Source organism: Quercus robur, chromosome 12 (assembly GCF_932294415.1).
Source record: "Quercus robur chromosome 12, dhQueRobu3.1, whole genome shotgun sequence".
NCBI lineage: Eukaryota > Viridiplantae > Streptophyta > Magnoliopsida > Fagales > Fagaceae > Quercus > Quercus robur.
Genome location: NC_065545.1, coordinates 5,479,943 through 5,621,523, shown reverse-complemented (window position 1 = coordinate 5,621,523; position 141,581 = coordinate 5,479,943). Strand labels below are relative to the sequence as shown.

General features: G+C 36.0%; 14 protein-coding genes, 1 long non-coding RNA gene and 3 other non-coding genes across 23 annotated transcripts; 12 read left to right on the top strand and 6 right to left on the bottom strand.

Moving 5' to 3' along the window:
- Positions 1-2,868: 2,868 nt before the first annotated feature.
- LOC126708852 (U-box domain-containing protein 4-like) lies at positions 2,869-4,973 on the bottom strand. The gene is made up of 2 exons (XM_050408825.1): positions 3,818-4,973; positions 2,869-3,173 (listed from the first exon to the last, which is right to left on the bottom strand). The coding sequence occupies exons 1-2, from the start codon at positions 4,796-4,798 to the stop codon at positions 3,090-3,092; spliced, it is 1,065 nt and encodes a 354-aa protein (XP_050264782.1). The 5' UTR covers positions 4,799-4,973; the 3' UTR covers positions 2,869-3,089.
- A 5,700-nt stretch (positions 4,974-10,673) lies between these two features.
- TRNAT-AGU (transfer RNA threonine (anticodon AGU)) lies at positions 10,674-10,747 on the top strand. The gene has a single exon. It is a non-coding gene; the product is annotated as a tRNA-Thr (tRNA).
- An 81-nt stretch (positions 10,748-10,828) lies between these two features.
- Positions 10,829-14,942, top strand: LOC126709839 (mitochondrial outer membrane protein porin 2-like). 2 transcript variants are annotated; one of them, XM_050410186.1, is made up of 6 exons: positions 10,829-11,018; positions 11,093-11,160; positions 13,510-13,620; positions 13,702-13,791; positions 13,882-14,090; positions 14,476-14,942. In XM_050410186.1, exons 1-6 carry the CDS (start codon positions 10,967-10,969, stop codon positions 14,780-14,782), a joined length of 837 nt encoding a protein of 278 aa, XP_050266143.1. In that variant the 5' UTR covers positions 10,829-10,966; the 3' UTR covers positions 14,783-14,942. The 2 variants fall into 2 exon arrangements, with proteins under 2 accessions (XP_050266143.1, XP_050266144.1); XM_050410187.1 differs by having other exon boundaries at positions 10,831-11,018; positions 13,705-13,791.
- Positions 14,943-18,253: 3,311 nt separating this feature from the next.
- On the bottom strand, positions 18,254-19,756 carry LOC126709723 (F-box/kelch-repeat protein At5g43190). The gene has a single exon (XM_050410054.1). The coding sequence runs from the start codon at positions 19,617-19,619 to the stop codon at positions 18,399-18,401; it is 1,221 nt and encodes a 406-aa protein (XP_050266011.1). The 5' UTR covers positions 19,620-19,756; the 3' UTR covers positions 18,254-18,398.
- Positions 19,757-31,626: 11,870 nt separating this feature from the next.
- LOC126708056 (uncharacterized) lies at positions 31,627-32,214 on the bottom strand. Its single transcript, XM_050407877.1, has one exon. It carries the CDS (start codon positions 32,212-32,214, stop codon positions 31,627-31,629), a length of 588 nt encoding a protein of 195 aa, XP_050263834.1.
- A 15,173-nt stretch (positions 32,215-47,387) lies between these two features.
- On the top strand, positions 47,388-47,723 carry LOC126708055 (uncharacterized). The gene has a single exon (XM_050407876.1). It carries the CDS (start codon positions 47,388-47,390, stop codon positions 47,721-47,723), a length of 336 nt encoding a protein of 111 aa, XP_050263833.1.
- A 5,157-nt stretch (positions 47,724-52,880) lies between these two features.
- Positions 52,881-55,324, top strand: LOC126708054 (increased DNA methylation 1-like). Its single transcript, XM_050407875.1, has one exon. It carries the CDS (start codon positions 52,881-52,883, stop codon positions 55,278-55,280), a length of 2,400 nt encoding a protein of 799 aa, XP_050263832.1. The 3' UTR covers positions 55,281-55,324.
- An 864-nt stretch (positions 55,325-56,188) lies between these two features.
- On the bottom strand, positions 56,189-62,812 carry LOC126708873 (WD repeat-containing protein ATCSA-1-like). 3 transcript variants are annotated; one of them, XR_007649282.1, is made up of 10 exons: positions 62,516-62,812; positions 61,631-61,891; positions 61,358-61,517; positions 60,110-60,288; positions 59,018-59,261; positions 57,257-57,430; positions 57,086-57,175; positions 56,872-56,927; positions 56,576-56,647; positions 56,189-56,465 (listed from the first exon to the last, which is right to left on the bottom strand). XR_007649282.1 is itself a non-coding variant. In XM_050408862.1 (9 exons), exons 1-9 carry the CDS (start codon positions 62,663-62,665, stop codon positions 56,424-56,426), a joined length of 1,353 nt encoding a protein of 450 aa, XP_050264819.1. In that variant the 5' UTR covers positions 62,666-62,811; the 3' UTR covers positions 56,189-56,423. The 3 variants fall into 3 exon arrangements, 1 of the variants encoding a protein (XP_050264819.1); XR_007649281.1 differs by having other exon boundaries at positions 57,276-57,430; positions 62,516-62,811; XM_050408862.1 differs by lacking the exon at positions 56,872-56,927 and having other exon boundaries at positions 57,276-57,430; positions 62,516-62,811.
- Positions 62,813-71,361: 8,549 nt separating this feature from the next.
- On the top strand, positions 71,362-76,250 carry LOC126709397 (protein NPGR1). Of its 2 annotated transcripts, none has more exons than XM_050409611.1 (6): positions 71,362-71,770; positions 72,173-72,448; positions 72,568-72,826; positions 73,176-74,407; positions 75,009-75,156; positions 75,395-76,250. In XM_050409611.1, exons 2-6 carry the CDS (start codon positions 72,257-72,259, stop codon positions 75,703-75,705), a joined length of 2,142 nt encoding a protein of 713 aa, XP_050265568.1. In that variant the 5' UTR covers positions 71,362-71,770; positions 72,173-72,256; the 3' UTR covers positions 75,706-76,250. The 2 variants fall into 2 exon arrangements, with proteins under 2 accessions (XP_050265568.1, XP_050265569.1); XM_050409612.1 differs by lacking the exon at positions 71,362-71,770 and adding an exon at positions 71,876-72,038.
- Positions 76,251-77,480: 1,230 nt separating this feature from the next.
- LOC126709619 (uncharacterized) lies at positions 77,481-80,796 on the bottom strand. 2 transcript variants are annotated; one of them, XM_050409926.1, is made up of 4 exons: positions 80,460-80,796; positions 78,535-78,640; positions 78,239-78,286; positions 77,481-77,824 (listed from the first exon to the last, which is right to left on the bottom strand). In XM_050409926.1, the coding sequence occupies exons 1-3, from the start codon at positions 80,657-80,659 to the stop codon at positions 78,272-78,274; spliced, it is 321 nt and encodes a 106-aa protein (XP_050265883.1). In that variant the 5' UTR covers positions 80,660-80,796; the 3' UTR covers positions 77,481-77,824; positions 78,239-78,271. The 2 variants fall into 2 exon arrangements, with proteins under 2 accessions (XP_050265883.1, XP_050265882.1); XM_050409925.1 differs by having other exon boundaries at positions 77,481-77,864; positions 80,460-80,793.
- Positions 80,797-88,059: 7,263 nt separating this feature from the next.
- LOC126709757 (uncharacterized) lies at positions 88,060-90,727 on the top strand. Its single transcript, XR_007649475.1, has 3 exons — positions 88,060-88,277; positions 89,417-89,483; positions 90,403-90,727. It is a non-coding gene; the product is annotated as an uncharacterized LOC126709757 (long non-coding RNA).
- Positions 90,728-92,271: 1,544 nt separating this feature from the next.
- Positions 92,272-96,272, top strand: LOC126709913 (rRNA 2'-O-methyltransferase fibrillarin 2-like). The gene is made up of 6 exons (XM_050410281.1): positions 92,272-92,695; positions 92,899-92,994; positions 93,126-93,203; positions 93,289-93,468; positions 95,458-95,526; positions 95,894-96,272. Exons 1-6 carry the CDS (start codon positions 92,357-92,359, stop codon positions 96,068-96,070), a joined length of 939 nt encoding a protein of 312 aa, XP_050266238.1. The 5' UTR covers positions 92,272-92,356; the 3' UTR covers positions 96,071-96,272.
- Positions 93,864-93,928, top strand: LOC126710651 (small nucleolar RNA snoR60). The gene has a single exon (XR_007649711.1). It is a non-coding gene; the product is annotated as a small nucleolar RNA snoR60 (small nucleolar RNA).
- A 10,387-nt stretch (positions 96,273-106,659) lies between the features above and the next one.
- LOC126709912 (rRNA 2'-O-methyltransferase fibrillarin 2-like) lies at positions 106,660-110,554 on the top strand. The gene is made up of 6 exons (XM_050410280.1): positions 106,660-107,060; positions 107,264-107,359; positions 107,494-107,571; positions 107,654-107,833; positions 109,709-109,777; positions 110,145-110,554. Exons 1-6 carry the CDS (start codon positions 106,719-106,721, stop codon positions 110,319-110,321), a joined length of 942 nt encoding a protein of 313 aa, XP_050266237.1. The 5' UTR covers positions 106,660-106,718; the 3' UTR covers positions 110,322-110,554.
- LOC126710652 (small nucleolar RNA snoR60) lies at positions 108,232-108,296 on the top strand. Its single transcript, XR_007649712.1, has one exon. It is a non-coding gene; the product is annotated as a small nucleolar RNA snoR60 (small nucleolar RNA).
- Positions 110,555-113,114: 2,560 nt separating the features above from the next.
- LOC126709453 (uncharacterized) lies at positions 113,115-116,533 on the top strand. The gene is made up of 5 exons (XM_050409703.1): positions 113,115-113,850; positions 114,118-114,259; positions 115,106-115,262; positions 115,951-116,148; positions 116,352-116,533. Exons 1-5 carry the CDS (start codon positions 113,307-113,309, stop codon positions 116,355-116,357), a joined length of 1,047 nt encoding a protein of 348 aa, XP_050265660.1. The 5' UTR covers positions 113,115-113,306; the 3' UTR covers positions 116,358-116,533.
- Positions 116,534-119,341: 2,808 nt separating this feature from the next.
- Positions 119,342-122,038, top strand: LOC126710510 (DEAD-box ATP-dependent RNA helicase 21). The gene has a single exon (XM_050410994.1). The coding sequence runs from the start codon at positions 119,553-119,555 to the stop codon at positions 121,734-121,736; it is 2,184 nt and encodes a 727-aa protein (XP_050266951.1). The 5' UTR covers positions 119,342-119,552; the 3' UTR covers positions 121,737-122,038.
- Positions 122,039-130,500: 8,462 nt separating this feature from the next.
- Positions 130,501-131,852, bottom strand: LOC126709779 (uncharacterized). Its single transcript, XM_050410117.1, has one exon. The coding sequence runs from the start codon at positions 131,649-131,651 to the stop codon at positions 130,794-130,796; it is 858 nt and encodes a 285-aa protein (XP_050266074.1). The 5' UTR covers positions 131,652-131,852; the 3' UTR covers positions 130,501-130,793.
- Positions 131,853-141,581: the final 9,729 nt, after the last annotated feature.

Sequence of the window (141,581 nt, the reverse complement as noted above, 5' to 3'; positions counted from 1 at the left end):
ATGGTGAATTCACGAGGATGTTAATATTGTGATTATCAATAAGAGAGAAAAAACCGACCTATTTTTTATAGCATATTCCAATAGATTCTTTTCTCTTGATATTTTTTTCTAGATTCAACCACACAACATCATTCCGCGATAATAGGTATACAAATTGTTAGTAAATCAAGGGAATGCCAATAATTGAGTACTTCGAATTTCGAAATTCAAAATATTCGTTACAAATAATCAAAACAATTGCTACCTGTCACCATTTTATTTGAAAATCCACGAATATCAGAGGAAAAAAATGTACAGACAGAGAGAGAGAGAAATTGGAGAAAAAGATAGGACATTAGCCGTCAATGAAGGGACCCAGACAATGACATAAAGATTGTTGTACTAAACGTCTATAACTGCAATCAATAACTGATTTATAGGACAGTCGGTGGATGAATTGATGGTTTCAACTTTCAAATTCAAGCCTTCAAAAGAAGATCGAAGGTTGGTATTTTACTTAGCACGAACAAAAATTTGCTTACGACACTCTTTTCTTAACCCAATCTATTGGTTTCCCACGCGAAACACATGGGCCGAGAAGATTCAAAATTCCTCATCTTTTAATTTTAAAATCGTTTTTTCTTTTCTTTTATCCCAATTGAACTTTGATATTTGCTGTTCATTTGTCGCCTTAAGGAATAAAGGAGTGATTAGTAATCATTTTAGTTTTTGTGGTAGCTTGTTCTTACACCTGTCCATTATGCTTTTGTCACTTCTTGAATTTAATTTTTGGTACATGTATCCATTTAAAAAAAAAATAAAAAACATGTTTACCTTTAAAGGAAAATTTTATCAATCCATTACCTAAAAAGTTGGATCAAATTTTTCAAAGAGAACTATTTGGACTTTTCAAAATATCATGGACATAATTGTAGTTCAAGTAGCAATTTATTTTTGGATAGATAAATAGTAGGAGACAAGGATGTAGGGTTCAAATCACAGACATATCATCACAAAGGATGCTAGAGATTTAGGATGACAGACAAGTCAAAATTTGTATATGAGTTAGACAAACATAAATTGTAATTCCTATTAATCATACCTTTTGTTGGTGATATGTTTAATTTTCAAAAAGAATGTGCAAGGCAATTACAAGTGGCATTGTAAGTGGTTAACACATGTAAAAGAAGAATATTAAGTACACAACATATTTAAAATGCATAGATAAAGTGGTAGCAACAAAATGCAAAAGAATAATTGAAGTTTGAAGATTGGTGTGGTTACAAAAATATAACTTGACAAAGATAACATACTTGATTTAACGACTAGTGTTATGAAATTAAGGATGAAGCACCACATGGCAAGGGTAATCATCAATAACCATCAAGACCTCAAAACTCATTTCTTGAAGCAAGACACACATTCAATACATCTCTCACTTGTTATTTTATTTGTCAAACTCTAGTTTAGGGTATGACGTAAGACATTAATGCAATTAAGTAGTTCAATTGTAATTGCTATTCTTTTTTTGCACCAAAAAAAAAAAAAAAAAAAAAAGAGACGAAGATATTAAGAGACGAAGATGTAGGGTTCAAATCACAGCATCATAAAAGATGTTAGAGATTTAGGATGACGGACAAGTCAAAATTTGTATATGAGTTAGACAAACATAAATTATAATTCCTATTAATCATACCTTTTGTTGGTGATATGTTTAATTTTCAAAAAGAATGTGCAAGGCAATTACCGTTGAAAGTGGTGTTAACACGTGTAAAAGAAGAATATTAAGTACACAACATATTTAAATTGCGTAGATAAAGTGGTAGCAACAAAATGCAAAAGAATAATTGAAGCATGAAGATTGGTGTAGTTACAAAAATATAAATTGACAAAGATAACATACTTGATTTAACGACAAGTGTTATGAAATTAAGGATGAAGCACCACATGGCAAGAGTAATCATCAATAACCATCAAGACCTCAAAACTCATTTCTTGAAGCAAGACACACATTCAATGCATCTCTCACTTGTTATTTTATTTGTCAAACTCTAGTTTAGGGTATGACGTAAGACATTAATGCAATTAAGTAGTTCAATTGTAATTGCTATTCTTTTTCTTTTTTTTTTGAGAAACCTATTCTTTTTCTGTACCCCAAAAAAAAAAAAAAATTGCTATTCTTTTTCTTTATGCAATGTAGTTTGCAACTTATTAAGATTCTTAGATTTTCAGATTTATGGATCATTTTAATTTGCTTTTATTTTGTAGTTTAAGTGTTTTCCATCAATTTAGTTGTTACTTGTCAATTACTTTGATAATTGTTGTAGTTTAATTCAACATCTTAGCTTTGATAAGCCAAAAGTCCTCTTCATTAAGACAAAACGAACTCACATCTTTTCAGTTCAAATTATAAGTTAAAAGGTCTTGGATAAGTTTAGTTTTTTTTTTTCCTTCCTTGGATAAGTTTATTGATACTTAATTAAGTCACCGATGTAGTTAATAATCACATTGATACCAAAAGTAATAGGGTTTAAATAGGTTAATGAGTACGAGTGTACATGTTTAATTTTAGATACACAATTTTTTATTAGCTTAGATAATGAGTCATATAATGAAGTATAAACGAAAATGATTACTATGGTCTATGGGTTATTCTAATCTCATTTGGAGGAAAAATTTACACTCTTTTTTTCTTCAGATGAAATTGAGGAGTGGATATATTTATCTAAATCCATAATATTTTGTTGTTGTTTTGATAAAATATTAGAAATTCAAATCCACAATATTGCAAGTACATTTATTGAAGCAAAATCCTCATTACTCAAAATTATTATATATTATTTTCAAATTATTTAATTTCAACTATTCAAATCGAACTGCAAGATGAAATCACACCAAATAAAATTTATACTGAGGCATTTTCAAATCCAAAAAAAAGAAACAGATCAAACCAAAATAGAAACCAAACTCAGATCTCTTTTTTTTTATCACAATCTTTACAAGCTCGCACGTTACACAGATATTTACATTTTTTTTTTGGGGTTTCTCTCTCTTCCTGCGTTTCTCATTTTAACCGTTTGTGTACAAAGCGCAAGCATTTGTGGGGCCTCTTATACTGACACCGCTGACGTTTTGGCAGTGGCAGCGACGTCGCCGGACCTCGGTTGCCGTAGAAGCTCTATCAATGTCTCCGCCTGTCCCCATAAAGTCACACACAAAATGATAAATAAAACCTCCATCCCATCATATACAACATACTATAAAAAACACTTAATACCATTATTAATATTAAGAAAGACAAATCAGATAGATGTGATTGTAATAACCACTCCACTGAAAAAACACTTATTCTGTCCCAACTTTTTCTTTTTTAACATAAGAAATTGGTATTTTATTATGGCAAGAGTTTGTGTTGGATTCGTTAGGAAACGGACATTTGCCCTAAAGTGTAAAAATTGATACGCTGAGCACAAGCCTTAATTGACGAAACTTTACACCTACAAGTTTCGGTTATGACTCGGACCAATGAACCCGGAATGGTATATAAATGTGTCCCATTTATAATAATAAAAAAAAAAATTATCAATAAAGAAACTTAAAGAAAAAGACAGTCTAACCAAAAAGAAAAAACAGGTCGACATCGCAAGGCAACTGACGTGGCAAAACATGGTTCTTGTAAATTTCCATGAAATGGCAATGGCGAAAATACTCAAAAGACCCATATCCATGCAAGTAATTTTCAAAATAAAATTTAATTTTAAAAAAAAATTAAAAATGCCGTGCCATGCCGTGCCACGTCAGCGGCGACGAGTCATGTAAGCATAGCATTCTCTCTTACCTTTTGCTTGGCGCGATTGGTGCCGGACTGAGACAAAGCCACGAGGGGAGGAATCGCTCCTTCGCGAGCCACCATAGTACGGTACACCACACTGTCCTCACAGACCTGTAACAATATCGCCACCGCGATCTCCTTTTGCCTCTGGGAACCGACCTCTACAATCTCGACCAACACCGGAATTCCACCTTCTTCAACCAAGGCTGTTCTCGCGTCCGTTACTGAAACCAGTAGGCTCAGTACGTACGCTGACTTGTCCACCATGTTTGACCCGAAATCAGCCATTAATTCCACCAACGGCTTCATGATTCCAGCATGGACGGCTCTGATCTTGTTTTCCTTTACAGAGCACAAAGAGTACAGAGCCGTCGATGCGTCCTTCTTCGCGCGAAAGCCGCCGCTTTCTAGAAGATTCACCAGCAGCGGAATCGCTCCTGACCGTCCGATTGCGGATTTGTTCTCGTCTACCTGAGAGAGTCGAAGCAGAGCGCAAGCCGAGTTCTCTTTCGCCGTCGGAGTTCCCAGTCTCAAAGCTCGAACCAGTGGCTTAATCGCGCCGGAGAAGGCTATGATCTCCTTGTTCTCGTCGCAGAGCGAGAGATTCAGAATCGCCGTGACGCCGTACTCTTGGAGCTGAGGATCGGCCGAGGAAATCAACGAGATTAACGGCTTAACCGCGCCGGCTTTCACGATTTTGACCCGGTTTTCCGGCTTGTTCTTCGCGATGAGTCTGATCTCCATGGCCGCTTGCTTTTGCTCCTCAATCGAACAGGACTGGAGGTCAGAGACGAGTTGTTGGATCAACTCGTCCGAGTTCTCCGACGCACAGGCCATGGCGAGCTGCCGGCTCTGCGAAGAAGTCGACGGAAACTCGCCGGATCTATCGCTGTTACATTCGCTAAAAGCTGAAGAGTCCTCGTTAATACTCAAATCACTGAAATTCCTCCCCATGTATGAAAAACTCGGCCGATTCTCTGTTTCCATGGCTGAAAATTCCTACTATCAGAGCATCAGTAAAATTCGGGTCAAAAAGGAGGATCCGGATTGTGAAGTTAAAATATCCGGGTTTAGATTAGGGGCTGAAAAATAAGAAGCGAAGTTGGAGATAATTATATATGAGATGGAATTGGAGAGAGAAGAGAGAAACACACACCTGGACAAAGGCGTTGGGGCTTGAGGTGACACGTGCAACGAATACTGACCGTATCAAAATCTCTCTTCTTTAGTGGGCAGAGCGCGTGCGAAATTTCTCTTTAAACGCGTGCATAGAAGTTTCGCTCTACGATCAAAAAAGGCATTTTCGAAGTTGTGTTGTACTGTTGTGTAATGGACTGACTGACTGGGTCTTTTTTTTCTTTTTCTTTTTTTTCTTGCTCTTTGTGTGAAAATAGTATTGATTTTGGATTTTTCAATTTTGGACTAAAAAAGAATGGATTTGGCACAGTAAACAGTAGTGTGGTACTCTTCGGTACTCCCGCTTGCTAGCTATTGTGCCACGTAAATGTCTATATGCTGTCGATGTTAGTTTTTTTGTTTATCGTATCGTGCTGAATCTGCGGCACATGCTGCCCTCAATCATGAGCATCTACAGCTCAGGCCACGCCCGGTGCAGGTGATCATACAAACTTACAAAGTAAGCTGAATATAGTCATATACTATACCACACAATGCACTTATATGTACTACATGTACTTATGTTTGTTTCAGCTAAAAAAAAAACATGTATTTATGTTTGTGTGTGAAATTGCTTAAGGTATCTTGGAGTTTTTGTCTTTCATAATTGGCTATATTGGGACTTATCAGGGCATTTCTTCTCAAATTTAAGGTTTAAGGCAACAAATTTAAAAGAAATATATTTAAACTTGGTCAATAATTTTGCATCTCAATATAATCTAGTTTATTAATTAAATGCAGTAGTACTATTTCTTTTTGGGGGTGAAATATGAAATTGATTGAAATAAAGTTAAGTAGTACAAAGTTTAGGGTATTATTCATGCTTACAAAATTTCAAAGTGTTCAAAGATAAATATTCATGTCATCAATCAATTGTTTAACTTTAAGCTTTTGTTGTTTAAAATAAAACATAAATGAAGAGTTTATGGATTGATTAGTAAATAACATTTGATTGATATAAAATTGACATGCATGTTAAGAACATATAATTTAACAGTGAGATTTTCAAAATATGAATTTAATAATAAGTTATTGAATAATATAATATTACTTACAGTTACACTAGGTGTAACTTAAATATATCACCCCACATATTGATTAGCCAGTACAAACTACAAAACGTGGGAGGATTAGAATACAACACAAAAAGATCATTACAAGTATTTATTTGATTAGAAACCAACTCTTTTGTCATTCAATCATATAAGAGAACCAAATGTTTTTTATCAATCTTAATTACCTATGGTTTAGCAAGCCATCCAACTCGTGAAGGCATCATTTTGGGCTCCACTCAAAAGGCTAGAAGCCAGTAAGATTAATAGTTATTAAATTTTTTTATTTTTTTAACGTGGGGCTAAATTTGTTGTATATTAGAAACAACAATTGCGAGTAAAAAGTCAATTACATACTAAATTAAATAAATAAATACATTATTTTAATTTAACTTTTACAGGATAGTTTGATCTTGTCTGCAGCCGTTAGTGACAATAACTGGCCAAAACTTTTGATCAGTGACTTATTAAAAGCTACCTAGTGGTAGCATAAATAATAAATTCTTCATACTACCTTATGAAGCATGCAAAGACAAATAAAAATATTAGATTATAGGTTTTTTTTTTTTTTTTTAAGAAACAAACACACACACACAAGGGAGAGGGAAAGTGATTTTAACACAAAGGCACACCACAACTCCACTTACCATGGCTTTTGAATAGAGTTGTAGTGTGTCTTTCTATTAGAATCCCTTTCCCTCTCCCTTGTGTGTGTGTGTTTGTTTCTCAAAAAAAAAAAAAAAAAAAAAGATTATAGATGTAAGAGCTCAAAAACAGCCCCCAGCCCACTTAGAGTAGTGATGCTAAGTATTTCTGGCCCAATACAATTAATTTATGAGAGAATGGGCTTGATAGGTCAACTATAATGCTCTGTATGATCCATATATGAAATTAATGGAGTTAAGGCTCGAAATATGATAGAGAGAAACACAAAACAAGTATAAAACACTTCCTCGGCCAAGGCCGAGGAGGCAACGTTCATATACAATTTGCTTAAGTCTTGGTATAAGTTGACGCTCTCAACGTTCATATACAATTTGCTTAAGTCTTGGTATAAGTTGATGCTCTCTTCCTTCTAATTTAAGTTCTATCGTCCAGCACCTTTCCTAGAGGGATTCATTTTCTTTATATAGTCCCTTCTATCGCATTTGAGGCTTCCACCTATACGTCTTTGGGTAGCAATTGGGATACTTGTCCCATTAGGACTCTGTTGGAGGTGGTAGAGAGTGTTGTGAGCTATGAAACTACTGTTCAGGTGTAATTTCCTAATTAATGTGGTCAACTAAGTTGGTGTCATGCATTGAATGTGGAGATGATGGCTACTTTCCCTAGATATTTCATCTTTTCTTTACTTGCACGTCTCTGATATCTTCCATGGTGCCCTGTTTTTTGGTGCAAGTGGCCAACTAAGGTATTCTCAAGGTGCATTCGTTCCTTGGGCTCTTCAAACGATTAGTCTCTGCATTTTCCATCCTCAGACTTTAGTCCACGTGCTGGGTCTGGACTAGTGTGGTCTCTGTGTCTTCCCTCCTCGGACTTTAGTTTGCGTGTCGAATCTAGATTGGTGCACAAATGGGTCTTTTCCTATCCTCGGATTGGGCCCATGGGTTGTATGTTGTGTTTGGATCCTTCCTTCCCACTATAGATATTTAATAAGTTAAAACCACTTAATTCCAAAGAAATGGTTAAATATTTTTTTATTATTGTAGTCTCACTGGCTTTCATGCTTGGCATAACAAAAATTAGACATATAGTACAAAATTAGACTACAATTATAACAAAAAGTCTACTACCACAATTTTTGTTATGTCGCAAGTCGTGAGTGGTAGACAATTTCTCTACCCCTCAAAACTCACCACGTGGTAAGTTGTGGACTTTGTTGTGATACCAGATTTATTGCAATTCAAAATTAATTTGGATTTGATTTTGATTATAATTATGCTTCAACTTTAATATGATATATATGATGTGAGCTTCATTGTAATGTTGAAGAGGCATCAAACAGGGTGTTACCGTGTACCTAATTTGATGCTGTAAAGTTTGCAAAAAATTTTGTAAAATTTTAGTTGAAAGGGAGAAATGCACTCGCTAATATGAATGATCTTTCTACATACTACATTGCAATTGTGAAGAAAAAGTGTTGCGCTACATCATCTAACCTGTAACTCATTTGTGGTCTTCCAAATTTTTTTTTTTTCTAATCCTTTTTTTTTATAGAATAATTTTCAAATCCATTGATTGTAATCTGTAGGACAAGTCCCATTGTACTGCTTTCCATATATGCATTTTCATACAGGATGGTCCATGACAACAGTACTGCAGTTTTTACTCACAGCAATTGCAGCTCACCAAATAAGTGTGGTTTTTTATACGGAGTTTGATGTAGCAACAAAACGCAAATGCAAATTTAATTCTGAACATAGACCTAACCTACAATTGATTGGCTAACAAGTACATAGTTTAATGTACATAAATAATGAAATTAAAGTTCCGAAAAGGTTTTCAGTTAGTTTTTTAAACACAACGATAACTGCCATACTTGTAAATCAGTGAATATTAAACTCATTCCGCATCTACTTTGGGAGATAATGTCGCATGTAAAATAATGCAAGAAGAAGTGAGCGCCACCAATAAAATTAGATTAACTAGTAATGGACATTTGGATTTTGGACCAAACCAAATAGATACGACTCTTATTCATTAAAAAAAGAAAAAAGAAAAAAGAAAAAAGAAAAAAGAAAAAAGAAAAGAAAAGAGAGCTACGTCTCTTTTAGTTATACATTTTTGTTTCCATGGTTGCCATTTGCTGCCTACTGTAGTCATGACATTTTGTTGTCAAGAAAAATAATTCTCTCTAGTAAAATCCACGAAATATATTAATAAATTCAATCATTTTCCATAGAAGATTATAATTTATAATGCGAAATAAAAGAATGGGTACTCACTACTCAATGGAAAAAAGTAGCTGTTAATGTCAAATGGGTACTTCCCAACTAACCAAAGAAATTTATTTTTCATGTCACAGCCTTCACACTTAACCCTGACACATTTTTCCTCCATAAGAACCGACTTTTATTCCTTAGTCCTAACCAGAATATTCTTACCAGCTTTAATATTCAAAACTTGAAATATGAAAGAATCATGAAATTTTTAAAAAATATCATAGAGTAGATGTATTTGAAATAAAAACACTAGGCCACTGCCCTTAAAAAAGCTAGTTAGTAATACATTTCTCAACGGAAGATCGACTTTGTACAAATTAAAATGTTTCAAAGTCCTCATTTTCCCATGTGCAAGAACTATTTCCAATTTATTATTAAGCATTTCCTGACTTCTTGTTTGAATTTGTCTTATATGAAAATTCAACAAATTGGTTTGAATTCAGAACACACCTTTTATTTTATTTTATATATATAACTTTACTTTCTTTTGTTTTAGGTAAATTTATTCAAACATTCATTTTTGCATAGTTAAAAAAAAAAAAAAAAGTTATATCAAACGGGCACAAAAAAAATTAATATGTGACGATGCACATAAAGCAAAAGAAGGAAAAGAATGAAGAAGAAGAAGCACAATTAATAAATACAAGTATATTCGAACAACCTTCTCAAAAAAAAAAAAAAAAGAGTATATTCGAACAATGTATGACAATAGGTATAAGTATATGAATTATTGCGATTAGGCACTTGCCAAAAAGAAAAGATGAGAGCTTTCTATATGAATTATGAAAGCTTTGAGAGGTACTGGAAGGAACAGCCTCCGGGTTTTTAGTTTCTTCGGAATACAATTATCACAAGCTGGCTCTCATCAAATTATTAAGCAACCTTTTTACATGCTCATCTTCAGGTCCACCTTATTTAGATTTTAGGTGTATTTGCAGTACCGTGCATTGTGTTAACTATAGTCTATAGTGTCATCAATTCAATCATATTATTAAAAATAAAATAAAATTATAGTCATCAATTTAAGGGGTTCAATTCATGTTGGGGAATTTTAGCTAAGTTAGTCTGAAGCATCACTAAGCAAACAAGTGGGAATATTATCTCATAAATAAGAGTAACGCTAGAATCACAACTTGCTCACGCGGCAAATTGTGAGTGGTGGAGTTGTGGATCCACCACTTTTATTTCACCATTCATGATTTGCCAAGTGAGCATGTTGTGGTCTTAGCATTTTCCATACTTTTCACATGCTCATCTCCAGGTCCACCATATTTAGATTTTTGGTGGATTTGCAGTACCGTGCATTGTGTTAACTATAGTGTCATCAATTCAATCATTTTATTAAAAATAAAATAAAATTATAGTCATCAATTTAAAGGGTTCAATTCATGTCGGGGAATTTCAGCTAAGCCAATCTGAAACATCACTAAACAAACAAGTGGGAACATTATCTCATAAATAAGAGTAATGCTAGAATTATAACTTTTATCACAATTTACTCATGTAATAAATTGTGAGTGGTGGATTCACTACTTTTATTTCACCATTCACGATTTGCCAAGTGAGCATGTTGTGGTCTTACTATGTTTCCATAAAATATTCATTTTCCGCTGAAATTTGTTTATGCTGGATACCAAATTCTTAACGATTAGCTACGGACATATAAATAATAATTGATCACCATAAACAAAAGCTCTCGTAGCTCAGTTGGTTAGAGCACCCGTTTAGTAAGCGGGAGGTCTTGAGTTCGACTCTCAACGAGAGCAAATTTTTTTTTTGGTTTTTGGACATCTTCGTACGATGTCGTGTCTCTTTCTGAAATGTTTCTTTCGTTGCAAGAACATTTTTTTTTTGTTTCTTGTTTTTTGTTAAACACTGAAAGCCGAAAGCAAAATTAAGGGTTTATATAAACCCAAGACTCTTGTGTACAAAAACCCTCTTTAAACCCAAAATCCATTTTCCACTCTCTCTCTCTCTCTGCAAATATGGCGACCAAGGGTCCTTCACTCTTCACCGATATTGGCAAGAAAGCCAAAGGTTTATCTCTCTCTCTCTCTCTTTCACTCTCTCTAATGGCGTTACAAGTTAGTGATATTAGCTCTGAATTGCAGACTTGCTCAACAAGGACTATGGCTCTGACCTGAAATTCACTATCTCCTCCAAAAGTGACCCAGGACTGGTACACCCACTTCCTCCTCTATTCATCTCACTGTTTCATTTTTCTTAAAAAGATGTTATTTTTAACATGTTTCTTATATGAATTACTATTGTTCTTGATCGCTGCCATTTTTTTTGGTTGGTTTTAATTGTTAACCCGATTTCTTGATTGTTAGTATTATATACATGTTGTGGTTACAGAATTTGTTTGATATTGTTCTGCTTTGGTTTACTACATTTGAGTGTCTGTTGGATTTGTTGCTTTGGTCATGCTTATGACTGTATGGTTATTACAACATTACTGGATTTATGTGAATTGTATTCATGGGTCCTGAATTGTTTTTTTGGAACATCATGGAGCCTTTTTTGTTTGAAACCACTTAAGAAGGGAAGGTCACTAGTTTTTTTTTGATAGGGGGAAGGTCACTAGTTTGAATCGCCCATTTCCCATTTCCATTGTGGCTAAAACGTACTGATCTTATGATTTGAATAGAGAGACTGAGAGAAGAGTGGAATTTGGAAATGAGTACGAATTTCAGTACTAAGAACTTTTTTTTTTTTTTAAATGGCAAGACTAACATATGAGTATTATTGAATAAGTATTTGGTCAAAGTTCATGGGGCCAACAAGAGTCTTGTAGCTCAATTGGCACCTTATGGTGTTTCCAATGGAGACATTCAGTGTTCAAATTCTCTCACCTCAATTATCGACTTATCAAAAAAAGTTCATGGGGCCACATTGCTAATGCTACCACTGAAAGCAAATTGGGTGATTTACTGATTAGAATATTATATGTGTGCATGTATCTATGTATTGATGTCATTCTTTAAAAAGGAGGTTAAATTACATTTTTAAACTTTATATTTTAGGTGTAGTTACATACTTACAAATTAAACCCTAAAGTTTAACACTGTTGCTTATGCATTACAGTTTCTTTCAAACTGAACCCTGAACTTTTAAGCCCTGGACTGTTTTGGATTTGATTTGGGGGTTTGATTTTCAGATTTAATTGGGTTTTAAAATTTAAAAAAATTAAATTAATATGATTTCAAAAGTTCGAGGTTTGATTTGAATCCAGCCCCTAAAATAGAGTTTATAATGTAATTTTGCCCCAAAAAAGGTGTGTATGTATATATATATACATATTTATAGCTTATATATCCAATAGTCTGAATCATGTTAGATATGCCATGAATTTTCAAAATAGACTTGGTTTAACTAGTTTTTCTTTATGGTGGTTGGGGGTGGGGGGGTGGAAGGGGAGTGGGGTAGGTACTAACATTCACAGAAATAAATAACTAACATTTTTAGTGCCTACCTGTCAGATAAGCTATATATTTTCAAAATATACTTGGTTTTTAACTAGTTTTTCTTTTTGGTTAGGAGGGGGGGCCGGGTTGGGGGGAAGGGCAAGGGGAGTGGGGTAGGTACTAACATTCACAGAAACAAAAAAGCTCACATTTTTAGTGTTTACCCTGCGAGGAATTGTTATATAAATCACTAAACAGGAATTCAAATGAGGTTTATGTAGAAGATGTAGTCCCCCAACACCCCTCCCCCACACACACACCCCCCCCCCCCCCCCCCCCAAAAAAAAAAAAAAAAGGAGGCTTTGAGAAAATATATTGTGGCCCTAGATATTGTTAAATGGATAAAAAGTTTGTGGCCATGTGAATTAGACTCAATTTGATGACCGACTAATGAGTTACTGGCTCACTTTTCACTTTCTTCTTTAAGATTCTTGAACATTTTAACTTTGAAGGATGTGGTTGTAATGGTTTCAATTTTGCGTATATGATAATTGGGTCTTCAACAAGCAGTAAGGTTGGTCATGCACATATAGAGTCACTTTGATAGGGGAAAGAGTGCATCATTATAAAATTTGATGGTTAGTGTGAACTATAAGGAAAATAGAATAGCGCATTTCCAAACTGTATCAGTTACACAGCAAAGCTTTTGATGTTGCTTACTTTGAATTGGTTTGACCAATGCTTAGTGCAGAAATTATTATGTTTGTTGAAAAGAATAGATGATCAGATTGTCCACTCCGTCTGACATTTTCTTTTAATTGATATTGTTCTAAAGCTATTCTGGGCTGGTTCTGGAAATTACATCTCCAAAATCATGTAATGAGATTGTTGGTCAAAACAATGTTCTTAGTAAACACTATTCAGTTGTGGATTTGCATAACTTTAATTGTGAATTGTGTCTATTTAATGTGCTTAAAGATTTCCTAGTTTAGATAACTGTGACATTGTATTTTCCTTGAGCTTTATATTAACTAGAGTCATACCTTGAATGTGTTATTTTCTAATATCCCCTTCTGCATTGATATCAATTGATAGTGATTATCTTATTTCTTTAACTCCAGGCCCTTCGTTCAACTGTGGCAAAGAAGGGAAGTCTCTCTTCTGGTGACATAGGAGCGCGATACAAACATAAGAATGCTGCACTTGATGTCAAAGTTGATACAGCATCAAATGTATTTATCCTCACCTTCTTTCTCTCTTCGAAATTTGAATTACAATTTGTGTTGTTTCTAATAAAAGTCTCTTTGGTTTAGCAGGTCTCAACAACCTTCACTGTGACAGATATCCTTCCATCCACAAAAACTATTGCTTCATTAAAATTTCCTGATTACAAGTCTGGCAAGGTACCAATTTCCTTGGCATGTGGACAGGATGTGAATACACAATTTCTGCAACTCTAAAGATTTTATAGCTGTACGTCCTTTCTTTGGCAGTTAGAGGTTCAGTATCTTAATGAACATGCGACTTTCACTACAGCTGTTCGTTTCAACCAGTCCCCTTCTGTAGATTTTTCGGCTACCTTTGGTACCCCCAGCATTGCCTTCGGAGCTGAAGCTAGGTACTTGACAGCTTCTGGCAACTTTGCAAAGTATAATGCTGGTGTGAGCTTGGCAAAGCCAGATTCCACAGCTTCAGTTATCTTGTAAGTTCCCTGTGTTACTGAGCCAGATTCATCGTTTGAGTAGTTCTGTTAAGTTGCTCTGTGAGGTCATTAACTGAAAATTTGCCACTAACAATTTAACCCTTGATGCATTTTTTTAAAGTAATCCATATATATGGTTTGTAATTACTTCCAGAAGTTGAAATTACTTGGAAGGGAACTTGGGTTATAGTATAGGACTAAGGAGACCACATTTCTATGGACATTTTCTATATTTATGTTATAGCATTAGAATGTGCTTAAATGTAATGACACCAAATAACACTATTTGTACTTATATTTTAAATTTAAAATATATTAGAGCACAACATGGAAGCCAGTCAGGTTTTATGGTGCGGTAGATGACTGCTCTCATTTCTTTTTGCAGGGCGGACAAAGGAGATTCATTAAGGGTGTCATACTTGCACCATCTAAAAAAGCTAAATGGAGGAGCTGTAGTGGGAGAGGTTAGTAGAAGGTTCTCCTCTAATGAGAACACTTTAACAGTTGGATGTTCGTATGTGGTTGATCATCACACGGTAGTGAAGACAAAGCTCAACAACCATGGCAATCTTGGGGCTCTTTTACGACACAAGCTTACACACAAGTCCTCCCTAACAATTTCTGGTGCATTTGACACCAAAGCCTTAGAGAAAAACCCCAAGTTTGGGTTGGCACTCTCTCTGAAGCCTTGAACTGATATATTGATTTGAGATAGGGGAATTGCAATTTGATTAGTTTCGTACAGTTATGATTTGTTGATGTGGTTCAGAATGAAAAGATTGAACTACTAGTGTTATAGATATTTTTGTTTTCTTGATGGCTCAATTAGATGCTTGAGTCACAATTTTCATACCCTCCCTTTTTTTCCAGCTCTCTCTCTCTCTCTCTCTCTCATGAGGAATTTGCTTGTCATCTTGCATTGGAATAGTTCTTATTCAACTTATTGTGGAAGAATATATTTGATTCTTCGTCTTTTTACTATCATCAAATTGTTGATGCAATAAACAATTGCCTGGATTCCATCAAAAGTGACTGGGATGTCGCATGTTACCTTCTCGGTTTGGGCCTATAATTCTCTTGTAAACGTCAATCTCTCGCTTAGCCAAAAATAAACAAAATGCTTTGAACTTTAATGCAGGGATGACCTAATAAAAAATTTCAAAGACTATTAACAGGAAAATCTGTTACTTAAGGCTTAAAGATAGAATGATGAGGTAATAACATGAATAAAAGTCAAATCTGTTACTCATGTTTGTCATTGGATTGATTGAAAGTTGAAACAGACAGCCCCAGTCGAGTTCTTGGGTTATCTTGCCGCTCAGTTTGTTCTTAGGAAGCTACTGTTATTATATTTGTTGTTATTATATTATTATCCTAGCTCAAGCTGAAAATGTAGTTATGAATGACGCGTGAGAGGGACACTCAATTATTTAGCACAAAATGAATGGATGGTGGAATGCAGGTTTTTCTTTGATTTTCTTTCTGAGTTAAAATATTCCGCGCCTATAAGCTTGTCTCTCTCTGATTGGCCAAGACCTCTATGAAAAGTCCTTTGTTTATAACTTCATAGATTTGGAATAAAGGACGCTTGCAAATTTCTATCTTCATGGCCTATTGGCATGGTGTAAAAAAAGGAATAGTCATGTAAAGTTGGCCTGCCTTTCTAGAATGCTCGACTTTGAATTCTAATTTTGTTAGATATTTATCAGTTGCGGTATATATATGATCTTACACCAAATAATAGACGGGTTTACAAGTCCACCCGTGTGACTAGTAAATGCTGTTAAATGTATTATTATTAGTAACGCGATGTATTATACCATGTTGTATATGCTAGTGGATGTGAAAGGGAAGTATAGTATAGAAACACCGGGAACACGAGAGTTACGTGATTCAGCCTTGTTGACCTACATCCACGGAAGAATCCCTTAAGGGTTACATTTTTATTGTATAAGAGTGTAGTACAATAACCTGTGTTACAATAAACCATAATATGAGTATATATAATAGACTAAACCCTAGACTAATAAACTTCTAGAACAAGTAGGAGACTTAACTTACACACAAAGTAGAATTAGACTTGGATCTATTACATTAGACTAATATGACTAATATATCTCTAACAAATGCGAACAAATTCAAAGATAGTAGCCATAATTATTGCAGGAAAAAACAGATTAAGATGATAAGCCTTAATCCGAAATGACATGTAACAATAAACGGGAAGAGAGTGTCATATGAAACACACAGCAAAACTGCTTACTCAATTTTCAGTAATAAATGCGTACTAGGTGGTCAGTGGCGCAAACACGGAGGACATGCTGCACTTTTTTCCTTTTTTGAGGCAAACTTATCTACAGTGTTTAAGGTGCATTAGCTTTGGGGTCCCCAAATTGCTATTTTAGCCTCCAAGACAAGCATTTACCTTGATGAGTACTATATCTAAAATATTTAACAATTAAGCTACAGTAAGTTTGTATTTTTAGACATTACTGCTCATTGTTGCTAAACTTAAAATTGTTTATTTTATTAACTTCTCACACTCATTCTCTCTCTCTCTCTCTCTCTCTCTCTCTCTCTCTCTCTCTCTCAGCATATGAGACGGAGACGGTAGAGTTATATTATTTAATTGAATAATTTATATTATTTTAATGAGTTGTAAAATTGGGATGTTGGGTGACTTGTAAAATTATATTGTAAAATAGATAAAGTTACGTTTTAAAATGTAATAAGATGACAAAATTTTTAACAATTGAATGTGAATGCTCAAATTCTCCGGTTAAATTCAATCATGGTTGCATTAACCTATGCTTAAATTCTTGGAGTCTTTTGACTGAATATTGTAAAAAATGAAATTTATTTGTGATATAGGTACTGTTTAAACTTATTTGTCAAAATGGGGAGAGAAGTGAATTTTGGTAACACCAATACCGAAATTCTTAGAAAAAGTAGGAGAGAGGAGAGAGAAATGATGTGACGGATGTGGAGAGAGAAAAAGAAATTTCAACAATGACATTGCCAAAAAAAAAAAAAAAATTTTGAATTGCCGAAATTGGAAGATTAAAAAGAAAAAGAAAAAAAGAATACTGAACTGTGGCAAAAGTAATGTTACGGCCACACGCTATTTTATCATATTTTTTACAAACTGTTGTTATAGCCAATTTTACTGGTTCTCATTAGTGCCTACCAATAAAATCAATTTTTTATTTACTAATAATCACTTATCACATCAACAGTTTATGAAAGTTTTTGTAAAAAAGTTTATATCTCTAGCATTTTGCCAAAAGTGGATGATTAAAAAAAAAATACTCAATTGTGGCAATTGAATTGCCGAAATTGGAGTTAAAAAATAAAAACCTTAATTGTGGTAAGATTAATGCTACCGCCACACTTTTTGGAGTAATATTATAGAGATACACTTTTAGTCATCCAAAAGTGTGGTTGTAGCGTTAATCTTACCACAATCAAGGTTTTTTTTTTTTTTATGTACTCCTTCAATTTCGGCAATTCAATTGCAACAATTGAGGGTTTTTTTTTTTTTTTTTTTTTTTTTTTTTTTAAATCATCCACTCTTGGTAAAATGCTAGAGATACAAACTTTTTTACAAAAACTTTCATAAACTGTTAATGTGATGATCGATTATTGGTAAATAAAAAAGTAATGTTATTGATAGGCACTAATAAGAACCAGTAAAAAATTGGTCATAACAACAATTTGTAAAAAATATAGTAAAATAGCATATGGTCATAGTACTACCTTTGCCACAGTTCAGTTTTTTTTTTTTTTTTCTTTTATTTTAATCTTCCAGTTTCGATAATTCAATTAACACAATTCATTTTTTTTATATATATTTTTGGTAATATTATTGTCAAAATTCCTTTTTCTCACTCCCCACCTGTCACATCATTTCTCTCTCCTCTCCCCTACTTTTTCTAAGAAGTTTGGTATTGGTGTTGCCAAAATTCACTTATTTTCACATTTTAACAAATAAATTTAAACAGCACATATATCACAGATAAACTTCATTTTTTTACAGTACTCAGCCAAAACACTCCAAATTCTTGTTTTATGGTTGGTTTTCTTTTTTTTGTGTGGTCCTGAAATCCCAGTTCCAGTAACCAAAAAAATAGTCTAGAATCATAAAAACTGATTTCTGTAAAACAGAATCAAATCTGAAACAAAGCTCTATTAACAGAATCAAACTTAGTTGCCACAGTTCATATCTATCACACTTTATTATATAAACAAAAGTGAAAACCATCAAATAAAATACAGAAGTGAAAGCAAAAGACAAGGAGAAAATGACTGTTAAACTGGAGCATACAATGCTGGAACAAAAGAAAACCACCTGAAGCCACAATTACATTTGACAGGCAAAGAAGGGCATTTGGGCAGCCAATGCCAAGTCCTCCTTGACATTTTGTAATACAAAATCTCAGGCCATGTATTGCAACAAACACAGATCATCCCCTGATGCCAAAAGCAATAAACATGCTCATAATTATGGTAACAAACAGACAAGAATTTCCTACAGATCATCTCTGGCAAATTCTCCACCTCCTCCCAATTCCTTGCTTGGTCCAATTCCCACATCTTGATAGCCCTCGAGATCCCATTGCTCCCAACTCCACCAATCAAATACAATTTCCCTTCACCACAAACCAACCTCACAAAAGTGAGATCCCCAGGCAATTCACTATTAAGCGTCTCCCACTTCCCACTCTCCAAATCAAAACTCACCACTGAAAATGGCTCTGGGGTCGAAAAGTACAAACACCCATTAAAGAAAACACCCTCCTGGTGATAATTATCACTCAGAATCGGATCAAAGCCATCGAATTTTCTCCAAGACGGATCATTTGAGTCATAAACAAAAGCAGAAAAATTCGAAAAGGACCCAGTTGAGAGCATGAATAATTTGTACCCAACAGGCGTGGAAACCAAAGTGAGAAGCTCAAAAGCAAAAGGGGAAGCTGGGAACTTGATGATTCTTGAGGTCCTAGCCAAAAGATTGCACACAAGAAAAGAAGACGAGCTGGGAAGAGAGAAACAAAATAGTCCATTGGAGGTTGAGAGAAGAGAGAAAGAAGGTGCTGTAGATGCTGCTGGTAGCAAATCAGAGTGGGAAAGAGCTACGCTGCGCCAGGCTCCAAGGCCAGAGTCATACAAAGGGAATTGATTGTAACACTGAGGATGAGACAGCAAAAGAAACGAAGAAAAAGGCAAAGAAGAACCAGAAGAGTGTCTAGATATAAAAGATGGAGAGAATATAAGGGACTTGAAATTCTTACAGGTTGATCTCAGATTCAAGAAGGCCTTCAGAGGAAGAAGAGATAGGATTTTCTCGAGAAGTTCTTCAGGCATTCGGCTCCATATTTCAGGATCCATATCTGGTTTGGTCATTGCTAATTGCCTGTTGAAACTGGAACTGGAACTTGTGCTTTGTAGGTTTTTGAAGTTTTTCTTTTTCTCTTTTGAGAACCTGTTCTTTGTAGTTTGTACAAGTCTTCCTTTTGTATTGGAAGACATTGACCTGCGTTGCAACTTGCAACAGTTGTTAGGTTTCTCTCACGTCTCACCTGACCTTTACTTCTTTTATGAGCTTAAAAGCTTTTATTTTTTGATGAATAGAAAACTTTATTGAAGCTAGAAAGACAAAAACTGAGCAATTTTTACGTTCGTTCGGAGTGAGATAAATGATGTTTTTACTTCATTTATAATGTAATGGTAAGATTCACCGTAAATGTGTGAGAGGAAGTACACTACTTTACGATATACTTCGAGACAAACAACAAAGGCACACTCTCTCACAAAAAAAAAAACAACAACAACAACAACAACAACAAAGGCACAGCCTTACACAAAATGGCCAACCTCCTCCATAATTATATTAACAAAATCATCAGGGCAATCCCCTAAATCAAAGGATCCAAAAACTAAATTAAGTAATGACTGAGAAAAGAGCTTAAAAGCTTTTTATTTTTTATTTTTTAAGCATGATTTATTTATTTACTTATCTCATTAATTCAATCTATATTTGGAATTTTATTCAGGCTGATCCTAATGAGATTCGCATGGATCATAAGCGGATCTATATAATAGTAGATAGATTGTCTCTGAAATTCTCTTACCAATCCACGACAAGACAATTTTTTTTCTTCTTAAATTTAATACACAATAAATCGCTTCTAGAGAAAAAAACCCTTCAAATGGACATGGTTGATATAAAGAAAACTTGTAAGTGGACCTGCTATTACGCCGGTTGTCATTTTCGTTGGTTTAATAATATCTTAAGTCATCGATTCTTTAAAAAAAATAAAAAAAAATCTTAATTCATCGAAAATAAAATTGATAAGCACACATTTGGTGCGATGGTCACTCTACAAGTATAAGTACTTGTGGGGTGTGGTGGGGTGTGGGAGGCAAGGGCCGGAGTTCAAGTTTCCAGAAGAGAGTTTCACACACATATACACTTAAATTAAGTTAGAGTATAATTCTATCTTGTATAAAAAAAATACTATTTTTTCTCTCAAAATCATATCATATACTATATAATAAAAATTGAGCTTAAAAATTGTGCTTGCACCAAATGACTAAGGGGCTGTTAGAGTTTAGAAGTTGTGGTTGCATCAAATGGTGGCACGGAATTTCAACAAAGTGTTAGATAAAAACAACTTATTTGTCCTTATCAACTACTATTTTATCGTTTTCCTATTGATGACATGTTATTGCAAGGCCAACCAATCCTACCTCTCCAAAGTGAAGAAAATAAACCGTCTATAAGTTAAGAAAAGAAACTGACTATAAAAAAAAATTAGAATAAAAGTTGGGCTTAAAAGTTGTGATTATGCCAAGTGGTAGTACCAAATTGCAACAAATTTTTAGATAAAAACAATAGATTTTTAGATAAAAACAACCACTTTTTAGATAAAAACAACTTATTTGTTCTTATCAACTACTACTATATCGTTTTTTTCCATTGACAATGTGTTATTGCAAGGCCAACCAATCCTACCTCTCCAAAGTTAAGAAAAAAAAAAACCGTCCATAAATAAATATAAATTAATAGGGTCCGGTTAATGTGTGCCCTTAGAGCACATATTAAGTTTTCTTTTTTTGGAAACATTTTCTTGGAAATTGAAAAAGCTGTTATTACTTTTTCAATTCTCGAGAAAATTTTTTCCAAAAATGGAAATTAATGTGTGCCCTTAGGGCACACATTAGTAAAATCCAAATTAATAAAATAAAAATTGGGCTTAGAACTGGGAAGAGTTAGACACATTGAGTTGGAGAGTTATATTTATGTATAATCCTCTTTTATATATTATTATTATTATTATTATTGAGATAAAACCAATCTTCATTGTGAATGAGTTAACTATAATAGCATTTCCTAATTAGCATAGATGGTAGTTTTAGTTGCATACGAATAGTTCTTATTTGAATTGACTCTATTCAATACTTTTTGGTATCTTCTTGCTATTATTACACTTCAATTTTCCATTTATCTTCTTTCTAACTAGTGAAAGTCCCGTGACTTGCATGACTTTAGTCATGATTTTTTTTTTTTTTTTTTTGAGAAATAATAATTAAATAAGTTATTATTACATAATTTTAGAACTTGTTTCTAACTAAATTAATTATTATTATTATATAAAATGCATAATCTTGTATATTTGTCCTTATGTATAATATCTCTAATAAAAATGATCAATAAAAACTTTTCTGATTGTTTTTTTTTTTTTTTTATAGTTCCTTATTTATTAATAAGGAGGGTGATTTGAACTCAAGCAATTAAATCTTTTCTAATACTTGCATATATAAAGTTATCCTAAAATAATTAATTCCAAATTTAAGATTAAAAAATCAATTGTATTTGTACACCTAAAAAAGTGTTGATTTTATTCAAATGGTTAACACTGTAACTTATACAACATGAGTAATGCCTCTAATTATATTGTGCTTTAGCCTTTAAGAACACATATTAATATTACACATGAAAAAATAATAAATTTAATAATTAAAACACTTGAAAACAAAATTAAGCCAAGATCCCAATTCATTAATGAAAAACAATCCAAATTTCCAAACTTTTTATATTAAAAAAATGAAAAAGAAGTTAAGTAAAGATAGACTTACATAGGAATTTGGACGATGGATCTAATTTAGCTATATTGTCTATGATCTAAAAGGATACAGGAGGAATTCTAAATTGAATTTAGTTAGACTTTCAAAGAAATACAATCATGAAAAAGTTCACAGGAACCTTAAATATATGATCTAAAAGGATATCAGAGGTGTATGGACTCAATTTGTAACGATCCCAAAACCAGTCTTGGGTTCGTATGTTAAAAGGCCCAAACAATATAATTTGTAGAGCGTGGGTGTTCAAGAACTAGATTAACCTCTGTAGAAGTAAAAAGATTCAACCTCTCGTTTATAGATGGATCAGAGCCACTATAACAATTAACTTTTCTTTGAAACAAATACAATTCTTTTCCTTCTTAGTTTTCTTCCTGGGTCTTCTCTTTGTTTCTCTCTATCTTCCGATCCCCCCCTGCATGTTCTTCTTTCATGTTATATACCGCTCTCTTTATTCCATCTTCACCACACACGTATAGGTTGGGTTCAGGGGATCTCTTTTTGTCCCATCTAACACCTTCTGAAACCTCCTTTTAGCAGCTGTAAGGCTGCTTCATCATTGTTCAGGCATCACTTCCACATTAATGCGGCCAGAGAGTTGGTTGAGAGGCAATTAATGCGGAGGCAGCTGTTACCATAGATATTTGTTTGCCTCCTTTCTCTCTCACCTTTGGTCCTTTATCCCACCTTGAGTGGTGACGCAGCTCCGAGGTATGTTTGTAGCCAGATGGCGTCCTGATCGTCCTCGAACTCATGTTGCCGAGAAGGGTTTTTTCCTCGGACGAATACTGAACTCACTGTCCGTGATATTCACTCTTCTCTTCGTTTGGTTACCCCTTCAATCTGATATGGGCCACCTCGGGCAGGTTTGGCTCCTCGGATGGGCCTCAGGCCCAATTAACTTGACTTTAATAACTTTAGTGACTGACCGACCCTCACAATAGTCCCTCAAAATCTTGCTTTTCGACTCCTCGGGAGAAAAGATGGATTTTGACGTCATAAGCCCATACTCAATCATGTTTTGAGGCATGCTTTTGATGCTTCAGTATCCCGATTCTGGTAGCATTAAATTTTGGCGACGCCCTTGTCTCCCACGTTTGATGGTAAGATGCAAATCAAACGGTAGAAGGCCTATCTCATTTCGTGAGCGGGAATTTTGCCGCTCATAATTTCCACACGACTATAAAGGCGTTCTCAAATCAATTCTCTTTCTTACCTTTGGTGACCACACAGTTCCAGACCTCATACACTGAACCGGCCTTTCTCCTTTTTCATCATTTCCCTAGCGCCTACAAATAATCACATCTTGTCCAAGGTCCCTCTTTTAAACCTGTAAGTCTTCTCAAAATCTCTACCACTTTTATCTTAAATTCGTTAATTTCTCTACTAAATTCTTTAGAAAAATGGGGAAAAAGAAAAGTCCATTTCGGTGTCTAGTTGAGTCCGAGGAAGGTATCAGAAATTTTCGCTCTAAGTACGGGATTCCCTCCACGATGGGTATGAGATACGCAGCCCAAGGGGAATGGGTCGACGCTAGGCAAATAGGGGAAGTGGTTATTCCCATGATTGCCTTCATAGAAGGCGGGATGACCATCCGCATGGGTAGTATTACTAGGAGCTATCTTAGTTTCTTTAGGCTATCCCCCACCTAGTGTGCCCCAAATATGTTTAGAGTTCTGGGGAGCATAGATGCTTTGAATGAGAGGATGGACCTAAAACTGACCCACCATGATGTGAATTGGGTGTACAATCTCCACCACCTGAAAGGGCAGGGGTATTATCTTAGGACGAGATATCCCGAGGTGAGGCTGATCCAGTGCCTTCCCACTTCGAACAAGAACCTAAAGGAGGATTTCCTTATCTTCTCCGGGGAATGGCACAATGGTCTGCCATGCCCCACGGTGGAAGGAGTACCAGGTGGGAGCATAGTCAGAGATTCATAACGTTTGGTTTATGTATACGCTCTTTTTTTTTTTTTTTTTTTGTCTCGAGATTCTTGCCTCTAACAATGCTTTGCTTCAATTCAATGGTTTTGCAGATAAACGTTACACAAAGCCCAACCTTAGGTTAGTCAACAAGGTGAGCTTGGATAAGGTATTGAAAGCCGAGATATATGTGAACGAAGCTGACGGCTAGCTCCGGACGGCACATTTAATCCTCGGCTACACCCCCTATCATCCGCTTTCCAGGCGCCAAAGTACGTTATTAGAGCCCGCGATCCTCGGCTTCACCGTATCAGTGTTGCCTATACAGGGTTCATAGTCCCAAAAGGTATTCCACTTCCACAACATACATCCCGTACCGGGCCTCTTTTCGTGGCCAAAGTCTCGGTAGGAGCCTCTTCATCCCAGCTTACCCCTCGAGAAGAGGAACTAGAAGAGAGAAAGGAAGAGGAAAAAGATGAGGAGGAAGCTGTAGAGGTCTCTGAATCCTCGGACAACTTTGTGATTTTTGATCAATCCATAAACTCCGGGGAAGATCCTGACGAGATGGGGATACAGAGAAAACCCCAAAGAAGCTTGCTGGAGTTGATGGAAGGTCAGCCCGGGAAGAGTGCGCCAGCAAAATCAACACAATCCCAGGCTCCATCTCTTCTCGCTAGGTCTCCTCCTCCTGCTCCTCGCCAGCCTTCTCGTCAACCTCCTCAGCCAGTCCGTCCTGACGCTGCCAAGTTAAAAAGGCGCAGGGAGCAAAAGGGCAAGGAGGTGGTAGATGTTGGCAAGTCTCGTCCTATTCGCGAGGAGGATGCCCAACGAGCTGCAAAGCAGCAAAAAACCAGGCACCAAGCTACGCGGGGCCAAGAGAGATCTGATTCCCAACTTTCTGAGCCACAAGCATGGTTGCCAGCACCTATGCACGGTGGGGAGCCCCTGCGAGATGATGCATCTATAAAGGACTTCAATGGCGGCATAGGGTGTCACGTAGCCTTGGCCATAGAGGAAGCCTTATTGCTCCCAAAAGATATGGCCGAAATAAAGAATATGAGGAAGAATGAACTCATTCTTGACAATAAAAGATACTTGGGCATGGTAAGAAGCTGACTTTTTTCCTCTTTCCTTTTACGATCATTACTCACCAATATGTACTTCTCACTGACTATAGTGTTAACATTTTTCTTACAGATTATCCAAAATACTTTCAAGCTGGATGAGATGCTCAATATCTGCTCCGATCAGCTAGATAACGAAAGAAAGAGACAGGTAACGGCTGCACAGACCTTGTCCAAATTTGAACAGGACTTGGCCGATGTGAAGAAAAAGTTACTTGCTGAAGAGCAAGCTCGCAAGAGCGCTGAGTCGGCCCTAGAAGGCTATCAAAAGCAGGCAGAGGACCAGGGGAACCGCTTGCGTGAGGCAAATGCCGAACTGAAGAAGGCTCAGGAACAAGTCCTAGTTCTTAAGAAGCACTCGGAGGAAACCCAAAAACTAAGGGAGCGAGTTGAAAAGTCCAGGGAGGAAGCCGAGAAAGCAAAAACTGAGGCCGAACGGGCAATGAATGAAGCTGAGCAGAGAGGCTATGAGGTTGGTATAGCTGAGACTGAGGAGGCTTTGAAAGCCGAGGTTCCGGTGGTGTGCCGTATCTACTGCGCAAAAACTTGGGATGAGGCCCTTAATCGTGCTGGGGTGGAGGCTTCGTTTGAGTTACGGAAGCCAGAGAACGTATTCTATCCTGAGGCAATCCATCCCTCAGCTCTTCTACCCCATCAAGATGAAGCTCCTCCTTCAATCGTTAATCCCAATGAGGAGGTTTTGCCTCACAGTTTTCCTCCTCCTGGCCGGCCAGAATCAGCTAAAGATGGGATTTCCCCTCCAGGAGCTTCCTCGGATAAGACTGCAACTGCTTCGGAGATAGAGACGGCCTCCCAAAGTTTTCAATAGGATTTGGCTTCCACAGTCTTACCAACTGGGGGCGTTACTAAGGATAAGGAAATCACTACCTCGGAGGCAGACAAATCTGCCAGCCAGGCCCCGAAGATCCAATTCAATTTGAAAAAGTAGGAATTGTTTTGTAGTCTAATTAGAAATTTAGTAAGGACTCTCATGTTTATTTTCTTATCGCTCTTGCTGCTTTATGTTATTTTTGTACTTGTTCACTGTGTTACTGTAATTTGGATGGGTTCATTTCAACTATCTTTTGTTTGCATGGGGCAGTTCTACTTATAAACATTGTCAATTGGCAATCAAAAATAGACGATAAGCATTAATACAACGGGGTTTTAGGGAGACGTTTTAGATACGCACGTATTCTTTCCAATTAATTGAAGCTTTTTATAAAAGTTCAAAAACTGAATAAAATTGTGCCTTCAGTACTTCGATTGTACATTAAATGACGTTCATAGACTCTTCTTTCATACTTCAATAGTCGTTATAGGGCATTAATTTCCACTAAGTTTGTGATCCGAGGACCTGACATAACTTGGTTTTTGTTTAACATTTCAATACATATCATAGGACGTTAATTTCCACTAAGTTTGTGATCCGAGGACCTGACATAACTTGGTTTCTGTTTAACATTTCAATACATATCATAGGACGTTAATTTCCACTAAGTTTGTGATCCGAATACCTGACATAACCTAGTTTCTGTTTAACATTTCAGTACATACCATAGGACGTTAATTTCCACTAAGTTTGTGATCCGAGGACCTGACATAACTTAGTTTCTGTTTAACATTTCAGTACATACCATAGGATGTTAATTTCTACTAAGTTTGTGATCCGAGGACCTGACATAACTTAGTTTCTGTTTAACATTTCACTACATATCATAGGACGTTAATTTCCACTAAATTTGTGATCCGAGGACCTGACATAACTTAGTTTCTGTGATCCGAGGACCTGACATAACTTAGTTTCTGTTTAACATTTCAATACATACCATAGGACGTTAATTTCCACTAAGTTTGTGATTCGAGGACCTAACATAACTTAGTTTCTGTTTAACATTTCAATACATACCATAGGACGTTAATTTCCACTAAGTTTGTGATCCGAGGACCTGACATAACTTAGTTTCTGTTTAACATTTCAATACATATCATAGGACGTTAATTTCCACTTAGTTTGTGATCCGAGGACCTGACATAACTTAGTTTCTGTTTAACATTTCAATACATATCATAGGATGTAGGAGCACAGGATGTATGGTTAACGTAAATTAAAAGAAAAACTCGAATTGAACTACTTTTATTAATAATAATACCTCTTGAGATTATTTACATTCTAAGGATGGAGTACAGCTTTTTCATCTAGGTCCTCTAGATAATAAGCTCCTATTCCGGCTACAGAAGTGATCCGATAAGACCCTTCCCAATTAGGCCCCAATTTTCCCCAATTTGGATTTTTGGTGGTTCCCAGAACTTTTCTCAGCACCAGATCTCCTACGGCTAACGGCCTCAGCTTTACATTACTATCATAGCCTTGCTTGAGTTTATGCTGGTAGTAAGCTAGTTGAACCATCGCGCTCTCCCTTCGCTCTTCAATCAGGTCCAAACTTTTCTCCAACATCGCATCATTATTGTCCGAAGAAAATGTACTAGTCCTTAACGTTAGGAATCCAGTTTCTAGGGGGATGACGGCCTCGGCCCTATAGGTCATGGAAAAGGGAGTTTCCCCCGTTGAACGTCGGGGTGTTGTTCGATATGTCCAGAGAACATGTGGCAATTCTTCCACCCATTTTCCTTTTGCGTCATCCAGCCTCTTCTTAAGCCCATTGACTATTACTTTGTTAACAGCTTCAGCCTGCCCATTCCCTTGAGGATAAGCTGGAGTGGAATATCAGTTTCTTATACCCAGGTCCGAACAGTATTGCCTAAAGGCATTGCTATCAAATTAAAGTCCATTTTCCGAGACAAGAGTGCGTGGAGTTCCAAATCGCGTGACAATATTCCTCCAAACAAACTTCTTAACATCTATGTCTCTGATGTTCGCCAATGGCTCAGCTTCGACCCATTTAGTGAAGTAATCTGTGCCGACCAGCAGATACTTTTTGTTTCCTAGGGCTTTAGGAAAAGGGCCGACAATGTCCAGCCCCCACTGAGCAAAAGGCTAAAGGCTGGAGAGAGGGTTAAGAATTCCTCCTGGTTAGTGGATATTTGGAGCGAACCTTTGGCATTGATCACGTTTCCTAACATATTCCTGCACTTCCTTCTGCATATTTGGCCACCAATATCCTTGTGTGATGGCTCGGAGTGATAGAGACCTTCCCCCTGTATGACTTCCACAAATGCCTTCATGCAATTCTTCTAGGATTGATTCTGACGTCTCAGGAGGCACATAGAGCAGGTACAGCCCAGAGAAGGACTGTTTGTATAACTTTGTATCCTCAGATAACCAGTACCGAGGAGCTTTCCTCCGTATTTTCTCAGATTCTACTTTCTCTTCGGGCAATATGTCACTTTCAAGGAATTTCAATATGGGGTCCATTCAGCTCGGCGCTAGACTGGTTTGATAGACTTGGCAAACGTCCTTTTCTGGTGGGGTGGGGGCACGCAAGTCTTCAACGATGATCAAACGAGGAAAATTCCGTACCGAGGAGGTGGCAAGGGTTGCCAAGGAGTCGGCATGAGTATTTTCACCTTGGGGAATATGCGATAAGTCGAAAGACTTAAACTTCGTTTGCATATGCCTAACCTGGCTCAGATACCCCTGCATCCTTGGATCCCGGGCCTCTAGTTCTCCTCTCACCTGGCCGACTACCAATCTCGAGTCGGAGAATAATTCCACTACCTTTCCGCCCATTTTTTTGACCATATTCATTCCCATCAACAAAGCTTCGTATTTCACTTCGTTGTTAGTAGCCAAGAACCCTAACCTCAATGACTTCTCGATGATGATCTCTTCGGGGGATATCAACATTAATCCCAATCCTGCTCCCCGTTGGTTTGCTACCCCATCCACGTACACCCTCCAAGAGGATCCGCCTTGTGTGGATATTAGGCCAACCGATTTTTCATCCATGTTGTCTTGATTCATATTAATTTCTTCTGGGCACTCGGCGAACTCGGCCACCAGATCGGCAAGGACTTGGCCTTTCACAGAGGTGCGAGGCATGTACTTGATATCGAAGGCACCTAGAATCGTGCCCCACTTAGCAATTCTTCCGGTGTAGTCTGCACTTCTTAGTATGGACTTGAGAGGTAGCTGGGTCAAGATAACCACAGTATGGGCCTGAAAGTAATGCGGAAGTTTGCGTGTTGCATGGACCACCGCCAAGATGGCCTTTTCTAATGACAAGTATTTCACCTTGGCTTCATGGAGGGATTTGCTTACATAGTAAACTGGCCTTTGGACGCCACTGTCGTCTCGTATCAAGACGAAACTAACTGCATGAGGGGCAACCACTAGATAAGCAAACAATACCTCGTCCACCTCAGGACTAGACATGATAGGCGGCCTGGACAGGTACTCTTTCAATTGTTGGAATGCCACAGCACACTCCTCGGCCCATTCAAATCCTCGCCACTTATACAATAGATGGAAAAAAGGACGACACCTTTCGGCTAACCTGGAGATGAACCGGTTCAAAGCAGCCGTCATTCCTGTCAGTTTCTGCACTTCTTTTGGACTCCGAGGTGCTTGTAAATCGTTAATGGCCTTAATATGATCTGGGTTTACTTCAATTCCTCTATGGGTCACCATGTACCCCAAGAACTTCCCGGAACCCACACCGAAGGAGCACTTTGAAGCATTCAAGCGTAATTTGTGTTTTCTTAGAATCCCAAAGATACTCGTGAGGTCTTCCACATGATCGGACACCAGTTTACTCTTCACCACCATGTCATCGATATAAACCTCAATGCTTCTACCAAGTTGTGGTTCAAACATTTTCGTCATCATGCGTTGGTAGGTGGATCCGGAATTTTTCAAACCGAAGGGCATCACCTTGTAATGGTAGTTCCCAATTGGGGTGACAAAGGCAGTCTTTTCCTGATCGTCCGCGGCCAGCGGTATTTAGTGATATCCTTGGAAGGCATCCAAAAAACTCATCCTAGGATGACCTACGGTTGCATCCACCAACTGGTCTATCTTCAGCATGGGAAATGGATCTTTGGGGCAAGCCTTATTGAGGTCCGTGAAGTCCACGCACACCCGCCACTTTCCAGTCTTCTTTTTTACCACCACCGTATTGGCCAACCATTGAGGATAAAAAACTTCCTTGATAGCCCCAGCCTGTTTGAGCTTGGCCACTTCGCTCCTAACAGTCTCGGCGTGCTCCTTCGATGGTCGCCGAGAAGGCTGTCTCCTGGGAATAACGGCGGAATTCACATTGAGTCGATGACAAATGAAATTCGGGTCCACACCTGGGGTTTCATAGGGGTTCCATGCAAACACGTCTACATTTGCTCGGAGGAATTCCAGCAACCTCTCCTTCTCTTGCAAAGGCAACTTAGCCCCAACCTGGAAGAAATTTTCTGGATCACCAACAACAGTTACCCTCTCCAAATCTTCACACTCTACCTCATCGGCTAGTACATCCAGGCGTAGTGTTGGGGGCTTTAATTGCTATAATTCATTATCGGCCGTAGCCGAGGTTCCTGCCTCTGGCCGATGCTGTATAGCCGCTACTAGGCATTATCGAGCAGCCACCTGGCTCCCTACTATTTCCAACACTTGGCCTCCGGATGGATACTTCACTTTCTGATGCAAAGTAGACGAGACAGCTTTAAGGGTATGAAGTCAAGGTCTGCCCATAATAGCCGTGTATGGAGAGAAGACGTCCACGACAATAAAGTCCACCTCCACCACATCCGTACCTGCTTGCACAGGCAGTCTGATCAATCCTTTGGGAGCGACCATCCTTCCCTCAAAACTTACTAGAGGGGAGTTGTAGGTTGTTAAATCCTCTGGCTTCAGACCTAGCCCCTTATACAAGTCTGGATACATTATATCCACAGCGCTACCTTGATCTACCATCACCCTTCTGACATCGTACTCACCAATTCTCAGCGTGACCACCAAAGTATCATCATGGGGCTATATGGTTCCAACCATGTCCTCGTCCGAAAAGCCCAGAATCAGGGAGACACCCACCCTGGCTCTCTTCGATGCTTGGGAATGCTCCTCGGCTGAGGGTCGGAACACCGACAGTACCCTGGAGGGGCAAGATCCAGTCCTCCCTGGGGCCGCAAAAATAACGTTAATCGTACCCAAGGGAAGTCTTGAAGAAGGGTCCCCACGCATCTCTGAACCTGCTTGACTTGCCCTACCGCTAGAGTGATGCAAGAGTTGCTTCAATTTCCCTTCTCGGACCAACTGTTCCAAGTGGTCCCATAAATTCCTGCAATTTTCCGTCGTGTGCCCATGATCCTGATGATAGTGGCAATATAAGTTCGGGTTGCGTTTCCTAGGCTCTCCCGCCATCTTATTCGGCCATTTGAAAAAGGGTTCATTCTTTATCTTCTCCAAAACCTGCTGCACTGGCTCTCGAATATTGCATTAACCACCTGTGTGTCCGCAGAACCCGACTGCCCGACAAAGTCCTTCCGAGGTCGGTTACTGTTATAACGGTCCGACCTGAAATCTCTCCTCTCCTGAGGGATTACCTTGGCCTTCCCTTTTCCCTGAAGTTGATCCTCCTCTACCCTTCTATACTTATCTATCCTGTCCATCAACTGGTGTACACTGGTAACAGGTTTACCCATCAGGGATTTCCTTAAATCGTGATCGGCTGGGAGACCAGCTTTGAAAGTGGTTATGGCCACGTCATTGTTCTTTCCTTCTATTTCATTAAACATTTCCCAGTACCTGTCCGAATAAGTCTTGAGAGCCTCGCCCTCCCGCATAGACATAGTCAGCAAAGATCTCAAAGGCCGAGGAACCCTGCTGCATGTAATAAAGCGAGCACCAAAAGCCCGGGTCAATTTTTTGAAAGATTCAATAAAATTGGCCCCTAAGCCGTTGAACCATCTCATCGCCACCGGACCCAAACTTGATAGAAAAACCTTGCACATCAAAGCCTCGTCCCTGGAGTAGATAGCCATTTTCTAGCTAAAATAGCTTACATGTTCTACCGAGTCCGACCGGCCATCATATAGGGCGAACGTAGGCTGATGGAATCGCCGAGGAAGAACTGCATCGTCTATATTCCTCGTAAAGGGTGATTTGGAAATTTGGCTCAAGGCTTTGTTCATGGCATTGTTACCCAAGCCCCTGCTAGGTGGACTTCTGTGCCTACGTCGATGGCCCTGCTCCTCCTCATAGGAGAAAGTCTCGCTTGGCGGAGTTATTGATCTCCGCCTATAACTAGCTCCATCCGACTCCTCGGATGATGGTTCGGAGCAGGGTGGGGAGCGTTCCCGTCGGGCATGACGCAACTCTCTCTTCAAATCGGCAATCTCACGTTGCAGGTTCCCGTCACGCTTTGCGTGGGAGAGGTGACTCTTCCCACGAGAGTGACTTTTAGTGGTATGAGTGGTGCGTACACTCCCCTCACGGCCTTCTCTCCGTTCGGGACTCCTATAGGGATCACCATGCTGGGAGCCCCTTGACTTTGCCTGGTGCGGGTTGGCATCCTCCTGATGTGGTCCCGCCGTGTAATGATGTGGACCTACTTCCTCCATCATAAACGTTGCACCGGAAGTCTTTTAAGTTAATACAAGCTCTTCCCACAGACGGCGCCAATTGTATGGACTCAATTTGTAACGATCCCAAAACCAGTCTTGGGTTCGTATGTTAAAAGGCCCAAACAATATAATTTGTAGAGCGTGGGTGTTCAAGAACTAGATTAACCTCTGTAGAAGTAAAAAGATTTAACCTCTCGTTTATAGATGGATCAGAGCCGCTATAACAATCGACTTTTCTTTGAAACAAATACAATTCTTTTCCTTCTCAGTTTTCTTCCTGGGTCTTCTCTTTGTTTCTCTCTATCTTCCGATCCCCCCCTGCATGTTCTTCTTTCATGTTATATACCGCTCTCTTTATTCCATCTTCACCACACATGTGTAGGTTGGGTTCAGGGGATCTCTTTCTGTCTCATCTAACACCTTCTGGAACCTCCTTCTAGCAGCTGTAAGGCTGCTTCATCACTGTTCAGACATCACTTCCACATTAATGCGGCCAGAGAGTTGGTTGAGAGGTAATTAATGCGGAGGCAGCTGTTACCATAGATATTTGTTTGCCTCCTTTCTCTCTCACCTTTGGTCCCTTATCCCACCTTGAGTGGTGACGTAGCTCCGAGGTATGTTTGTAGCCAGATGGCGTCCTGATCGTCCTCGGACTTATGTTGCCGAGAAGGGTTTTGTCCTCGGACGAATACTGAACTCACTGTCCGTGATATTCACTCTTCTCTTCGTTTGGTTACCCCTTCAATCTGATATGGGCCTCCTCGGGCAGGTTTGGCTCCTCAGATGAGCCTCAGGCCCAATTAACTTGACTTTAATAACTTTAGTGACTGACCGGCCCTCACAAGAGGCATTCCGCATACTAAGAAATTAATACAAAGCACAAACAGAATTTTAAAATATAAAAAATAGATAAATACTGATAAAGTCTTAACAATCAATAAGTAAAAGTAACCTAGAATCATATTGCAGTGCAACACATGAAAGACATGCTGTGAACCATATTTTTCATGGTGATAATTAATTGAAAAAATCAAAACACTTACAAACGAAATACATAGAATAACCAAAACCTAAAACACACAAAATAGTTCAAAAGTCAGTGCAACACATGAAAGACAATGCTTTGAACCATATTTTTCGTGGTGATAGTTAATTGAAAAAATCAAAACACTTACAAACTAAATACATAGAATAACCAAAACCTAAAACACACAAAATAGTTCAAAAGTTGAGAGTTTAAAAAATAATAAAAAACTTACCTAAGAGAATTGCCAAACGTACAAATTTTACCTACCATGCCTACACTTTTGTGTAATATACACTCAAGTAGTAAACTGATCAGTGATCATATATGCATATGTATTTGATATACATATGATATTGATATCCATACATGCAAATTTAGAAACAAATAACAATAAATAAGATAAATATATTTAATCAAAACTATTATATACAAATACATATGCATAAGTTGCAGCTAAAAATAAAAAACGTGAGGTGCATGCAAGAGGGATTCTATGGAAAAACCATTGGTAAATATATATAAGTTTTGAAATTTTGATAATAGATTTTTAGTTTGGAGTAGGATATAAATTTCTAAAACTTAGATGATAAATTTTTAGCTAAATTAAATTATAATTAAATCCTATCCCTCGATTCGAGGAAATATATTCTAACAATTAATAAAATAAAATTTTAAAATAATTAATAAACGTAAGATGCAACTTGGGGGGAAGAAAAGCATGGGGGGTTGTGTGAGGTTCCGAATTTTAGTTTAGAATTTATTTATTTTTATTAGTATCTAGGGAAGGAAGTTAAAAAAAAAAAAAAAAATTATAATAGACTTTTAGTTTGAATAGAATTTAAATTTGTTAAAATTTAAATGATAAAGGTTTTTTTTTGAGGAAAAAAATGATAAAGTTTTATGTAAATTAAATTATTGTTAATTTTATCTCTTAATTTAAGGAAATATATTCTAACAATTAATTTAATAATTAATGAGAGTAGTTGTTTGTTAGGGAAAAAATTGTTCGAGAGAGAGAGAGAGAGAGAGAGAGAGAATCATATAAATTTATCAATTCCTATGAATCTATACAACATGTATATCCTTCCAATACAAATACATATGCATGAGTTGCAACTTGAGAAAAAAAAAAAAAAAAAAAAAAAAAAAACATGGGGTATAAGAGGGATTCTACGGAAAAACCATTGGTGCATATATATACATCTTGAAATTTTGATCATAGATTTTTATTGAGTAGGATTTAAATTTCTGAAACTTAAATTTCATTTTTTTTGAAGTAAAATATTTTTCAAAAAAGGTTTTCCCATTATCAAGTGTTTGTTTGTAGGTAAAATATAGTCAAATTTGTAAAATATTTTCCGTTGACTATAAAATATTTTATAAAAAATTATAAAATGTTTTACATTTGAAAAATTGGAAAAAAAATTTCCAGAAATATACAATAGCTTCCCCTCCCCCATTTGGTCACTAGGTTACCATTTCGATGGCCGGTAACTCTACTCTGATGGTTGATGTCATTGGTCTGGTTACTCTGCTCTACGACCAGTGTGGGCGATTTGATGTATGGTGACTACGCACTAGAGATCGGTGCCAATGGTTCAATGGCTAGAGGCGTTGCATCGACAATCAGTGTCGGCAGTCTGGTCGCCGAAGCAACCTCTTTTACTACAAGTTCTAGCAGTCCGATCACCGAACCTCCAGCACCACCAGCTTTGGTGTTGAGCCATTGGTTTTGGTGGTTTGCTTGAAAAAATTTACTTGTCATACCTAACACCTGAAAATGTTTTACATGTAAAATATTTTACGTTTGAAAATGTATTACTTCAAAACAAATAGAGTGTTATATGTATGTTGCATGTTTTGTTAATACACTTATTGTTACTTTATTTAAATAAATTGATAAGAACAAATAAGTTGTTATCTCTATCAATTGAAACTTAGATGCATGTTTTATGTTTTGTTAAAACACTTAGTATTACTTTATCTAAAGAAATTGATAAGAACAAATAAGTTGTTGTCTCTATCAACTAAAACTTAAATGCATATTGCATGCTTTGTTAAAACACTTGTTGTTATTTTATCTAAAATGCATGTTGCATGTTTTGTTAAAACACTTATTGTTACTTTATTTAAAGAAATTAATAAGAACAAGTAAGTTGTTGTCTCTATCAACTGAAACATAGATGCATGTTGCATGTTTTGTTAAAACACTTCTTGTTATTTTATCTAAAGAAATTGATAAAAAAACATATAAATTGTTTTTATCCAGAATATTGTTGTAATTTGGTGAAATCATTTGGTGAAACCACAACTTATAAAAAATTACTGCAATTTAGTGAAGCCTTGATGCAATCACGGCTTCTAAGCTCAAATTTTATTATAAAAATACTTATTATTATTTTATTTAAAATGTATGTTACATGTTTTGTTAAAACACGTACAATTTTTATGGGAAATAAAAAAAGTTGTTAGCAACATTAATTGCTTTATCATTTTCCCAAAAAAAAAAATATTTTTAAAAGTAGTTTCTAAACCAATGCCCTTAGGGCATTTATTAATATTTCTCTTTTACTTTATCTTTATCTTTTTTTTATCTTTTTTTTTTTTTGAAAAAGTTTCAACTTATAACATCCGTTCATAATGATAACTCTTTATAATCAGATCAAGATACCAATCGGTTTTTGGTATTGTTATTTTATCTAAAGAAATTGATAAAAACAAATAAGTTGTCTCTAACTAAAAAAATATTTTTATTCAAAATATTGATGTAATTTGGTGAAACGACTTGGTGCAACCATAGCTTAGAAAAAATTTCAACAATTTTGTGAAGTCACTTGGCTCAATCACAGCCTCTAAGCTAAATTTTTACTATATAGTATAGTATATAATGATTATCCTTTATATTTTTAAGGGTTTCGATGGGTTCTCCATAGTGAGTATTTTCAAGGGCTTTCGGGCGCATTGCTCAATCTCAATTGAGAGAGATGAGGCTCTAAATGGTAACATCAAGGTATTGATCATTACCATTTTCTTTTAAAATATGAATGTGATAGTGATCTTAAAATATGAATTTAATTATATATCTCATTATATATAATTATTTAATTAAGTAAATAACTCTATTTCTTTAATATTTCTCAAGTTTAAAATATTACTTAAAAAAATACTAACTGATGTAAGTGGAATTAATAATATTTCAAATACAAGCTTGAAATGCAAGCTGGTGAGACAATAAAAATTGCAAATTGTGTAGTGTTTGTCAAAAAAAGCGAATGAGTTAAATCAAGTACCTGACACACAACTCTATCTCTACTATAGAAGAAGAGGTAAGAATGGTAAAAATATTTTATTTGTCAAATTAAATGAAATTAATTATGTTAGATTGAAAATTGATGTTGCTCTTCTTTTTCTTTTTCTTTTTTGTTGCTCTTTGAGACCATATAGAAGATTTAAATGAAATAAGTGTTTTTCATGTTTAGATTATAAATAAACATTTTTATTTCTTTTTTTTTTCACATTCTTTTATACTTTATTTAAATTCTCAAAAAATCGGCTTATATATTTTTGCTATTTGCTCAAGAGAACCTATATCATTGTTGACATTGGCAAATTACAATCAGCCTACAAACATGCCTAATAATTCAATGCACTATTTTATGAACATGTCCAAAAAAATTACTAAAAAGGTGGGCCTAATTTACATTAACAAAAAAAAATTTGAGTCTTGCAAGCGTTCGTTTATGCACCAAAATTTTTTAGACTTACAAGACTAAATTATAACTAATTTAATGTATATAATTCAAATATTCGTATCCTCTAAAAGTGGTTCATCTTTTTCAAAACGTGTATTGATTCAAAAAATGAAGCCATCAACGTAAGAAAACGAGAAAATAGATTTTATAGAAACTTAAGAGACTAGGACTCTGAAAAGGAAAATGTTGGGTTTAATTGGCAGTAAAGGTTTAAAGTTTAAACTCTGCTAAAATTTTCAAAGTAATTTGCTTACTACTAATATAATATCAAGAGTATTAATAAAATATTTTTATTTATATACATATAATTAATAAATACTACTTTGAATACATTCTTTCATTAATATTATTGTTAAAAAAACCATATTTCACTTACCCTACTAATTATATTTCAAATCAGTTGGATCTCACAAATTAGATTTCACAATACAGATGTTATATAAGAAAATTTGAACACACACACGTGTGTGTGTGCACACTTGCGCGTGCGTGCGCGCATCAATGAGAATTTGTGAAACTTTGTTTGATCTTGAAAAGTGAAGAAAGAAGAAGAGAAAATGCATCCAAGGAGAGTTGCATGAAATGAGCCCTAAAAGAAAAAGAAGAAGAAGAAACCGCAGTGAGTACAATTAATGCCTGTGAGAGCAAAGAATTTTTTTTTTTTTTTTTTTTAAAAACTTTAGTTGTGAGACATACACAATAGGTTTGAACTTTAAATATATTATTCATCTTTTCTTTAATAAAATAGTCCATATATTTTATTCTAAAACCGTGCCACGCATGAAATTTCAACTAATATACTAGTAAAGTAGCAAGGACAATGCCTTAGGAAGGGGAAAAAATGTACGAATAATGCATGTGTCCTGATCTTTGTTAAATGATATTCAAATTTAATATCCCGATAACATAAGTAACAATAATAAGTTAATTATTAATTAATCATAAAAAAATAATAATAAGTTAATTATTACCTAAAAAAATCAGTTAAATGAAAAAGAAAAGGAAAAAAGAGTACGAATAATGCATGCGTCTCGATCTTTGTTAAATGATATTCAAATTTAATATCCCGATAACATAAGTAACAATAATCAGTTAATTATTTCCTTAAAAAAAATACTAATCAGTTAAACTTTCCCAGCAAGGGACAAGGTTGAAACTACCACTCACGCGGTGTGGGATACTGGGAATGTAGTGTTGCAAGGTACATTTGATTTGGGAGTGTTTCCTCGAAACAGTGTAATTTACGATACAAAACCACATCAAATTTTGGTACATTGTATGGGAGCGAGGTAATGGATCAAGGAGATATATCTCATGTCATTTTCCTAGAGAAAAACCAATCAATGGAGACTACAGCCAAATTCGGTAACCAAATTTAAGAAACTGTGTTCTCTCAACTGAAAAACATAAAGAGGAAGATTCTACCGATTGTTTTGACAAACACCAATTAATTTTTGATTCATGTAGAAAATAAATCTTAAATATCTTATTTAATGACTAAAAATTTTACTATTTGAACTAACTGAAATTCACAATTATTTTGTTATTTTGTGTTTTTTATTGTCTTCAATGAAAGGGTTCAAATCTCTCCCCAAAATATCTATCTATTGAAATAATAATAAAATAAAAAGTCACTAAGCAAAATTGAGTGTCTTCTCTTTTCATTCTTGACGGACTAATGGGTTATTGAATTTTTTTTTTTTTTTTGACCGAAAATGATAGAGGGTTATTGAATATTTAAAAGCCACATATCTTGTGCAAGTTAAACGGATCCAATATTGGGTTAAGTAAACGTTCAAAGTCCATTGCATTTATAACAAACAAGCTAATGGGTAGATAAGAGCTTCAAAGCTCAACCCATCATCATTTTTTTGTCTACAGCCAACTCATCATCTTCTTGGTTGAGGAATCAAACAAAACTAAAGAGAGCTTCTTGCGGTCAAAGCATTGAACACCATAGTCTAAACACATAATTTAAGTTGATTCCTCAAGAAAACTTATCACCCAAGGACAAGAGACATGATTAATTTATTTTTTCAAACTAAAAGTAATAAATAAGATCACGAATTTTTATAAATTAAGATGGGACAAAGCATGATTCAGCAGCTCATCAGTGAGCTTATTAAAGTGTCACAACTCTCATGTATGAGCTTGACATACCTTTGTTGATTATATGAGCTCCTGACAGGGTAGGTGAAAAATAAAGATTCTCATTGAGTTAACACTTTCAATTATGAGATGATCTCATTGAAGTTGAATCTCACTATTTCATCTTATATAGTTGACATTAAAATGTCACTTTAAAATCTCAAACCCCCACTTTAGCGGAAGGATAGTTTGTTTGCTTTCTTTTTTTGGACCATTACTAAAAGAGTAAACTCTTCTTTGTTTAGAATTCAATCCAACTTTTCTCTCTCTTTCTCGGAAAAATACACCCTGTTGTGAGTGTATGTTTCTCTCCACTCACATCTGGTGGGACCCACCAACTGTGAGTCCCACCAGCTTGTGAGAGGGAGGAAGCATACACCCGTTACAGGGAATACTTCCTCCTCTTTCTTCCTCTTTTTAAAAGGTCTTCTTCACCTTTTTATAAAACAAGTAAAAAATATAATAATCAATAAAGAACAAAGAGTAAAAAAATAGAGCTCAACTCTCCTTGCCTATAACCTATTGTCCTACTACACCACACTACCTCCTTTCAGATGACTTCAAAACTGTGAGAATGATCGAAAGCTAAAGACGAGAGCAAATCCTCTTTGTCAAGTGTTTTTTTTTGGGGGCTACATTAATTGTCTAAGTGATACTGTATTACAACCACATCACATTCACATTGGTATGCTCTCATAGGATTTGGATCCAGTGCAATATTTTAGGTATTGCATCGAGTGCAATTACTTTTATTCCTCTCACACAAAATTTTTATTATTCTTATTTTTTAACTTTAACTTTTTAATATTTTTTATTCAATGGTTGAAATTAAAAATTATTTTTTCAACTTTCCATCTCAACCATCCAAAACTATTGCATAAGATAATACACCATTGATTATACTTTCACTTCTCACCCTCGTAGTTACTCTCATCTAATTAGAAATATCCACTTCTACCGTTGAAGTCATATTATTTTAGTACTATTGAACACATGTTGTTCCTTTTTTATTATTATTATTTTTTGGATTACTAATGTAGAGACCCCTAGAGAGAGAGAGAGAAAAGAAGCTTACTAAATCCCCGCAATGGCGTATATTAATTCATGTGTACATGTGGGATTGCATTTGCACCCATTAATCCAATCTTAGTGGACCAATTAAAAACCGTGCCCACAATACATTGACAAAAGTGCCAATAAAATACTATCATCATACTTTAGTCTTTAGGGTCCGTTTGTTTTGGCTTCAAACCATTTCAAGAAATCATTTTCCGTAAAATCGTGTGTTTGGTTGCGCATGGAAAATAGAATTTCCGGAAATGCATTTCATTTGACCGTAAAAATAAAAGCTTTGACCCGGAAATCATTTTACATTTCTATTTTCACTTCAAACCATTTTCGAACTCAGATACGCAAAGAGAGAGAGAGAGAGAGAGAGAGAGAGAGAGAGAGAGAGAGAGAGAGAGAGAGAGAGAGAGAGAGAGAGAGAGAGAGAGAGAGCAAGGAGAGATCGCGCCAATCACACCAAATCACATCGGTCTCACCGGTCTCGTTGATCGCAGCACCGCACAGATCGCACCAAATCGCACTGGTCTTGTCACAGCGCCAATCGCACCGCGTTGATCAAGCAAAGATTGCACTTGTCTCGTTGATCGCAGCACCACGCTAATCGCACCGTGCCAATCAAGCAAAGATCGCACCAAATTTGATGATTTTTTTGACTGGATTTGATGATTTTTTTTTTTTTTTGGGTTTTGTTTCTTTTGTGTTTGTGGACTGAGAAATGATATTATATATTTGTTTGGAAACTGAGAAAATGTGAGCAACAAGTAGAAAATGTGTTTTCTATAGTATTTTCAAGAACACAACCAAACACTAAAAAATATTTTTCGAAGTATTTTTTAAAATACCACCAAACACCTGAAAATATTTTCTTTTCTGAAAAATATTTTCACTTGAAAATATTTTGCACTTGGAAAACATTTTACATAGAACTAAACACAGCCTTAAGTGAAACTCTTTTACTTGGTCACTTGTTTGGTATTGCACTTCAAATAATCGTGTTAAAAATTAATATATCATTTGTTTGTACAATAAGCCTCAAAAGAAAACTATATATATATATATATAGTTAGAGCTCAAAAATGGTCCCCAGGCATACTTAAAATAGTGGTACTAGGTATTTATGGCCCAACACAATTAATTTATAAGAGAGTGGGCTTGCTAAGTCAACTATAATGCTCTGTATGATCCAAGTATGAAATCAATGAGGTCGAGACTCTTAATATGATGAAAAGAAACACAAAACAAGTATAAACTCTTCCTTGGGCTTGTCTGAGGATGCAATGTTCATATATTATTTGCTCAAATCTTGATACAAGTTGATACTCTCTTCCCTCTCATTCAAGTTCTATTGTTCCAACCCCATTTCTAGAGAGAGCTCCTTCCTAATGCATCTGAACCCTCCACCTGTACGTCCATTGGTAGTAATTGGGATGCTTGTCCCATCAGGAACTTGCTGGAGGTGATAAAGAGTGTTATGAGCTGTGGAACTACTATTCAGATGTCTTTTCCTCATTAATGCGGCCAGCTAAGTTGGTGTAGTGTATTAAATGTGGAGGTGATGGTTACCTTCCCCAAATATTTCTTCTTTTCTGTACTTGCACATCTCTGATGTCTTTCACGGTGCTTTGTCTTTTGGTGCAAGTGGTCAAATGAGGCAATCCCGAGGTGCATTCGTTCCTCGGGCTCTTCAAGTATGACCTTTTGGGCCTCAACACAGATCAAGTTCAACCTCCCCCCCCCCCCTCCCCACACAATCTTGGTATATATATATAGTTAGAGTTCAAATATGGTCCCCAGACCTACTTAAAATAGTGGTACTAGGTATTTCTGGCTCAACACAATTAATTTATAAAATAGTGAGCTTGCTAAGTCAACTATAATGCTCTATATGATCCAAGTATGAAATCCATGGAGTCAAGACTCTTAATATGATGAAAAGAAACACAAAACAAGTATAAAATCTTCCTTGGGCTTGTCCGAGGATGCAATGTTCATATATTATTTGATCTAATCTTGATACAAGTTGATACGCTTTTCCCTCTCATTCAAGTTCTATTGTTCCAACCACCTTTCTAGAGGGAGATCTTTCCTAATACATCTGAGCCCTCCACCTGTACGTTTGTGGGTAGTAATTGGGATGCTTGTCCCATCAGGAACTTGCTAGAGGTGGTAGAGAGTGTTGTGAGCTATGGAACTACTGTTTAGGTGTCTTTTCCTCATTAATGCAACCAGCTAAGTTGGTGCAGTGTATTAAATATCGAGGTGATGGTTACCTTCCCCAGATATTTTCTCTCTTCTTTACTTGCACATCTCTGATATCTTTCACAGTGCTTTGTCTTTTGGTGCGGGTGGCCAAATGAGGCAATCTCGAGGTGCATTTGTTCCCTGGTCTCTTCGGATGATGGGTCTGTTCGTTTTCCATCCTCAAACCTTTGCCCACATGTCAGGTCTGGATTAGTGTGGTCTCTTTGTCTTCCCTCCTCGAACTTTAGTCCATACGTCGGGTACGGATTGGCGCACGAATGCGCCTTTGCCAATTCTCAGACTAGGCCTACGGGTTCTAGATTGTGTTCGGATCCTTCCTTCCCATATATATATAATCAATTTTTTTAATGGGAGTATCTAATCATATTTGAATTACAAATAATTTCTTAATCTTACTTGAAGTGCAAGTAAAGAAATTCTATATATAATTTGAGTATTGTTAATCTAAGATTTAACTATTATAAATACTCATTAACGAGATTCTAAAAAAACTAAAGAGAGCTTTGCGCGGTCAAAGCATAGAGCACCATAGCATAAACACATAATTAAAGTTGATTCTTCAAGAACATTTATCACCCAAGGCAAAGAATCATGATTAATTTTTTTCTTTAAACTCAAAGTAATAAACCAAGATTGTTTGGGGGGGGGGGGTTGAACTTGATCGGGCCAAGGCCCAAAGGCCCAGAAGGTCATACTTGGAGAGATGGGCCAAGCCCATCAATGTGGATAGAAGCAAGAGCGTTTGAAGAGTAAAGGGTAACTCCCCAAAACGGTTCCTGTGGAGATCAGAGTTAGCCATCAATATCGAAACTCTTATCTAAGGTAATGAGCATGGGTGGTCCTTTGGCGGACAAGAGAAGGACTACAGGCAACCGATTCCTTTTTTAATCCAAGATGCCACTCCCACTAGATTCGCCTCGGGAAACACCCTAAAAGGATAAGGATCATAGAGGTAGTCACCTTCGCATTAATAAGGGTTCTCTACCTAATCTCTTCGACATTAAATGCATATAGGACAACCTGAACAATGCAAACACTTCCAAAAGTCCTATTTCATGATGAAAAGAGGGTAGAACCAAGGGGTGATGTGACAAGTATCCCAAAAATCCAGCTGTAAGTAACCCAGCTGTGAAGATAAAGGAATGAAAAATGCCTATAAAAAGAGAGAAGGCTGCAACAGAAAGGGGGTTGGGAGATATCAAGAGAATACCCTAGAGAAGAATAAGAGAGAAAAAACTGGATAAGCTGAGTAGAGTCACGTTGTATTTTTTGCTTTCTTGCTTACTCCCTATTCCTCAAGAAAGCAGTTTATGTATCTTAGAATAGTTCATCTTCACTCCTGCTTTCTTAATTAGTTATTTAGGCCTCCCATTGTGGAATTTATACCTTATGTTTATGATAAATAACTTGTGCAAGCCAGTTACTTAGACATTTTAGTTCGTTAATGTGTGTTTGAGTTTCTTACCCCCATAAAGATCATGAATTTTTATAGATTAAGCTAGGACAAAGCATGATTCAGCAATTCATCAGTGAGCTTATTAAAGTGTCATAACTCACATGTATAAGCTTTACATACCTTTGTTGATCATATGAGCGCCTGAGAGGGTGGGTGCAAAGTATAAATTCCCATTTATTTAGGGTGAGGCTTGTGTCCAGTGAAAGTTTCCACTGGACACAGCAGGATTTGGACACGTGTCCAAATCCTACCGTGTCCAGTGAAAACTTTCACTGGACAGTTTTCACTGGACACAAGCCCTTCCCATTAATTTAACAGTTCCAATCATGAGATGATCTCATCGAAGTTGGATCTCATGATTTCATTTTGTTTAATTGACATTAAAATGTCACACATTAAAAAATATATATATATATATATATATTTTTTTTTTTTTATTGGCACTCTTTTTGGGACCATTACCAAAAGCCTAACACTGTATTTGGTTGGGGTGAATTTAGGGAGGATGGAAAACATTAGAAGGAAAACAGTGTTTTCCACTATTTGGAAAACTGAAGAAAATAGGAAGGAACGAAAACCCGGGAGATTATTTTCTCTCGCGGGCCCACAAATTTCTTCCTCCCAAATCGGGAGGAAAAGCCTGGAGAGAAAATTCTCTCACAACACTTTTACCATAATGCCCTCTCCTACCTACCCTTATTCATGACCTTCTCACCTACCCCACCTGATGACTTTTGCTCACAAATCCTTATCACTTTTTTTCCTCTTCTCATCTTACCTTCACAGCACACCAACATTCAGTGGTCCAGGTTCTTTTTTTTTTCTTCAATGTGATCTATTATTGCTAACCACCTTTTTGCTGGTTACAAAATCTTTTGCCCAATTAAATTTATATGTACACTATTGTAATTTTTACTTTATAATAATGTAAATAATAATATAAATTTATATATATGATGTGGTAAATTTTATATTATTTAATGAGTACAAATAAATCTATTTCTTACATATTATGTAACAAGGGTATAATAGTTAATTTATATAAATTACATTTTCCATTTTTCCCTTTTTCTCTCCAACCAAACAAAAGAGTTTTCCACCTTCCCACTTTTCCACCCCTCCAACCAAACACACAAGAGGGAAAACTAAATATTTTTCATCCTCCCACTTTTCCACTCCTCCAACCAAGCGGGACCTAAACTTTTCTCTCTATACACATTAGTCAATTAACTTTTCCCTCTCTCTCTTCCTCTTTTTAAAAGGACTTCTTCACCTTTTTATTTTTAAACAAGAAAAAAAAAATTAAAGAGTAAAGAAGTAAAAAAAGAGCTCAACTCTCTTTGCCTACAACCTATTGTCCTACACTACACTACCTCCTTTTAGATGACGTCAAAAATGTGAGAATGATTGAAAGCTAAAGACAAGAGCAATTCCTATTTGTCAAGTGCTTTTTTTTTTTTTTTTGGCTACATTAATTGTCTAAGTGATACTATATTACACCCGAATCACATTGTATGATCATTCAAGAATTTGGATAAAGTTAAAGTAAAAAAGTGAGAGTAGTAAAAAGTTTGTGTGAGATGAATAGAGGTAATTGCACCTAGAGCAATATCCTAACTTTTTCTTACTTTTTTTTAATTTAATGATTGAGGCTAAAAGTTACTTTTTTTTTTTTAAAAAAAAAAAATTTATCTCATCCATTAGTCTATTGCATCAGGTCATAGACTTGTTACTTCCACTTATCACACTCATATTTACTCTAATCTAATTAGAAAACTCCACTTCTATCGTTGAATTCAAATTATTTTACTATTGAAAACATGTTGTTGTTCCTTTTTTTTTTTTTAATGGAATACAATAAAGTAGAGAACCCTAGGCAGAGAAAAAAAAAAGAAAAAAAAAGCTTACTAAATCCCCGCAATGACATATATTCACGTGGCCATGTGGAATTGCATTCGCACCAATTAATCCAATCTCAGTGTACTATTTAAAAACCGTGCCCACAAAACATCAACAATAGTGCCCATAAAATACTATCATTATACTTTTGGTCTTTAACAAGTGAAACTCTTTTACTTGGCTGGTACTGTTTTGGATACCGCTTATTTTACTGAAAATTAAAAATTAAAAACACTATAACAAAATAATTTTTAAATATATGAATAATGTAGTGGGACCCATTTTTTGTTAAGTTTTGTTATTCAAGAAGTTAGGTTGCTTTAGTGGGTTGTTACCACTCTGTCAATAAGTCCCTATTGTTAAGGGTTAGTTGTTTGATTGAATTAGTCTTACCACGTTATTAGGATCTGTTAAACGTGGGCTATTATTTTTCCTGTTTTCATGTTTTGCTCTGTAAGGCTATAATATAGCCAAGTTTGCTCTTCAATCAAATAACATAGATTTCTCCCAAATTTCCTTATCTTTTTCATAAGTTTTTCTGATTCTTAACATTTAGTATCAGAGCCCTGTCATGGGGCTTGGTTAAAATTAGAAGCAGCAGTCTTCTACATGCATAGTGATTGAAGTAGGATGACAGAAAGTTCTTTCGTGCAACCAGCAATTTCGAAATTTGATGGGCGTTATGATCATTGGGTGATGCCCATGGAAAACTTCTTGCGTTCTAAGTAATACTGGGGCTTGGTGGAGAGTGGGATTCCTGCAGCAACAAAAGATCTCACAAACGCTCAGAGGAAGAAAATTGAAGATCAAAAGTTGAAAGATTTGAAAGCAAAGAACTATTTCGTTTAGTCCTAAAGACAATCCTCAACAAGGATACAACAAAGAACTTATGGGATTCTTTGAAGCAGAAGTATCAAGGTACAACACGAGTAAAGCATGCTCACTTGCAAGCTCTCCGGAAGGAGTTTAAATTCTTCACATGAAGGCAAGAGAATATGTGAATGAGTATTTTGCTTGGACCCTTACCATAACCAACAAGATGAAAGCAAATGGTGAAGACAAGGGAGATGTTACTGTAGTTGAAAAGATTTTGAGATCCATGACTCCAAAGTTTGTTTATGTTGTGTGTTCCATTGAGGAGTCTAAGGATATAGACACCTTAACCATTGATGAGTTGCAAAGCAGCCTGCTTGTGCATGAACAACACATGAGTTCTCATGAGGAAGAAGAACACGCTTTGAAGATTACTCATGGAGATCAATCTGGAGGAGGGGGTCGAGGCCATGGAAGTTTTAGAGGAAGAGGAAGGGGATGAGGCAGTCAAGCAGACAAAGCTATGATAAGGCCACAGTGGAGTGCTATTACTGTCATAAGCTTGGGCATTTTAATGGGAATGTCCAAACAAGGAGAAGAAAGCCAACTATCCTTAGACTCAAGAAGAGATGTTATTGATGTCTTATTTTGATATAAATAAGGCCAATTGAGAAGATATGTGGTTCCTTGACTTGGGATGTAGCAATCATATGTGTGGAAAGAGGGAACACTTCTTGGATTTTGATGGAAGTCTCAGAGATTCGGTGAAGCTGTGCAACAACTCAAGTGTGGTTGTAATGGGAAAGGGCAATGTACGGCTACAAGTTAATGGAAGAGCACAGATTATCACAGGAGTATTTTACGTGCCAGAGCTGAAGAACAATTTACTAAGTATTGGGAAATTGCACGAAAAGGGGCTTAACATTCTGTTTCAAGGTAAAAAGTGTAAAGTGTTTCATCCTGAGAAAGGCTTAATAATGGAGACGAAGATGACTTCGAATTGAATGTTCATACTACATGCTATATCTCAGCCTATGGCATCTACTTGTTTCAACACAATCACGGAAGATATGGTGCAACTTTGGCATTGTAGATATGGACACTTGAGTTTTAAGGGCTTAAAGACTCTTCCACAGAAGAAGATGGTGAATGGTTTACCATAGTTTAAGTCTCCCTCAAGGCTATGTAAGGCTTGTTTGGTAGGGAAGCAACAAAGGTTCTCATTTCCAAGGAAAAGCACCTGGAGAGCTTCACAAATTCTTCAATTAGTGCATGCTGATATTTGTGGACCAATCAAGCCCATCTCAAATGGCAAGAAGAGGTATTTGATTACTTTCACTGATGACTTTAGTAGAAAAACATGGGTTTATTTTTTTATGGAGAAATCTCTGTTTTTTTAATGAAGAGCAAACTTGGCTATATTATAGCCTTACAAAGAAAAACTTGAAAACAAGAAAAATAACAGCCCACGTTTAACAGATCCTAATAACGTGGTAAGACTAATTCAATCAAACAACTAACCCTTAACAATAGGGACTTATTAACAGAGTGGTAACAACCCATTAAAGCAACCTAATGTCTAGAATAACAAAACTTAACAATTCCTCCCTTAAACTGAATGCTACAAGCACTCAGTTTATATCCATCTTAGAACAAACTCCCAATAGCCCTCGCAGGTTCAAGAAAACATCCAGCCTTGTGGTTATGTGCAAAAGGGAAATGAACAGAAGGTTTACAAGTTAAAGAAGGCACTTTATGAGCTTAAGCAAGCACCGCATGCTTGGTACAGCCGTATAGAGGCCTATTTCATGAAAGAAGGCTTTGAGAAGTGTGACTACTAGCATACTTTGTTCATCAAGACAAGCAAAGAAGGTAAAGTATTAATTGTAAGTCTCTACGTTGATGATCTCATTTTTACTGGAAATGATGAATTGATGTTTACAGAGTTTAAAAATTCCATTAAGCATGAGTTTGACATGACAGATCTTGGTAAGATGAGGTATTTCCTTGGTCTTGAAGTCTTGCAAAGATCTGATGGTGTTTTTATCAGTCAAAAGAAATATGCTTTGGAGGTGCTGGAACAATTTGGAATGGACAAAAGTAATTCTATTCATAATCCTATTGTTCCTGGCTTTAAGCTCATGAAGGATGAAGGTGGAGTTAAGATGGACAAGACTTACTATAAATAGATTATGGGTAGTCTCATGTATCTGACAACTACTCGACTTGACATGATGTTTGTGGTAAGTCTTATTAGTAGATATATGGAGAATCCTACTGAGCTTCATTTACAAGCAGCAAAAAGGGTGCAGAGATATTTGAAAGGAACAACTGGGTTTGGAATTTTCTATAAGAAGGGAGGAGATGATGAACTTGTTGCATACACTGATAATAATTATGCTGGAGATTTGGAGGACAGAAAGAGTACTTTAGGCTAGGTGTTTTTATTGAGTTCGAGAGCAGTATTTTGGTCATCAAGAAAACAACCAGTAGTAAGTCTATCTACCATAAAGGTAGAGTTTATTGCTGCAGTTTCGAGTGCATGCCAAGCAGTATGGTTGAAAAGGGTGTTAGGAAAGCTGGGTCAGAATCAAGGCAAGTCAACTATTATTCGTTGTGATAGTAGTTCTGCAATCAATCTCTCAAAGAACCCAGTAATGCATGGTCATAGTAAGCACATAAATGTACGTTTCTATTTTCTTCGAGAGCTCACAAAGGCTGATATAGTGGAGCTGGTCCATTGTGGGACACGAGAACAGTTGGCTGATGTGATGACTAAACCACTCAAGCTGGATGTTTTCTTGAACCTACGAGGGCTATTGGGAGTTTGTTCTAAGATGGATATAAACTGAGTGCTTGTAGCATTCAGTTTAAGGGAGGAATTGTTAAGTTTTGTTATTCTAGACGTTGGGTTGCTTTAGTGGGTTGTTACCACTCTGTCAATAAGTCCCTATTGTTAAGGGATGAGTTGTTTGATTGAATTAGTCTTACCACGTTATTAGGATCTGTTAAACGTGGGCTATTATTTTTCATGTTTTCAAGTTTTGCTCTGTAAGGCTATAATATAGCCAAGTTTGCTCTTCAAACAAATAATAGAGATTTCTCCCAAATTTCCTTATCTTTTTTATAAGTTTTTCTAGTTCTTAACATTTTTAATGAAAGTTTTGTTGAAAAAAGAGGTTTGTGGGTCCTGTAAACAATGCACGGGACCCACTGGAAAAGCAAAAAAAGCCAGTGCACGTTCTAAAAAAAAAAAAAAAAAAAAAAAAGGAAACGCCAAAACGCAAGCGCTGGGTCTGTTTCAGTTGTACCCAAACGGGTACTAAATAAATGTGTTAAAAATTAAAATATCATCTGTTTGTTGTTGTACAAGTGTGAGTTCTGGTTAGCTCAAGTAGTAAAGTTTCTAATGGTTGAATAAGAGATCTGGGGTTCAATCTATGCCTACACCAAAAATTGATTGATGTCTTGGTTTAATGATAAAAAGTTATTATTAGGAGTAAACACCATAGGTTGAAATTCTCAAAAAAAAAAAAAAGTGTAAGTAATTTAAGTATTGTTAATCTTATCCTCGCTTTTTTTTTTTTTTTTTGGGAGAAGGTTATCATCACTTAAAGTGCAAGTAAATAAATTCTATAGATAATTTAAGTATTGTTAATTTAAGATTTAACTATTATAAATACTCATTAAAGTATCTAAAATAAATAAATAACAAATTAATTATAATTAGTCATATGTATTGTAAGGACACAAAAATCCGGCGGCCCAAACTCACTTAGAATCGTGAAATTTGTGTTATTTAGCTAGGCCAAAACCAATAGGTATTTGTTTAGAGAGTGGGGTAAAGCAAGTTGGGCTTAGCCCGAGGATTCAGACAAAAAAGGAATGAACGAAAGCCAAAGATTAAGAGTATAAATGGTCCTTTACAATCTCACCCGAGGACGATGTTCTTGCACAAGGATGTACACTCTTCTCTCTCTATCACTATCACTATTCTTGGTCTTATCTCTCTTTCTTGATTTTTCTGGGAGCTCCCTTTATCTGGAAGTCCTCTCTCTTTATATACTCCTCAGCTAATTGCATCCTAACCCTCCTTCTACAATCCTCTAGACTCTCCTTAGGACATTTGTCCCTTTAAACTTCTGTTGAAGGTGGTAGAAGGAGATGCTTAGCTGTGAATTATATTGTTCAAGTCACTTCCTCATCAATGCAGTTGATAAAGCTGTTGCTAATCATTTAATGTGGAGGTAGTAGGTGAGCTTTCACTAGAAACTTCCTTCACTTACCTTGACTCTCACTAAACACCATCCTCTCCATTTGGCCTTCCAGGAAGTATTTTGTCCCCTCTCCTCCTATCCTCGGGCAGATCCCCTCCTCGGGCGGATCCCCTCCTCGGGTTTAGAATGCTTTTATGATGATAGTCACAGTTTGTTGTATCCTTTCTCAGTCCTTGGGTCCCCACATGTACTGTTTTTCTCCATTATATTCTATTTAAAATTATACTCTATGTTATGTCCTTAATTATCATGTTTTTGTTTTTTTTTTTTATCAATTCTACTAGTGTAGTAATGTTATACACAACTTTTTTTTTTTGGGAGAAAAAATGTTATACACAATACTTAATAGTAAAAATGTAGCTATCAAATAATAAATCCTAGGTGGTAAATTGTTTTTATTCTAATTTGAAATCACTATTAAAATTACTTTTTTCCCAATTAAAATTACTTTTTGCCCATTTATGTTAGTCAATAACAACTTTTCAATTTTTTTTTTTCAATGAGAACTTTCCCTCTAGAATTTGTTGTAAAAATACTAAGACATATGTGGCCTATGAGGAAAAATTAGTTAAAAGATATGTTTTCGTTTTCAAGAGATATATACTTTTATAAGGATAAGGATACTGTGATAAACATTACCAGTACTATTTTAAAGATACTCTACTATCAGCAAACAGTGAGTAGGCCTAAACAAATAAAGAATAATTACAAATTTAAAATAAAGTATAATTACTATTTTAAAATAGCTATAACTGAATTTTCTAATCATATTCTTAAAAAAAAGAGAGAAGAGTGTGAGGGAGGGGGTGTACAAATGTTTTTTTTTTCCCCCTTTCATTTTTATTATATCAATAAACTGAAAGACCAACCACAAATTCAAATCAAATTAAAATAATTTTTTTTAGAAAGAAATAAATAAATAAGTATCATTTTTTTTGAGAGAAAAATAAATAAGAATTAGGTCGAGCCGTCGAGAATAAGAACTTGAATTTTAATTTTTTTAAGTTTTAACTTTTAACGGGTCAATTGCTTGATGTTTCCACGCCGAACTATTCGTATCACGCATATAAGGGCCTTTTTTTTTCCCTGCGATTTTGTGTTACAACGCCGACTCTCATTAAAAGTTTAAAACCTATAAAACCCTAGAGAGAGAGAGAGTCCAACGCTGCCAAGGAAAACCTTTTTTGCCTCTTGGCGTTCTTTCTTGTTGCTGAAAGACACTAAAGGCTTTTTACAATGTAGAGAGCCCTAGAGAGAGTGAGAGTCTCATCCCTGCCAATGAAACCTTAGAGAGAGTGAGACTCTTATCCCTGCCACTGAAATCTTTCTTTTTGTTTTTGATCTTTCTTGCGGCTCAAGGAATCAAAGAAAGACTTTTTACAATGGAGAAAACTGTTTCTAGGATTTGCCATTCTCCATTGGACGTTCTTGTTGATGAACCCGAATTAGGCTCCCAGGCTGTTTTGGATTGGTATATGTTTGGTGAAGCAGAGGGTAACAACTGTTACAGGAGTACTTACAAGAAGTCAGATGTGAAAGAAAAGGCAAAGAAGCATCTTTTGGCAATGGGTTGGAAGTTTTGGTATGGTCAGAAAGGATCAAGGCGTGAGTTACGGTATACTTCACCCAATGGCAAGTGTTTTTACTCGCTTCGAATGGCATGTAAAGGCTATTTTGATCAACAAGGAGGAGTTTCTCAGAGTACTATAGTTGGGTCAAAGAAGACTGATCAGTGTGTTTCTTCTAATTCTCTTGCCACAACTGATGGTCTTGCTTCTACTTCTTGCCAAATGGTTGTTTCTGATTCTCTGTCAGAAACTGAGACTTTTACTTCTGGTTCTGTTTGTGAAACGGTTGTTGCTTCTAATTCTCCTTCCACAATTGAGACTCTTGCTTCTAGTTCTTCTTGCCAAAGGGTTGTTTCTGATCCTCTCTCAATAACTGACACTGTTGCTTGTGATTCGGTTTGTGAAAAGGATGCTTCTGATAGTTGTAAACCTGTGCAATCTATTAATGTGGGTGGTGAAGTTCAGGGTGAGTTTGCGACCGGCAAACACAAAAGAAAAAGGGTCGCTTCTTTTTGTAAACCTATTAAATTTATTCCTGTGGGTGACGAAGTTAAAGGTGATTTAGCCGCCAGCAACCACAAAAGAAAAGGGGGAAAGGTATTGGCAGATTTGGAGAGAAAAAGAGATCATTCAAGAGTTGCTAAGTTGAGCCGTGTGGCCAAAACAAACAGAATAGTAAGGAACGCAGTAATTCCCAATTCCTCAAACCGCAATCCTCGAACAGTGTTATCTTGGTTTATAGACAACAATGTGGTGTTGCCTAGGGCAAGAGTATATTACCGTGGTAAAAATGGTGGTCCTCCATTGAAACAGGGGTACATTACTCGTGATGGGATTGAGTGTGATTGTTGCTCTAAGTTGTTTCAACTCACTGCTTTTGAAGCTCATGCTGGTAGTACAAATCACAGACCGGCTGCCAATATTCTACTAGAAGATGGGAGGTCTCTTATGGATTGCCAAAATCATGCCAAAAATAGTAATGAGGACAAATGCCTCACAACAAATTTACAAGCGAATGATGATATATGCTCTGTTTGCCACTATGGGGGTGACTTAATACTATGTGATCAGTGTCCATCCTCATTCCACAAGGATTGCCTTGGTTTGCAGGATGTTCCAAGTGGTGATTGGTTTTGCCCTTCATGTTGTTGTGGAATTTGTAGTCACGGAAAATTTCAAGAAGAAAATGGAAATCCCATGGATAATTGTTCCATGACTTGCAAGCAATGCATGCATAAATTTCACATTGGGTGCCTAAAGAGTAAAGGGGTGGTGAACTTGGAAAGTTATGATAAAGATCATTGGTTTTGTGGCAGAAAGTGTGAAGACATATTTTTAGGCCTCAGCAAGCTGTTAGGAAAACCAATTCCAGTGGGTGTTGATAATTTGACTTGGACACTATTTAAGTCTAATTCTGAAAGTGATGCTCCTGATATTGAGGCCTCGACAGAGACCTACAGCAAGCTCAGTGTTGCTCTAAGTGTGATGCGTGAGTGTTTTGATCCTGTCAAAGACCCTCTTACCAACAGAGACCTTGTTGAAGATTTAATTTTCAGTAGAGGGTCAGAGCTTAAACGAATGAACTTCAGAGGATTCTACACAGTGCTATTAGAGAGAAATGAAGAACTAATAACTGTGGCTACTGTAAGGATTCATGGAGAGAAGGTGGCAGAAGTACCTCTTGTTGGCACCAGGTATCAATATCGCAGGTGTGGAATGTGCCAAACTCTGATGAATGAGCTTGAAAAGCAGCTAATGGTTCTTGGAGTGGAGAAGCTAATTTTGCCAGCTGCTCAGGGTGTGCTGAAGACATGGACAACTTCATTTAGGTTCTCAGAGATGACAGATTTTGAGAGATCACAGTTACTTGATTATACTTTCCTGGATTTCCAAGATACCATCATGTGTCAGAAATTCTTAATGAAGAACCCTGGAGCAGAAATTGTGGACCAAGGACTTGTCGATAGTGTTGCGAGCCATGGCAAATCCAATTCAGAGTGTTTGGTTGAAGAAGCCAATTTTCAGAAGGCGAGCAGTAGCAACAGTAGAGATTATTCCAAGTTCTATAAGAGGAGGAAGATATCAGCCTGTGAGAGCCAAAGCATTGGTTATTCAATTGATACAGGAGAAGAAAGATTTGAGCCTTTGAGGCCCGAGTTCCATTCAATGACGCATTCAGTAGATATCTTGAGCCCGTATTTAATATTGTTCTAGCATCTTGAATATATTTTAATGAGCTATGTAAATTTTTTTTTACCTCAATGAATGAGAAAGACTTAGAGAACTCAGCAAAAAAAAGAAAAAAAAGAGAGATACTTAGAGAATTTGATGTCCACTTTTCACTCCCTTTTACATTTTGTTTGTCCACCTTAGATAATAAATTTTTAAGGCGTCATCATTTAATACTTTTGGCTATCAAATAAAAAAGTATAAGTTTTCAATATTACTTTATTTAATTTAAACTCATACAAAGAAAAAGGACAATCATTAACTTTTTCAATAAAGTAAATGGCATATTAGTAAAGCTAAGCTAGAAAATTGTATTCTAAAATGGAAAAGAAGACCATCACAATAAGTCTACCGTTTACTATAAAAAAGACAACCAAAATGAAATGGAACTTGGAAGTACATACCTATTAGTTGGGTAAAATTAATAAATCAACCGCTTATTTTGCTGAAATTAGAAACTTTTTATTGAAAGTATATAGAAAAAAAAAAAAAGCTAAAAGTTGATTTTTGGAGTAATAGGACCCACTTAACGGAGGAAAAGACCCACTTTAAGAGCAAAAATAAGCTAACTTTTTCTCAAATTCCAAACGCAACCTAAAATGATATCTTTTGAGATCAGGCACCTGAAATTAACATTCAACGGCAGGTTTTTTTTTTTTTTTTTTTTTTTTCAAAGTGACACCCAATCTTTTCAATTAAAACATCAAGGTAATATTGGATTTCAGTGCTTGGTTGACAAGTCCTGGAATTGTATGATAGAATAGAAGCTAGAGCCCATTACTGCAACCTATCCCCAAAAGGCTGTTAGTTGCAAACATAAAATGCAGGTCCAGGATGGACACCCAGCAAAATTAGACAATAGGGGATCAACAGCCTCTAATAGACAAAATTCATTAAAAAAAAATCAAAAATTCATTATAAAATCAGCACAGAAATCTATGTTACAACAGTGGCAAATCATACTGATAAACCAAAAAACTTATGATAACAAAAGATAATATGAAAATTAACAATTTGAGCATATACACATGGAACAGACAACAGTGGCTCTTAAGAGGTCATGCTAATATTAGACAGAGAGATTCAAAAAGTCAAGATCAAAAGCCAGAAATGCATCAGCTGCAAATGTCAATCACTCCAGTTATCCCGATCCTGAGCAGGTCCTTCATCCTGCATGTCCATTCAATCCACATGAGATACCAGGCACATGCCTATTACTGTTACATCACATATGCATGATAAATTCAATAAAGGAGTGAATATATGAATTAAGGGTATACCATTTCATCAGCAATCAACCTGGATGGTGACCAGACAAGAATTTGTTTATCATTTCCACCTGTGTATAATTCCTGCAAAATTGGACTAATCAGTCAAACACTTATTGCAGATTATATTAGGCAGAAAAATATCAACCTTCCATGTAAAATGTTGTGTGACGGTTAATTTTATTTCTACAAGATCCATGGCATAAGAATTGATATTTTTCCTTGTAGCTTCTCCATTCTCCAGCTGGAAGTTTTACTCTCTCTCTCTCTCTCTCTCTAAATAAAATTTTACAAGATTGCATTATTACCTGAAACAAAAGTTTTATCCAATTTCACCTTTTTGCCTTTTCCACTTCTAGAAACTCTGAAAATAATTTGGTAGGGCCTGACTTTTACATGCCTTAGTATAACTATAGCTTAATTTATGGGAGAAGCAATATATAACTCAAGGCCGATAACACAATGAACACAGGTTAGCAAGGCACTAATAACAAGAACCTAAGAAGAGGATCATGATTGTACCTGTTCCTGTGAACTAAACCAGCACGAGTTCACATATTCATAGTGTCCACGAAATGTCTGGGATGTATTGCCTGACCATACATCAAATGCCTGTAAAATCAATTAGAACTTCAGGTTTGCATAAAACTGCACTAATATCTTCCATTCAAATTAAGTAAAACAGATTAAAACCTATATAGAGGATAATTACTTTCACAGCTGTCATGCATGGAACAAAAACAAGGTCAGAATCCTGAGATGTCGCCAACTGTATTGGCTTGCCTGCTTGTAGGCGCACAGTTTCAAAGTTCACAAGTGTATTGCAACCAGATTCAACATCCCACAACCTTAATCTTGAGTCAGAACCTGAAATCCAAATGCACGGAGAGAGATTACAATTCCATTTCAGTGTGGTTGGTTTGAGATATATACTAAATAAGAAGGGGTCAGTTATAAAGATAAAGAAATGTTTAGCAGAGGAAACAAGAAGCCTTGATTAGTTTCCTCAATGATGACACTGACAATGAAGAAAAAGAGACTAAGCTCAGAGCCTCAGACAGGTCCATTTTGTATGGCAATAAAATACATATTAAGGGAAACTATTCTTACTTATCCAAAAAGAAAAAAAAAAAAGGGATCAGAGAAACTGCTGAAGGTGAATAACAATAAGAACTGCTTTGGATTCTCATCACAAACCCATTATACAAGTATCTTTCTACTGTTAATGATGATTTTTCAAGAAAATGGATGCAACTCTTGCTCACAGATTCACAGTAAGCACATTTTTTATCTACCCAATAAACAAAAAGCAAATAATATTTCTATCAATATTCATAAAAAAATATATAGTTTATTCATTTCAAAATGAAACATATATATATATATGTCTAATAACTTTTTACTCGGTTCATATATTGAAAATCTCACCATTAGATTATGTCTATATGTTTTAAACATGCATGTCAAATTTCATGTCAATCAGATTTTATTTACAACTCAATCTGTAACCTTATCTTTTATGCATAATTTTAAACTACAAAAAACTTGAAATTTAAACATTTGATTGATGACATAACTATTGATTTTTGATCATCTTGAAATTTTGCAAGCAAAAATGATATTAGAAGAAAATATAATTCAACGGTGAATTTGTCAAAATTTGTATCCAATGAAAAAATATTGAGTGGTGTAATATTATTTAAAGTTACATTAGGTGTAACTTGAATCTAGCCCTATATACATATATATTGCTAATTGATAAAAAGCTGGGGAAGGGGTGAGCTGAGGTGTCCATCATTCTGAGGTTTGCAGAAACTGGTATGGGACAACAAACTAACAGGCAACAACAACAGCATACTAATGATTTATCCTAGTTATTATAATTATAAAAAATAAAAAATAAATAAAAAGGATCTCCACACAGAGCATGCATGCAATTAACTCCGTAATCAATTTTTATACCTTCAACGTGCTTTGCTTCTCTCTCTCTCTCTCTTTATATATATATATATATATATATATATAGATGGGGAAAAAAAATCAACCTGCAGCTTCTGGATCTAGAAGATGCATGCTGTCTTTGGTTACGTATGACCTTGTAATTGAAAACAAGCTTCTTGATTTAGACCCAGGGAATATCATCCATAAAAATATCTGAAAATTGACAGCCAAATAGATCTCTTAGGTGCAACACCAGATACAGCGCACGCTTTAGAGTAAATTTTTTGACTGTCTGCATGCTTTGTGCGTGAGTGGATGGGCAGATTAGGTGTGTTTGTAAACACACACTGACACTGACATATGCATGCACTTTTGACCATGCTGCATGGTTGCATCTCCACAAGCTTTAATCAACTACCACAAAAACTATTCTGGACAACTTATAAGGACTCTTCATATTAAGCATATTTTACGCATGAACACTTGGTACAAAGGTTGCTTAAACAAATCTACCTGCACTTAGAAGATACATGCCATCTTCGGTTGCTTTTAACCCTGTAACAGCACCATAATGAGCAGTGGCACGATCCAGACTAGACAACATCCCTGGATGCAATCTCTGTCTCAAAGATCCTTTAGCTGGCATTCTACCAATGGGTGACTGTTTTGTACCATTCCCATTAGCAAGCTTCCTTTGCTGTGCCCGCAGTTTTGCATTCAAATTTTGGCCAGATGATAGGGACTTAGATGTTAAAGCCTGAATGATATTATAAAATAATATGAGTTATAGCTTATTAAGCAGCTTTTGATTTAATAAGATTATTGCAATTCAAGGCCACAACATGCACGATTATTCACGTACTACACCCATTGATCCAATTCCAGTTATGAAGAATAACTGTAAATATGTAAACCAATAAAATAAACAAACCATTATGCCTGCATACCAGCAATGCAAGAAAGAAAATCTGATATCCGCATTTTTGGCTCTCTCTATACTCTGTAGTTACCCCCCATCCCACTTTTCTTCTGTGTTCATATCACATTTTAGTTAGAACATCAGCCTATTTGAAGCCTCAGATCAATTTCATCACCAACAGGGATATAGCTGTGTGCTCTTGTAACTAGTTCCACATATCAGAACTGATTAAAAAGGCAAGGGATAGAAAAATGGAAAGCTATAAAATTATCAAGCAGCATTGAGTTGTTGTGCTGCCCTTGGCACATCTAAGTTAACCTAATGATAAGCATATAAGAAATTTTGTTCACTCTTTGGGAGACGGGTTTTGATAAATAAAGTTATTCACAACTATTTCATTATGACACACACACACACATGTGATTTACAACTATACATATATAAATACATAATTTATTCAAAAAATATTTCCCTATATCGTCTTAAAAAGGGTTTGAAGAAAGCACATCATAAGATTCAATAAAGTGGACAAAAAATACAAAATGAATATATTATAAACTTTAGGTGATAATTGGAAACACAGATATGATGAAACTAAAATGTAAATTTTAAAGTGGACAAGAGTTTGCAAAGAAAGAATAATAAAGCAAGGATTTTTGTTAGAAGAGAAAAGACATCAAGAAAACCTTATTAGTGGCAGAGTGTTCAGGGATAGTTGGGCGTCTCCCAAGCTGAGAATGAGACTGGTCTAAAACAAGAAAACATCCAGCACGTCTGATGTCCCAAAACCGTATTGCACCATCACATCCTCCAGTAACCAAAACCCACTCACTAGAAGTTGACCACTCCACCGTCATCACACCGTCTACCATAAAAAATGCTATATTATACTTAAATGCAAGGCAGCTTTCTTCTATGTTATAACTGGAAGCCAAATACAGAATAATACAATTGTAACAGATTATACAACAAATGTATTCCCATAAAAGTAAATATATTTTCTAAATAGAATATTAACAACAGTGAACTCAAGCTACAGGACAGGAGTCTAATCCTAAGGGAAAATATCATATAAAACGGCAGCAAAATTTGCACTGCAGTAGAATAAGAAAAATTGTACATAAGATATAGCAATTACTCCTTTTTTTTGGTGGGCAGGCACAATGTAACCCTCCACGTTCTAATTTTCAGGAGTGCATGTAACCTAAAAGTTAAGTTTATTGGACTCAGAGATATTTCTTGTGCATGTGGACCTCTCTTGACAAGTGGCATTCTATGTCCCATTTAAGAGTCAATTATCTATGCTATCTGTATCTCTGCCACCCTACTAGCCCAATGTTGTTCCAGGAAGAGGTCAGCACTTGTCCAATGTGAATATTGTCAGGAATCTGTGGATCGTTTGCTTATTCATTCTACAAATGCTCACAATTTAAGGAACTTTGTGTTTTGTTTGTTTGGTGTCTCTTGGGTGCTGCCCAAGTATGTGTCAGAGCTGTTGGCGTGTTGGAAAGGGGTTTTGGTCATCACCAGGCAGTGGTTATAATGGGAGAGGGGGGGGGGGGGTGTTGGAAGGGCATTCCTCTGTGCTAGTTGTGGACTATTTGGAGTGAGAGGAATTTTCAAACGTTTTGAGGGGGAACAACATTCTCTATTGGATCTAAAACAGTTTTTAGTGCTCTCCTTCTATGAATGGATGGCTGGGATGAATGGTCTTTCGGTTTCCTCATATGAGGAATTTTTAGATTAATGTACTTTTTGTTAAATTCGTAGTCTCCCTCAGTACACTTCCTGTGTACATGGGGAGCATCCTGTAACTTTGGTTGTTCTTAATAAATTTCTTATTACCTATCAAAAAAGAAAATGCAATATGCCTGAAGTGACAGGTATTTGCAAACGAGAACCTCATGGAACATACATATGAACCATTGACATACCACGGTGACCAGATAGTGTATGAGAGAATGCCCCTGAAGCGATATCACAAAGCCGAACTTGAACATCTTCAGTTCCAGCAGCAATTAGCATGTGAGTTGTTGCCAATGAGGACATGGCAGTTCTATAAACCTTTCCAGGCATTTTAAAATTCATCACCACCTATAAAATAACATAAAGGAATTATATAAATCAAAACAGAGTTCATGAACCAAGCATCAAACATGCGTGCAGGACCAATGAGCATAAGAAGAAAGATCAAGGAGGACGCCTACCTGTGTGGTATTTGTATCCCAGACATTTATGTGATGATCATGTGAACCTGTGATGAATAGGCCAGTGTCAACAGGATACCATATGGCCGAGGATATGGCATATTTATGCCCGTGTTCATGTTGCTTGTCAACAACAAATAGGCACTTGTGCTTTGCTATGAGACCCCCAGCCTCGTAATCCGTGGCTCGTTGAACATCATAAACAGCTGCTGAAGCATCTGCTGCTCCGGATAACAAATATCGTCCCTCTGTCAAATCAACCTGAATTCATCATTAAACACGTGGGCCTCTAAAGCTCCTTCAGAAAAAAAAAAAAAAAAGGCTTTTTTTTGTTGTTGCAAAAAATATGTTATCTATTGTTGAGCTAAAATTCTAATATCTATAAACTTTGCTTGAGTGCTCCAATGTTTTTGGCAATGCTTCCTTCCCTTGTTCTATAGATTTTATTGACCATATTTGATTGTAATTCTTTAGATATACTCAACATGTGTGACTATCTTATCCGATAACCAATCCAACACATAATCTAGGGTTCCGCAAGTACTCTCTACTCCTCCTTAATTTTTCCATCCCCAATCAATACAACTACGACGAGCACAACTCTAATAACGTCAACATTCAATTGATTCCTTGTAATAAAATTCCAATTCTCCATGTACAATTGACACAACGAGTTGAACTCGTTTGATTAAAATCACAACCGGAACTACATATTCTATACTCGTAATAATTTGTGAAATCAATTTCCTCTAAACATGAAATTATCGTCCTAACTCAAATCAACAGAAAATAACCACATATCTTCCCAAAAACACAAAATTTTCAGCTGAATTTGAAAAAAAGGAGTAAGCAAAGTTTTAGTAGTGGTGGTGGTGGTGGTGGTACCTGAAGAGAGTTGATGGAGGCTCGGTGAGGAGAGACGATATCTTTGTGATTAGAAATTTGGAGAGTGCGAATTCGATTGGACTTAATGCGAGTAGTGAAGGATTTTGGGCGAAGTATGCCCCTTTCTCTGTCTCCGATCTCCTTCCACATTCTCCAAGCATCCTTCTTCTTCTTCTTCACTCTTTTTTTTTCTTCTATACAATTTTTCTCTTTTTCTTTTTTTTCTATTCTAATTCTCTTTTCTCTCTTCTTTTGAAAATTCAACGTTTCTTACCTGTTAGTATCTGATTCATATTTTTTATTATCCCGAATCGGATAAATAAAGAAACAAAATTTATATAATTATTAATTCACTTCTTTTTTTTCAGGGTTTTTTTTTTTTTTTTTTTTTTTGTCGCTTCGACTAGTGGATAAGGATAAAAGACTATATACTGGGATGGGGCCCTATAGGTTTCATTTTTTATTATTTGGGCTCAATCAGTTGCACAAGATGGGCCTTTTTTTGTTCTTGGGTCGGAACAAACTAACCCTTTAGCCTTTTAGGAAAGGAAAAGTGGGGGGAAAAAAAAACATTGTTTTTGTTGTGATCAAAAAGGGTTTGGTTCCTTTAGAGTTTTGAGTTTGAATTTGCTTTTCCTTTTTCCTTTTCCCATGTGTTTTAACTGAAAAATGATGGATTTGGTTTTCAATTCAATCTAGGATTGAGCATAAAAAGCTCAAGTGATTTTTTTTTTTTTTTTTTTTAATGTCAGCTATGTGTTATTTTTTGTATCCACTATATAGAACATATTTCTCATATTGTGTGATGAGACTCACGTAATGTGAGAGAGATGCTGCATGTAACTAATACATAAAATAGTAAAATACGTTTTCCTTGAGTATGGCATCACATCACTTAGTTTAGATGCATTGAGACAATTTTAATTATATTCCTTTTGGTCCCTTTTTTATTAGTCAGACATGGCATTTATCCCAAATTAAAAATAATTAAAATGAAAAAGCAAGGTTCGTGCAAACTGTGGAGAATTTAAGCATTACAAACATAAAAGAAGGGTAAACATATTTCCTAGTGTATTTATTTTTTTATATAAGTCACTAATTAAAAGAAATGAAATTTGTATCCTAAATGTCTCCGTTAGAAACACCAAATTATGTTAATTGAACTATAAGTCTATAAGGCCTCATTTTGGTTTAATACATGTACCTATTTTGGTATTTGTCGTAGCATTTTAATATTATATAACTAAAATGAATAAACATGACAACGTAAATATAAAGATATGTGAGTTAATACATGAAAGATAAGAAGTTAGTTAAGTGTTTAATTCCACGTTGAAAAGGATAAAGACTCTTTTATTATTTAGAAGTGTGGTGATTAATGGGTTGAAATATATTGAAACAAACATTGGGCTAGATACATGCGCAGGATGAAGATAAAGGAGGAGGTGTCATCCAGCGATTAATTTTGAAACTCCCACTACATCGGAATAATGAACCTATTCAATCATATTAGATATTTGGGTAATCAATTATGTGAGGCCCATTGAGCCTATAAATACACTTACTCATACCCATTCCAAGTTACAAAAATTACAAGCATTCTTATAGTCTATACATAGACTCACTCCAAGTTACAACAATTTGTGTTCTAGCCTATAAATAGCCTCACTCATACATATTCCAAGTTACATCAATTAGTGTTCTTTCTGGTGGAGATTTGGGCTTCAAGACCTAACAATTACAAGCATTAAAGGTGTTTTTTATGTTGGAGCTTTGGGCTTCAAGACCTATTCAATCAGACTAATTTGAGTAATTAATTTTGTGAGGCCCATTGAGCCTATACATAGACTCATTCATACCTATTCCAAGACCTATTCAATTAGATTAATTTTGGTAATCAATTATGTAAGGGCTATTGAGCCTATAAATAGACTCACACATACTCATTCCAAATTTGGGTAATCAATTATGTGAGGCTCATTGAGCCTATAAATAGACTTACACAGACCCATTCCAAATCCTAATGGACCTTTGGGTTCTGACACCTTATGGAGAGCCAAGAGAGGTTGTATTAGGGGAAAGAAAGATTATGAATAATAAATTAAAGAGATTTTTATAGGACAAAGTTTGACAACAAACTTAATTGTAGTTTAAGGTTAAAATTGCACTTAATCTTTTTATTGAATGTGAATTTTGACAAATCTATCGTTGGATTACATTTTTTTCTTATATCCTCCATATTTGCAAAATTTCCATAAAATCAAAGATCAATAACTATATCATCAATTAAATGTTTAAATTTCAAGTTTTTGTAGTAAATAATGCATAAAAAATAAGTTTATAAAGAACATACAATATAATATCTAGATTTTCAAAATATGTAGTTATATTATTTTTTTAAGTGGAAGTTGTAGACTTAAGTTACAACTAAGTTTGTAGTCAAACTTTTGTCATTTTTTTATAGATTCGGTTAAACTTTTGTAGACTTAAGAGCATACATTAACTATTTATTTTGAAAAAAAATTTATAAGGGATTGAAAAAACTGTCAAAGACTCATAACAGTTAATTACTTTTTCTTTTTTTCATTTAGTCTTTTCATAAAAAAAAATTTAAAAAAATTTATTAATGTATATCCTAAATACCTATGTTAATAAATATTTTTTATATATGTCACCAAATTTCAGCTTTAGCCAGGAGTTTTAAGTTTTTAACTTCATCCGACAGTTCGACTCCTCAAAAAGGCAAAACCGTACAAGCCCACACGCTAAACCCCGTGACACAGAGGCACATAGATTTGACAAAAACAAGTGTCATTGGATTGACATTGAGTCAGGCCAGGTTGTGTGATTTTGTGTTATTAAAAAAAAATAATAATAAAGGTTGTGATTTTTAATTGAGTCTCTTTACTGCTTTACAGAAAATGTCAATGCCAACTTGATGATGGCCATAACAGCGTTGAAAACATAGCCAAGCAAACAGCAATAGCTTTTATTTCTCCAGATGATGGTTGAGTGCAATGAAGAATCTTCAATGTAACCCCTGAGGCTTTTTAAAGCAAGGTGGAAGTAGGAGTATAAACTCAACTATATATAGTACCAGTACAGGTAAACATTAAAGTGATTAAACATATCAAAGGTACTGGTTAATACATGAATGGAGAATAATAAATATTCGAGGTGACAAAAGTGGGGTAGGTTCTTAGTTTCTTACTAAAAGAAAAAAGCGAAAAGTAAATGATTAAAGTTTTTTATAATTGAATAAAGGATTTAAGCTCAATTCAATTTTTACTTGCACATCTTTATTTAATAATAAAAAGTACCATTATCAAAATCAAGTTAAAACCAAAAAAAAAAAAAAAAAAAAAGAAGGTATTCCATATTTGTTAGTGTGGGACTCCTTCAAAGCTGTAAAGTAAAGAGAGGAGTCAGGGAAAAACTAACGTGTCAGAATTATTGGAGAAAATAATAATATGGTATGCATATAAGGACAACAGAGGAGCTGCAAACCAATGAACCATCGCAATTCACAGCTCGTGCTGCTTCTCAGTCTAGTAGACTAGAATAGATCCTATTGAAATACTAGAGAAAGAAAGAGGAATCATTCACCACATGAAGAAAAAGAAGAAGAAGAAGAAAACAAATTGGATAAAAATATATTAATTTGTGAGACAAATTAATATTTCTAGTTATAGTCGTTCTGGGCAGCTCTCCAACTCCTTAATTTAAAGGCTTCACCATCCCTGCTATGGAATAAATACAAGTCAATAGCAACAGTTCAACTTCTTAATACAAGTTGGTCAATTTTGGTGAGATTAAAATAAATTGGATTTGACAAATTTGCATTCAAGGAAAAAAAAATATTTTAAATAGAATAATTATGATAAATATATATATTTTTAAAAATTTGTGGGTTCTAGTTAACTCAACTAGTAAATTTTTTAATAGTTGAATAAGAGATCTAGAGTTTAATTTCAGAGTACATTCATTAGAAGTGGACATTATAAGTTGAAATTCTATAAAAAAAAATTATGATAATAATTGAGCTTAACTTATAGATTAAAGTTGCAACAATAGACACTTATGTCCAGCACATACATGTATTGAATTTTTTTTTTCCTCCTCTCCTTTCCCCCAAAGGCTATGATATGACTAAGATCTGTTAGGCATTGATGTTTCACCAAGTTGAGGAGTTATTAAGATCACACCCAAACATAACTAACAAGACTAATTCCCCTCTCAAGCTTTTTTTCTTTAAAAAATTAAAAAGGATTATCTCCTAATTAAAAATCAAGCATTTCACCTCCAATATCTTGTGCCTAAGCCCCCAGTAACTCCATTTTCATCACCAACATGACTATTAAGCACTACCAACATATCTTTTCTTTTTTTCTTTTTTTTTTTTTTATTATTATTATTATTATTTTTTTTTAAGAAAGAACATCATGAAATTTCATAAAAGAAAAATTTAGTCGTAATCGACTGAAAGTATAGATCGAAGGTGCGGATAAACATCCTCTATCCACACTTAGAAACCTCTAACACATCTAGTGTAAGGACTAAGGACAATAAGAAGATTATTAAAAAAAAACAAATCCACTAAAAGGGTTTTGATGGGCCTTTACAAATACAACCCTTGAATTATGAAATGAGTGTCATCTTGCTTATGACAGTTTCAATTGAATGATTAGCTTATTAAACTTTGGTTTGTGACAAATCAAGCCTTTTGTTAGTGGATTTAATAACGTTACGTGCATATTATCCTGCCACCTCTAATGAAGTCGTTTGTTTTTTCCTTAGGGGCCAAGTTAAATAATCTGTAAAATTGTTTAGCATACGTATTAAAAGTATTATCAAGTTTGTCTTTACATAGCTCAAAACATTATTTTTTCATCAAGTCAATTTTATAAACTATGAAAAATATTTTTAAAACATAATTGAGATCCTTCAAATATTTCGGATTAAGACTTTTTGTTAAATAAATTAGAGATTACACAATTAAAATACAGTGATAGTTTTAAAAAATTATAAAACATATAAAATCTAATTAAGCGTAGATAATTTAAATAGTAAACTTTTTTTTTACATGCTAATTAAAATATAAAAATCAATATAAGTAATAAAATTATGACAAAGTTGGGCAACAAACTTGGTTATAGCATAAGGCTACAACTCCACCCAATATCTTTTTATTGAATGTAAATTTTGAAAAACTCAACATTAGATTGCATTTTCTTATATCCTCCAGGTTTGCAAAATTTCCTGAAAATCAAACATCAATTGCTATGTGCATCAATCAAAATTTCAAGTTTTTATAGTCTAAAATAATGTATAAAAAATAAGTTAGATTGAATAGTAAATAATATCTCATTGGCATGAAATTTAGGCTGTGTTTGGTTCCCGTAAAATATTTTCCAGAATGGAAAATATTTTCAAGTGTTTGGTTGCATTATGAAAATTATTGTAGAAAATATTTTCATGTGTTTGGTTCTATTCTGAAAATGCTATTTTCCTACAAATTTTTCACATTTTCTCAGCTATTTTCTCAGCATCCAAACAAATTTTATTACAGAAATTTTCAAAATCACAGCCAAATCCCAATCCACAGAACAAATCACAGCTAAATCCCAACACCACACACCACCGAAACTCCAATTCAACCCACGGCAGCAAACACTGGCAATCAAAAGCCACAACCACCAAAACACCACCACCACACCACCACAACAACAACAAAAATCAAAATCACACAGAAATCAAAATCAGAGAGAGAGAGAGAGATCGGTGGGTCGAAGGTGAGATCACGCGGAGGCGAGATCGAGCGGCGTGGTGTGATCGGCGCGGTGCTGCGATCGATGAGACCGGTGTGATCTGGTGCGTGCGATCGTCGGACTGGAGCTCGGGGTTCGCCGGCGACGTCGAAGGCGTGATCGGGGCTCCCTCTTCTTCCTCTCTCTCTCTCTCTCTCTCTCTCTCTCTCTCTCTCTCTCTCCGGAAACCATTTGAAGTGAAAATAGGAACGGAAATGAATTTCCTTGGTCAAAGCGTATTTTTTATGGTCAAATGAAAATGATTTCCGGAAAATTCTATTTTCCGGACCAACCAAACACCCGCATTTACGGAAAAGCATTTCTGGAAGTGATTTTCACCCAAAACAAACACAGCCTTAGTATGTGTATTAAGAACGTAAAGAACATTCAGTTCAACGATTAAATTTTTAAATATGGACTCATGTTAATTTAATTAGTGGAAGTTGTAGTCTTAGATTACAACTAAGTTTGTAATCAAACTTTGTCCATAAAATTAAAGGAAAACTTTGTTTTTGTAGATGGTAAATGCAACAATGAGCTCTACCTCTTAAGCACAAAAATCACAATAGTCTTTTCTTTGCACTGGTTTAATTATCATAAAGGAAAATTCTAGTTGTTCTAATCGAAACAGGATGAGATTTACAATATTGATATTCAAAAGTCAAGGGGCCTTCCCATTCCCCTCACCAATGACTAAATTGTAAATATTTTCTTGAAATGTCTCTATAAGAACATGCGCATCACATAATAAATTTACTAAAATCTAAGGAAAAAAAAATATTAATAGAAAATTTAATTTGCACTGACATATAGTCTAAAGCATTAATTGTTTAAAATGAAATTCAAATTACCTACTTTAGTGATATTTATTTGAAGTTTGACCATTATATTTTAAGGTCACATTATGTGTTCTCAGAGTATGATAATGTGACGTGATGTTCACTCCTCAAATTCATGATAGAATTCACAGTAAGTGTCCATTTGACATGATTAATTTTGCTAACTTATTTTACTTTTCAGCTTATTTTTGCTACTATTCATGGGCTCCACTGCATTTTTTTGATATTATTCATAGGTCTCATTGTACTATTTTAACTAACTTTTACATTTATCTACAGTACTTTCAGCAAAAATTTTTTAGTTTTAGCAAAATAAGTGGATCCCAAACAGACCCTAAGTGTGTGTTTGGAATGGATGAAATTTGCCAGTTTACTTTACTATTCAGCTTATTTTTGTTACTATTTATGGACCCCACTGCACTTTTTGATATTATTCATGGGTCCCACTAAACTATTTCAGCTAACTTTTACCTTTATTTATAGTACTTTCAGCAAAAAGTTTTAAATTTCAACAAAATAAGCGGATTCTAAACAGACCCTAAATATAGGAAAAATTCATAAGTATTCTTATGGTCCGTTTAGATTAAGGGAGAGAGAGGGGAAGTAGAGTATAATAGAGTAGATTTAGCATAAAATTAGCTTATTTTTAGTCAACTCTACTCTACTCCCCTTCCTTTCTCCCTCCATCCAAACATGCCATTAGAGTTAGAGTATGGAGAAATAGTACTCATTTCTTTCAAATTCATGATGGACCTCATCTACCCATCATGAATTTAATTACTAAATTTTATCATAAATATAAGAAGGATGAGCACCATTATTTTCAAAATTAAAAAAAAAAAAAAAATTCCGAGTTAAGAGTAATAATCCGCTAATCTCGTTGTCATTTTCTTCCTATCTGCATTTTTTACCATTTAGTCAATTTTTGAGCGCCGTGCGTGCATGATGCAGGAGTGGACAAAAAAGTATGTGGAAAAAGTCTACGACGTGTGTCAAAAAAGGTTTATCCGTAATGAAAAATAATGATGTTACCATGATGCACTGTTTTATCATAATTTGCTGCGTAAGTTCCTCCCACCAGTATCTTTGTTGTTCTTTCGGGCTGCGCCTGCGTAAAACATTCATGGAATCTAACGTGATTTCAAATTCCATTTTGTTGGACCAGCATGTGCTGCCTCATTATCTAAAGTTCTGTACATACTTTTTTCTTGTCTAGTGGGATCGTCTCGTTCCAGCAGGTAGTGCCTCAAGTTTGAAAATTAGAATGAATAATGTGGATTATTTGGCTTCATCTTCATTGTTTTCACTCGAATCTAGATTCCAAGATAATCTTTCTACTTTGATTTCAAACTAGAGTGTAATATGATTACAGGATCCGATTCAGTAGATGGAGACCTTTGGCTCGTTTGATTAGATGTTCCTAACCCTATTATAGAATTCGAAAGGCCAAACTATTACTTATACTATTACGTCCCTGACTATCCACCAATAATTAGCATTTTGAGGACTGTCAATTTAGAAATAGCACTTATTTCAAGAATAGACGACACTATATTCTTGGAATTATGATTAATTAAGGGGAAAAAACAATGACAAACTACTTTAGTCAATAAACCTCAAAAAAACAAAACAAAAAACAAAAAACTACAAGAAATGAGTGAGGAGATTTAAATTTTGAATGCATCTAACGTACTCATAACTCATGAGATTGTTTATAAATTACAAATAAATATTATATTTGTGTTTGATCAATTAAACTTAAACATCAAGATTCTTTTAATTCAATAACATGACCTACTCTTATTTTCTAAAAAAAAGACCATAGTTCAAATCCCACTTCTTTTTAAAGAGGAAATCTGCACTCCTCTACTATTGTAGCTAACTAATTATTTTACTAGATTGCCTTGTTTGTTAAAAGAAATGCATATGAGTTGTTTATACTACATAAACAGCTTGGCCCACCAATAATTTTCATAGTGAACAGTTTGGCTTTTCAATATCCCCAATGAAAAGGTTGTTAGCAATTATTACTTTTTTTTTTTTTTAGTACTTAGTACTAGCTGCTGTAATTAACAAATTATGACTTATCAAGTTATGAAAGTGTGTTTACTCAAAAAAAAAAAAAAAAAAAAAAAAAGGTTATGAAAGTGTGTTTCCAAATCACTTCCAGGCTATTTAACAAAAAGAAGTACATACCCAACAAAATTTGAACCAAAACAGCGCAAAGAGGCTCAGAGTATCTTAGCGTCACTGACTCTGGATTCTGCAACCACCTTTGCGCTTTGCCCCCACTTTCAGAGGCCCATACCCACATTGCAAAAGCCTAACTTTGTGCACAAATAAAGTCACAACACATCAGGAAAAAAAAAAGAAAAAGAAAAAAAAAAAGAGAGAATCAGAAAACAACGAAACCCCATTTCAAAATGAGAGAGACCCTTTGAGATTTTGCTTTCCCACCACTAGATTCGTTTTTGAACCAAAAAAAAAGAAAGAAAGAAAGATTAAAATGCTGTAATGTTACATAAAAGCCCAAAAAACCAGAGAGAAAACAAAATATTGTGCAGAGAAGTAGCTTTCATGGCTTGGAGGACGAGTATTACTGTCTTTGGGTAAATAACAAAACCAAAAAGTCTTGCTTCTTTTCGTTTCTCTCGCCCTTGTTCAATGTCATTGTTCTGTCTTCTTCTGGTTCCCTTTTTTTTTTTTTTTTCCTTCCAAAAACTCTCTTTTTTATTTTTGTTCTTTCAGATGTTTAATGGTTTTTGTTGTAATGCTTTGATTTTTGGGCTCTTTTTGTTTTTCGGATTGCTATATGCTACTTTGCTCCACTGTTTGATAACGAAGTTGTAACTCGTATCACTCTTTTTTTTTCAAATGGTATGTTAAAAAGAACCTTTATTAATTTATTTTTTGGGTTGTTGGGTTTGTAGTAGTAGTTGATTGTGACATCGTTTTTGCACATAATATTGAATTGGGTTTTGACAAAGTCATTTGTAATGTACTTTTTTTAGGTGTACCCAGACGAAAGAATTCACTGAGAAGTGATCATTTTTCACAAAGAAAGATCCACATTTTGTTTCTTTTTGCTGGAGAAGATGTTGTGTGCTTGCTCAGGTGAACAATTCAAGTTCGAAGAGCCACCACAGTCGCCGGAGTCACTGGCCACCAGGGATTTCTCGGCGAGTGGCCTTTCTTCTAGGACTGTTGACTGGGAATCGAAATTTGACGATGCCCAAGTGGATGAAGTTGAATCCACACTAAAAGAAGCTCTCTCCTTAAACTATGAGGTGGGCTTACCTTAATTTTTTCTCTCTTTGATACTAATTAAACTTAGCTTATTGAGTTTTATTGCTCTTTTGGCTGTAATAATATTGAGATTTTTCATTGAATGAATGGGTTTGATCAGGAAGCTAGAGCTTTGTTAGGGAGGCTTGAGTACCAAAGAGGGAATTATGATGCTGCCCTTCAGGTATTTCAAGGTATTGACATAAGAGGTTTAACCCCAAGGATGACCAGGGCTATTATTTGGAGAACTCGGCCACGAAGAACACGCGCTAAAGCTGATAATGCAGCTCCGGGCATGATGTCAATGCATTCCGTGAGCTTACTTCTTGAAGCAATCTTGCTTAAAGCAAAATCAATGGAGGAGCTAGGGCGATATGTAGGTATGCGTCTTTTTCTTTCTTGTAACAGCTTAATTTATCTATTTATATGGTAATTGCCCAGAAGTTTTCTAATGAAGTATTATTCAATTTTGGGGAATATTGGGTTTCATATATTGTTAACAATGCATTAGTATTTCTGTTGAGTATGTTGTTTAAATAACATGACTTGGGTGATAATGTGATTGGTTTATCAGATGGTTTGGATTTTAATGTAAATTCGAATTTTAACTAGAGCATCAATTGTCCAGTAAACGGAATTGCACTGACTTGAGTATGGATTTTTTTTCTTTCTATTTTTGGGTATTTATGATTAATGCTCTTGTGGTTCTGATACTATCTCATTCATCAGAGGCTGCAAAGGAGTGCAAAATAATTCTAGATACAGTTGAATCAGCACTACCTAATGGAATGTCCGAGGGCATTGTTGAAGACTGCAAGTTGCAAGACATGTTTCACAAAGCATTGGAGTTGCTCCCCTACCTGTGGACCAAGGCAGGCTTTCTTGATGAAGCTATCAATGCATATCGCCGGGTTCTAATTAAGCCATGGAACTTGGACCCCCAGAGGTTGGCTGGTGTACAAAAGAACTTAGCTGCCACGTTACTTTACAGTGGTGTTGAAGCAAGCCTTCCCCCTCCGTTACAAGTATGGGGTCCAACAACCCCTAAAAATAACACAGAAGAAGCAATCCTTTTGTTGTTAATACTCATGAGAAAGGTGGCATTTCTGGAAATAAAGTGGGATCCAGAAATCATGGACCATCTAACCTATGCACTCTCAATTACTGGCCAGTTGGAATTATTAGCTGATCATGTGGAGCAGGTCCTGCCAGGCATCTATAACCGAGCTGAGAGGTGGTACTTTCTTGCTCTTTGTTATAGTGCCGTGGGACAAAATGAAACAGCTTTGAACCTTTTAAGGAAGATTTCAGGCTGTTCTGAAGAAAATAAAAAACCCCATTTTCCTTCTTTTCTGCTGGGAGCAAAATTGTGTTCCCAAGATCCAGACCATTCTCACCAAGGCATAAACTTTGCTCGTAAAGTTATTGATTTGGCTGATGATCAGAATGAACATTTCATAGGTCAAGCCCATAAATTCCTTGGTGCTTGCTATGGGAATGCTGCAAGAGTTTCTGCCTTAGATTCTGATCGAATTCTCTATCAGAAAGATTCTCTGAACTCTCTAAACCATGCTGCTCTTAATGGGAAGGAGGATCCAGAAGTGATGTATAGCCTTGGACTAGAAAATGCATTGCAGAGGAATCTGGATAGAGCTTTTGACAACACAATGATGTACTCTGATATGGTGGCTGGCAGCTCAGGAAAAGGTTGGAAGCTTTTAGCTCTTGTGCTTTCTGCAGAGCAGCGGTTCAATGATGCTGAAACCATGGTTGATTTTGCTTTGGATGAGGCTGGGATGATGGATCAATTAGAACTTCTTAGATTGAAAGCTGTACTTCAGATTGCTCAGGAACAGCCCAAGCAAGCAATAGAAACCTTCAGAATCTTGCTAGCTATGATTCAAGGTCAGAGAGAGCATCAAGCTAAGAACTTTGATCAAGCGAAGTACTTGGTTTCCAAGGTATGTGTTAAAACCTTATACTACTACATTTAATCAAATCCAAGTAAATATGGGATGTGTTTGAAGTAGCTTCAAGAAGAATGGCTTCCAATGATATATGATTACAACTAGGGATGTTTATAATGAGCTGTGTTTTGTGAAACAGCAATGTAATTTTCTTTTTATTATTATTATTAATAATTTATTTTCAATCTTGTGATCTCAAATACTTTCAATTTTGATCACCCCCCCCCCCCCCCCCTCCCCCCTCTCCTCGTGGGTAGGCAGGTAGCATCTGCTCTTTAGATCAAATAGAAAAGCTCTATCTGAAGTCCTTGAATTTCCATCCCACTTGTTGATTTAATACACACACACGCTCATGGATCCATTGCATGTACACAGACACAAACACTTGAATATAATGGGCCATTGGATGACATATTCCCTGAAACTGCTCCAAACTCTCTTTTACGAACCTGTCTTCAAGGCATGCAAGATGCAACTGAACCTCATATATCTTTGCGATTTACGTAAATGTTAAAAAGACATATGCATGTTCCAATTATAATTAATTCAACCCCTCATGTCTTGTTCTTCCTGAAGAATTTATTGCCCTTTGCAGGAATTAGCAGAAAGAAAATTGGAAATGACAGCCTGGCAGGATTTGGCTTCCATTTATACCAAACTTGGTTCATGGCCTGATGCAGAAATTTGTGTGGACAAAGCCAAGTCAATTGAATTTTATTCCCCCAGGTCTTGGCATACAACAGGTAGGAATCAAGTCTCTTCGTGCAGTAATTTGTGGCTTTGTGCATTAACTGATTATGTTACATGTTTGCTTCTATTCATCCAAATGTACACACACATACACAAACAATGCACACTTCTTTGATATGATGAATATTCTTAGGTATATAGTTGGAAGAATGTAGGGTCCTAGTTCTATAGTGAATCTTCAGAAGTGCATATTTATAAATTTATAATTTTGTCTTCTCCAAAATTTTGCAGGCATGTTGTGTGAATCTCAATCATTGTACAAGGAAGCATTAGTTTCCTTCTCTGTCTCACTGTCAATAGAACCCGATCATGTTCCGAGTATTGTTTCTATAGCAGAAGTATTGATGAAACTTGGAAGCCAACAACTCCCAATTGCAAGAAGCTTATTAATGAATGCTGTACGATTAGAACCCACCAACCATCAAGCATGGTTGAACCTTGGATTGGTCTCGAAAATGGAAGGCTCTTTACAACAAGCAGCTGACTATTTTCAAGCTGCTTATGAGCTACAGCTTTCAGCTCCCGTTCAAAGCTTTGCGTGACATTGGTTTTCCAATAATTTAGGCAGAAGACCCTTAGAATAGGATCCATTATGTTACTGTTCGGCTAATTTACTCATTACTAGCTTATTTGATTAAAGGTAAAATAAAAAGTGACTTTTAAGTAATTAAGTTAACTTTAAACAATTGAAGCCAACTTATTTGCTTAAAGTCAATTTTTATCTTACCATTAAACAAATATGCTAACAAATATGCACTGCCAATCACTCTCATTGCCAGTATTCAATGGCCAGTAAGTTCAGCTGGTTTGATTGGCCAAAAAATGGAGTGCATCTCAATGGTTATTGCTTGCTCCACTCGCCATTGTTTAGTAATCGATTTCCCTGATTAAAATGCATAGAAACTCAGGCTACTTGTAATCAAAATGTATTTAGGGCAGGGTTTCCTATGGAATCATGGATTGATCGATGGTTTATTTTTGGAAGGAGGGGGGACTTATATTCTTCAGGGCCAATACCTATTTGTCTCTGTATTACTAATCTAGCAATTCACACTAGGTAAATTAAGCAGTGGAATATTTAGCTGAATTCCTGCCTATCTCTCTCATTCCATCTGGCACTTCTACTTAATTACAAAAGATCAAGTAGCAACATATTATTCTCCCAAAGTAAGGTTAAAAATATTGGTTTAGGCGTTTAGCCGTTGAAATGATCAATCAAAAGTCTTGAATTTTTTTTCTTTAATCCATGAAGAAGAGAGCTTCTCTTCAGTGTTGGGGCTATGGGTTAAGTACTTTGGAACTATGGTATTCCAAATAGATAGCTTTGTGTTGCTTCCTAGTTCCTAGTCCAAGCAGCAGTAAAAAGTATTCAAAGCAGAGTATTAAAATGTGACAAATGAAAGAAAAAAAAAGGGGGACAGGGATAAAAGTGTATTGTATTTCAAAACTATTTAGCATAAAAAATGCTACTAAAGTAAAAATATTTTTCTTTAGTTTATAAATTTTTAATAGTAATAATCTATTACTTTTTTGTAATATTATCATTAATTCATTATGCTCCTAAAACTTAATTTATAAATCTTATGCGATATTTTTTAATTATAGAACGATTTTATATTTTTTGCCAAAATTTTTCTTCAATTTCCGCTCTTATTTTCTCCACATTAAAAACAGGGGAACAATATTAGCCGCCCATTAGATCATTTTTTTTTTTTTTTTAATTATTTTACTTGACAAGTTGAAATTCGCAAATCTTAGAATATAAAAGCTGTATGGTGATTTGATGGAGCCATCAAACTGGAATTGCCACCTAAAAAGAGTAAAGATAAGAAGCATTTCTGAATAAACACTAACACCCTTTCTCGAAGTCGAACTATTTGAATCAGTTCCACGGAGATTAAATGTTACAAACAATTAATTGATGTGATTCTTTATATATTGTCAAATCCAAAAAATAAAGGGTCCGTTTAGTAATGTTATTCTAGTAATGTTGTTTAAGTGTTGTGGAAATATGTGTTGATAAATAAGTGTTGTAGAAATACGTGTTGGCGAATAAATGTTGTGGAAATACGTGTTAGATTGTTTCAACAAAGAAAACTATTCTTCAAACAACGTTATCAGACAAGCCCAAAATCTTAATGGTAAAATGGACTACTGTTATGATCAAAAAAAAAAATGGACTACTGTTCGGACATTAAAGAGCGAACTCCTTTCAATCATTCCAGAGCCTGACTATATAATGTAGTTTGAAATACAACCTTGTTAAGCAAATAGTGTACCATAATGCAAATGGACATAATTATGTACAAAACTCTCCTTGAACATAAAATTATTTAGAATAAAAAATTACTTCAACAATATATATAACGGACTAAGTCACCAAGCACAACACAACTCTTCCACTTCAGCAATTTTCAACAACATACAGCTGAAGGAAGTACACAAACTAAATTGGCTAAGAACTTCCTGCACAAAGATAACATTAACAGGGATAAAAACACTAAAAGCCTAGGTGAAATCTTACAGAACAAACACAAACATAAAATTGCATTCAAGCTTATTATGGTGCTTTTTACATCATTATTAAAACAAATGTAAACTTTCCCATAATCATTAGCTCTGGAGTCATTGAGTGTCACTGTCAGCTCCCCAAGAAAGAAACTGGCAATAGAGAGGATACAGTTTAATCTGATCATAAACACTGCAAAGGAGAAAACAAATGCAGTAATTGAAGGGAACTAATGTCTTGAACTATAAAGCAAAATTTCATCTCTTCCCACTGTGCATACAAGTAACTAACTGAAATTATTAATTTCCATGCAATTGTAAAGCTCAATTAAATTTCAGAAAACTTGCTTGCACCAGCATACTAAAAAGAAATAGTATCTGATGTGCTAAAAACAAAACGTTGGCCCAGTATAATAACATGTCAACAAATGCAACTCTATTCAACAGGAACAATGCATGTAAAGAAAACAAAACTTCATTGAACTTCAAGAAAGGTCCATGTCATCTTGGAATAATTTGAAGTGAAAGGTTAACTAGATTTACTAGGCAGCATATTCATCAACTTACATGGACAGTTTACTTGAAGAAAAAGGCTTCGCCTCAAGTCATTTGCCACTGCATCCAACAACAACAAACAAACAGAAGGTCAAACTTGTATATTATTTGTGATTTCAAATAAACTGCACACTGATCTAAGAATCAACAAAGATTCAGTACAGAACAATAGCAATATAAAGAGGCCTGGATATTCTCATCAAATGGACTGGAACCCCATAACAGTAAATGATATATAGAAGGTATTAGATGAGCAACATATGTTAGAACAAACAAGCAGGAAAAATCAGCATCTTAAAAAGTAAAACCTTTAGAACTGGTTCGCCTTTGTTAGAATTTGCAGATTGCTTTGCCATTCCCTGCATCTGTGCACGCGCAGCTCTTCCTGCTGCAGACTTTTCAAATTGCTCTTGCCTGAAAATATGACCACCACATAAAATTTCGATTGATATATTAAAGAAAACATTCAATAACAATCTGAATTCACTTAAAAGAGAACCTGAATTTGTTTGCCATGCTATTTTCTGAGTAAGATTAAATAAGCCAAAAGCTACCTATCTAAGAGCTAGCCCTACCAAATGCCACCTGATATAATATGCCTCACCTTGTACAGACATGCATGCATTTAGTTCAATGTGTATGCATGTCCTTTCCACATGTTAACAATAATTCTAGCACTCAATAATACTAAAATTTATAATTGCAATAATAACAAGGTGCATAATGTTATAATCTTGGTTCCAAGTACTCAGAACCCTGCTGGTATGTATTCTGTGATTCTAGAGAATTGCTTATACCAAAAATTATAACTGAATAAATTTTTTTGAAAAAAGTGAAGAGAATGGATTAGTCGAATTGGAATACTTTGATCATCATAGCCTTTTCACATGTAGAATGTACATTCTTGTAACATGGTCTGTTGTGGAAGGTTGTGCACCACATTACATCTGACATATACCAAATGTTCAAGTATTAAATAAGATATAATATTTTCACTTATGAAGTCTCAATTAGATACCATAAAGACTTATCAACCAATGGCAGTAGAACTCTCCAAATCCTAGTTAGTCAAAAGGAAGAAGGCAGTAAAGATGCTGAAGGTTATGGGGCTAGATATTGATATTTCAAGGGTGAACATCAACCATGTAGCAGAAGCAGATCATTGACTGGGTTTGAGATTTCACATGACTCTTGCTAGTTGCATCAAATTTGTGAACTTTGAAAATTATAAGTTATAGAATTTCAAGATTTAATTTCCTAAAACATACACCTATTGAAGTATAACCACCATTTAGAGTTTAGATATACAATGAAGCTGTGATTATCCTAGTAAACAAATAAACTTCTCTACTTTGTGGCTTTCAAATGTGCTTCAGGGTGATGTAAAATTGAATACATTGACACCATTTTACCATCACCAAGACTAGTGGGTGCGAGTAGTATGACAAACAATGCCAAGATATACAAAATATTTGGGTCCTTTTAGAAATAACATATATGAATCCAAATTTATGTAATTTTGACAGAAAATATAAATTTTATTGCAGTGATTACAGTTAAGAGTCTCTCATTATTTACTACAGTATACATCTAGGATATGTGTCATATAGAGTTCCAGTTTGATTATGTTGATAAGTAAATAGCTACGAATTCATAAACTAGATTTGGTTGGGGCTTTCTTTGGGGAATCATAAATTTATAATTTGCCCCACCCCATAAAACTGTAATTTATATTTTATCTTTGGGGTTATCAATGGTTTTGAGACTCATTCGGCACATTTGTAACTTACTAATCCAAAACCAAAAGAAAACAACCATTACTCTGTATTTCATTGTTTTCATTTTGTCATCCTATGTGACTATTTTATATACAATGGTGTAACTACCAAACAAAAATGAAACTTGCCCAACCTTTTTCACAACTTGTTAAGGTGTCAAGTCGTGACATCACTCTCACATTTTATTATAGGTTTAGCTTGTGTACAGTATATCAGTTCACTTGACACGTTAGGATGCAGAAATGCGTGTCTAATCATAAATAACTTTGTGTCCTATAATTATTGCCGAAGAAAACATGTGTAATTAATTTCTGAAACCGAAGATAGTAATTGAATGGTGATGATCATGATGAGATAAAATAATTAAACAAATCAAACAAAGAAGCAAAAGGGTACAATTTTTTTTTGTTTGGTTTGTTTTATTAAAAGCATGAAGAAGAAATGAAATTGATTACCTTTTCTGGGCAGCTTGGGCGGCTTTAGCTCGAGCTTCTTCAGATGCCAATCTTTCTGCTTCCTTTCTCTGTTGTTTCTTGTTGTTGCCTCCTCCGACGAAGCCTTCCTTTCTCTGTGGTTGATTGTTGTTGACTCCGACGAAGCGTTCACTTCTCGGTTGCTTCTTATTGCCTCCGTCGAAGCAAGCAAAGCAACCCATGTCTCTAATGTCTTTTCTCTTTCTTTCTCCTCCAACCCAATTACCACTATTTCACCAGTTTTGTTATGCAATTTGTTTTCGAGGCTTTTGACTTTGCTAAATTTTTTTTTGATAATTCTCTTCTAATTTTTTTTTTTTTTTTTTTTGATAAGTGATAATTCTCTTCTATTTCACGACACACGGTTTGTTTGTTTCATCAAACAATTTAATTAAAAAAAAACGACACACGGTTTGGTCGTATTAAGACTTTATATTATAGGCTTGTTTGTTGATTGAACTTTGAGGTGCAAATCACAGTCAGCCACGTTACAACTAAGGGCTAATCTCGTCTTTCTACTGTCTACATTAAAATGTCTTTAGCCGTATCTGAAATGACGCGGTCCTAAAGTGAATTTGAAAAAAAAAAAAAAAAAAAAATCATGATTGCATTTTTTTTTTTTTGAGAATGAAATAATAATAATAATTAATCTTTAAAGTGATTGTTTTTAGTGATTATATATTCCTAGTCATACGAAATATATAAATACTTGCATTCTAGGTATTCAAATTGTCGGGTATTATATTTTCAAGAATCTAGATATTGGATGTAACGTAGATTCTCCTGGTACCAAATTTATATCATTAGTTGGTTTTTTTTTTTGGTAAACTGGAATTGTATTAAAACTAACAAGGCAAAGAACAATCAGGACAGAGCCTGTTACACCATCTACCACTACGGTCAGCCTCAACAGAGGATAATAAGCTTACAGGAGGAGCAGAAAATAAAATAAAGTCTAAAGACTGAGAATGGCCAGAATTTGCTAACCAATCTGCGCATATATTCGCCTCGCGATAGACATGATTTATACGGACTTGGGGAATCTGCAGAATCAGCTGTTTGCAGTCTTCAAAAATGGGCGATATCACTGAATTTCTATGGGAAGGGCTGTTCAAAGCATCCACCAATGCCTTAGCATCAATCTCAACAATAATAGCAGAAAAATTCCGTTGAAGACATAGCATCAAGCCATCCCGCAGCGCCCAGACTTCAGCCGTGAAGCTGTCAGCACTTCCCAATTTTCTAGCAAAACCAACCACCCAATTACCCAAACTATCTCTGATCACTCCTCCTCCTGCTGCTGATCCTAAAGGAGCATTCCAAGATCCATCCGTATTGAGTTTCAGCCATCCCTGCTCCGGTTTCTCCCACCTAATACGTTTAATCACCATCCGCTTATGACGTCTAGGTTGGGCTGCACACAAGAAGAATTCCGAAGCTAGCAGAGCAATAGTCTTGCCTAGATTTGGATTATTCCCCCTGTTTGTAAAAACACATTGGTTTCGCTGCTTCCACACCAACCATATAATAAAAGAAAATAGAACATTCCAAGGGATGCCCACAGAATTTTGGTTTGATTTGAGTCTACAATTAGAGGTTAACCAATCTCTGATGTCTTGGGAGAAAAAATTGGAGTATAAACATTGAGATCCCAACTGGTACCAAATAGGTCTCACCAAATTGCAATCTCGGAGAGCATGAAGGATCGACTCAGCCTCTATATGACACAGCGGACAGTCAGGAACAATCAGGACAGAGCCTGTTACACCATCTACCACTACGGTCAGCCTCAACAGAGTATAATCATTAGTTGGTTTCTCATGCAAATATAAGAGAAAGTTTAATGTAATATGATTTTTTTTTTTGTCTAAATATAAAATTGATAATAATGGTATTTCTTAATAATAGACATTTATTATGATTGTGTTTGTATGTTTATATCTGGGTTTTTTGTTTTTGGTTCAGGCAAAGTGCAGGACGTTTTTGGAGCTGTTGGAAGTTTTGTTTAATCATAGTTCATGTTATCATGTTGCGCTTTTTGCTAATGTGGCGTGGTGTTTGTGGCAGTTCCGTAACAGGTTGAGAGAGCGCCAGTCAGTGTGGTCGTTGCATGAACTGGGTGAGCAAGCTCGGGGCTTAGTTGATGAGTTTTGGGAAGTTAATCCTCAAGTGCAGAGTGCGCCAGTGCGTCAGTCCATGGTGCGTTGGTCTCCTCCCCCTCAGGATCATTACAAAGTGAACTTCAACGCAACTTTCTTTGCAAAAACCGAGTCAGCAGGTGTTGGTGTAGTTGTTCGTAACTGTGATGGGCAGATTATTGGAACTTTGCGGTCGAATATTGGCTCGGTTCAATCTGTTGAAATGGCTGAAGCTTTGGCAGCTCGTAGGGCAATGAGGTTTGCTGCAGAGTTGTGTGTGTTTCAAGTGATTATTGAAGGTGATTGTAGTCGGGTTATTGCTACTTTGAAAGGCCTTGGTCGCTGTCGTACTTTGTTTGGTCACATTATTGATGAATCTAAGCAAATTGGAGGAATGTTGAGGAGCTTTTTGTTTTAGCATGTTCGGCGTGAGGGGATATGTTAGCTCATTGTTTAGCTAAAAAAGTAGTTTTATTTGCCGATACTGATGTATGGGTAGTGTAGGGATGAAATTCCTAAAATCAACAAATGGGCTTGCGGACCCACACAAGGCCCAACCATGACCCAACGGGGAATAAGGACCCGAGCTACTTCCAGCCCAACCCTGTTGAGCCCGGTTTGATCCAAAAGACGTCTGAGGAGGAATGCCTCCTCGGACACGCAAACATGGGCCCAATATGCGTCCCCTACACAGTGAAGAATCCATTCAGGTGAACGTGGGTAGGAAGGCGAGCCTCATCCAGCAGGAAAGAAGAAAATGTAAGGAATCAGGGGGAAGCCACAACTGCCGCATTAAATGCAAGAAAGCTACTTTTTCAGCTGCATTAATGTGGAGAAGACAGGTGAACAGTATTACGTTGGCCAGTGCAACTCATAGAAAGACAAAGAAGATGTCCGATGGGATAGGCACTCAAGTGAAGGTCCAGATGGCTAACAAGTGTAAGGTTCTTATCAATTCAAGGAGGCTATATAAGAAAAGGAGATCCCCTTGAAGAGGGGATCGGAGAATTAAGAAAGAAGAGAGAAAAAAGGGTAAAAGAACTCTTGAGTCTGTAGACAAAGCAAGAGGTGCACGTATACGTCTCCTCGGGCCGATATCTTATCAAACGTAAGTGGAATATTCTCACGTTCAACGTATTGCATGGCGTACATCTAACTGACGTTCACTCCGTCTAATCCTAGTTCTGTAACCCACTCTCTACAAATTCATTGTCTGGGGACTTTTGGGCCAGAACCACTAGCTTGCTAGGCCTGGGCCCCAAAAACCCGTCCCTACAGGTAGAATCTCTGCTTGAGGATGTGGAAGATGTTTTCCATTCGGATTTGCCTTGAACTTGTGGTGTATTTTTTAGTTTTGGGTTTTCTTAATAATATTTCGCTTACCTTTGTCTTAAAAAAAAATATTGTAATATATAAATAAGATATGATGTGCCAAAATTTCAATGTAGATAGAGTACAATTTCTAATAAAAGTTTTAGAATATTATTAAATCAAATTAGAAAATATATAATAAAACAAGCCCTTTGAGGTTTGGGCTAATGCTAGTTAGGTCCAAGACATTTCAGAACTTACCAACTTAGTTCTTAATCACCATGAGAGAAAGGGGAAGAATGACTAATGAGTAATGGTTTATGGACAAGTTGGTCAGTTTTAAAATGCTTTGTACTTGGCTAGCATTAGCCTTACCTTAAGGGTGTTACTATATTTTACCCAATGAAATAATATCAATGTGTAAAGTTGTGAGGCTTCGAGATTTGAACGTAGGTTTATATACTATTAGTATTATTACCAATAGATAGCTTATGCAATGCACGTGAAAGTTTAATGTATATGATTTTTTTTTCTTTTATTTTTCTATCAAAATATAAATTTTGATCATTATGGTAATTATTAATATAAATATATTATAATTGTGTTTATATATTGTGGGCGTCAGAAAGTCAATAAAATAAACACCAACTAGTCTAAGAACGGTTTAATCCTTAGGTAACTGACTTGCACAATTCATTTATCACAAGAACAGGATGGAAACTCCACAATAGGAAACTTAAACAACTGATTTTGCAAAGCAAGATTACAAGAATGAGAAGACAAGTAATACAATTTCTTTCCTGAGGTACAAAGATTTAACAAGAAAAGAAAATTCCTATCTTTCTCACTATCTCTCTCTCTTCTCTAGGCCTTTTTTCCTGATATTTCTCAACCCCCTTCTTGTGGTAGCCTTCACCCCCTTTATAAGCATTTTTTCTTTCCTTATCTTACCAGCTAGCCTGCCCCCAGCTTGATTTTTTTGGAGATAATTGTCATATCCTACCTTGGTTCTCCCCCCCCTTTTTTATCATAAAACATGACTTTTGGGAGTTGTTTATACTGTTCAGGTTGTCCTATGTGCATTTAATGTGGAAGAGATTAGGTAGAGAACCTCTCATTAATGCGGAGGTGATGACCTCTGTGATTCTTTTCCTTTCAAGAGGTTTTCCGAGGTAGTCTTTGTAGGAGTGTTACCCTGGCCAGGAAAAAAAGGGTGGGGTCAATCTCCCATGGTACTTCTTTTTTTCACTGGAATCACTCGTGCTTATGATCTCGGAAAAGCATCTCAAGGTTGGTGGCATGCTCGGGACTCTGCGGTAATAGTCCTGGGAGATTTCCCTTTACTACTTATTGAAATGGGCTTGGCCTATTTCTTCAAGCATGATTTTTTGAGCATCTGGGCTTCGGCCTTGAATTAAGCTCACCCCCCTCCCCCCCCCAATATATGGTATATGAAATTATATATTCTGACATTATGCATTTATTATGATAATATTTGCTTTTTCTTTTTCTTTTTTAAGAATCATAAATGAACTATTACATTATGTTTGTTTCGACACTAAATTTTTCTACAAAATGAGTCATTTAAAAAAAAATCTATAACATTATTTCATTTTCCTATATTTAGTAATGGTAGCAACCTTAATGTGTTGAAAAACAATCTCCTAAATTTCCCTTACTTAGCTTTCTATGAGAGAGTGAGTTTCAGTTAGCTTAATTGGTAAAGTTTCTGATGGTTGAATAAAAGATCTAGGATTTAATCTTCGCTTTCACTAGAAATCGATTGGTACCTTGGTCTGATGATAAAAAGACTATTATCAAGAGCAAACATCATAGGTTGAAACTCTCTTTTAAAAAAAAAACTTGCTATAAGATGGAGTTGTTTTCAAAAAAAAAAAAATTAATGAAAAACAATTTCTAAAAAATGAGCCATAAACTAGCCCTCAAAATTTTGAATAACTTTTTTTTTTTTCTTTTTTTTTGAACAAAAGAAATTTTGTATAACTTACTACACCCAACTTGCCATTTTTTTAGCTCATCAAAGATTGGACCATCAAAATTAGCATTATGCTTGTCTGGGCTTGGAGGCTTCCATTTTGCATATGTTGGCCGATGACTAGTACTCATTGTTGATCTATCTTTTACTCCTTTGGTATTTATAGAACCTTTCAGTCACTATCCTACTGATTTCTCCAATGTGTAAAATTCGTTCTTCTATTTGTAAGTTGTCTTGTGATTATGTTGTATTTGGAGTTATACATTTTACCCTTTAAAGAAATATAATACGCTAATGGAGGGTTTATATATATATGGGTTGGGTTCACGTTATACCTAATATAATTCTAAGTAATGTTACACCAACCAATAATTTGTTATAGAATTTATATTTTGAAAATCATACCGTTGAAATACATATTCTATATGTTCTTAACATTCATGCGAATTTTCATGTCAATTGGATGTTATTTACCATTTGATCCATAAACTCGTATTTTATGTATTATTTTAAACTTCAAAAACTTGAATTCAAACAATTGATTGATGACATAACTATTAATATTTGATCACCTTGAAATTTTGTAAGCATAGAGAATATACTAAAATAATGTAATCTAATGGTGGATTTGTCAAAATTCGCATCCAATTAAAAAATATTAAGTGGTGTAACATTATTTAAAGTTACACCAGGTGTAACTTGAACTCAACTCTCTCTCTCTCTCTCTCTATATATATATATATATATATATATATATCATTTTACTTGACATCATTTTAGTGTGTATATATATATATATATATACACACACACACTAAAATGATGTCAAGTAAAATGATGAAACCTTACCTTTTTTTAGAATAAAAAATTATGAGAACTTAATAATTTATGTAATATAATATTATGAGTAGGATTGAATACGGGTTGGGTCAAGTCAAGTTTAGGCCTGATTACAACCTAACTCGATGGAGATGACTTGAAATTCCTTTTACCCAAACTTGAAATTTTGGGTCACGTAGGGTTTCTGGCGGGTGAATTGGATCTCGGCTCAGGTCTCCATCTCTCTCTCCTTTTTTTTAATAAACAATTTTTTTTCTCTCAAAATCCAGTTTTATGAAGATAAATGGTTCATTATGTTTTATTTTATTCTTGAATATAGTTGGCATATCATGTTTCTTTCCTTAGGCATCTATTTTGGAAATTTGAATCTTAAAAACCAATTTGGAAAATTTAGGGTTTTAATGAGTGGTTGATTAGGGTTTTAATGAGTGGTTGAAAAATGTCTAAATAAAAATGCACTGAAAGAAAATGTAAAAAAAATAAAATAAAATAAAACGTTAGAACGTTTCTTCTTTTGTTTTTAGAAACTTTTTTTTTTTTTGAGAAAGTTTTTTTTAGAAACTTAAAACGTAAGCATAAGAGAGAATAATATACATAATTATGATCATAGCCTTACATATTACATAAGCATAAAAGAGAATAATATACAAGAAGCATGTTTAATAGTAAAAAATAAAATTCCCTAAGAAAATATAGTAACAAAATTTAATGCAATGAGACTTAGATAATACCATAATATGTTCAAATAAAAATAAATAAGTAACCGACCATGTCTGCTATGCTAATATATTACCAAATTAGGAGGGCATTCACTCATAAGTTAAAACAATTTTTTTTTTCTTCTTTTATTTTTATTTTATTTTTTCTTTTCCTTTAAAAATTTTTGGAGAGGAGCTTCCTCAGTTTGGGATGGAGATTTTGTTGGTTCAAAATATCCCTATACCTCTAGGTTTATGGCTTGTTTGGAAGTTTAGAGTGGGAGGAGAGTAGAGAGGTGTAACACCCCAACCTAATTGCATAATTAATTTTATGGGTTTATATGCATGTCATTATCTTAATTACTTTTAAGTGTATGAAACTTTGATATTGTGATATTATAGAACATATATGCCCTTTTAATGTGATGGATATAACTTTATAAAGGTAAGGATATATATATATATATATGTGTGTGTGTGTAAAGTGATATTATTTTTTGTAGAAAAGTGTGAATGCAAAGAAAAAAAAAAGTGTGAATGCAAAAAAAAAAAAAAAAAAAAAAAAAGTTGAAAAGTGGGTGTGATATTTTCATCTCTAGCATCTCACGTACCCCACCCCTAAAGTCAAATTCCCTTATCTTCTTTGCTGCACCAGAAAACACTCCTTGCTCATCTTCCTTTACTTTTCCTTTTCTTCTTCCTTTGCTGTACCCGGCAGCACCTCTCTTTTACCCTCTCACCAAAAATCATAGACAACTCTCTTTAAGAAGAAATTAAGAGCTTAACACTAAGGTTTCATCTTCAAATTTTGGGATAAGTAATCAAAACTTCCTTTGTTTATTTCCACTTCTTTATCCTCTATCTTGATTTTAGAGGCTGAACTATGATTCTGTTTTAGTGATTTAAAAGTTTGATGATATTGTGATCAATTGAATGCTTATTAACATGTTTTAATATGTATACTATAGGTATAAAAATACCCAAATGAAATTAAGGCCTATTGTTATTTGTTGATGATTTTGTAAGAGTATGTACTGAAGCTGTCACTGTGACAGATTTGAGGTTTACAACAAGAAAAATATGTATTAAATCATATTTTGTGAATTAGGATGCTAGGAGTAATTTTTATGAATTCTAAGACACATATGGTTGTTATAGAAGTGGTCTCACAGCATTTGGATGAACACAAAAATAATAGTATGTACTATAGGTATAAAAATACCCAAATGAAATTAAGGCCTATTGTTATTTGTTGATGATTTTGTAAGAGTATGTACTGAAGCTGTCACTGTGACAGATTTGAGGTTTACAACAAGAAAAATATGTATTAAATCATATTTTGTGAATTAGGATGTTAGGAGTAATTTTTATGAATTCTAAGACACATATGGTTGTTATAGAAGTGGTCTCACAGCATTTGGATGAACACAAAAATAATAGTTTAATTTGTAAGTTGCAAGAAATTCTGTCAGGACAGATTTGAGTATACTGTCTTGTGTGATTTTTAGTAAATCATGGGTTTATGCTTTGACTCCGAAATTTTTATGGTTTATACTGGAAATACAGGAGAGTAGTTCTCTAAAATTTCATGACAATTGGGGGTGTGTGGACAGCCCATTTGTATTTTACAAATGGAGCATACGCTGCTGTAATGAGCAGTGAACAACATATGCTACACCTGACTTTGTGGATTTAATTCTCAAGTTAGGATAAATTTTTTGTGCTATAATTTAATATGTTCATCCTTTGGTATGTTTGGAGCATATTTAAATTTTATGAATTGGTTTCTCTAAGGTTTGGATGCATAATGTGTTTGATGATTGTATCATATGCTTTGGGGAACTTTATGTGATGAGAATTAAGATTTTCTTGAGTTTGAGAGTTAGATTGTGATTGAGGTATAAGTTTATATATTAGGAAGAGTTTGTCTGTAATAAGTTTTGGTTTTTCATTTAGGTGGCGAGAACGAGAACACGGACACTTGAGCTCCTCTTGTACAATCTCTCGCGCCTTCTGTTTTCAGGTAAGGAATTTGTGATGTGTGCTTTTAATAAGTATAAAGATTATTTCGAAAACTATTATGCATTAAAACTTTTTGATTAGAGATATTACATATAAGCATGATTTAAGTAAAGTATATGTTCGTGAGTTGTTCAATCTTATGTATATGATAATTTTAGCATATTAATGCTAGTACCTATATCACAAACATAATATTAGGAATTAAGTAGATATGCTACTATTATGAAATAATTATGTAAAAGCATAGTTATCAGAAAAAATATAGCGTTCGGGTTATTCCATTGTTATGTTCTAAACTCAGCCAGTAGGAGTTAATTATTGGCTTTCCATGGAAAATGTTATCTGTTTAGCCATTTAAAGTAGAGGAAATGGGGTTGCCCGTAACTCTAATCTGAATAAGGCCTTCTCCCTAATGTGTACGAACGGCGGAGAGGAGTAAAACCTTGAGGAAATGTGCCATCAGGCCTCTCAAAGAGGACAATATCATGCACACGAGGTCACCTAAATGTGATGAGGCCTTCTCTGTATAGACTTATCAAATGTGGACTAACCAATATGTTATGAATAGTTATATTATGTTATTGATCATGAGAAAATGATTTTGTTTAAATGCATTATGAAAAATTAAAAGCTCTCATGTAAAGAAGTTTATGATGAAACATTTATAGTCCTTTTTAAGATAAGGTTACAGAATTATATTTATGTTCCTTATTATGTCCTTTTATTATTATATGAAAGGAAAATTAAATATTTTTCTCTGAAAGTTCATAAGTTATTTTAAGAGTAGTATGAATAGTATGAAGGCTATTTTATCAAAGCTGGCATATCCATAAACTATTTGATTTACATGCATTCTTATTAAAGGCCCATGGAGCTTTAAAACCTTATTGGGTTTCGCAACTCACCCTATTATATTTCAGTGCACAGGTTCTTCCTAGAAGCAGCGAGAGTATTAGAGGTGGCAAGGATTCTGTGTTTTCTCGTTTGTTAGAATGTAGAGTTTTGTTGCATAGCAGTTAGCTCTTTGTTGTATAGAAGGAATCAAGATGTACTTGATCCTTTAAGCACAGATGTAATTCGGTACCTTAGTTTGTTTTGAACCCCAGTTGTATGTCTTTGGGGTTAGATTTGTAATAAGAGTTTTGCTAAACATTTAGCTATGTAATATTTACATGAATACCTTAAGTTTTAGCCAAGTGGTATTTTTCCAAGTTCGAAGGAAATGAAATTTCAGGGTTGCCATCATTTTTGTATGTATTGGCTTTTATGCAAGAAAATAAGTAGGAATTCAAGAAACAATTCTTGATAAGTACCTTCAGTTTAGGTTGGTTCGTGTTACTATTGAGGTAAACTTGATATTAACATGCCGGTCATGCTCTAAACTCTGAAGTACAAGTTTGGGTCGTGACAGTTGTGGTATCAGAGCATAGGTTATGATTTTATAGACTTTTAGATAGATGTAAGTGTTGTTAGAACTCAAAAAGGGTAGCTTGGGTAGATTAGTAAAGGCATATCTCTTCGGAGACATTTGAATTTTGTTTTGTGAATTTTGTTGTACTCTATGTTTGTATAATTGCATGCCTAATTTACCGCACATACATGTTGAGTTTAAATTATAATGTTCATGATTATGAATATGTTAATAATAAAAAATGGTATCCTAGAATGTATGATGTCGTTTCTTAATAAGATGCAAGTTTCATATATAAGTAATGTGTGCAACCAAGTGTTGGAGGAGATTGCCCAAAGGGCAGCTAATATCCATCCTCCAGCTAGAGTTAGCCAAGGTTCTACCCAAGAGGCTTTTCTAAAGCAAATGCCTCCTTCTTTTAGTGGGACTACAAATGGTCATTTTAGGTGGGACTGAAAAGATTTTTCTTAACTCTCTTTAGGTGTTCAAACTTGAAACACTCTACTACACTAGAATTCGTTTATATATCAAATGGTCATTTTATATATAGAAATACAAAAAAAAAGAACAATGGATGCAATATAGAAATACAAATAATATTTTAATTAAAAAAAAAAAGTCTTTGAACACGTGCAATGCAATAGAGAAATACAAATAAATTTTTAATCATAAAGACAGAGCCTCTAAACACGCGCATTCAAAGACTAGTTTTTAACTTATTATTATTATTATTATTTTTAAACGAAGATCGAATTGTTTGACATGTACGAAAAATGCATTAAAAAGCAACAATTATGAGCATTTAAAAATTAATTCTAGACCCCAAAATAATAAGAAGGAAATAAATACATAAAACTCCCCCACGGGTTTGAGCATTATGAGAGGCCGTTTGGTATGACATTTTAAGCAACACTCTTCAATTTTTAAACAATATTATATATATTTTTACACATTTTTTCACCTATATATTTCCAAAAAATACAAATAACGTTACTAGAACAACGTTACCAAACGAGAGTGTGCTTATTTTTTATTTATTTTCGTGTTTTACACTATAAAGAAGTTATACTTTTTTTTTTTTCTCTCTGAGTGGCTTGGACCGTGTGGTGCTCCTGTTTGTCTATCTGCCCATATTTACTCTTTGTTTTTGTTTTTTTTCTTAATCAATATGTTTCTATCTTCACTGTCTCAAAAAAAAAAAAAAAAAAAAAAAAAATTTCCGAATGGCAAAGGAGAGTTTGGGAATTATATGGGTTGGGTTTGTAGTGGGCCTTTCCGACAGATGTGGATCCCGACAGGATTGGTAATGGGCTTATTAAAAAAGCCGAAATAAAAACCCTCAAACCCTTGATAAACCCTTTGGGCGTGCTCAGAAACAGTGTACCACTAACTTGCTCTACAAGTCTTGATAAACCCTAGCCAGCCGGAGCAAGTGTATCACTCTCTCTCTCTGCTTCTTAGCGATGAGGCCTCCTCTTAGTCGTGGTGGTGGCGGTTTTAGGGGCAGGAATGATGGAGGGAGAGGAGGAAGAGGTAGAGGTGGAGGTGGAGGTCGCGGAGGAAGAGGCGGCCGAGGTGGTGGTGGTGGAGGAAGAGGTTTTGGTGGTGGTAGAGGAAGAGGCCGTGGTGGTGGTGGAAGAGGAGGGGGTAGAACTGGAGTTCAAGGTGGAAATAAGGCTGTGATTTTGGCTCATAGACATGAAGGAGTTTTTTACATGAAGGTTAAAGGAGACGATGTTCTTCTTACTAAGAACATGGTTCCTGGTCAATCTGTCTACAACGAGAAAAGAGTTAATTCGCAGGTTTATTTTTTATCATTCTTTGTTTACTCTTCTAAAGTATTTTGCTAATTATCTATTTAGCTGCTGTTACGTACTACTAGGTTTTGTTTGCTAATTGAAAGTGTTTTCTGTATATAAAGAAGCACAATGATTTCTTGCCGAGCATTAATTTATTTTTTTGTGTACAAAGATGGTAATTGTTTATTAAATATAAATATATCCAGAATGAAGATGGAACAAAAGTTGAATACAGGGTTTGGAACCCATTCCGTTCAAAGCTGTCTGCCGCCATTCTTGGTGGTGTTGATGACATAGGGATGGTGAGTTTTAGCCTAAATTTCTTAATTTCATTTCATTTTTTGTCTTCATATTTTTTTTTTTTTTTTAGATTTTAAAATCTGTCCATAATCAAACTCTTTTCAATGTTTGTATTTTAATATGTAAAATGAAGAAACCTGGTGCTAAGGTTCTCTACCTTGGGGCTGCTTCTGGAACCAGTGTCTCTCATGTGTCTGACATTGTTGGCCCTGTAAGTAGTCTATATGAAAACATAGCCTTTACATGCTTGTTTTAATTAATGGAGTTACTTAAAAATTGATGCTCTTTGCTTGTAGACTGGAGTGGTTTATGCAGTCGAGTTTTCTCATAGAAGTGGTAGAGATTTGATTAACATGGCAAAGAAGCGCACGAATGTTATCCCAATCATTGAAGATGCTAGACATCCTTCTAAGTACCGAATGCTGGTACTTGGCATGGTGGATGTGATATTTTCTGATGTTGCTCAGCCCGATCAGGTCTCTTCTTCATACTTCAAACTTAAATGTGTTATAGAAGGAAGGTTTACAGTGGCACAAGAGTCTTTCTTTTAGTCTGTTTTTCCTCCTTGTTTCTGCCTCAGGTCCTTACTGCTATCACTGACTACTACTTTAGTTTCTTGATGTGATCCTGCCCTTTTGGTGTCTTTTGAGAAAAATATGCCTTATCATTTTTAAAATTGTATAAGTTTGTTTTCTGAAGAAGGATTTTACTCAATACTACTAACTTTTGAATGAGGCTTTGAAGATCAAATTTAAATGTATATTAGTAATACTTTATTTTTTTCATTCCCAGTTAAATTAAATAAGCATTCAAGAAATCTAAGCTGACTGTACACTAAATTTTTCTAAATTTGTATCTTGTTTAGATCATGGTGCATGTGATGAATACTCGGTTTCCCCTTCAAGACATTATGGGGGAGCCCAAGTTTCTGATGCTCTTATAAAGTCATTTGTCACTTTAATGTTCTTACTCTTGTAAAGTCATTTTTCACTTGGTACAATTACTGGGGGAGCCCAAGTTTCTCATGCTCTTATAAAGTCATTTGTCACTTTAATGTTCTTACTCTTGTAAAGTCATTTTTCGCTTGGTACAATTACTTAGGTGCAGTACGTTAGATTTTCCAATTAAATTCAAACATATGGTTGCATTGACCAATAAAATACAAACAATGTTATCTTTTTCGGCGACAATTATATTTAATCAATCTATATATTTGAATTTAATTGGGGTTTATGTACTACACCTAAGGAACTACACTAAGTCATCTTACCAAAGTAAACTTGCTTTGCCTATAAACTCCTAACTTAAATCTTACCTTCTTCTATCTCTAGTAAGAGCAAGGTGGAGGGTCGTATTATAAGTTCAAAATCCACCTACTGCCTGTGTAATTATTAAGAAAAAATAAAAGTGAGTTTTTTTTTTTTTTTTTTCCCATATTCTTGGTGTCGATTTCCAGGATCTTAAAATATTTTTAATTTATTCTTTACTTCTCATTTGTCATGGTGAAAAGCTGAGAGGATTGTTTAGAAATTAGTTGTGATATATGTTTGTTCTTTTCTTTGTTTGTGAGTACTGTTTTTATTTTGTGAATCTTTTTAAGACAGGAATAATGAGTATATTCATTGATGACCACTGTTTTTTGGTGTTACACAGTTTTTACTGGTTAATTGTAGCTTTTTGAGTTGGTTAGATTATATAATTTCAATGTTGTATCAAGCAGCTGTAGACATTTGACAAATTATTAGGATTTACTGTTTGTGTTACCTTTTTTTTAACATATTACTTCTGTGGTTCTTTTCTCACTCTTTAAAATTTTGAAATTTTGGGTTGCCCTAGGTATATCTTCAATTTTTGTAGGTACATAGTTTGTTTCATCGTGACTCATGATCATCTCACTGCCATTACTCAAATGTTCATGTACAGTCATCGGCTGGAACATTCAGTCCTTGATTTGTGGAGAATTGTAGCTATTGAGAAAGGAATTTATTAAGCTTGTTCCTTCTTCATGTACATGATATTCCAATGTAAAACCTTTTGATTGGTTGATTTTCTTGACCTGATTCTTACCACACCACCCCCCCCCCCCCCCTTTTTCTTGCTTTCTTTTATCCCCTTGAGAATAAACTCAACTCATAAGCTCTTACCTCCCCCATATGGGCAAGTTATTGAAATTCCTGGTCATTGGTGTGCATTTTGTTTGGTCAGTTTTGTCAAATTTTCAATGCCATTCATGAGATCTTAGGTTTTGCAAGCGAGGAATTGGTGTGACAAGAACACAAGAATATACCCTTGCTCTCAGAAATCAAATGTGATTGGAGTCATCTTGACTACTCATTTGTAAAAGGGGAGCTTATAGAAGACAGGAAGGAGGATTAAATGGCCCAATTTCTTTGTAGGAATGGTTTTTGGCTACTAATATTCTTTGATTTATCTGAATTTTGTTTGCTTTGTCCATGATTTTGCAGACAAGGATTTTAGCACTGAATGCTTCTTATTTCTTGAAAGCTGGTGGTTGGTTCGTTATTTCTATCAAGGTTAGTACATATGTTTAATTGTTTAATGTTTCTTTCTAAATATATATCATTATCCTCTAACATTAGATCTGAAAATTTTATTGAAGTTCTTACTTGTGTAATGATTAGCAGGAACAATAACAGTTTTCCCCCCTCTAATATACTGTATAAAGTCTCCCTTTATTTCAGCTTAAACTATCTTTTGATAAGTTGTTTTCCATTTTTCTAGTGTTTGGTGTTATTGATTATCTACTTACACTAAACTTTGCAAATCTTGTGGTAACCTAATCAGCTGGAGCCCCACTCTCATAGCCAAAAATCGTATACTTTGCATATTCAATATTAATGTGCTACTATTTTTCATGTTAAAGAATCTTGTATATTTCAGGCCAATTGCATTGATTCTACGGTACCTGCTGAGACCGTTTTTGCTATGGAAAAGGATAAGCTAAAGGAGAATCAGCTCAAGCCATTTGAGAGCATTACTCTTGAACCTTATGAGCGATACCATGCTTGTTTTATTGGTCAATACCGTGCCCCAAAAAGATCAAAAACTACTTCCTAAGGATGTGGTGCCTCCTATTGCCTTGTTATAGGTTCTTGATTGTCTTCCATTCTTGCAAGGAAAGATACAGTTTAGATTTTTGTTATAACTCAATACTTTTTTTGTTAGGTTTTACAATCCTCTAGTGGATTTGCTTTCTCGGTTACTATTTTGAATTGGAACTCGTTTTATGTTAAACCCTTCTAATTGTTTTGTGCTTTAATCCTTTATCTCAAGGAGAATGTTTCATCTAATGTGTGCATTGCTCTTTGAAGATTAGATTTTGAAATGAGCCTATATAGATCTTCAAGATTTGCTAGTTATTTTTTCCTAACTAAAAGTCGATTTAGCTGTATCTTACTCTAGTATTGGATTTTTCTAGCTTTGGTTTCATGTCTTAATAAGTGTATATAGTCTACAGATAATTATTATCCATCACCTCTGCCTCTTTGCTAATTCCAACCAAACGCTGTAGCATATGAAAGAGCTGATAGAGATAGAATGGTAGTTTGATTCGATTATAAAGAACGTCGAAAACATTGCTACATAGATTCTATCTCTTTTAGGAGTGAAAATAGAGAAGGAAGGGGGTTTATTATAGTTTCTGTAAGCATGTAAAAACAGGGTCATTAGGTTCATTGCCTCCTTATGATGATTGATGAATTGTAGCTGGTGTATGGTTTACCTTTTGAGTAATAATTCTTTATCATGTGCTCTCAATCTTTTATATTAACTAGATTAATTCAAAATAGTTTTTAATTTTTTTAATTTTTTTTTTTTAAGTATCAGTTAAAATTATCTCACCTGAAATAGCAAGGATATCATATCAGCAAATTCTTGATATCTAAATTTTGTGTCCGTTTGGCTAGCTTATTTTTTGCCAATTTATTTTACTATTCAGCTTATTTTTCCTATTATTCATGGGTCCCATTGCACTTTTTGATACTATTCATGGATCTCATTGTACTCTTTCAACTAACATTTACCTTTACCTACAGTACTTTCAGCAAATAAATTTTTGTTTCAGCAAAATAAGTGGATCCTAAACAGGCCCTTCATGTGAAAAATAAACTTGTGAAAAATATCAAGAATTGTATAAATTTTCCTGTACATATTTGCTTTATTATATATATATATATATATTTTAAAAGTGATATCTCTGCTGTGATTAGTTTTCTTAGCTGAGATCTAAAATTATATCGTAAAATATGTTAAAATTATAATATATTGATGTAAGGACACGATTTGTAACGAACCGTAACAATGTTGGGTTCGCACGTAAAAAGGCCCAAACAACATCATTTGTAGAGCATGGGTTTGAAAGGCTAGGCCTTGGTCACCAGGCAGTGGGTTTTTCGTGATATCCATACATGGTTAAGTCGTCTTCGCCCTAGGAGTCTTTCTCCTGGAGGCGGGCTGGGAGGTTCTGGTTTTTTGCCATCTTTCCCAGCCCCTGCTATGAATTGCTTACTTTTCCTTTTATACTAGCCTGTGTTTTTTATCCTTCGTCCACGTGTAGAATCGATATTCCAAGACTGATACTTATCCCATCAGCCCATACCCAGAGTGGTTGGGGGTGGTTGTAAAAGCTGGAGAGTATGGCTCTGTCACGTGCAGAGTATTGAATGGCAGTAAGGGCAGCTTTCCCTGATCGTTACACTTTCCAGCATACCCCTTTCTATTGGCACAGATATTTTAGATTTTTTCCCAAGTTGTTTCTATACCATTTTTGCCCTTTCTTCTTGTGAGATCTCGGACATGTCGAGGACTGAATCGTCCTCGGCTGTGTCCCAAGGCTATTTCGTACTTGTATTGCCGAGCCTGGGCCATCACCTTCCTCGGCTTGGGCCTTTAGACCCCAACGAATAAATGGGCCTGGCCCACGAATTATTGGGCCCCACAATAGCCCCTCAAAACTCTGCTGTCCAACCTCTTGGTTGGAGAGGAGGGTTTTGGTAATACCAAACCTTTATTATAGCTAGTTTAACTCAGCCCCTTATTAATGTTGGCGTCTCTTCATCTGCCCAGGAAATGTACCGGTCTACGAGACATTCCTCTGAATTCATTCACGACGCGTTCATGCCGTTTGGCTATCCAAAACGTGCCTTTAATAGTTTCTCTTTATAAGACCATTCAAATTTAATGGTTATTGATGGTGTGGGGAAGTGGAGCGGGCATATTCTCGTTTACAAATTTTCTTGGAGATTTGAACATATTAAATACCTTTCGTTTCGCCCCTCATATAAAAAGAAAAAGCAAGAGGTTATTTTCTCCTGTACATGAACCCTTTTAATCCCCCTGAAATCTGAAACCCTTAGACTCCTCTAGAGTCTACTTTTACCCGCTGGTTATACTTTAATTTGTAATTCGTTCAAAGTAGGAGCAAGTAATGAAGGAGCCATTCCCTTCCCAGAAATTCCATGTTCTTATGAAGCTAAAGATGGCTCGGTCAGGGCAGGGATGGCAAAGACTCAAGATACTTCTCACCCTCCTTTCAGCCAAAATCCGAAGCAGGGGCTCGTCGCGTCAAGCTTTTGGCGTGACTGAGCTGGGGTCACCCACTATTAGTACCAGCCGCTCTCTTACGAGAATAGCTAACATGGTACCAGCATGTTAGGAGTCAGGACTGATGCAGGGACAAAGCATCCCTGCTTCTTCCTCTCTTCCTCCACTGGTGCCTCCTTTTGCCTCTTTTTCTTCTTCTTTCCACCGCCAGATCCATCCTGGCGCTTTTCCTTCTTCCTCTTCTTCTCCTCCTTCTTTCTCTTCATCTCCTCCATCTTCTTCTGAAGAAGGTCCTCCTCTCAATATGGGCGCTACTGGGGCAAAGTTTGGAAGGATTTCGGAGACGAGTTTAAGAAGACATTTGACCGTTTATTTGTTATATTGTTGTTGTTTTCCTTTTATTATTTTTGTAATCCACTTTCTGTGTAGGCTTGTTTAAGCCCTTCTTTGTACGTTGTAATACCTCTTTATATTAATAAAAGTTGTTATTGCTTTATTTCACACATTCTATCTCTTTATTTCTGAAATGGTTACGCCGTGAATACACATACTATCTTGTGAATTCTTTTTATTTTTACACTTTGACCGATGTCTAAGACCGAAATCCTAGTTAATAAAAAGATCTTACTCTGTGTTTATAGACACTATCCGAATTAATACTGCTGAATCGAATTAGTGATACTTAGGGTTGAAACCCTTATTAAGAAGAAAAAGAAAGGAACATTATGGTGAGCTTATTGAGGCGGCCTGGCACAATACCGCCGACCTTAGAGCACAATACTTAGGGCCGAAATCTCTTATCAAAGAAAAAGGTGCTATTATGAACTTACGAGTGCTGTTCGGCACAATAATACAGACTTGAACTAATGACACTTAGGGTCAAAATTCTTGCTAAGGAAAAGATATTATCGTGACTTTAATAGAATTGTTTGGCATAACAATGCCGACCTGCGAAAACAACACTTACCCCAAAATAGCCGAGATGACAACTGAATGCTCGGTGCGGTGTGGAAGTAATCATCCGAAGACATACAACCCACAAAATGAACAGCCCCTCCAGGTTGCTAAGTAGTACGGCGTTTCACCATCTTCTTAACAACTTTAATAGATTTAACCTTTTATGGTATTTGAGCCGAGGATTGAGTAACTTAGAATTTTTATTAAGTAGCCGACCTTACGAAACTCAGTTTTTCTTCCAAAACTCAGTTTTTCATCTAAGTAGTTGGTTTCCCCATAGGTTTGAGTCCGAGGACCATACAATACCTTGGTTCTGTCCAAAACTCAGTTTTTCATCTAAGTAGTTGGTTTCCCCATAGGTTTGAGTCCGAGGACCATACAATACCTTGGTTCTGTCCAAAACTCAGTTTTCTCATCTAAGTAGTTGGTTTCCCCATAGGTTTGAGTCCGAGGACCATACAATACCTTGGTTTTGTCCAAAACTCAGTTTTCTCATCTAAGTAGTTGGTTTCCCCATAGGTTTGAGTCCGAGGACCATACAATACCTTGGTTCTGTCCAAAACTCAGTTTTCTCATCTAGGTAGTTGGTTTCCCCATAGGTTTGAGTCCGAGGACCATACAATACCTTGGTTTTGTCCAAAACTCAGTTTTCTCATCTAAGTAGTTGGTTTCCCCATAGGTTTGAGTTCGAGGACCATACAATACCTTGGTTCTGTCCAAAAACTCAGTTTTCTCATCTAAGTAGTTGGTTTCCCCATAGGTTTGAGTCCGAGGACCATACAATACCTTGGTTCTGTCCAAAACTCAGTTTTCTCATCTAGGTAGTTGGTTTCCATAGGTTTGAGTCCGAGGACCATACAATACCTTGGTTCTGTCCAAAACTCAGTTTTCTCATCTAAGTAGTTGGTTTCCCAATAGGTTTGAGTCCGAGGACCATACAATACCTTGGTTCTGTCCAAAACTCAGTTTTCTCATCTAAGTAGTTGGTTTCCCCATAGGTTTGAGTCCGAGGACCATACAATACCTTGGTTCTGTCCAAAACTCAGTTTTCTCATCTAGGTAGTTGGTTTCCCCATAGGTTTAAGTCCGAGGACCATACAATACCTTGGTTTTGTCCAAAACTCAGTTTTCTCATCTAAGTAGTTGGTTTCCCCATAGGTTTGAGTCCGAGGACCATACAATACCTTGGTTCTGCCCAAAACTCAGTTTTCTCATCTAAGTAGTTGGTTTCCCCATAGGTTTGAGTCCGAGGACCATACAATACCTTGGTTCTGTCCAAAACTCAGTTTTTGGCGTGGGACCTTGGCTTTAAGGGAATTAGCCCCTCGGCCAAGCCCCTAGAACCATCCATGCGATTGACGCTACCAAGCATAGCCCCTAGTCAAGAATCATAGCCCCTAGCGGAACTTTACACTAGAACTCTATAACCAGCTGTCAGAAATGACAAGGGAACTCTCTCGACCTACCGCCTATGCCAACACACAAGCCTCCCCACAGACGGCGCCAATTGTAAGGACACGATTTGTAACGAACCGTAACAATGTTGGGTTCGCACGTAAAAAGGCCCAAACAACATCATTTGTAGAGCATGGGTTTGAAAGGCTAGGCCTTAGTCACCAGGCAGTGGGTTTTTCGTGATATCCATACATGGTTAAGTCGTCTTCGCCCTAGGAGTCTTTCTCCTGGAGGCAGGCTGGGAGGTTCTGGTTTTTGACCATCTTTCCCAGCCCCTGCTATGAATTGCTTACTTTTCATTTTATACTAGCCTGTGTTTTTTATCCTTCGTCCACGTGTAAGATCGATATTCCAAGACTGATACTTGTCCCATCAGCCCATACCCAGAGTGGTTGGGGGTGGTTGTAAAAGCTGGAGAGTATGGCTCTGTCAGGTGCAGAGTATTGAATGGCAGTAAGGGCAGCTTTCCCTGGTCGTTACACTTTCCAGCATACCCCTTTCTATTGGCACAGATATTTTAGATTTTTTCCCAAGTTGTTTCTATACCATTTTTGCCCTTTCTTCTTGTGAGATCTCGGACATGCCGAGGACTGAATCATCCTCGACTGTGTCCCAAGGCTATTTCGTACTTGTATTGCCGAGCCTGGGCCATCACCTTCCTCGGCTTGGGCCTTTGGACCCTAACAAATAAATGGGCCTGGCCCACGAATTATTGGGCCCCACAATTGATATATTGGTTACATCAAAATTTCATAATGATATCTTGGATCTCTGATGAGGCCAAAATGATCAAGAATTTAGTTATTTATTAAAATCCTTAATTAGATTTACAAACTTGAAACTTTTTTCATAAATTAAATGCAATACTTTTTGTCTTTGTCCCACATCCAATTAGGCCAAATCAATCAACTCTCTCTCCTATGCTCATAAGGACCTTAACTCAATGGTCCATAAACAAAAATGAGCCAACACCAACAACTTATTACCTTACATAAAAAGGGTTCCCTTAAAATAGGTCGGGTCGGGTTGTTGTCTAACTTGACATTTTAGTGGGTTGGGTTGGGTTGTTGTCTAACTTGACATGTTAGTGGGTTGGGTTCATACAGGACCAAAAGTCTCATATAGAACCAAATTTTTTTTTTCTTTAAGGGTTTGTTTGAGATTTACTTATTTTACTGAAACTAAAAACTTTTAGGTAAAAATATTGTAGATAAAGGTAAAAGTTAGCTGAAATAGTGGAGTGAGACCTCATGAATAGTGTCAATAGTGCAGTGTAACCTATGAATAGTAGCAAAAATAAGTTGAATAGTAAAATAAGTTGAATAGTAAAATAAGTTGGCAAAAATAATTTTTGCCAAACGAATACTAAGTTAGGTTGAGTTAATGAGTTTGGGCTTGATTTGCTTGGTGTTTGTTAATTATTCTCACAGTTTTTTATATTCACAAATTTTTTATTTTTATTTTTTCCACTTCTTGTTTATGGTTCATTTCATTCCATGTGCCATCATTCTTCCCTTCCTATCTCTCGATCAAGGCATCAACCCTTTTACACGTATGGGATCCATATGTTGTGAGAAAAAGAAAAAACAAAAAGCAATTCGTATAGGATGCCATGATCAATTAAGATATTATCTATTCCCTTCCTTCCAGGCACAAAGGCAGATTGGACAGGAGACACAAGCTTGTTTAGGTGGGGTCTAATCCTTTCCACTAAAATCTTTGAAACAATCTTATAAACCGAATTACACAGACTAATCGGCCTATAATTGTTTAGGGATTCAGGGCTTTTACACTTCGGAATGAGAGTCACAAGAGTATCATTGAGATAATCTGGGACTACACCATCCTTGAAAATATTCTTCACCTCCTTACAGATTGGCTTCCCCACTTCATGCCAAAAATGCTGAAAAAACCCAGCATGGAGACCATCCGGCCCTGGGGCTTTAAACGGTTTCAAAGCCCACAACCCATTCCTCACATCTTCATCAGTAACTTCCCTCCCCATCCAATTTCTATCAACTTCTGAGAGAAAGCTGCCTGAGAAATCAGCCACATGAGAGAACCTATAAGACATTTCAAAATCCGTGGAGTAGAGTTTCTTAAACCCATTCAAAATATGCTCCTGTACCGCCTCTTCCTCTACAATCCATTCCCCCATGTTATCCTTCAAACACCTTATCTTATTTCTTTGCCTCCGAACAATAGTATTTAAATGAAAGTAAGAAGTGTTTCTATCCCCAAAGGTAGCCACATTAATCCTCTTCCTGGAGCAAAATAGAAGAATACTCCTCAATGAGATGATTTTCAAGCCTCATAAGAGACTCATTCGGATTTTCAGCCAAAGCCTTCTGAGTCCCCTGTAATCTGGCTAAAACTCTCTTTTTCTTCCCAAAAAGATTTCCAAAAACCTCAAAATTCCACTTCCTAGCCTTCCTAGTAAAATCTGGAATGGCCATTTGTAACTGAGCTTCATTGGGCCAAGCTTCCTTAACAATCCTGTAAAAATCCGGATGAAGAAGCCACATCGTTTGGAAATGAAAAGGCCTCACCAGTCTATTCGCATTTGGTTTCCATAATTCAATCAAAACAGGATGATGATCAGAAAATGTCCTAGGGAGATGGGTAACTACTGCTTCAGGGTATAAAATTCTCCATCTAGGATTAGCAAAACACCTGTCTAAACGTTCCAAAATCAAATCCGAAAGCTGTCTTTTATTAGTCCAAGTATATTTTGGGCTGGCAAAACCAAGGTCAACAAAATTGCAAGAATCCAAACAAGATTTAAATTCTAGGGCCCTATTTAAATTAATATGATTCCCCCCAAATTTATCCTCCCCACTATGCACTTCATTGAAATCTCCGATCATCAACCAAGGAAGATTATGTAACTGCCCTACCTCTTCTATGTTGGACCAAAGAATTCTCCGTTCAGCTAATCGAGGGCTAGCATAAATTGCAAAAATTAACCAAGAAAAGTTTGAAGCACATACCTTCACAGTAGCATGAATCTCCTGCTCCGTAGCTGAAAGAAGTTTAATATTCACATCCTCTTTTTTCCACAAAATCCATAAGCCTCCAGCATACCCAATAGTCTCTGTTATAATAAAACCATCAAAGGGAAGTCCTTCAATGATCTTTTCCTGCTCTACTTCCACCCACCCTGGTCTCCGTGATTACCATTATCGATGGAAGATGATTCACAGCCATCTCAAATACCCTCCTCTTAAAATCCGGGTTTAGTGCACCCCTGCAATTCCACATAAGAACATTCATCTTCGCACACTGATCCAAGGGAAATTCAGCTTGACTAGGATTCATTATTGCAGCTTCGACCATACTCCATCCCAGCCTCCTTAACAACTCCGTCGAATGATTCCACTCCGGTTTCCATATCATCATGTGCTTCAATATTCCCACTATGTCTTCCTGGCAACATATCAACACATCGCTCTTCTCGATCGGAGCAATTATTTGGATAAGCTTTAGCATCGGGTGGTTCCCAATCAAAGCTGTTGCCATTCCCCTCTGGTCCACTAGTTTTCTTTCCTGTATCACCCATCCGAATTCGTCGAAGTGGGGCACCACCAATGGCCTTCTCAGCTTGTTCAAGGCTTTGGCCTCTTCCCGTGAAATTAACGGAGTGTCCGTTATGAACCGCCACCAAGGATTGGGCGTCTGACCCCAGGCCGGATGATCCGGTAGTAGTGTCCCCGATCTGCCGCTCCCCATGGCTAACGGAAAGATGCCCCGCCCTGCCTGACCCATCTCCGCCTTGCACCACTCTAACTCCTGCATCGGCATTGACCTGATCTGACGGATTATCGCATTTGGCACCTCTATCAAACTGTTTCGGTGCCAAATCGCCCAACCACTCCTTGTTGAACTGCATCGATTCACTTGGTTTTCCTCCATTCTCCATTATCTGCACACTCTTTGAAGAGGAAGCTCTCTGTGAAGAAGATGGGTGTTGTCTTTTCAAGGATTTTGCTCCTTTCACTCCAATAGATCTGCTGCCTCCTGAAATCGTGCCCGAAGAACTGAACTGAAACTTCCCATCAGTCCGCATCACGTCTTATCCTTGTATCGGGCTCATCGCACTGGAGGTTCCTACAAGATTTCTCAAATCTTCATTCTGTGAAACTCCTTGGACAGAAACGTCTCTCTCATCACGTGCTTGGTTAGATAGATTGGACAACACCTTCCCTTTATTGGACTTGACTGAATCACCCTCATCTTTTTCCTTTCCATGGACAAAATTGCCCTTCTGGTTGACTTCTCCCTTATGATCGCTCCTCAAGGGAAATCTTGACCGTCCATTCCTAACTGAACTCTTTTTCCTTGTAACTAACATCCACGGACCAAAATTTGGATCCAATTGTTTGTCTTCCTCATTGGCCTGGTTCGGACTTTTCTCTGTTTCACTGTCATTCCTATCCTTTTCCTTAATCTGGTAGCAGCAATTCTCTTGTTTATGCCCAAGTCGCCCACAGCAAAAACAAAGAGAAGAGATACCTTCATATTTAACTTATTGCACCAACCTTCCTATCCTGATGGATTTTATCAAGGGCTTCACCAGATCAATTTGTATACATAGCCTTGCGTAGCTTCCCCGTGATCCTGTGGCCGTGTAGGAATCAATACGAAGAACCGGCCCAATAACACTACCTATTTCTTTCAGCACTTCCATATCATAAAACTCAATTGGCAATTCAGGGAACCTCACCCAAACTGCGACTGAAGTTAGATTATCTCCTGAGGCTCTGAAATAAGGTTCCCAAGGCTTAATGGCCAAAAAATGCTCACCAATAAACCATGGGCCTCCACGTAATACCTTATCATAATCATCTGCACAATAAAACTTAATTAGGAAATAATCTTTCCCAAGATTAACACAATCCATCCTAGCTGCAGGTTTCCACAAGGCATTGAGCTTGAAAGTGAGATAGCTGTACCCAACAGTTCTACCAAACACTTTCACTATCAAAGCCTTTGACCATAGGGCTCTGATATGATCCTTGGTTTCCTTAGACAGCTTCACTTCCGCCATTCCTTCAATGAGAGGTTCAACTTCTGTGTCTGATTCCTCACCATCATCCCAGACATTATCCAGCTTAAAGGCTTGTTCATAAGCTCCAGGAATGTCTCCTACAAGTCTATCTTTGTAGCTTACAAAGTTCTTTTTGTGGTGTAGACTGATTAACTCCACTGCTCTCTTTAAACTTCTTAACACTACGTCCTAGCTCATCTTCTTCCTCACTCGATCGTGGTGGGTCATTGCAATACTCAACTTCCATTCTTTCCTCCTAACTTCCTCAGGTGAAGCTACTTCACTATTGCAGAGTTGTAATCCTAGAGAATGTTAAGCTTTCAAAATTTGTTTTGTGAAAATAAAACAAGGTTTCTATAAAGAGACCCCTTTACTTGGGCCCATAGAAAAAGAAGAAAATGACCCTTTCCCCACATTTTTTTTTTCTTATCAATATGTTTCTATCTTCACTGTCCCAAAAAAATAAAAAATAAAATAAAAATTTCCCGAATGGTAAAGGAGAGTTTGGGAATTATATGGGTTGGGTTTGTAGTGGGCCTTTCCAACAGATGTGGATCCTGATAGGATTGGTAATGGGCTTATTAAAAAAGCCGAAATAAAAACCCTTAAACCCTTGATAAACAGTGTCCCACTAACTTGCTCTACAAGTCCTGATAAACCCTAGCCAGCAGCAAGTGTTTCACTTTCTCTCCCTGCTTCTTAGCGATGAGGCCTCCTCTTAGTCGTGGTGGTGGCGGTTTTAGGGGCAGGAGTGATGGAGGGAGAGGAGGAAGAGGTAGAGGTGGAGGTGGAGGTCGCGGAGGAAGAGGTGGCCGAGGTGGTGGTGGTGGAGGAAGAAGCTTTGGTGGTGGTAGAGGAAGAGGCCGTGGTGGTGGTGGTGGAAGAGGAGGAGGTAGAACTGGAGTTCAAGGTGGAAATAAGGCTGTGATTTTGGCTCATAGACATGAAGGAGTTTTTTACATGAAGGTTAAAGGAGACGATGTTCTTCTTACTAAGAACATGGTTCCTGGTCAATCTGTCTACAACGAGAAAAGAGTTAATTCGCAGGTTTATTTTTTATTATTCTTTGTTTATTCTTCTAAAGTATTTCGCTAATTATCTATTTAGCTGTAGTTACGTACTACTAGGTTTTGTTTGCTAATTGAAAGTGTTTTCTGTATATAAAGAAGCACAATGATTTCTTGCCGAGCATTGATTTATTTTTTTGTGTACAAAGATGGTAATTGTTTATTGAATATAAATATATCCAGAATGAAGATGGAACAAAAGTTGAATACAGGGTTTGGAACCCATTCCGTTCAAAGCTGTCTGCCGCCATTCTTGGTGGTGTTGATGACATAGGGATGGTGAGTTTTAGCCTAAATTTCTTAATTTCATTTCATTTTTTGTCTTCATATATATATATATTTTTTTTTAGATTTTAAAATCTGTCCATAATCAAACTCTTTTCAATGTTTGTATTTTAATATGTAAAATGAAGAAACCTGGTGCTAAGGTTCTCTACCTTGGGGCTGCTTCTGGAACCAGTGTCTCTCATGTGTCTGACATTGTTGGCCCTGTAAGTAGTCTATATGAAAACATAGCCTTTACATGCTTGTTTTAATTGGAGTTGCTTAAAAATTGATGCTCTTTGCTTGTAGACTGGAGTGGTTTATGCAGTCGAGTTTTCTCATAGAAGTGGTAGAGATTTGCTTAACATGGCAAAGAAGCGCACGAATGTTATCCCAATCATTGAAGATGCTAGACATCCTTCTAAGTACCGAATGCTGGTACTTGGCATGGTGGATGTGATATTTTCTGATGTTGCTCAGCCCGATCAGGTCTCTTCTTCATACTTCAAACTTAAATGTGTTATAGAAGGAAGGTTTACAGTGGCACAAGAGTCTTTCTTTTAGTCAATGTTTTTCTCCTTGTTTCTGCCTCATGTCCTTACTGCTATCACTGACTACTACTTTAGTTTCTTGATGTGATCCTGCCCTTTTGGTGTCTTTTGAGAAAAATATGCCTTATCATTTGTAAAATTGTATAAGTTTGTTTTCTGAAGAAGGATTTTACTCAATACTACTAACTTTTGAATGAGGCTTTGAAGATCAAATCATAACTGGTATATTAGTAATACTTTATTTTCTTCATTCCCAGTTAAATTAAATAAGCATTCAAGAAATCTAAGCTGACTGTACATTAAATTTTTCTAAATTTGTATCTTGTTTAGATCATGGTGCATGTGATGAATACTCAGGTTCCCATTCAAGACATAATGGGGGAGCCCAAGTTTCTGATGCTCTTATAAAGTCATTTGTCACTTTAATGTTCTTGCTCTTATAAAATCATTTTTCACTTGGTACAATTACTTAGGTGCAGTACATTAGAGTTTCCAATTAAATTCAAACAAATGGTTGCATTGACCAATAAAACACAAACAATGTTATCTTTTTCAGTGACAATTATATTTAATCAATCTATATATTTGAATTTAATTGTAGTTAATGTACTACACCTAAGGAACTACACTATGTCTTACCTAAAGTAAACTTGCTTTGCCTACAAACTCTTAGCTTAAATCTTACCTTCTTCTCCAGTAAGAGCAAGGTGGAGGGTCAGATTATAAGTTCAAAATCCACATACTGCCTCTGTAATTATTAAGAAAAAATAAAAGTGAGTTTTTTTTTTTTTTTTTCCCCTTTTTCTTGGTCTCGATTTCCAGGATCTTAAAATATTGTTAATTTATTCTTTACTTCTCATTTGACATGGTGAAAAGCTGAGAGGATTGTTCAGAAATTGGTTGTGATATGTTTGTTCTTTTCTCTGTATGAGAGCTGTTATTATTTTGTGAATCTTTTTAAGACATTAATAATGAATACATTCATTGATGATCACTGTTTTATAGTGTTACAGAGTTTTTACCGGTTAATTGTAGCTTTTTGAGTTGGTTTGATTATATAATTTCAATGTTGCATCAAGCAACTGTAGACATGCATTTGACAAATTATTAGGATTTACTGTTTATGTTACATTTTTTCTTTTAAACTTATTACTTCTGTAGTTCTTTTCTCACTCCTAAAATTTTTGAAATTTTGGGTTGCCCTAGGTATATCTTCGATTTTGTAGGTACAAAGTTTGTTTCATCGTGACTCATGATCGTCTCACTGCCATTACTCAAATGTTCATGTACAGTCATCAGCTGGAACATTTGTTCTTTGATTTGGGGAGAATTGTAGCTATTGAGAATGGAATTTCTTAAACTTGTTGTTTCTTCCTGTACATGATATTCCAATGTAAAACCTTTTGATTGGTTGTACCTGATTCTTGCCCCCTTGCCCCTTTTTTCTTGCTTTCTTTTTTCCCAGAATAAACTCAACTCATAAGCTCTTGCCTGCCCCATATGGGCAAGTTATTGAAATTCCTGGTCATTGGTGTGCATTTTGTTTGGTCAGTTTTGTCAATTTTTCAATGCCATTCATGAGATCTCAGGTTTTGCAAGTGAGGAATTGGTTTGACAAGAACACAGGAAATATACCCTTGCTCTCAGAAATCAAATGTGATTGGAGTCATCTTGACTGCCCATTTGTAAAAGGGGCGCTTACAGGAGACAGGAAGGGGGATTAAATGGGCCAATTTGTTTGTAGGAATGGGTTTTGGCTACTAATATTCTTTGATTTATCTGAATTTTCTTTGCTTTGTCCATGATTTTGCAGACAAGGATTTTAGCACTGAATGCTTCTTATTTCTTGAAAGCTGGAGGTTGGTTCGTTATTTCTATCAAGGTTTGTACGTATGTTCAATTGCTTAATGTTTCTTTCCAAATATATATCATTATCCTCTAACATTAGAACTGAAAATTTTATTGAAGTTCTTACTTGTGTAATGATTAGCAGGAACAATAACAGTTTTTCCCCCTCTAATTTTATTGTTTAAAGTCTCCCTTTGTTTCAGCTTAAACTATCTTTTGATAAGTTGTTTTCCATTTTCTAGTGTTTGGTGTTATTGAAAATCTATTTACACTAAACTTTGCAAATCTTGTGGTAACCTAATCAGCTGGAGCCCACTCTCATAGCCAAAAATCATATACTTTGCATATTCAATATTAATGTGCTACTGTTTTTCATGTTAAAAAGATCTTGTATATTTCAGGCCAATTGCATAGATTCCACAGTACCTGCTGAGACCGTTTTTGCTATGGAAAAGGATAAGCTAAAGGAGAATCAGCTCAAGCCATTTGAGAGCATTACTCTTGAACCTTATGAGCGCTACCATGCTTGTTTTATTGGTCAATACCGTGCCCCAAAAAGATCAAAAACTACTTCCTAAGGATGTGGTGCCTCCTATTGCCTTGTTATAGGTTCTTGATTGTCTTCCATTCTTGCAAGGAAAGATGCAGTTTAGATTTTTGTTATAACTCAATACCTTTTTTGTTAAGTTTTACAAGCCTCTGGTGGGTTTACTTTCTTGGATACTATTTTGAATTGGAACTCATTTTATGTTAAACCCTTCTAATTGTTTTGCGCCTTAATCCTTTATCTCAAGGAGAATGTTTCATTTAATGTGTGGATTGCTCTTTGAAGATTAGATTTTGAAATGAGCCTATATAGATCTTCAAGATTTGCTAGTTATTTTTTCCTAACTAAAAGTCGATTTAGCTGTATCTTACTCTAGTATTGGATTTTTCTAGCTTTGGTTTCATGTCTTAATAAGTGTATATAGTCTACAGATAATTATTATCCATCACCTCTGCCTCTTTGCTAATTCCAACCAAACGCTGTAGCATATGAAAGAGCTGATAGAGATAGAATGGTAGTTTGATTCGATTATAAAGAACGTCGAAAACATTGCTACATAGATTCTATCTCTTTTAGGAGTGAAAATAGAGAAGGAAGGGGGTTTATTATAGTTTCTGTAAGCATGTAAAAACAGGGTCATTAGGTTCATTGCCTCCTTATGATGATTGATGAATTGTAGCTGGTGTATGGTTTACCTTTTGAGTAATAATTCTTTATCATGTGCTCTCAATCTTTTATATTAACTAGATTAATTCAAAATAGTTTTTAATTTTTTTTTAAGTGTCGGTTAAAATTATCTCACCTGAAATAGCAAGGATATCATATCAACAAATTCTTGATATCTAAATTTTGTGTCCTTTTGGCTAGCTTATTTTTTGCCAACTTATTTTACTATTCAGTTTATTTTTCCTATTATTCATGGGTCCCATTGCACTTTTTGATACTATTTATGAATCTTATTGTACTATTTCAACTAACATTTACCTTTACCTACAGTACTTTCAGCAAAAAAAAAATTTGTTTCAGCAAAATTTGTGGATCCTAAATAGGCCCTTCATGTGAAAAATAAACTTGTGAAAAATATCAAGAATTGTATCAATTTTCCTGTACATATTTGCTTTATTATATATATTTTTTTAAAAGTGATATCTCTGCTGTGATTAGTTTTCTTAGCTGAGATCTAAAATATATCGTAAAATATGTTAAAATTATAATATATTGATATATTGGTTACATCAAAATTTCTTAATGATATCTTGGATCTCTGATGAGGCCAAAATGATCAAGAATTTAGTTAAATATTAAAATCCTTAATTAGATTTACAAACTTGAAACCTTTTTCATAAATTAAATGCAATATTTTTTGTCTTTGTCCCACATCCAATTAGGCCAAATCAATCAACTCTCTCTCCTATGCTCATAAGGACCTTAACTCAATGGCCCATAAATAAAAATGAGCCAACACCAACAACTTATTACCTTACATAAAAAGGGTTCCCTTAAAATAGGTCAGGTCGGGTTGTTGTCTAACTTGACATGTTAGTGGGTTGGGTTCATACAGGACCAAAAGTCTCATATAGAACCAATTTTTTTTTTCTTTAAGGGTTCGTTTGAGATTCACTTATTTTACTGAAACTAAAAACTTTTAGGTAAAAATACTGTAGATAAAGGTAAAAGTTAGCTGAAATAGTAGAGTGAGACCTCATGAATAGTGTTAATAGTGTAGTGGAACCTATGAATAGTAGCAAAAATAAGTTGAATAGTAAAATAAGTTGGCAAAAATAATTTTTGCCAAACGAATACTAAGTTAGATTGAGTTAATGAGTTTGGGCTTGATTTGCTTGGTGTTTGTTAATTATTGTCACAGTTCTTTATATTCACAAATTTTTTATTTTTATTTTTTCCACTTCATGTTTATGGTTCATTTCATTCCATGTGCCATCATTCTTCCCTTCCTATCTCTCGATCAAGGCATCAACCCTTTTACACGTATGGGATTCATATGTTGTGAGAAAAAGAAAAAACAAAAAGCAATTCGTATAGGATGCCATGATCCACATCATTTGTCACAACTTGATGACGATTGACATTGTTGAACTTTCACTTTTACATGTATCCATAAACTTTATTTTCACCACTTACCGTTTGGTAGCGGTTTTCATGTATTGTTGTTTAACGTGTTTGAGTGTTATAGAAATACGTGTCAAGTGTTTTTGGTGTTTAAACACTGACACCAAACACCCCTAGGAGCTATGGCAAAAGTTGTGGAGAATTTTGTTTGCATACGTCGGGGGCATGAAGTATCTTCTTATGTGGTAAATAGTATCAAGTATCAACCACCACGCACCCTGTTACCTCTCCATATGTAAAATATTAGTTTAGGGAGACAGGTTTGAGCTGCAGGCTGCAGCAACATATTATGTTTCGTTTGTTTATATGAAAAATATTTTGTCAAGAGAGTTTTTCATGTTTCTTGTGTTTGGTAGCATAAAAAAAAGGTCAAAGGAAAATTATATTTGGCTAACGAAAAACCCTATTAAAAATATGATTTATTTTTTATAGATTGTTTTATGTTAAAATTTTTTCAAAAAACAATTTTATCTCACATCAAACTAAATAAAAGAAGTTAAAAGATAATATAAAAACTAATAAAAACAACTCTATTTCATTTTGAGATTATTAAAAAATATAAAAAAATGAAATAGTTTTCTAAAATACATTTTTTTTAAATGACTTATTTTTAGAAAAACATTAACATCGAACAAATGGAGTATATATTTTTAACAACCTAAAAAAAAAAAAAAAAAAAACATAGCACTTGGGAGCTGAGCATGCAGAACGACGTGGCGTTTTACCTCTAGAGTAAAACCACGACACGGTGTTTATTTTCCTCTTCTCCATCTCTCCCTTCTGCTCCAATTTCCAAAACCCCAATATCATCACTAAGCAAAAACCCTAATTTACAGAGAAAAGAGAGTGAAAGTAGCAAAGACAGAGAGATACAGAAAATTGAGCAATGAGCGAAACGGAGTCCTTAGTTTCTCTTCCTCCAACAAAACCCCTAGAATTAGAGAAGGGGCTCACTCTCGTGCCGCGCGTGAAGCTCAACTTCACAATCTACCCAAACCCAACAACAGCCGCCATGACAATGAGCAAGCCAATCAACGAGTGGAAGCTAAAGCTAGCTCTACTTGACTTCTTCAAGTCCTCTCTCACTGTCCCAATCACCGTTCCCGAAGATGACCTCCAGATCCAACGGCTCGGAGACCTCAAGAAGCGGAAGCGCGATGATCCAGTGGCTCAAGGTTCTCTCGCAATTCGAGACCTAGGGTTTCTCAGCAAGACCAGAATAAACAGCGAAGAAGAAGAAGAAGAAAAAGATGTGAAAGTTTTGGAGGAGAAGTACTTGGATTGGAGAAAATACTTGCTGGAAAAAATGGACGGGTTGGACTTGAACCTTGAAGGTGTTAAGTACAAGCTAAACGTCGCCGTTCCGGCTTCTGATGATTTCGAAGCTATGAAGAAAGCTTGGGAGGATTTTTACGCTTTTCGAAATCGCGGTTTGTCTTTTGAATTTGCTTTACTTGATTTTTTTTGCCCATTACGCTGTTTTTGGAAAACATATTGGAATATGTAGAAAAACAATGGAACTCGAGTTTTAGAGACTTTGAGTTCTTCACATTGGAGACTCGAGTTCGAAATGAGGTCACATAACTAATATGTTTCGAGTTTGGCCACAAATATGTTTGCAAAAACAGCATAATTGGCAAAAACCCCTTACTTTACTTGTAAAAAAAATATTGATATGTATTTTTTTTGGTTGGCAGGGTATTCAAGGGGTGGGAAGCAAGAGCCGGATACGATTATAATGAGAGGTGTTCCGTCTCGGTGGTTTGCGGAGCCATTGGTTTCGTCAAAGCCTTCCATGTTGGTTACACATTCCATTTTTTCTAGACTTGGAAATATAAGGTATCATTATTTATGCGGCCTATAAATATGCTTATTTTTTGTACTAGTTCATAAACCTTTTGTTATGTTGTTATTGTCCTCTTGAAGTCGTATAAAATTAGTTTGTGATATTGCTAAAATTACTGAAATATTAGAACTTTTCAAAGTATTAGCCGAGACCCGAGTGTTGCTTCCCAAGTTTCTTTCATTTGAATTTTCCTAATTTGTATAAAATTAGTTGGTGATGTTGCTAAGATTACTGAAAGGTTAGAACTTCAAAATATTAGCTGAGACCCGAGTGATGCTTTTCAAGTTTTTTTCTTTCAGATTTTCCTAAGTTGTGTAAAATTAGTTGGTGATTTTGCTAAGATTACTGAAAGGTTAGAACTTCAAAGTATTAGCTGAGACCCGAGTGATGCTTCCAAGTTTCTTTAATTCAAATTTTCATAATTTGGTGGAAAAGGTTTGTTAGTGAAAAAGAACAATGGACATGATATAGTTCAGGTTGGAATTTTAGACATATTAAGGAAAAGGTGACATTGAAAACTAAAAGGGTTTCATGTTGAATACCTTTGACCCTTCCTAATAATATTTCTCTTGCTTATAAGAAAAAAAAGGGATTAAAGAAAATATAGAAGATTAAAGTGCCTGTGTTGGGGGTTATGTTCCGAAAGTTGTAAATATGACTTTGTTGTTTTTGTATATCTATGTTCTTATATTTGTATGTGGCTTTTATATAATTCATTCTGTATGGTAAGTTTTCATTGCCCATTGCCAATAAAACATACCTTTTGGTGTCAGCAATGTAATGGAATTAGCTGATTATGCATCTTCCTTCTTGTTGATACTTTAACTTGCTTTATGTAGGGATCTTAATGTTTCAGAGGACAATGATCTAGGTAAGGAAGCAGAGGAAACTATGAGCGTAGTTTCGGGTCTTAATTGTAAGATTGTAGTTCAGTTCGAGAAGCACAGTGACTTCTATAATGCTCTGAAGGTGTTATGCGGCCGCTCCTTACAGAAGGTAGGACCTTGGTGTCTCTTTAAATTTTGTCAAAATTATCTACCATATTCGATCTATAATAATGAATCACTGAGAGTAAATACCAGTCTTTTACTTATTTGCCATCGTGCATTTGAATCTTAAACCTGATGGATGAGTTTTTAAGCATGAAAGGCAGGTATTAGGGCATTGGATGTCCTTGGAACACCAATATGTGTGTCTTTTTCCTGTGCTTCTCATTAAAAGGAGTAGCATGGAATTGGATAATCTTAGATTCGTTGAATACTCTGTTTAAACCATGTGGATCTCTTACCCACACGAGCATAAGATAAGATGCTTATTCATGTTTGATTGACATTAGATACTCAAGTGTCATATGTTGAATTGTTAACTCGTTTTGACTTACACATCGCCACCCATTTTTGAGCTAACCTCGATAGATTCGCACTTAATATCTATGTATCATCTTCCTCATCTGTAGACAATTTAAGGGGGAACTTGTCCAAGTTTGCCATTCATTAGCTTGGTCAGTTTGAATGTACATTTTAAGTGTGTGCCTAATCAGCTAGTTCGAAAAGGTTGCATGCATTCAAATAAAGATGCAGACAGAAAGGAAGCTGGGGAAGAGATACCTAGACTAAATTGTCTGTTAGTTCATTCTTGAACCTATTGTCTCATTGATTACTAAATATTGCTTGCTGTTGAACAGCAAGGAGCTCGCTTGAAGGCCGATTATGAGGTTACCTGGGACAAGGATATCTTTTTCCGAAATTCAAGAAGTAACACACAGGACAGGACTAGTAGAATGCCAGAAATGGCAGTAGGAAATTACAGAAGTGAAGCTCCTAGACGTCAACAACAAAATACTCGCTTCAGTCCTGACGACGCACGCCGTAAGAGATTTAAGGTTAGGAACTAAGTACTTGAAATGACAATACTATAACTAGTTAAAAGGATGTTCTTGTGTTTGTAGACCATCTCCTCTAGGATCAGTTTATATTTTGTTCACTGGCCAAATCTCTAAATGATACCAGTATATGTTACTTTTTATCTATGTACTTCCTTTTGCTGTTTTTCTTTAACACTTATTTGAGCTTTTGTGCATTGCAGGATTAGGGAATGTGATGCCCAAGTCGATATTGTTCCATACATGGCTTACAGTTTGAGAAGCGAATTCATTCTTTTTGCTAATTTTGATGATAAAATCTAGCCCAGTATGTATAACAATTTATAGTCTGATATTTTCAGCTACTGTAACAAAGTTTCAGTAAATAAAGACCACTTTGCTGCTATTGTACATTCTTCTTCTTATTGTTGTTTTTTCTTCTCCCTGGTCCTAATCTCCTGCGATGGTAAAAAAGTTTTGGCCTGCTGGTCGTGAACTCATGATTGGCAGTGGTGTTTAAAAGCAAACTGAAATAGTTTATATATACTTGAGAGAGAGAGAGAGGCTGGAACTAGTTGTTGCAGTCGATAAAAAATATAGGTGAAAAAAGATCCCTATCCAAGCCGTGTTTGCATCTTTCTTCACAGGACTTCCTTATGAATGCATCTAAACTAGCACACTCACTAGAAGGAATTCTAACAAAGTGAGTTAACCCGGTGCCACCAACCATTTGGATGCTACCCTGAAGGTATTTGATACTTGTGTCAATGAACAAAAGAAATTACCAAACTTGAACAAACTTATATTGGGTTTAAACCAAAAGAATAAAAAATAAAAACTCAAAAAGTACTTTTATTGGCGTCATTCATTTTTGCATATGCAATTATCATGTGAATTTTTTATGAGACCAAAAATGTACCCAAAAAAGGGGCAGGGACGCAACAGAGTACAGACTACGCTAATCAAATAGCTAATTGATGGAGCTAGCTTGTTTTGATTATTCATATCAATTTATTCTCAAGAACCAAAACTGGGTCCAAGAGCCATGGTAAGTCCATATCGTTTTTGAGTGCGTGATAGACAAGCCCATGTCCAGCCATTTATGATCTGTTCGGGAGTGTGTATGCCTAGAACAACATACCTCCCCAATGGCTCAGTATTGCCTTGGGAAGTATCGCTGTCAGACGATCTTTTGGAGGCAGAAATCAGTTCTAATACCACTACCACTGTTTCTAATGGGATATATTCCATGTCAGGAATAATCACATTGGACCCCACCCACATGAGTGAGACCAAAATGCAATCATGAAACCCCCACAAACCTCAAGCTATAAATAGGAGAAATGGGGAGCTAGTATCATCAAGAGAGAGAGTTAGTAAGTCCATATCGTTTTTGAGTGCGTGATAGACAAGCCCATGTCCGGCCATTTATGATCTGTTCGGAAGTGTGTATGCCTAGAACAACATACCTCCCCAATGGCTTAGTATTGCCTTGGGAAGTATCATTGTCAGACGATCTTTTGGAGGCAGAAATCAGTTCCAATGCCACTACCACTGTTTCTAATGGGATATATTCCATGTCAGGAATAATCACATTGGACCCCACCCACATGAGTGAGACCAAAATGCAATCATGAAACCCCCACAAACCTCAAGCTATAAATAGGAGAAAGGGGGAGCTAGTATCATCAAGAGAGAGAGTTACCGAGAGAGGAGAGTGAGAGAATTCGTGAGGGTTTAGGGGTGCTGTTGGGTCATTTGGCTAGGAACTACCCTCAATAGGAAACACTAAGCCCACTAATACAAGTAAATTGTAAGTCCAATTCTAAGCCCGGCCCATCAAGTAGCCATTGGGCTCGCACATATATATATATATATATAGTTATGTTAGAATAATAATTAAATGATTAAATCAATCATTTTTTAAGAGTTTAAGTTTTTAGGACAAATTGTTGTTTATCATGATATCAAAGAAATTGATCATGAGTTCAAACATTATTTTCACTCTACCTTCTATTTAAAAAGTTAAAAATGTCATTTGCAATGTCATACTTATTAAAAGATAGTCTAATTAGAAGTAGGAAAAAAAAAAGTCTAACTATGCACACGAGAAGGAATGTTAAAATAATGCTTAAATTTACTTGTTCCTTATAATTAGTTAAGCAATTAGTACAAGTCATGTTCCAAAAAATCAAGAGTTGTGCATCATTCCTCTCTCATCTCTCTTACTCTCATGAGCTTCACTCACACCACTTCTCTCATATCACTTCAATACAAATGGTTCCTTCATCACACTCTACCTTACCTTTTTTTTTTTTTTTTGGGATTAATTACCATGCCTTAGTGTGCATTGAATCTTGATTATAAGTCAGCTTATTGTCTTTTTTTTTAATACTATTTTTGGGTTCTAAGTGAGTCTTCTACTTATTTTATTTAGTTTTTACGTTTTATTTACAGTATTTTTAGCAAATTAAGTTTTCAGCAAACAAGTAGATAAGTTGTTCTCAATTAAGTTAGTTTGGTTCAGTTTTATGATTTTAGGTATTTTGAAGACTTGCTTTTATAAGTGTTTTGCAATTGCAACTCAAAAAGGGTGCAATAAAAAAATGCCTAAAATCACAACAATAAGACTGTTAAGTGCAATTTTGAAAACTTACCAAACTCCAAAATATGCGTTTATAGAATGCAAGCCCCACCTGCCCCTAATTCTTAAGTCACATGTTAATAATACCATAATACTACTTCTCCTGTCTCAGTTTGTCTGTCTTCTATTTTATTTTGGGATGGCTCAAAATATTATCCTGTTTCTAAAAGTAAAAACTATTAGTTTACTAATGTTCCTATTATACCTATACTTTATTTTCAAAACTATTTGAAAAGAAAACTAACAAATATTTAAAAAAATCAATCTAATTGGGGCATCTTTTTAATTGTCTCATTAAGAATAACTCTTTAAAAAAAAACTAATAAATTTATTTAAGGATAATTTTGTAAGCTTATATATTTTTATAAAGTAGATAAGATAATAAATGATATTTCTTTAAAAAATATGACTTTTCAAATAGGATAAAGGGAGTAATAATTTTCTTTAAGATAAGACATGCTCACTGCTCACTGCTCACTCACTGCTCAGAATATCCCATATCGGTTGAAAATACTACAGGACATTCTTTGGTAATTTATAAATACCCCCAAGCAGAAATGGGCCGAAGTTTAGATTTTCCTTAGTAAAGTTAATTTGGGCCACATACTAGAAATAACACAGCCCCTATTCGGGAACACACAGTCTCACCGACCTGTGTTTCTGGAAGGCTCTAGGACTTGCGCCACTCACTATATCCACTAATCTTTTCCCCTCCTGCACTTAACCAAGCGATCTCTCTCTCTAACACACACACACACACTGTCTCTCTCTCATTTCAACCATGAAACGTAGTTTAACCGAAGACGTTGCCGCCGTCAACGTCACAAGCTCCGCCGCGAAACCCGTCTTCCTAACCAGAGCGGAGCGCGAAGCCTTAGCCCTAAAACGCCGTCAAAAAGAAGCCGATGAAATCAACAAAAGCCGTCAAGGCCTCCTCTCCTCCGCTTCCAACAACCACAGCCACAGCCACAACAACCACCACAACAGCAACGATTTCAATAAACCCTCCGATTCCGATCGCCACCGCGATCGCGATCGCGATCGCGACCGTGACCGCGACCGCGACCGCGACCGCGATCGTGATCGTGACCGTGACCGTGACAGGCGCGACCGTGACCGTGACAGAGACCGGGAACGAGACCGAGATCGGCGCGATAGAGACCGTGAGCGCGAAGAGGATGCTAAGTCTCGCGAGCGTGCGCGGTTGGAGAAATTGGCGGAGCGAGAGCGTGAGAAAGAGCTCGAATCCATTAAAGAGCAGTACTTAGGGTCGAAGAAGCCTAAGAAGCGAGTTATCAAACCTAGCGAGAAATTCAGGTTCTCGTTCGATTGGGAGAACACGGAGGACACTTCTCGTGACATGAATGCACTGTACCAAAACCCTCACGAGGCTCAGCTCTTGTTCGGACGAGGCTTCCGTGCCGGCGTCGATCGCCGCGAGCAGAAGAAGCTCGCCGCCAAGAACGAGAAGGAGATGCGCGAGGAGATTCGCCGGAAGGATGGGGTGGAGGAGAGGCCAGAGGAGGCTGCGGCTCAGAAACTCAAAGAGCAAGCTGCTGAAAAGTACGACCCGTACGACATGAGAGTCGATCGACACTGGAGTGAGAAGAAGCTCGAGGAAATGGCGGAGAGAGATTGGAGGATTTTCAGAGAGGATTTCAATATCTCCTATAAGGGTTCGAAGATTCCTCGCCCTATGAGGGCTTGGGAAGAGAGCAAATTGAGTCAAGAGCTGTTGAAGGCAGTCGAAACAGCCGGGTACAAGAAGCCTTCGCCTATTCAAATGGCGGCCATTCCACTCGGTCTGCAACAGCGCGACGTGATTGGGATTGCTGAAACTGGTTCTGGTAAGACTGCTGCTTTTGTTCTTCCTATGCTTACTTACATTACTAGGCTACCTCCAATGAGTGAAGAGAACGAGGCCGAGGGGCCTTATGCCGTTGTAATGGCACCCACTCGTGAGCTTGCTCAACAGATTGAGGAAGAAACTAATAAGTTCGCTAAGCATTTGGGGATCAAAGTGGTCTCAATTGTTGGTGGGCAGTCCATTGAGGAACAAGGGTTTAGGATTAGGCAAGGGTGTGAGGTTGTCATTGCTACGCCGGGGCGTTTGATTGATTGTTTGGAGAGGCGTTACGCGGTTCTCAATCAGTGTAATTATGTTGTTCTTGATGAGGCTGATCGTATGATAGATATGGGATTTGAGCCACAGGTTATGGGTGTGTTGGATGCAATGCCTTCTAGCAATTTGAAACCCGAAAATGAAGATGAAGAGCTCGATGAGAAGAAGATTTATAGAACCACTTATATGTTTAGTGCCACCATGCCGCCTGCGGTGGAGCGCCTTGCTAGAAAGTATTTGAGGAATCCTGTTGTGGTAACTATAGGCACTGCTGGAAAGACCACCGACTTGATATCCCAACATGTGATGATGGTTAAGGAATCAGAGAAGTTTTCTAGGTTACAGAGATTGCTTGACGAACTTGGTGATAGGACTGCAATCGTGTTTGTTAACACTAAGAAGAATGCAGATAATGTTGCCAAGAACTTGGATAAGGCAGGCTATCGTGTTACAACCTTACATGGTGGAAAGTCGCAGGAGCAGAGGGAAATTAGTCTTGAGGGTTTTAGGACGAAGAGATACAATGTCCTTGTTGCCACTGATGTTGCGGGGCGTGGTATTGACATACCCGATGTCGCCCATGTCATTAATTTTGATATGCCTGGGAGTATTGACATGTACACGCATCGTATTGGACGAACAGGACGTGCAGGCAAGACGGGTGTGGCCACTACATTCTTGACTCTTTCAGACTCTGATGTCTTTTATGATCTCAAGCAGATGCTTATCCAGAGTAACAGTAGTGTTCCTAATGAACTTGCAAGACACGAGGCTTCCAAATTCAAGCCAGGTTCAGTTCCTGATAGACCACCAAGACGCAATGACACTGTTTTTGCCCATTGAGAAGTTTGAAAGACACTTTTAGGTGAAGTCTCCATGTCAGTTGTGCCATATGACAGTTTTTAGTAGCTGAAACTTAGTGACTCAGGTAAGGAACTGCAATAGATCATTTGATGGGAATAGGATTTTTGGGACCTGATTGTTAAGACCTTCTTCCTTGAAGGGGGAATTGATGTCATTACATTTTCCTGCTGTAATATATTTGCTCTTCTGCTGATTATTTATTGTAGGAATATTTTCACGATGATATCAGTTGAGAATGCTGTATTTGATCTCTGATTTTATTTCAACTGTAGATTTGTTTATGTCTGCTTATTCTTACTTTGATTGGTTGGTATTCATTGGTAGTTGTTTTTTTTTTTTTATCATGTTTAATTGTCTGTCACATATTGCCATCTTACACTTTGTGTTGCATTATACTTGACTGTGTTTTTTATGTATTGACATTGATAATATGGTAAATTGAGGGTTATGGTATTATTGTAACTATGCACCTCCATAAGTGAAGATTTATGAGAGGCTTGAATTACTAATGCAATATCAACTGTATAGACACTAATAAGCGGGTTTTTATGACAAATACATGGGTTATAGGTCTATCAGTCTGACACAGTTTGGTGTTTATCAATGGAACTCCTCTAGATGTGTTATACAACAGGAGGTGTTAGACATGGTGGTTTCAGCTCATTTATATCATACTACAGCTGAAATTTTGATAAATATTTTGTTCATATTACCAATCACAAAAAAAGAAAAAAAGAAGTTCATGCTGTCTAATAGTCATAATAGGTTGCTCAAAAAGGAAAAATAATGAAATCAATAGAGGAAGACTCTTCTAGTTCTTACCAATATTTCTCCCCCTAGTTTTTCTTCTTCCGTTTTTTTTTTGGGGGGGGGGGGGGGGGGGGGGGGAAGAATAAGCACATGCTGGGTCAGTTTTAGAAAAAGATTTTATGTTTGTTGAACAAAGTAGAAGAAAGCCAGGTTATGACCAAATGACTGAAAAGAATGAGCTCTGAAGATTGTGTATAGAGAAGGGCGTATTTGAAGATTGTTTGTCAGTCAAGGTCATGTGGTATTTAGTGGCAATTCAACTTTAGTTTGTAGAACCCCTAGCATTTCTGGCAGGTGAAGGATATAAAGGAAAAAACACACGTCTATTATGGTCTGATGGAGATTTTTAGGTATGAAATTAGTTACTGATCTTTTTGTTACCTAGGTATACTTCTTAGACTAGCATTAGAGTCGTGGGGTAAGTAGGTCTTGTTCATCCATCAAAAAAAAAAAAAAAAAAACTAGGTATAGTTCCAAATCAGAATTTCTTGTCCTGGAAAGAAAGCTATGCTATTTAATCTACTTTTTCTATACTTGTGTGTCCTAGGAGTATGCCCCTTTTTGTACATTTTAATCAAATAAATCACGTTATTTCTTTAAGAAAAAAGGAAGCACTTTAGATATTAGAGACTTTAGAGTTTCTTCATTCCAGTGTATTTTACTGTTTTAAAATACAACTGAAATGTGGAAACACAATTTAGATATATTTAGTTGTTTCTTCAAACTTTGTGCATTGACACCATCCCCCAATTTTTTGACGCATGTTGAAATAAACCAAATCAAGTATGACTAATTTTACCAACATCTTAATTGCATTGATTTGTATGGTTTTGCAAATTTGTAACTTAAACCGTTAGTATTTATGTTAGCAAGCTTGTATAGTTGTATATCTAGAACAAATAACAACAATAACAAAGCTTCTGTTGCAAAACTTTGAAGATGGTATGAATTCTCAAAAATCTCAACAAACAAATTGTGGACAGACATATGAACACTTCTCCGCCATTCTATCCTATCCAAAATTATATCCCATCACCTCTGTAAATAACGTACCTTTTAATTACTTTTCCATTTTATTTAGGCTTTCCTCTTGCTCTTTTTGTTCCCTTAATTTGAATTGAACCACTTTTCATTTATCCCAAAATTGAAGCTCTGTGTGGTGGAAGGAAAACTATGTTCCTCTTGATGGGTAGAATTACTTGAATGAGTCAATTCTCACCAGTTCCTCAAAAGTAATATGTATCCTTGTTTTAGATAGTGTTGTTAAGACTAATTTTTGTATCCTATTTTCCTCTCTGCTTTTGTAGTTGTTTCTATTATTGCTTGTGCAATGCCTCAGTGGTACCAATGGTATTGGAGCCACCAGCTGAATTTACTGTTGTGGGATCAATTTAATGACTTCAAAAAAAAAATGTCAACATATCAAATTCACTGTAAAATTCGCAGTGGCTGTGTTTTCTGTTTTGGTCGCACTAAGATGATGAATTCACAACTGCCCAATCAGCGTGAAACAAAATGGGCCAGTTCCATCTCCATGCACTGTCTTCAGTAAAAGCAGGACTTTTTGGTATGTTGTCCTATTGAGCTTTTTTTTTCCCCTTTATCAAGGGAAGGTGCTGAAGTTGAGTCTTAGATGTTTAAATTTTGTCGTTTGATATTTCCCTTTCCCTTTGCCTTTTCTTTCTCCTATACGTTACTTTTTTGTGTTGCTATCCTGCTGTATTGTTGTTGAATGAAAAGTGTGGAAATATTGAATTTGGCTCATTACTATGGCTCATTCATCCCATAACTATGGATCTTGAACCCAATACCTCACCATTCATCCCATTACTATGGTTCACTGGTTGTAATTTTCCCTTTTCATCTACTGGACTGATGCTGTTGCCCCCGTCGGAACACATACTGTTGGGGTTGTTGGGTGATTTATTTTCTACTAGCAGCTTGTAATGCCATAGGTATATGCAATTGGTTGCTTACTAAAGAAAAAAATTTGTAGCAATTGGTTGTCAGAATTGGACAATTATTTGCTACTAGAAATATAGGAAACAATGTATTCGCAAGCATTTGCACTTTTGCCGTAACACCATTCTTATTTCTGAACATCAATTTTTGACCTCTACAACTGGCTTTATCAGCCTCTCGAACGAGTAAGCGTGCAATGAGTATTTTTGTGATTATATTATATTCATTTCTTTTTCTTTGTTTAGAATAACAAATTTCCTACAATAATTGCTTGCTCACTTTGGTCTTCAAGATTTGACGCTAGTTGGTATATGCAAACTAACTTTAATATATGTGGTTGTGTGGCCAAGAGATCTGGAAAGGTATCAGCTTCAAGGGAAAAGATCCTTGCCAACATTTCAATAGCTCATACACTTATTTGGACATAATATGATTTCACATAACTCTCAATCGCAACCAAATTTCATGTCTACTACTAACTTCATAATTGAGAAGTGCTTCACACAAGCAACTAATTAAGTAGGACTGTAGGAGAAACAGGTTAAGATGATTGCCAAATTGTTTATTAAAAAAAAAAAGATCCGAGGCCAGATTAACTACTTCATTTTTTGACAACTTATCCAATAGTAAGGAAGCCCATTTGTTCAATGACACGGGGAGATTCAAAATCAATTTATAAGATAAATAAAGACCTGAAACACAAGTGTCACATTTTAAAAAAAAAAAACGTATTTCAGAAGTCAATGGAACATAGAATAATAACTGTGTACTTGAAGATTCAGGTGATATAAAAAAAATTGAGCATTTTGGCATGTTGCTAGGTCATTAACAAAAAAATAGAAATTAAAAAAATTACTAGAATATATGAATGCTGCTAGGTCATTAACATGCGTGGTTGTTTATGCATCATCATGAACATTTAAATTTTTTTTTAATGCTGTGGGTTTTAGTTAACTCAATTGGTGAAATTTCTGATGGTTGAATAAAAGATTTGAAGTTCAACTATCACTTACATCAAAAACTGATTGTTGTTTTAGCCTGATGATAAAGAATTATCATTAGAAGCGAACGTTATAGGTTGAAAATCTCTCTAAAAAAAAAAAAAAATGCTAGAGAGTGAGAATAATAAAATAGCACCCAAAGAGAAAATTTTACAAATTATTATAAAAAAAAATTAAAAAAAAAAAAAAGTCCATTGTGCTACTCCATCACCACAAACGCTGCTAAACTTCACCCCCAAAATTGACACCTATAATATCAAAAACATTTATAAGAGGTAAAAAAAATAGGACCTACCATCAGCCAAAACTTTGTTTGCCTAATCAAGTAATATTCTTAAGTATTTGTAAAGCGAGAAAAAAAGAAAAAAAGAAAAAAAACTCATGAATTGGAATAGAAATTGGAGAATGCACTTCAATTTTGGGTGTGAAGTCATATGAGATTAGAATACATAGAATAAAAAAACTTATGACAGTAACATATGTGGGAGGTTTTATTTAGAACACTGATTCAATCAAATTGTGCCGATAGCGGTTATTAAATATGGGGTTCACAAAATTGTACTATTTTTTATAAAATTTGAATTTGAAATAAGAAAAAATGATGGGTGGGGACATTTTTTTTTTCTTTTTGGAATAAACCTTTTATATATATATATATATATATATATTTGTGTATAGATATATTGCAAGCTATTCAAAGTTCAAACTAATAAATTTGGTTGAGCAAAATTTAGATACAGTACCTTAGGTATCCCATTTAAAATTTAAACACCCGTCTAATTAGAAAACTTAGCTAAAGGGTGCTTTAAGACCGTCTCTTTTCTTCCTTTTTTTAATTCTCTTTTTCTTTTCTTTTTTTCACCTTCTCTTTCAGATCTCTCATTCATTCTTTTGAAAAAGCGAGAAAAGTTTTGTTAAAAAGAAAAAAGTGAGAGAAGCAAAAAGCTTTGAACAATCAAAGGCTTTGCACAATTTCATGCTGCTGTGTTTGAAGTAAGGGGAACCAAAGGAATTTGAGGTGCATGAAGACAAGTTTAACCCCAAGCGGTGTGGCGCATTGGTCAGGTGTACTCTGGGATGAGTCGTGACACCTGAACGTCTTGGGTTCGAGCAGCCATGTGTGCATTCACTCCCTTGGGGCCATCGGACTAGGGGAATTTATAGCTTGTTTGGATGGATGGAGAGTAGAGGGGAGTAGAGTAAAGGGAGGGAGAGTAAGTTAAATTACCTTATTTGGATGTTTTTTAAGGGTGGAGGAGGAGGGATTTGGAGGGGTTCTAATTACTTCTAATTAGGGGTGGCAAAATTGGACATGACTTGTGAACTCGACATGACATGACATGAAATTAGTAGGTTATGAGTTGAGACTTAATGAGTTTGTGTCATATTCGGGTTGACATAACTGACCTGTTTAATAAATGGGTTGTGTTAGTGTTCAATATATAGAACCCGTTTAACCCGTCTAACCTATTTAATTAAATAACATTTTACTAATATACCCTTCAAACTCTAGGTATATAAACTTATTAGTTGTTGTGGTTTATTTTCTTTAACATATTGTGATTACTTGTTTGTGATATTGGAATATACTTTAATTTTAAATGATTATTTGTAATGCAATTACTCATTAGTTCTGAATTTTATATTAAAAATATTTATTTGTTTGTTTTTTCATTTTTTTTTCTTTATTTTGATAAAATCTGATAAACAGGTTGACATGACTAACTTGTTTAATTAATAAATGGGTCATGTTAGGGTTGAGGAATCTTTACTCGTTTAATAAACATGTTGGGTTAGTGTTAACCTATATAGTCGGATACTCATGAGTTGACATGACACGAACCCGACACGTGAACACGAATTGCCACCCCTTCTTCTAAACCCTCATTTTTAATTCCCTAAATTGGAGAGATTTGGAGAGAGAGTAGAGCATAAAAATGCTTGACCAAATGAATTACCAGATTTACCCTAACCATATTAACAAAATTACAAACTATGAAAATGCTAATTATTTCTCTTCCCCTTAATTTTAAAAACATCCAAATAAGGTGGAGGATAACCATTCCCTTCTGCTCTCCTTTCCCTCCAAACTTCCAAACATAGCATTAATTGCCCCTTAACTTACGCGAGGTGCATTTGCAGGAAACACCTTGCCGAGAGCCTGTGCACCCCAAGATTAGTCAGGGCTCTGCTCTGTACACCTAGTGCCAATCAAAAAAAGAATACAAGTTTGAACGATGCCGGAGAAGTGCCGACTACGGCGAATCAAAGACGCTGGAGAAGTGTAAAAAATGACAGATCAAGATCTCCAGTTCAAGAGCAAAGAGTTTGTCTTAGATTCATTTTTTTCACCTTTTCTTTCAAAATCCTCTATTGTGCTTCTTGTGATTTTTTGAAAATAAAATAAAATAAAAGAAGAAGACGAAATTGAAAAGAGAATAAGATAATGAAATCGGAGAGGAACTCCTCCATCATTGGCGGTAGAAGTGGGGCCGTGGAATCTAAGGATGAGAAAAATCAAAGAGATAATATGAATTACTCGTTGGAAGAAAAAAAATAAGCTATTAACGGCATTAGTTGAGTTTTTAAGTTAGACAGGTGTCTAAATTTTAAATGGGGTATCTAAAGAATAGTACCTAAGTTGTGCCCAATTTGTTTCTATTGCTTTCCTCATTTTCTCTTCATGCTCTCAAATGTGCCATATTGCTATTTTTAACAACATGCACCACAAAAATAGAGCTACATTGATGATGTTATTGTTAAATTTTTAAGCAATTGAACTATAGTGATTTGCCATTTATGGTCTATTGTAGCACAAAAGTTATAAAAAATAATATTTTTATATTCATTACTTTTGTTTTTTCAATTAAAATAACTTCTCTCTCTCTTAGGGGTGAGTAAAAAACCCGCCAAACCTGACTCGACCCGGGTTGGGTCGGTTTTTAGGGCTTGGTGGGTTAGGTTGGGTTACAAAATTTTTTTTAATAGCGGGTCAAGGTGGGTTTGGGTCATAAAATTACAAACCCACCAAACCCGACCCGGCCCACCCATATTTTAATATATGTTTAAAATATATTATATATTTAATAAAAAAAAAAAAAAAAAAAAACCAGCTGTAGAGCACTTCCTCGGTTCCTACTGTCATATATAATATAAAATCCTATTAGTTCTTTTAATATATATTTAAATATATTATATAATTAATAAAAAAAATTAAAAATTTAGATATATTTTGTTTATAACTGAGTTAGGAACTCATGTATATTTTGTTTATAAGTGAATTAGGACACTAGTTCATTTATATTTTGTTTATCAACTCAGTTGGATACTTAAACATATTTTGTTTACAATTAAGTTGGAATATTAGTTTATATATTAATGTATATTTTGTTTATCAACTTAGGTGACAAGTGTGATATATTTTTTTCTGCTTAATTTAATAATAATAGTAATAAAAAAATTGTCCAACCCATGGGTTCAACCCGACCCAACCCAACCCATGTGGGTTGGGTCAAAAAATCCCCTCAACTTGACCCATGCACACCCCTACTCTCTCTCTCTCTCTCTCTATTTTCTTATTTCTTCACATTGACTCTCTCTCTTTCTTCCTCTCTCCAAGCTTCTCTCATCCAAGCCCTTTCTTGCTCGTCCTTCTCTCTCTCACTGTAGTTCGTGGCTCCGGTTTGGTTTATGGTCCGATTTTCGGTTTCGCTTCGTTGTCTAATAGTATATTTGGTAATCCGACAATGGAGCTTCAGTGGTCCGATCTATTGTCCGATAGGATTTTTGTTGGTTCTTTGTGGGTTTTTTTTTAGCTGGTGGTGGTTATGCGATAGTGGGTTTGGTTTTGTGATTTGGTTTTAGGTTTATGATTTGGTTGTGATTTTGGTGATTGGGGGTTACGGTTGTGGGTGGTAGTAACTATGGCAATGGTTGTTATGGCAATGGCGGTGGTTGAGTGGGTTTCGTGGCTAGTGGGTTATGGTGGCTTTTTTTTTTTTTTTTTTTTTGTGTGGTGGTGGATGTGGGTTTGCTAGGTTGAGAAGGAAGAGGTGTGAGTGTGAGTTTATTGGTGGAGAGAGAGAGAGAGAGAATATTTAAAAGAAGTGGTAAAAGAAAATAGAACATTTGATGTTTGCTGTATTGTAAAGTGACGATGTTAAAATAGATAAAGTAATTTTTTAAATTGCAAAAAACTAAAACTTTTAGTATCATCATAGTAAACACTCTAAGATACACAACTTTTTTTTTTAAGAATAATTTAATGATACAATGGGAGAGAGATTTTGAATCTGAATTCCATCTCTTCAATGGAAATGTCAAAATGTGCCAATCATTTGAGTGGCAATACTCTTAATGAAGATGCACTACTTTTCAATTAAAAGTTTTAATGCTATAAGATCCACAGTAACAATATTTGAACTTAAAATATCTTGCACCCTAGTGATAATCATGACAAATCCTATTTATCAATCCATTTCCAATTGCTAATCACAAATATAAAAGATCCATTGTGCCCCCCACGACTCTTTCTCAATCTCTTCACTACATTTTCCTGCGAATATGCCCATTTAGCCTTAGCCGGTCATGCTGCCTACGTATATGAACAATTCAACCGGTCGTACTAGTAGATTTTTCGTTTTTCCAAGCATTCTTGTTTCTGTTTTTTCTGTTATTTTATTTTATTTTATTTTTTATTATTATTTTTTTAAATTCTCAAATAGTTGGATGTTTTTGAAACAGAATTTCTGCGACATTGCTTGGCAGTCCAGTCGCGACGCCACCTATAGCGTAATAATGGCTTGACCAGAATCCTTTGATTCAAAAATCACAGCGTGACTTTAATATGCAATCTTTTTATTCCTTTAGGCTTTGTCATCATTCCCAATCCCACCCATTAATTCCTCTATCAACAATATATTAACTCTCTCTCATCTCATGTAGCCTCAAAACTATTTTTGAAACCAAAATTTGTTGCGTAGATAATCAATCCACAATCGATGGATCACCACTAACTTTTCATTGAATATTTACAAACTCACAATATGCCAAACAAAGCAAGCACATATTACATATTTGATTTTCTAGACTAACTCAAAACCTTTTTTTTTTTTTTTTTGAGAAAACTAACTCAAAACTTAAATCATAAAAATGTACATTTGTGAGCGTGTAAAAAATGATTGGATTCACTCCCAAAAAAAAATAAAAAACTAATTTACATCAATGAACATGATCACTAGTACACAAGAAAAGTGTAAACTCTTCACAAGGATTTGCGTCGAATGCGATGTAATTGAGAAGTAGTTTCCAGAGACCCAGAATAGGTTTTCTTATAATCTTTCATATTCTCATTCTCCCTCTTGTAATTCTCGCTGAATCTTCTTACATAATTCTTCTTCGTTGGTGCTGGATTTTTGGTACTTGAGCTGTCTTTTAAGATAGGGAATACATACCAAAAGATTGAGGTGCATATTACAGCAAAAGGTCGACCATACACAGCTAATGACAACAAGATCAAGATTATAATCACCGGCAAATAATAAGATGGTCGCTTCCATTTATCCAACTTCACGTTCCATGAAAAGCTTTTCTTCTTGTTCTCTGTTTTTTCATTTGATAATTCCAATTTTGGTTGCTCTACTTCTTTCGAAGCAACTGGGGCCTCAACAATCTCATCCACAGCTTTTGAATTGGTCTGTGTGACGCTTACATGTTTGTTGTCTTTGCCTCCCTTACGGACCTTCTTCAACTTCACCACAATTGGAACACAATCATTCGAGTTGGAGTAGACAAAGCGCACGAGAGAGATACCTTCAGCACCCATTTGTGTGTAAATCTTCTGTCTTTTCTCATCAAGATCAGTTAAAAGTTCAGAGAACTTATCAAGCCCACGTGTGGCATAGGGGTTCTTACTACCCTTTCTTGATTTCTTTGTCGGTAATGAAGCAGATATGTTATTTTCTTTTTCTTCTTCTTCGTGAGGGAAAGAGCAGCTGCCACAGAGAAGGATACTATACATATCTGAAACCGGAGGAGGAGGAGTTTTGAGGAGTTTGGGGCTGATTTTAGGTGATTGATAGAGAGAAAAACAGGGGGGTCGCAGGTACTTAATGAAGGCCATGCCTTGTGGACCAAATCCAATCAATCTTTAGTCAAATTGTGAAATTGTCAAGTTTGAAAACTACTCCATAGAAACTTCCCCTCATGGATCTGCTATTGTTTGACTTCTTGGAGAGGAAGCTTAGGCAAGTTCCCCATTTTTTTTTTCTTTTTCTTTTCAAAAACTACTGGTATATACAGGGAAAGACGTGTTTTTGAAAAGAAATGAGAGGTTAAATATATTTTTTTTTTGATGAACTGAGAGGTTAAATATATATGACTTGGACAAGGAGGCATTGAATAGTTCAATTTTAGACGGTAATAATGTAATACCAATGATTATTTATTCCTTTGAAAAAAAAAAAAAATCTTTATTAAATCACAAAACCGAACTCCCTTCTAGAAGGAGCTCTCAATCAATTGTTAGTTGACGAAACCGCAATAGTTAGTTGGCTATGTGAACCTATGGAATTTCAGGAATCTATAAAACGAGGAATATTATTGGTCACAATATTTTTATAACATTTTCACAACAAATCTTAAGTGATAGGTTGTTATTGACTGTTTACGGGTGGGCTAAAAAGTAATTTAAGTTGTGGATGATTTGAGTTGTAGATTATTCAAATTATAGCTAATAAAAACTTACTACCTATAATTTATTATAAAAATGTTGTGAAAATATTTTAAACTTATTATTTATTTGAAAGTGAAAATCAAAATGTAAATGAGCAAAATCATCGACCTCATAAATGGATCTTTCTTAACCTTATCTCATTGTTATCATTCAACCCAGTACATTTTTCAAAGATGCTAACATCACGATTGATCCTGGCCATTTTAAATTGTAGTGAAGGACTAACAATAGGCGCTGATGATATTGTTATATATTATAAGAAATGTCAACTGATTAATAATATGATTTGTTGTGAAATATTGTGTATATCAAGGGTAAAGCCAAAAATTTTAGTTTGGGGGGCCAAGTTATGATACTAATAAATTAGTTAAGTCTCTCACACACATATATACACAAATTAATTTACTAAGAGAATTTATCATCTTTTAAATTTAATGAGTATATAGAAGTCATGTATTCTTATATTAGACATGTACAAAAATATATACTAAAAAAATAACGTTGTATCTCCTATTAAAAATATGCTTGATGATGATCTTTCATATAATAAACTTCATCTTTTAGCATCTCCATAATGAAATTTTGAAGATTTTCATTTTTAATATAAATTACTAAATTGTCTACCAAAGTCAATAACAAAATTTCAATGGAACCAATGAAATCTTCAAGTTCAAGAATAATTCAAAAATATAACACATACTATAGCATAATTTACAATAAAAAATGAAAGTGAGAAAAAATGTATCTTGTCTCTATAACTACTAGACCAACTAGATTAAAAAAAAAAAAAATTATTTAAAGCATGTAACAAATTAAACCACATAGTTTAAAAGTAACAAATTAAATTCTTAGGTTTCAAGAAGTACGTAACTGTAGGGACATGTTTTGCGTCAAACCGCAGTAGAGTTGGGTTCGCACATAAATGGGCCCATACAATATCATTTGTAGAGAGTGGGATCGAAAGGCTAAGTCGTGTTTACCCGGCGGTGGTTTTGTTAAGGAGCTCATACATGGTTCAGGTGTCTTCACCTCTGGAACCCCTCATCTTTTCCCCGTGGGACTGGAGCCCCTTCTTTAGGTTACACATTTTTCTTTTATACTAGCATGCGTTCAATTTCCTTCGTCCACGTGTAGGGTCGACCTTTCCAAGACTGATACTTGTCCCATCTATCCCAGACCTAAGTCGTTGGGAGTAGCTGATAAAGCTAAAGAGCATAGCTCTGTTAGGTGCCAAGTTCAGTCGGGGAAAAGCAGTAAGGGCAGCCTGTCCTAAATATTTCAGATTTTCTTTTAAGATTGTCCCTATGCCACTTTTGCCCCTTTTTCTTGGTGGAGCTTTGGACCAAACCGAGGGCTGCACCGTCCTCGGCTGCCTCTCTGGGCCCATGTGTGCTTTACACTAATGAGCTTGGACTACCATCTTCTTCGGATTGGGCCTTAAAGCTTCCATGAACAAATGGGCCTGGCCCATATATTGTTGGGCCCCACAATAGCTCCTCAAAACCCTGCTGTCCGACCTCTTGGTTGGAAAGGGGGGTTTTGGTAACTCCGGGCCTTCATTACGGCTCATTTAATTCGACCCTTCCTTGGCGTTGGCAATTCTCTAAATACCCATGAAACGCTCCGATCTACGAGATATCCTTCTTGATTTAGCCTTGATACATTCTGTCCGTTTGGCTACCCGAAGTAGGTCTTTAATGTTTTCCCTTCACAAGGTCTCTCGAATTCAATGGCTACTGATAACGTGGGGGAGCGGAACAGGCACATTCTCGCTGGCAGATTTCCTTGAAGGTCTGAACATATTTAATGCCGTCCTTTTCGTCCCTTATTTAAAGAGGGTGGACATGAGTTGTTTCTTCCATATGTGAATCCCTTAATCCCCCAGAAAACTGAAGTCTTTAGATTCCTCCCAGAATTCACATTTACCCTCTGATTATACCTTGACTTGTAATACGTTCGCCACAGTCATGGGTGATGAAGAAACCTTCTCCCTCCCAAAAATACCTTGTTCTTGCTACGCTTGAGATGGCTCGATCGGGGCAAGGATGGCGGAGATTCAAGATTTGTCTCGCCTACCTTTCAGCCAAAATCCGAAGCAGGAACTCGTCACGTCGCATCTTCGACGTGACTGAGCCGAGGACACACAGCATCATCACCACCCGCTCTCTCATGAGCATATCTAATGTGGTACCGGTGTGCTAAGAGTCAGGACTGGGGCAGGGACTAAATGCCCCTGCTTCTTCTTCTCTTTGTTCACTGGTGCCACCCTTTACTTTTCTTTCTTCTTCTTTCCACCTCCAGCTCCATCCTGGGGCTTTTCCTTCTCCCTCTTTTGCTCCTTTCTCCTTCTTTTCATTTCTTCCCTCTTCTTCTCCTCCTTCTCTTACTCATGTCCTCCATCTTCCTCATTCATCTCCTCCATCTTCTGCTCATGTCCTCCATCTTCTTCTTCCTTGGCACTCTTCGGTGACAAGAGCTTGCTGAAGTGCTTCCATGTGTTCCAATTCTTCTTCCTTCTCCTTTATCTTTTTCTAAAAAGGTTCGTCTCCTGATACGAGTAGCACTGAGACAGAGATTGGAAAAGCTTTGAAGGCGAGTTTAAAAGGCAGCTGGTTATTTACTTATCTGTACTGCGGATGCTAGTGTTACTTTGACAGTTCATTTTTTGTATAGGCTTGTTTAAGCCCTTCTTTGTACGTTATAATAACTTTTCACAATAATAAAAGTTGTTGTTACCTTATTTCGTATGTTATGTTTTATGTTTTTACAAGTTTTCCAACGCTGCTCGACACCGTAATATAGTATTTGAATCAATGATCATTAAGGCTAAAATGTTTGTTAATAAATAAGGTGTCACTATAACTTTAATAAAATTATTTAACATAGCAAAGCCGACCAGTGAGGAACGAAACTCACCTTGGAATTAGCCAGGATGAGGACCAAGTGTTCGATATATTGTAGGAAATAACTATCCGAGGACATTTCACTCGCCAAATGGACAGTTTCCTTAGGTTAGTGAAAGTTGGGTCTTTTCGCCACCTTTTAACACACTGGCTTTAACCTTTTATAGTATTTGAGCCGAGAACCTTCCCCATTCGAGTAGTTGATTTCCCAAAAAGCTTGAGTCCGAGGACTTCGTAACGCCTGGGTTCTGTCTAAGACTTAGATTTGTTCTCATTATTTGGTTTCCCCATAGGCTTGAGTCCGAGTACCATGCAAGCCCTAGGTTCTGTCCAAAACTTAGGTTTTTTCTGTATTTGGTTTCCCCATAGGCTTGGGTCCGAGGACCACACAAGGCCTAGGTTCTGTCCAAGATTCTTTGAGTTCAGTTTCTCCTTTTCCTCAGGTATTTCACGAGGTGCCGAGCAGCAAGTTGTCCTCGGCAACAGTTATTCCTCGGTGTGGGCCATTGCCCCTGGACCCCCATGCAGAACAGGCCTGAACCGCGAATTTACTTGGCCCATAACTTTAAGGGTATTTACGTAGTTTATGGTTACGTGGTGCTTTCTGGCGTCCCAATGCTCGAGGTGCACCCTCCAGAGACTCCTTTAATCCCCTGGTTACAGGTGGCATTGGAGATTGAGCCTAAGCCATCTTGTCCGTAGCGTTCCTTGGGGCGCTGCGTGCATTAAATGCCACCACCTTATTTCTTTAAATAAATAAATAGGAGAGAAAGTTACTTTACCCTCGCACCAATTCTTTAGTTTTCTCCCAAATCACAGCTCCTATACTCAGTGCTGTCCTCCCTTAGCATAACATGTTTGAGGCGAGAGTTGGGAAGAAAGAACTCCCTCCGCCACAGAAGCGCCGTGCCCTTATGAAACTAAAAATGGTGAGGTATGGGCACAGGAAGCATAAGTTCAAGAGAGTGCTCCATTTCAATCGAGGGGAAAGGATGTCTCTCCCTCTTTTAATCAAAATCCGAAGCAGGTTCTGTTCATGCCAGAACTTTGGTGTGTCAGAAGAAAGATTCTCCGCCATCAGCGCCTCTGCCTTGTGGCGGGCGAATATTTAGAGAAAGCCCCTCAGCTTCCAACTCCCTGCACCTTTCCTTCAGCGGTGTCAGGCTCAAGTTGGGTCTCTTTTACTGTTTGAGTTGTGGGCAAGTGAAAGCATTGAGGAAGAACAAGGTCTTGGAGCTGTAGCCAACCTCTCCTCTGATCTCCTTCCTCGGCTTTTACTTTATTCTCTTGTATCTTCCTTTTTTTTTTTTTGGTTATGTAGTGAGCTTTAGCACAAACTGATTCTAGCTTTTCATTGTACACTGTACTATCTCTTTACTTTAGTAAAAAATGGCGATTTCTTTACTTGTTCTGAATGTTGTTCCTTTGATAAAACTACTTTGTGAGTTGGTGTGCTCCATGTGTGTGTTTCTCCTTGGCAGTATTTAAAGCAAGAACTCTTGAAACAAGATCCAACTAATTCTAATCTATCGACACTATCAGGCAGAATAATAATAACTCATAGTAAGTTAAACTTAGGAAACTAACAGAGATAACGGTTGAACGTTCCGTAGTAAGCACGAGAATATTGTATGAGGACGACAAATCCTAAATAATTCATCCGAGGGAGTGACCGAGCGTTACATGACTTCAGTTATGCTTTTGGAAACACGTTACTCCATTCCATACTGGTCCCTTTAGTGTTGAGGATCCGAGGGCAAACTATAGAATCCATGTAACACAGTTTTTCCTTTTAAGCAGTTGGTTTCCCCAGAGGCTTGGGTCCGAGGACCATACAAGGCCTTGGTTCTGTCCAAAACTTGTATCGTCTTTTTAAGTAGTTGGTTTCCCCAGAGGCTTGGGTCCGAGGACCATACAAAGCCTTGGTTCTGTCCAAAACTTGTATCTTCTTTTTAAGTAGTTGGTTTCCCCAGAGGCTTGGGTCCGAGGACCATACAAGGCCTTGGTTCTGTCCAAAACTTGTATCTTCTTTTTAAGTAGTTGGTTTCCCCAGAGGCTTGGGTCCGAGGACCATACAAGGCATTGGTTCTGTCCAAAACTTGTATCGTCTTTTTAAGTAGTTGGTTTCCCCAGAGGCTTGGGTCCGAGGACCATACAAGGCCTTGGTTCTGTCCAAAACTTGTATCTTCTTTTTAAGTAGTTGGTTTCCCCAGAGGCTTGGGTCCGAGGACCATACAAGGCCTTGGTTCTGTCCAAAACTTGTATCGTCTTTTTAAGTAGTTGGTTTCCCCAGAGGCTTGGGCCCGAGGACCATACAAGGCCTTGGTTCTGTCCAAAACTTGTATCTTCTTTTTAAGTAGTTGGTTTCCCCAGAGGCTTGGGTCCGAGGACCATACAAGGCCTTGGTTCTGTCCAAAACTTGTATCGTCTTTTTAAGTAGTTGGTTTCCCCAAAGGCTTGGGTCCGAGGACCATACAAGGCCTTGGTTCTGTCCAAAACTTGTATCGTCTTTTTAAGTAGTTGGTTTCCCTAGAGGCTTAGGTCCGAGGACCATACAAGGCCTTGATTCTGTCCAAAACTTGTATCTTCTTTTTAAGTAGTTGGTTTCCCCAGAGGCTTGGGTCCGAGGACCATACAAGGTCTTGGTTCTGTCCAAAACTTGTATCTTCTTTTTAAGTAGTTGGTTTCCCCAGAGGCTTGGGTCCGAGGACCATACAAGGCCTTGGTTCTGTCCAAAACTTGTATCGTCTTTTTAAGTAGTTGGTTTCCCTAGAGGCTTGGGTCCGAGGACCATACAAGGTCTTGGTTCTGTCCAAAACTTGTATCTTCTTTTTAAGTAGTTGGTTTCCCCAGAGGCTTGGGTCCAGGACCATACAAGGCCTTGGTTCTGTCCAAAACTTGTATCTTCTTTTTAAGTAGTTGGTTTCCCCAGAGGCTTGGGTCCGAGGACCATACAAGGCCTTGGTTCTGTCCAAAACTTGTATCGTCTTTTTAAGTAGTTGGTTTCCCCAGAGGCGAGGACCATACAAGGCCTTGGTTCTGTCCAAAACTTGTATCTTCTTTTTAAGTAGTTGGTTTCCCTAGAGGCTTGGGTCCGAGGACCATACAAGGCCTTGGTTCTGTCCAAAACTTGTATCGTCTTTTTAAGTAGTTGGTTTCCCCAGAGGCTTGGGCCCGAGGACCATACAAGGTCTTGGTTCTGTCCAAAACTTGTATCTTCTTTTTAAGTAGTTGGTTTCCCCAGAGGCTTGGGTCCGAGGACCATACAAGGCCTTGGTTCTGTCCAAAACTTGTATCTTCTTTTTAAGTAGTTGGTTTCCCCAGAGGCTTAGGTCCGAGGACCATACAAGGCCTTGGTTCTGTCCAAAACTTGTATCCTTCTTTGTTTATTTATCTTCCAAAGGTTTAGCTCTTCGAACAAGGTGGGGGAAGCTAGTCTGATGTTTGAAGCCCCTAGACTTGCTCATGCCATCGACACTGTGAGACGTAGCCCCTAATGGGAACTTATGTTGGAATAGCAACATTGTGTCGCCGGTCATAAAGGCACCCTCATAGACCCCTGTTCAACAGAAGCTCACCTTCACCACCGCTCGAGCTAACGCACAAGCCTCCCCACAGACGGCGCCAATTGTAGGGACATGTTTTGCGTCAAACCGCAGTAGAGTTGGGTTCGCACATAAATGAGCCCATACAATATCATTTGTAGAGAGTGGGATCGAAAGGCTAAGTCGTGTTTACCCGGCGGTGGTTTTGTTAAGGAGCTCATACATGGTTCAGGTGTCTTAACCTCTGGAACCCCTCCTCTTTTCCCCGTGGGACTGGAGCCCCTTCTTTAGGTTACACATTTTTCTTTTATACTAGCATGCGTTCAATTTCCTTCGTCCACATGTAGGGTCGACCTTTCCAAGACTGATACTTGTCCCATCTGTCCTAGACCTAAGTCGTTGGGAGTAGCTGATAAAGCTAAAGAGCATAGCTCTGTTAGGTGCCAAGTTCAGTCGGGGAAAAGCAGTAAGGGCAGCCTGTCCTAGATATTTCAGATTTTCTTTTAAGATTGTCCCTATGCCACTTTTGCCCCTTTTTCTTGGTGGAGCTTTGGACCAAGCCTCGGCTGCACCGTCCTCGGCTGCCTCTCTGGGCCCATGTGTGCTTTACACTAATGAGCTTGGACTACCATCTTCTTCGGATTGGGCCTTAAAGCTTCCATGAACAAATGGGCCTGGCCCATATATTGTTGGGCCCCACAGTAACAAATTAAACCCTCAACTTATATTAAATCTCAAACATAGTAGGTTGAAGTTTAATTTGTTATTTTCTGACATATCAATGTTTTAAGAAAAGAACACAATGTGGAGTTCATATTGAATTAATATAATAAAATATAAATTATACATACTATCAATGGTGGCTCCAAAATTTTTTTCTAGGGGGTCAGTAGTGGTGAAGTTAGGAATTTTTCATCGGGGCGATTAAAAAATAAAATTATTAATTTTTTTATATACAACTTTCATATTATATACAATAATCTAGAATAATTACAATTTAGTATACAATACAACTATATTGTATAATAGTCTAAAAAATTTATTAATAGTTAAAAGATTAATAAAACAACAATCATTAAATGCATAATAACTTATTATATTTATATGTAATATTAATTAAATAAAAATAGTATATGATAAAGAAGAATAATAACAAACCTAGGAGTAGGACTAGGAGTAAATGTGAAACTAAGAAAAAAAAAACTGATATAAATTTTTGCTTTTGAAACATATGACTTTTTAACCATACACGTGATCACTCTCTAGAAGGGAGAAAGAAAGATAGAGAGAATGAGGAAATAATCATAAATATAAATATAGAAATGTTGGTTGGAACAATAGTGTAATTTTTTGTTGATGAAGAAGAAAAGTGTAGGGAAAAACAACTTTATTTTGCTGTCGACGGAAAAGTAAGCCAAAGTCCCAAATAGAAGGTTTATTTTTTATTTATTTTTTTAATGAATGAGCAAAAATTTGAAACAATTTTTTCTTTATTATAAAATTAAATATTTTAAGAGTAGTTCTGTTGACAGAACACTTACACAAAAATTTCACAACAAAATATAGGTGACAAGTTGTTAAAGGTAGGTAAAAATAAGTGATATATTAGTAAAAAACAGAAGGTAAAAAAGTGATGTTAGTTGCGGGTCAAAATAAAAACTAGTTACAACTTGTCACTTAAACCTCTATTATGAAGTTATTGTGAAATATTGTGAAAGTAGTGATCATATTCAAGTTTATTTTAGCTGGATTTAAACAAAATTTAGAATGAGGATGTTCAAATATTTTTTTAGGGGAAAATTTTAAAAAAATATATATTTATATATATATATATATATTTATATATATATATATATATGCCAGCACTGAACCCCCTGACCAGCATGTAATGTCGCCCCTGCATACTATTAAGGACTAAAAAAAAAATAAAAAAATTGGGGGGCCATGGCCCCCCACCCTTATGTGTGGCTCCACCATTGGATTGGATATAGCATTTCTTGGAAAATAAAATGCTCTAATGGCATCCGTTAACAAGCTCAAACAAAATATCACTTTTTTTTTTTTAGAGAAGGGAATATCCCTTATCTAGTTATTTATTCTTGCATAATTCTATCTATGACATCAATGCTTACACAAATTTTGCATTGACTTTACGAGAAAAGATTGCTTAGGACATAAGATTTTAATAGAAAATTTTGAAGAATTTTAATTTTGTTTTCACTATATATATTATATACATTGATTCATCGCATAATAAATTAATGATTAATCATACCATACCACTATGATGTCAGGGATATAGCATTACACTAGAAAAGCCGCCAAGTTTGTCTTAGCTATTTTTAATAAAGAATTTATTCCTAGGAAATGATGCACACACTTCATAACATGTGTATTCTCTAAAATTTATGTAATAAGCACATTCTTATATTTTGAATATAACAGTGGAATCGTTCCGGAAAAACTAGATATGAGCATGTTTGTTTAAGTTCACATATATATATATATATATATATATATAGGTAAAAGACGATTTATTAAACAAACTAAGGAGGTACAAAAGGTTCAGGATAAAACTTGTTAGAGTACATGCCATTTAGGTCATTCTCAAAAACATTAATAGGCGGACTTTAAAAGAAGTAAATTCTAAATCCCGACTAGAGCTCATCCTTGCAAAACTATCAGCACACTAGTTTGCTTTCCTATAGTAGTGATTAAACTAAATCTAGTGAAAGCGGGAAGCCAGCAACCTACAATCATCCAAAATAGAGAAAATGACATTATTCACAGTCAGATTTGCCTAAAACATCCATAATAGCTTTGGCATCTAGCTTGACTACTAGATATGAAATATTTAAATTACAGCACAT

Coding starts and splice junctions, on each gene's coding strand:
- LOC126709397 (XM_050409611.1), top strand. CDS start 72,257: ATGTTGTGTGCTTGCTCAGGTGAACAATTCAAGTTCGAAGAGCCACCA. Junction 72,827..73,175: donor GGAGCTAGGGCGATATGTAG/GTATGCGTCTTT, acceptor CTCATTCATCAG/AGGCTGCAAAGGAGTGCAAA. Junction 75,157..75,394: donor CAGGTCTTGGCATACAACAG/GTAGGAATCAAG, acceptor AAAATTTTGCAG/GCATGTTGTGTGAATCTCAA.
- LOC126709779 (XM_050410117.1), bottom strand. CDS start 131,651: ATGGCCTTCATTAAGTACCTGCGACCCCCCTGTTTTTCTCTCTATCAA.
- LOC126708873 (XM_050408862.1), bottom strand. CDS start 62,665: ATGTGGAAGGAGATCGGAGACAGAGAAAGGGGCATACTTCGCCCAAAA. Junction 61,892..62,515: donor CCTCCATCAACTCTCTTCAG/GTACCACCACCA, acceptor TGATGAATTCAG/GTTGATTTGACAGAGGGACG. Junction 56,648..57,085: donor GGTTTAGTTCACAGGAACAG/GTACAATCATGA, acceptor CCAATTTTGCAG/GAATTATACACAGGTGGAAA.
- LOC126708852 (XM_050408825.1), bottom strand. CDS start 4,798: ATGGAAACAGAGAATCGGCCGAGTTTTTCATACATGGGGAGGAATTTC. Junction 3,174..3,817: donor CCAATCGCGCCAAGCAAAAG/GTAAGAGAGAAT, acceptor TTATGGGGACAG/GCGGAGACATTGATAGAGCT.
- LOC126709453 (XM_050409703.1), top strand. CDS start 113,307: ATGAGCGAAACGGAGTCCTTAGTTTCTCTTCCTCCAACAAAACCCCTA. Junction 113,851..114,117: donor TTACGCTTTTCGAAATCGCG/GTTTGTCTTTTG, acceptor TTTGGTTGGCAG/GGTATTCAAGGGGTGGGAAG. Junction 115,263..115,950: donor GCGGCCGCTCCTTACAGAAG/GTAGGACCTTGG, acceptor GCTGTTGAACAG/CAAGGAGCTCGCTTGAAGGC.
- LOC126710510 (XM_050410994.1), top strand. CDS start 119,553: ATGAAACGTAGTTTAACCGAAGACGTTGCCGCCGTCAACGTCACAAGC.
- LOC126709839 (XM_050410186.1), top strand. CDS start 10,967: ATGGCGACCAAGGGTCCTTCACTCTTCACCGATATTGGCAAGAAAGCC. Junction 11,019..11,092: donor TATTGGCAAGAAAGCCAAAG/GTTTATCTCTCT, acceptor TCTGAATTGCAG/ACTTGCTCAACAAGGACTAT. Junction 13,792..13,881: donor CTGATTACAAGTCTGGCAAG/GTACCAATTTCC, acceptor TTTCTTTGGCAG/TTAGAGGTTCAGTATCTTAA.
- LOC126708054 (XM_050407875.1), top strand. CDS start 52,881: ATGGAGAAAACTGTTTCTAGGATTTGCCATTCTCCATTGGACGTTCTT.
- LOC126709723 (XM_050410054.1), bottom strand. CDS start 19,619: ATGTCTTCCAATACAAAAGGAAGACTTGTACAAACTACAAAGAACAGG.
- LOC126709913 (XM_050410281.1), top strand. CDS start 92,357: ATGAGGCCTCCTCTTAGTCGTGGTGGTGGCGGTTTTAGGGGCAGGAAT. Junction 92,995..93,125: donor GTGTTGATGACATAGGGATG/GTGAGTTTTAGC, acceptor TGTAAAATGAAG/AAACCTGGTGCTAAGGTTCT. Junction 95,527..95,893: donor GGTTCGTTATTTCTATCAAG/GTTAGTACATAT, acceptor TGTATATTTCAG/GCCAATTGCATTGATTCTAC.
- LOC126709912 (XM_050410280.1), top strand. CDS start 106,719: ATGAGGCCTCCTCTTAGTCGTGGTGGTGGCGGTTTTAGGGGCAGGAGT. Junction 107,360..107,493: donor GTGTTGATGACATAGGGATG/GTGAGTTTTAGC, acceptor TGTAAAATGAAG/AAACCTGGTGCTAAGGTTCT. Junction 107,572..107,653: donor TGTCTGACATTGTTGGCCCT/GTAAGTAGTCTA, acceptor CTTTGCTTGTAG/ACTGGAGTGGTTTATGCAGT.
- LOC126708055 (XM_050407876.1), top strand. CDS start 47,388: ATGAAGGCAAGAGAATATGTGAATGAGTATTTTGCTTGGACCCTTACC.
- LOC126709619 (XM_050409926.1), bottom strand. CDS start 80,659: ATGGGTTGCTTTGCTTGCTTCGACGGAGGCAATAAGAAGCAACCGAGA. Junction 78,641..80,459: donor GCCCAAGCTGCCCAGAAAAG/GTAATCAATTTC, acceptor TCATATTTTCAG/GCAAGAGCAATTTGAAAAGT.
- LOC126708056 (XM_050407877.1), bottom strand. CDS start 32,214: ATGGCTATCTACTCCAGGGACGAGGCTTTGATGTGCAAGGTTTTTCTA.